At 46.4% G+C, this 121,896-nt stretch overlaps 2 protein-coding genes and 1 pseudogene across 6 annotated transcripts; 2 read left to right on the top strand and 1 right to left on the bottom strand.

Annotated features, from left to right (window-relative positions):
* Positions 1-14,185: 14,185 nt before the first annotated feature.
* On the top strand, positions 14,186-41,962 carry USP36 (ubiquitin specific peptidase 36). Of its 3 annotated transcripts, none has more exons than XM_066615014.1 (20): positions 14,186-14,580; positions 17,132-17,449; positions 17,533-17,748; positions 20,997-21,107; positions 21,646-21,748; positions 22,139-22,206; positions 22,837-22,907; positions 23,744-23,826; positions 24,796-24,907; positions 25,333-25,473; positions 26,291-26,391; positions 26,788-26,926; positions 28,339-28,983; positions 29,797-29,912; positions 31,435-31,953; positions 35,612-35,865; positions 37,215-37,367; positions 38,459-38,574; positions 39,422-39,557; positions 40,133-41,962. In XM_066615014.1, the coding sequence occupies exons 2-19, from the start codon at positions 17,197-17,199 to the stop codon at positions 39,551-39,553; spliced, it is 3,333 nt and encodes a 1,110-aa protein (XP_066471111.1). In that variant the 5' UTR covers positions 14,186-14,580; positions 17,132-17,196; the 3' UTR covers positions 39,554-39,557; positions 40,133-41,962. The 3 variants fall into 3 exon arrangements, with proteins under 3 accessions (XP_066471111.1, XP_066471113.1, XP_066471112.1); XM_066615016.1 differs by having other exon boundaries at positions 37,218-37,367; XM_066615015.1 differs by lacking the exon at positions 14,186-14,580 and adding an exon at positions 14,930-15,562.
* LOC136642476 (5S ribosomal RNA) lies at positions 25,143-25,261 on the bottom strand (annotated as a pseudogene).
* A 5,138-nt stretch (positions 41,963-47,100) lies between the features above and the next one.
* On the top strand, positions 47,101-103,935 carry CYTH1 (cytohesin 1). 3 transcript variants are annotated; one of them, XM_066613674.1, is made up of 13 exons: positions 47,101-47,202; positions 85,620-85,702; positions 87,467-87,531; positions 89,906-89,972; positions 91,147-91,265; positions 91,955-92,035; positions 92,274-92,386; positions 92,512-92,660; positions 92,816-92,928; positions 100,037-100,115; positions 101,192-101,263; positions 101,650-101,804; positions 102,107-103,935. In XM_066613674.1, the coding sequence occupies exons 1-13, from the start codon at positions 47,175-47,177 to the stop codon at positions 102,183-102,185; spliced, it is 1,203 nt and encodes a 400-aa protein (XP_066469771.1). In that variant the 5' UTR covers positions 47,101-47,174; the 3' UTR covers positions 102,186-103,935. The 3 variants fall into 3 exon arrangements, with proteins under 3 accessions (XP_066469771.1, XP_066469769.1, XP_066469772.1); XM_066613672.1 differs by lacking the exon at positions 47,101-47,202 and adding an exon at positions 62,984-63,374 and having other exon boundaries at positions 92,816-92,927; positions 100,039-100,115; XM_066613675.1 differs by lacking the exon at positions 47,101-47,202 and adding an exon at positions 71,120-71,240.
* Positions 103,936-121,896: the final 17,961 nt, after the last annotated feature.

Consider the following 121,896-nt stretch of genomic DNA (forward strand, 5'->3'; position numbering starts at 1 on the left):
ATGCAGCAGGAGAGATTCGTGCCTCTCGCAGCCCAGCCACAACTCGAAAAGCCGAGGCAGTCCACCATGAGGACATGGCCACAGACCGTTTGGAAGAAGGTGAGGTGCTCCGAATCAATCAAGGTATGTCAAGACGCAATGATCGCCAGGAACCACAAGCACCTAGACCCAGGGTCCGACAGGCCTCTGATGTCTCCAGCCAGGGCCCTTGTGCCAGCTGTGAGGAACCACATGAATGTCAGAGTTGCTGGTTCAGTGATGTGACTTGTCAGGCCTGCGGAAAGAGGGGCCATATTGCCCACACAGTAAGCCTTCTCAGGCTCGGAGCCAGAAAGTTCTTCAGGGGTCTGTCAGCCAGGAAGAGATCACTACTTCAGTACACCCCATCCAGAGCGTCCAGTTGCCAACCAAGGAAAAGATACAGGTGACAGTAGAAATTCAAGGCTCTCCCTGCATAATGGAAGTAGACTCTGGATCAGCACTCTCTATTATTTCTACAGAGACTTTTTGGCATATTTGCCCTAGAAAGGGCCCCAGCCTGGAACTGGTTGGACTTTTGCTTATGAATTTTCAGGGTAACCGTGTCCCTGTTTGGGGTGCGGGTGAGTTTCAGGTTCATTATAAACACTTTGATGGCCTCTGTTGGTCGCCGAGGGACATTGTACCAGTCTCCTCGGCCTTGCGTGGTTTGATCCTCTGGGCATCCAGGTGACTGGGGTCCAGAGTATCAGCAAATTAGACTTTGATGCAGTCTGCCAAGAGTTCGCCCAGGCCTTCGAGGGGACCCTTGGCTCCTGGTCTCTCTGCACCTCGATCCGGCTGTCACGCCCATCCGCATGAAGGCACGGCAGGTTCCCTTTGCACTCAAGCCCAAGACAGACGAGGAACTGTATCGCCTTGTGGCTCAAGGGGTTTTAGAGCCAGTGTTGCACGCACTCTGGGAGACTCCAATTGTTAAGCCTCTCAAGCCTAATGGGGATGTGAGGATCTGTGCAGATTACAAATGTGCAATCAACAAGGCTCTCCAGCAGCATGTGTACCCAGTGCTGGTCATCAGCCATCTCCTTGCCTCCCTTGCAGGCTCCAAGGTTTTTGGAAAATTGGACTTAGCCCAGGCTTATCAGCAGTTTCCAGTGAATGATGACACAGCAGAGGCACAGATGTTAATTAGCCACTGGAGTGCCTTTAGGGTCAAGTGCTTACAGTTTGGCGTCTGTGTTGCACCAGGAATTTTTCAGGGGCTCATGGACACTCTCCTCAAAGGAATTCCTGGGGTCATTCCCTTCTTTGACGACGTGCTGATTGCCGGGGCATCAGATTCGGAATTCGCCAGTCTCCTTCGCGAGGTCCTTCGCCGCTTCCAGTCTGCTGGACTTAAGATAAAGAAAGAAATGTGCATCTTGGGAACCCTGAAAGTTGAGTTCTTGGGATACCTCATCGATGCTAATGGTATCCATCCTGCACCAGAAAAGGTTCGAGCTATCATGAATGCCCCACCTCCAACCTCCAAGCAGGAGTTACAGGCATTTTTAGGACTCCGGAACTTTTACCATTCCTTTTTGCCACATAAGCCACTCCATCGCCTCTTGGACAAGAGGACCCCCTGGGTCTGGGGCCGCTGCGAGGATGCTGCCTTCCGAGAGGTAAAGAATTTACTCACTTCCAACTCCATACTGGCTCACTTTGATGAGTCACTTCCTGTTGTCCTTGCATGCAATGCCTCTCCATACGTTATTGGTGCAGTCCTCAGCCACACACTCCCAGATGGAAGAGAGGCTCCAGTAGTCTACTATTTGCGCACCTTGTCTCCTGCTGAATGGAATTATGTACAGATAGACAAAAAGGCTCTGGCTATAGTGGCAGGCATCAAAAAATTCCATGACTATCTTTATGGTCGACGATTTTTGATATTGATGGACCATAAGCCTCTGCTGGGTTTTTTTGCCCCGGATAGACAGACACCACAGATTCTGTCTCCCCACATCCTGCATTGGTCCATATTCCTGGCAGCATATCAGTACTCCCTGAATTGCAGGCCTGGCAAAGCGATGGGCCACGCAGATGCCCTCAGTCGCCTTCTGCTGCCTGCTTATGGACCCGATCTGGCTCCAGCACATGGCATCGTGCTCCTGGAATCGCTCCCAGAACTGCCGCTCCATGCGTCGCACATGGCTTCACACTCGGCCAAGGACCGTATTCTTTCCCGTGTTCTCAACTGGGTGTGGAGGGGGTGGCCTACAGACCACATGGATGCAGAGTTCACTGCATATGTCTCCCGCCAGCACGAACTCTCAGCCCATAAGTGTTGCCTCCTCTGGGGAAGCTGGGTCATTCCGACTAAGCTCCATCACTGGGTCCTAGAAGCCCTACATGAAAACCATCCGGGCATCGTACAAATGAAGGCACTGGCCAGGAGCTAAGTCTTGTGGCCCAGAATTGATGCGGCCATCGAAAAATGGGTGAATCAATGCAACACCTGCCAAGAGTCTTGGCCAGAAGTACCTAGGGTGCCCGTACAACAGTGGGAGTCCACTGATTCCGACTATATATAGACTTTGCAGGGCACTTTCAAGGCCAAAATTTCTTCATTCTAGTGGCTACACTAGACCACTACACCAAATGGCTACACTACACCACTACACCAAATGGCTAGAAGTTGTCCCAGTAGCAGCTATGACATCCCAGGCAGTTGTCAAGGCTCTCTGCAAGATCTTTGCTACCCACGGCCTACCTGATACGATCGTGTCTAATAACGCCGCCCAGTTCACATCAGCAGAATTCAAGGAGTTCATCGGCAGGTATTTGATCCACCATGTGACATCAGCTCCCTTCCATCCATCCACGAATGGTCAAGCTGAACACATGGTGAGAACCACAAAAGAAGCACTCACCCACATCATCCAGGGTGAGTGGGAACATTGGCTGGGAGCGTTCCTTTTCAGCCAGTGAGTCACACCATGCACTGCCACAGGCCGCAGTCCAGCAGAACTTCTTATGGCGTGTCGCCTAACAACGCGTCTTGACCGGCTGCACCCAGACAGGACTTCGGGAAGACCACCAACCTCCAAGATATGAGAGGGTATGTGTGGGTTCAGCCCAAATGACCCAGTGTATGTACGGAACTATGCGAATGGTCCAGTGTGGATCCCAGCAACCATCATTAGAATCACTGGCCCCGTCTCATACGAGGTGGCCATTCCGGACAGCCGGACCCTCTGCCATCATGTAGACCAGATGCGTCGCCGTCTGGCTGACTCAGCACCCACCACGCCAATTCCAGTCCCCAGTGGAGAGCATCAGGTCTTGCCACAGTCTGGAGAGGCCATCAGTCCAGACGTGATACTGCAGGAACCGGAGACCTCCCTGGGCTTATCTGAGCCACCAGATGTCAGTGCACCTATGGGGAGTCTCTCTGCCGTAGATGTGCCAACCCCAGAACTGACTGAGGAACCAGAGGTCCTGATACCGATGCTGCGCCGTTCTTTGCGAAGGCAGGAATGGCCATCCATCCTACCATCCATCCTACCATCCGATTGGCCCTCTAGTAAGGTTTCAGTTGCACCAATCACGGGGAGTCTGGGCGGAGTTAAAGGCTATAAAAAGCCAGGGGTTTGCCTTGTATTCAGCAATGTTCTGTTCTGAAGATGGAATAAACGTATTGAGCTGTTGTCACTATGCCTTCCTTTATTCACTTGGACCCACTATATAACACATAGCTCTGTGGTAGAGCACATTTTGCATGCAGAAGTTCCCAGTGCAATCCCTGACATCTCCAGTTAAAATTATCTCAGGTACAGGGCTGCCTAGAACCTCCTGGTGCCTGAGGCAGTATGCCAAACACTGTCTCCTTTACCTACCAATATGTCACCCTCTGCTTCTCCCACTCCCTGGACTAGAAAAGAAAGAATGGGAAAAAGTGGAAGACAAACTGCAGAAGGGGAGGAGAGTTGTAGTCCACCACTTTCCTCACTTCCGCATTTCCTTATTCCCCCTCTTCCTTTTTAAATTCAAGGAGTAAGAGGATGGAAGTGGGTGCAGTCTGGTGCCTAAGGTGACCACTTCATTTGGCATCATGGGTAGGCCAGTCCTGATGAGGTACCAAAGATCTTTGCCTGAGACCATGGAGAGCTGCTGACAGAGTAAGTGCAACTGAGCTAGATAGAGCAATGGTGGGACTCCATCTACAGCAGCTTTATATGTTTGACCAGAAATTAGGAAACTGCCAATCAGGGAAAAACTTCTTAACTATGGGGGAGAATAGCTGAATTTGGCATGCAAGCCATATGCATTTATTTAACCATGTATTTAATTAACCAATTTATCCCCCTCCTTCAAAACTAAAGAAAATAACAAAGTCTTTGGTGCCCAAAAATATAACCAGAGATCACCACACAAGCCTCCTTTGGGAATAGCATTCCACAACTAGGGTACCACCATTGAGGGAATCCTCTCTCCAGGCACCACCTGACATCCCTCAGAGAAGGACCTCAGAAGATGATCATACTGTATGGGCAAGATTATGTTCTTCAAATATCAGAAACATGGGTAGAGTTATGTCTCAGAAACCCTATATAGCAACATAAGAACAGCCCCACTGGATCAGGCCATAGGCCCATCTAGTCCAGCTTCCTGTATCTCACAGTGGCCCACCAAATGCCCCCGGGAGCACACCAGATAACAAGAGACCTGCATCCTGGTGCCCTCCCTTGCATCTGACATTCTGACATAGCCCATTTCTAAAATCAGGAGGTTGCACATACACATCATGGCTTGTAACCTGTAATTGATTTTTCCTCCAGAAACTTGTCCAATCCCCTTTTAAAGGTGCCCAGGCCAGATGCCATCACCACATCCTGTGGCAAGGAGTTCCACAGACTGACCACACGCTGAGTAAAGAAATATTTTCTTTTTTCTGTTCTAACTCTCCCAACACTCAATTTTAGTGGATGTCCCCTGGTTCTGGTGTTATGTGAGAGTGTAAAGAGCATCTCTCTATCCACTCTGTTCATCCCCTGCATAATTTTGTATGTCTCAATCATGTCCCCCCTCAGGCATCTCTTTTCTAGGCTGAAGAGGCCCAAACGCCGTAGCCTTTCCTCATAAGGAAGGTGCCCCAGCCCAGTAATCATCTTAGTCGCTCTTTTTTGCACCTTTTCCATTTCCACTATGTCTTTTTTGAAATGTGGCGACCAGAACTGGACGCAATACTCCAGGTGTGGCCTTACCATTGATTTGTACAACGGCATTATAATATTAGCCGTTTTGTTCTCAATACCTTTTCTAATGATCCCCAGCATAGAACTGGCCTTCTTCACTGCCGCCGCACATTGGGTAGACACTTTCATCTACCTGTCCACCCCCCCCCCCACAAGATCTCTCTCCTGATCTGTCTCAGACAGCTCAGAACCCATTAGCCTATATGTAAAATTTTGAATCTTTGCCCCAATGTGCATGACTTTATATTTACATTTGAAATGCATCTGCCATTTTGCTGCCCATTGTCCCAGTTTGGAGAAATCCTTCTGAATCGCTTCACAATCACTCCTGGTCTTCACTACTCAGAAAAGTTTGGTGTCATCTGCAAACTTAGCCACTTCACTGCTCAACCCTGTCTCCAGGTCATTTATGAAGAGGTTGAGAAGCACCAGTCCCAGGACAGATCCTTGGGGCACACTGCTTTTCACTTCTCTCCATTGTGAAAATTGCCCATTGACACCCACTCTCTGTTTCCCGGTCTTCAACCAGTTCTTAATCCATGAGAGGACCTGTCCTCTAATTCCCTGACTGTGGAGGTTTTTTAGTAGCCTTTGGTGAGGAACCATGTCAAATGCCTTCTGAAAGTCCAGATATATAATGTCTACGGGTTCTCCCGCATCCACATGCCTGTTGACCTTTTCAAAGAATTCTATAAGGTTCGTGAGGCAAGACTTACCCTTACAGAAGCGATGCTGATTCTCCCTCAGCAAGGCCTGCTCATCTATGTGTTTTGAGATTCTATCTTTGATGAGGCATTCCACCATCTTCCCCGGTTTAGATGTTAGGCTGACCGGCCTATACTTTCCCGGGTCCCCCCTTTCCCTTTTTAAAGATCGGTGTGACATTTGCTATCTTCCAATCTTCTGGCACTGTGGCCATTTTGAGGGACAAGTTGCATATCTTAATCAAGAGATCAGCAACTTCATTCTTCAATTCCTTAATAACTCTTGGGTGGATGCCATCAGGGCCCGGTGACTTATTGATCTTTAATTTATCAATGAGGTCTGAAACATCTTCTCTTTTAACCTCTATCTGACAATTCCTCGGTCAAGAGGGGCCGTTCGGGCAGCGGTATCTGCCCGAGGTCTTCTGCCATGAATACTGATGCAAAGAACTCATTTAATTTCTCTGCCATCTCTAAGTCTCCTTTTATCTCCCCTTTCCCTCCCTCACCATCTAGAGGGCCAAGCGCTTCTCCGGCGGATTTCCTGCTTCCTGCTTCTAACATATTTGAAGCAAGTAAGTCTTTGGTTGCATCTCAAAGCAGGTAGAATGGAAGGGTGGGCAGAAGTACTGCTGAAGGGCGATACAAGGTTAATCTATACTTTCTGAGTTCTTAAAGAGAGAGGCAGTCTTCACCTTGCAGTCATCTTGGTTTAGGGCTGATGCCCAAACTCCTTACACAGAGCACAGTCAGTTGCATAGTAGCTTAATGTGCTGAATAAGACCTTGAAAAAAATGAGTGATGAGGTAGTATGAAATCAAGTATATTTCAAAATTCTGCCCATGCTTGATGGGATCATCCATTATTAGGAATGTTGTGTCATCTTATCTTCACTGATTTTGGCAAACAGTCTCATGTATGACTCCTTGGTTACAACAACTATAATGTTAAAGGAAACTGTCCGCCAGTCCCGTCCCCCCCCACACACACACCTGTCTAGCTCTTATCCTGCCACAAGTATTTTCATTCAGGACTGGCCCATTAAGATCAGGCTAACAGCAACTTTCTCCAGGGGTCTGCCAGAGGTTTTTCTCCAAAAGTCTGCCAGAGGCTGGGAGAAGGAGGAAGAGCCTCCATTGCAGACCAGCTGCAGGAGAACAAGCAAGATTGATGGGGGTGGAGCCTGTTGCCAGGGAGATTGGTTGTTCTCCTCCTCCTGTGTGCTATGTCAGGGGCCTCCAAACCCCGGCTTGTGATAAGCCTTTTTCTGGCTCACGGCAAGCCTCTGGGTCCACTCAACTGAATGTGACCAAAGGTGTGCTCCGAAGGGTGTTCCGAGGGCTAGGGAGGCCATGCGCCTCCCCTCTGAATGCCTTCTAAAAGCCTAAACATCACTTCCTTGTTTTCCTGAAAAACCAGACCTGACATTTTTGAGCCACCTGAAGACCTTAGGCTTTCTGAGGCTTTCTAATGTATTTATTTAAGTTTTATATTAAAAATTTATTTTTCCAGCCCTCAACAGATATTTGATGCGGCCCTCTGGCCTCAAAGGTTAGAGACTGCTGTGCTAGGTGAATATCCCTCACAAAGATCTGCCAGAGGCTGGGAGAAGAAGGAAGAGACTCCACTGCAGACCAGCTGCAGGAGAGCAAGTAAGACTGCTAGGGGTGGAGCCTGTTGCCAGGGAGATTTACTGTTCTCCCTTCTCCTCCTGTGTGCTAGGTAAATATCCTGCACTCACTGCCAGAAGCGTGAGCCAAAGGGCAAGAGCTAAGGGCTCATTGCTCATGGATCAGAGTCTGTGAACTCCAGGGCAGAGCATCTGGAGGTGGTAAGCATCTGGTAAGCTTTCTAAGGATCCCTAAACAAAGACACCAAACTATGCAGTCAGCCAGCCAGCAGCAAGGTGGGGGCTATCCAGTGTTTTGCACTGAGTGTCACATGTGCCTCTGGGGCATAAGTCATGGGTGTGTCCTTGGTACAAGAACCTCCAGGGAACAGGTCTGCTCCCTTGAAGCCTTGGTTGCCAACCTGGCGAAGCAGAGACAGGCAGAGAGGGACCACACAGAGACTTCTGGGGACTGCAGGTTTCTTCCTATCCTCAGGTGGACAGCTCCCCAGCTGCCAGGGTAAGAATTATCAGGGCTGGAGGATGTCATTCTGGAGAAGAGGGAAACGAGCCCCTGGGAGAACCCTTCTTCAGGGGACGGGCCTGTATCCATTCGCACTAAGGATACTCCTCAGCTGGAGGGTGGTTGGGAGCTTCTTGTAGTGGGCAATTCGATTATCAGGAACATAAAGTGGGGTGTCTGTGACAGATGTGAGAACCGCTTGGTGACCTGCCTGCCTGGTGTGAAGGTTGCGGACATCACATCTCACCTAGATAGGCTGATAGAAAGTGTTGGGGAGGAAGTAGTAGTTGTGGTGCATGGCAGCACCAACAACATGGGGAAATGTAGCTGGGAGGTCCTGGAGACCAAATTTAGGCTGGTAGGTAGGAAAGCCAGGACCCAAATGGTGGCATTCTCAGAAGTGCTGCCTGTTCCACACACAGGGCCAGCTAGGCATGCTGAGATCAGGGGTCTCAATGTGTGGATGAGATGATGATGTCAAGAGGAGGGGTTTAGATTTGTTAGGCACTGGGGAATATTTTGGGACAAGCCAGGCCTGTACAAGAAACTTTGCTTCACTTGAACCAAAATGGAACCAAACTTCTGGTACATAATATTAAAAAGGTGGCAGAGCAGCTTTTAAACTGTTCCCTGGGGGACAGCCGACAGGAGCCAAGGGACATCCAGTTCAGGACCTCATCTCTATGGAATGAGGAGGGGAAGGTTAGAGAACAACAAGGCAGAGACAGAGTAGGAATAGAAAATGGGAGTGGAAGCATGATGGGATGTGATAGCCCATCCACCAAAATGAGAGACTGAAGGGGTAAAGGAGAAAATAAGCAGCCCATCTTGGGGGACTCCGTATACAAGTGCTTTTATGCTAATGCCTGAAGTCTCTAAGCAAAAATGGGGGAACTGGAATGTTTGGTGGCTAGGAAAAACATTGATATAGTGGGAATAACAGAAACATGGTGGAATGCGGAGAACCAGTGGGATACCGCAATCCCGGGCTATAAACTCTATAGGAGGGACAGAGAGGGGCGTGTTGGCAGTAGGGTGGCCATCTATGTTAAAGAAGGGGTGGAATCCAGCAAAGTAGAGATTGAAGGTGGGTCCAACTCCACCATAGAATTGCTGTGGGTTAAATTAGCAGGCCTGAGGAGTGATGTAATATTGGGTGCATGCTATTGTCCTCTGGACAAAAAACTGAAGGGGATCTTGAAATGAGAAAACAGATCAGGGCAGTGTCAAGGAGATACAGGGTTGTAATCATGGGGGACTTCAATTATCCTCACAACAACTGGGTCCATGCTTTGGTCATGACAGAGAGACCGGATTTCTTGACATGCTAAATGACTGTGCCTTAGAACAACTATTCTGGATTTAATATTGTGTGGTATTCAGCACCTGGGTAGAGATGTAAATGTTACTGAGCCTTTGGGGAAGAGTGACCATACTTCAGTTAGTTTCACCATGCATGTAGGGGAAAGAGTGCCAAACAAATCTGACACAAAAATCCTTAACTTCTGAGGAGCAGACTTCCCTCAAATGAGGAAACTAGTTAGAAATAAGTTGAAAGGGAAGGTAAAGAGATTTCCACACAATCTCTCCAAAGTGTGCAGAAGCATTTAAAACAACAGTAATAGAGGCCCAGTGGAAGTGTGTACTGCAAAGGAGGAAGGGTTAGACTAAGTTCAGGAGGTTGCCAGCATGGCTATCAAGCTAAGTTAGAGAGGCTGTACAGGGCTGTACATTTATTTCCTTCCATAAATGGAAGTCTTGCCCAAATGAGGAGAATAAAAAGGAACATAAACTGTGGCAAAAGAAATGTAAGAAGGTGATACGGGAGGCCAAGAAAGAATTTGAGGAACGCATGGCCAGCAGTATTAAGGGGAATAATAGCTGCTTCAAATATGTTAGAAGCAGGAAACCTGCTAGAGAAGTGGTTGGCTTGCTGAACTGTGAGGGAGGGAAAGGGGAGATAAAAGGAGACTTAGAGATGGCAAAGAAATTAAATGAGTTCTTTGCATCTGTCTTCACAGCAGAAGACCTCAGGCAGATACTACTGGCTGAATAGCCACTCTTGACTAAAGAATGTGCAGCGCAATCCACTGGAACAGGCAGGCCAGGAGGCCTGCAATGTATCTAGCACAAGATAGGGGCCCAAAGTGGCTCAGTCAGAGGTAAGGGTAAATTCTTCCCCTTACCCCTGGGTAAGCCCCTGCAGCCCCTATGGGTCTCCTTGGACTTGCACCACCTCAAGAAGTGGTATAAGTTCAAGGAGAGCACAGTGCCTTGAAGCAACTCCGTGCTGCTCGGGATTGGGGGCTAGGATATGGCATATCTGCCAGGTCCCAACCCTGCCCACCCGCCCCTGGGACTGCTCTCCTCCTGCCCCAGAACACCTCCCTCCCACCTCCACCCCGCCTCCGCCCATCCCAGACCCTTGTGTTGGCCGAGCTTGGCCAACTCAAGCCTCCCTGGCTAGGTTGGTGCGAGGACTGGATTCAGCCTCTGTGGGCCAGCGCTCATCCCTGCACTGGCACAGTCGACTCTAGAGTAGATGTAAATGTGCTTTATGGCATGTTTGCAACCCTCCAGGGCTGGCGCAAGGGACTTGAATGGGCCCAAGGGCGAGTTTGGATTGCGTTGTAAATCAGACAGAGATTAAAAGAGAAGACGTTTCAGACCTAATTGACAAATTAAAAATTAGTAAGTCACCAGGCCCAGATGGCATCCACCCAAGAGTTATAAAGGAACTGAAGAATGAAGTAGCCAATCTTTTGACTAAAATATGCATCTTGTCCCTTAAATGGCCACTGTGCCAGAGAATTGGAAGATAGCAAATGTTATGCAAATGTCAAAAAAGGAAGGAGAGGGGACCTGGGAGACCATAAGCTGTTCAGCTTAACGTCTGTTCCAGGTAAGATGGTGGAAGGCCTCATCAAAGATAAAATCTTAAAACACATAGACGAACAAGCCTTGCTGAAGGAGAATCAGTATGGCTTCTGTAAAGATAAGTCTTGCCTCACAAACCTTTTAGAATTCTCTGAAAATGTCAACAGGAATGTGGATGCAGGAGAACCTGTGGATATTATATATCTGGACTTTCAGAAGGCATTTGACATCGTCCCTCACCAAAGGTTGCTGAGGAAATTCCACAGTCAGGGAATTAGAGGAGAGGTTCTCTCATGGATTAGGAACTGGTTGAGGACCAGGAAGCCAAGAGTGGGTGTCAATGGGCAATTTTCACAATTGAAATTGAGAGGTGAAAAGTGTTGTGCCCCAAGGATCTGTCCTGGGAGCAGTGCTTTTCAACCACTTCATAAATGACCTGGAGACAGGGGTGAGCAGTGAGCTGGTCAAGTTTGCAGATGACAGCAAACTTTTCTGAGTGGTGAAGACGAGGAGTGATTGTGAAACGCTCCAGAAGGATTTCTCCAAACTGGGACAATGGGCAGCAAAATGGCAGATGCTTTTCAAATGTAAATATAAAGTCATGCACATTGGGGCAAAGATTCAAAATTTTACATATAGGCTAATGGGTTCTGAGCTGTCTGTGACAGATCAGGAGAGAGACCTTGGGGTGGTGGTGGACAGGTTGATGAAAGTGTCGACTCAATGTGCGGCGGCAGTAAAGAAGGCCAATTCTATGCTTGGGATCATTAGAAAAGGTATTGAGAACAAAACAACTAATATTATAATGCCGTTGTACAAATTGATGGTAAGGCCACACCTGGAGTATTGCGTCCAGTTCTGGTCGCCACATCTCAAAAAAGACATAGTGGAAATGGAAAAGGAGCAGAAGAGAGCGACTAAGATGATTACTGGGCTGGGGCACCTCCCTTACGAGAAAAGGCTATAGCGTTTGGGGCTCTTCAGTCTAGAAAAGAGGTGCCTGAGGGGAGACATGACTAAGGATGTAATCCTAACTACACTTTCCTGAGAGTAAGCCCCACTGAACAAAATAGGACTTACTTCTGAGTAGACCTGGCTAGGATTGTGCCCTAAGACATACAAAATTATGTAGGGGATGGGTAGAGTGGACAGGGAGACGCTCTTTTCCCTCTCACATGACACCAGAACCAGGGAACATCCACTAAAATCGAGTGTTGGGAGAGTTAGGACAGACAAAAGAAAAATATTTCTTTACCCAGTGTGTAATTAGTTTGTGGATCTCCTTGCCACAGAAAGTGGTGATGGCATCTGGCCTAGATGCCTTTAAAAGGGGATTGGACAAATTTCTGGAGGAAAAATCCTCATGGGTTACAAGTCATGATAGGTATGTGTAAGCTCCTGATTTTAGAAGTAGGCTACCTCAGAATTCCAGGTGCAGGGGAGGACACTAGTATACAGGTTGTGTCTTGTTGTCTTGTGTGCTCCCTGAGGCAGCTGGTGAGCCACTGTGAGATACAGGAAGCTGGACTAGATGGGCCTTTGGCCTGATCCAGCAAGGTTCTTCTTATGTTCTTCAGCACTAGTAATCTCTACAGTATAATTTCTGTTCTTATCTAAAGGTGGCACCGTATAACTGCAGAAGCATCGCCCTGCTGTGTAGGCAGAGCTTCTTTAATTTTTGCTGCTGTTGGATGTAGTGTAGTCTGTGGATTAGCACAGAACTTTGAAAAGGGGAGAAGGAGAAGAAAGTGGAAGAGGAAAGTCATTTCAGAGGTAGGTTTTGAAAATGAAAATAAGTCAGATGAGGGATGGAACTGGTGGCGCAGCTCACAAGCCCCCCCAAAACCAAACAGATATTGAAGATCCAAGAAGATAATGAACAAGGAAAAAAAAGTTGGCCCTCTCAGCAGCAACAAGAATATGTATATATTTGCCTGAAGATAACATCCGAAAGTCGCCAGTTTGAGGCCACCAGCACTGTGAACAGCAAGACCTTGAAGCAGCTGACAAGCCTAGCCGAGTTATGCCGAGTTATTCCACCTACTTTGGCCGCTGTCAGCCTATGTGGGAGGAAAATGGAAGCCAGAATGTGATACCAGATCATAAAAGATCCATCTGAAATGTTGTGGTTCTTGAAAGACAGAACCTTCTTCAACTGTAAAAATCCCTATTGGGATTTAGTATAGCCAGCCTATGTAGACTGCCTTGAATTAAAGTCTGAGGAGAAATCTGACGACCAAGAAAGGTGGTATATAAATACCTGTATTAATAATAAATATTATATTGCAGTGTTACTCAAGCTGTGGGTTAGAACCCACTAGGTGGGTCAATTTCAGGTGGGCCCCCATTCATTTCAATATTTTATTTTTAATATATTAGACTTGATGCTACCATAGTATGTGACTGCATTTGGGGACATGTTACAGATCTGTACTTTTAACAGGTTACTATTTATATGCTTTTAACAATGACAGTCAATGGGACTTACTCCTGGGTAAGTGTGGGAAGGACTGCAGCCTAGGATTGTTAGAACTCTTCCTGCTTTATGATGTCACTTCTGGTCATGACATCACTTCCAGTGGCTGCTAACAGATTGCCAGTCTAAAAAGTGGATCCTGGTAGTAAAAGTTTGAGAACCACTGAGGTATTGTATGAAAAGTCCATTTGGTGATTTTCAGTGGGATCATTAAAGCACTTTGAAAGTGGGCTGACCCTGCTTCCAGTGGCTTCCATAAAAAAGTGACCGCTCTTTGACCACATCAGGTTTATCCAGACTGCTTGGTCTTGATGTTCAGAGGAGAGTTTGGCCGTGCTTGCAAAAACTCGAGACAGGCACATGCAACCACTAGCACTTGGTTTGGGTGGTTTTTTCTCTGCTTGCCTCTCCTGTGAGAGATCCATCTGTGTTTTCCACGGGAGCAGCTTTCTCCATGACTGCTTTGGTCCCAGGAATCTTGGCACAACACAGCCTGGCCCAAACCTCATGATGTCTTTTGAAGATTTGGAAAGAGGAGAGGCTTTCAATCCTAAGGCCTTCCTGGGCCACGCCTTCCTGGGAGTAAGCCCCAGTGACTCTAATGGGACTGACTTCCGAGTAGACATGCACAGGACTGGGCTGGAAAACCACCTATATGCAGGACGACAGGAAAGGGCCAGCTTCCCGTTCACGCTCTGGAGCTGCCTTCCCCCCTTCCTCCTCGGAGGCACGTGGCAGGAAGTGTCGCTCTGCGGGGCACTGCGCTTTGCGGAGCTCCGCCACTCCTGCTGTTGCGCCCCGCGCCTCCTCCTGTGCGCCCACGGCGGACACTGTCCCAGGGTCACAAGCGTGCCCGCGGCCGCTCCCCCAGTGACTTCATGCCCGCGCGCACAGCAGCTGCCCCTGCAGTGGCTCAGCTGCGGGCGAGGCGGCGACTGTGGGAGGAATTCAGCAGGCGGCGCTGCCTCCTGCTGAAACCTGCGGGCGGCCCGAGAGGCGTCAGAGAAAGCCGGGCGGGTCTCCTCCGTTCCTCCGCCCCCTTCGGGAGAGGACTGGGCCCGGCTCAGCGGCCTAGCAGCGGCGGCAGCGCTCTTCCCTTCCCTGTAACGCGCCACAGACACGTGTGTATGTGCGCGCTCGCGGAGCCTTCGCGGGGACCGGGAGAACCCCGGCTGGTGAGTGGGGGGCGGGCAGATCTGGGGTGCTGGAAGGCTGGTGCCCAGCCGGGGTGGGAGGGAGAGCAGAGCTGCCCGGGACTGGGTGAGTCTCGGGGCTCCTGGACAAGCAGGTTGGCCTGCCTCACTGCGCGTAAAGGCGCCCCCTTCTCCTCCCGCCCTGTTATCTCCGTGTGAGGCTGCAATGCTATCTACACTTACCTGGGAGTAAGCCCCATTGACGTGATGGGACTGACTTCTGAGTAGACAGGCATAGGATTTGGCTCTGAGACTACAATCCTATCCACACTTACCTGGCAGTAAGCCCCCTTGATTATAATGGGGCTTACTTCTGAGTAGACAGGCATAGGATCGGGCTCTGGGGCTGCAAGCCTATCCACACTTTGGTGGGAGTAAGTCTCATTGCCTATCAAGGGACTGATTCCTGAGTAGACAGGCATCAGATTGGATTCTGGGGCTACAATCCTATCCACACTTACCTGGGAGTAAGCCCCATTGACTATAACGGGACTGACTTCTGAGTAGACAGGCATAGGATTGGGCCCTGACTCCTTTCGGCTGTGGTGACCTGGGCAGGCTGCTGCAGACCGTGCAGTCGAGACGCCCTTCTTGCGGTTCTTCTAGCCAGGCCTGCGGGTCAGGCTCCGAATTGAGGAGGGTGGCAAGGACTGCACTCGCCCAGGGAGCAGGCCCTGGACGAGATCTTCTGAGCAAGCAGAGGGGTATGGCTGCCCTTGGCATCAGCGTGGTGTCTGCTGTGCTGGGGCTCCCTGGAGGCTGCTATTGCTGACAGGGGCACCATCGCCCAGGAGGGAAAGAAACACTTCTGCTCCCCATGTGTGGCGGTGATTCTGCCTGGGTTGCCATCCGAGTCTGAAGCTAGTTGTGTCGAATTCTGCCGGGGGAGGAAGGAGGCCTATATTTCCTGCTTCTGTTGCTGTAATCAAGACCAGAGGGTGCCAGAGCATTTGGGCCCTTAAAGGTGAGCTAGAATGAGGATAAAGGACATCATTCTCTTCTACTTCCTGGCCTGCTGGTCCTGCCCCTCTCCTTGCCCCCCTCCTAGCCAAGCCCTCTGTCCCTTTTGACACACTAGCTGAGAAGGAAGCACCACTGCGTTTACTCATCTCCGCATGGACTGCTCAGGAAATATTGACCTGAGTGTTCGTGGCTGTACCTTGTACCTGAGAAGCTTGTTTTCAAACACACATTGGTGGTGTCCCCCCTTAATGATTCGGCGTTGCTGACTTGCTCTTCGGTCCTAGGGATGCACAGGCAATGCTGCACACACAGGCATGCACATGCACACACTGCCCCCCCCCCCCGCCACATTCCTTTTCCTGTGTGTTGCTTGTGTCCTTGCTTCTGGGCTAGATGCTGCTGTGGCAGAAGTCACAGTCCTACCTCACAAAGGAAGGTTTGTCTCAAATGTGCAGAGCAGTTCTCCACCCAGGTTACAAGCTTAGTTTGTATCTCCCTGATCCTACTGGACTGTTAGATATTTGCTGAGGGAGTTGTTACTGGGAGCCAAAATTTCTCAGAACTCTTTCAAGGAGTAGCCAGGCAAAGTGCATGTCCACACTGCCAGATGTAGGCTGGAACCAGGAATTAAGGACTCTTGCTCAGGACCCATTTTCTCTTATCAGCCAGAAGCTTTTAAAGTGTGAATACCCTTTCTTTATGTGCTGCTGCTAACCTGCCTACCTGAAGATGTGTTAAATCTCACGTCTCTGAATTAAAGGCTGGTTATGTATGCTGTGTTCCAAAGCAAGCTACCTTGTGGCTTGGATTGCACCAGAATGCAGAGCAAAACTGAAATGCATAGTTGCACTTTTGTAAACTGATACTCTGTTAGTTTATTTAATGTATTTTTACCCCACCTTCCCCCCCAGAGCTTATGAAGACCTTGTTTGCTAGAGGTCAATATAAACACTGCTCCAACAAACCTCTTGTGCAGACATGTTTGCTTTTCTTCTAGAGACTTCTCACTGTGTTGGGGATATGGAACATAGTTGAACCAGCAGAATGAGGAATGCTAAAAGATGTATTAAGATGTGTAAAAACTTGCAAAGACTGTAGTTGAGTTGCCCAAATCAGGCTTTCATGGCCTGCAATGTTTCATATTTAGATGTATATGTTATGTAATTTTTGTTTCACTTATGAAAATATTTGTCATGACTTTTAAAGTTTCTAGCCCTTATGATAAGAGAAGTTGGAAGTATGGGGAACGCTATTTTAATTGCTGCAAAAGCAGCAAGATCTCCTGGGAATTCTAATGGTGGTTAGGAGGCAGGAGTTGTATGCTGCTCTAATGAATTTCTACTAAAGATTCCACAATTTGCAATTGAAATACATTGGAAGCACTGACATACTCACTTGTAACTTAATAAATTCTGAATATAGAACTTGCAACTGTGTTGCAGATTGTTGGGTAAATGTAGACTTTCTGGTAACAATGTTGTTGAAATCAAAACCATGGTTATGACTTTGAATTTCCTTTTTAAGTCACTTGGCCGTCTTAACCTTTTAGATCTTTTTTTTTTTCTTGCAGCTTTGCCTTGCAGACACAGTTCCCTTGCTAGCAGGGCAGCTCTTGCCACCACAAGGTGATGCACCATGCCCATAGTGGACAAGCTAAAAGAAGCCCTAAAGCCTGGGCGAAAAGACTCTTATGATGATGGGGATCTGGGCAAGCTGTTGGCTGCTTCTGCCAAGAAGATACTGTTGCAGAAGATTGAGTTTGAACCAGCCTCCAGAAGCTTTTCCTACCAGTTAGAGACCCTCAAGAGCAAATATGTGTTGCTGAACCCAAAAACAGAAAATCTTAGTCGGCACAAGAGTTCTGAGGAAGGCTCCATCCGGAAGCAAGGTGCCTTACGTGCTGTACTCATTTCCGGGGGGCTAGTTTTCTTCTTGCTGTGTCTGACCTTGCTGTCTCCTTTTCACTGACAGGCAGCGAGCATGTCCTGGGAAGCGATGGGGTGCCAGCCCCACAGAAGGTCCTCTTTCCCATGGAACGTCTTTCCCTAAAGTGGGAGCAGGTGTACCGTGTCGGAGCAGGCCTCCACAACCTGGGCAATACTTGTTTCCTTAACTCCACCTTGCAGTGTCTGACATACACTCCACCTCTTGCCAATTATCTGCTTTCCAAGGAGCACAGTCGTAGTTGTGAGTGCAGCATTGGACATTTGGGGTGTTCTCTTCTGTACTGAATGGCTGATGCTCCAGGCTGTTGTGGAGCACACAGATGGACCAAGTTCAAACATTTTCCTAAACTATGGTTTATCTGAGTCTCATGAGCCTCAGATTTGCAATACAAACTGAAACTGTAAGTTGCAAATTTTGTTGCCTCATGTGCAAGCTATGAGCTTGTAATAATAACACTCAACCATGGTTTAATGTGATGTTTGAATGTGGGTATGTTTTCCCACAGCATTTTGGAGAGCAAAGGCTGTAGCAATTCCATGCTCTGCACCTTAGTGCTACTCTTCTAAGATTTGATCGTTTGGGACCTGGAACAAGAATGCATAACAAACTATAATAATAAAAGACAGTAACATAGAGCTTAAGAGACTGACAGCACGATCCTACATAAGTGTTTGGCCGGCACAAATCCCTTGCGCTGGCCTGGGAGTGTTGTGAACGTGCCATAAAGCACGTTCACTACTATGGATTCGGGGAGGCCGGCACAAGGGCATGCACTGGCATCTCCATACCATATCCCCACCACACAGGGATAAGTTCACAGCAGCCTGGGGAGGCCAGTGCGGGAGGTTGGGGAGGGCGTTTTGCAGTGGGGAAAGGACAGGAAGACTGGGTTCAGGAGGGGGTGGAACCAGCCCCTGAAAATTAGGCTAGATCCTAATGCCCCTTCTGAACAACCCAGCATTACACCAGGCTGCTTGAATCTGCACCAGTGATTTTGCTGGTGCAGATACAAGTAACCCTATTGCTGTGGCTGAATAATTACTCGGGGGAAGGGGACATAAGTCCCCTTACTCTGAGTTGCACTCCATTCACCTTCGAACCTGCACTGGATACAGCACAGACTAGTTGGGCTGCTTGTTCCAGCACAGATTTGGATTGAGCTGTGAGCCATGGATTGAGGGACGTCCTCGGTTCAAATTTTGCTTCTCTAATGCACTTGCCAGATGCTTTAGTCAAGCTACGTTCTCTCTACTCAGTGTCCCCTTCCCCAAATCTACTCTATGCAAATACAGTACTAATAGTGTCGGTTTTCAAACTCTCTAGGAATTTGAACCACTCTAAGTCATTGCTGGGGCAGGGGGGAGGCAGTGGGGGCAGGGGGAAGGCAGTGACGCGATCCCCAGGATCACGCTGCTCGGGGCTGCAGGGGCTTGGCTGTACTTACCAGAGCCTCCTGGGGGCGCTGGGAGCCCTGCGCAACTGTATGCAGGGCTCCCCAATGCTTCAAAAGTGAAAGTGGAGAGATCACGCTCCACTTCTGGTTTAGCGGAGGCGGAGCGTGGTCACTCCACTTTCGCTTCTAAAGCCGTGGGAAGCCCTGCAGACAGTCGCACAGGGCACTCCGCACCCCTGGGAGGCTGCAGGAGGCTCTGATAAGTACAGCCAAACCCCTGCAGCCCCCTGAGTGGCACGGTCCTGGTGATCATGTCACTACCTCCTCCCTGCTTCCTGGCTACCCCCGCCCCTTAACGGGAAAGAGGCCAGGGGCCCTCAGGCTGAGGTGTCCTGATGCCCCAGTTTGAAAAGCCCTGCCTTATAGGGTGATTGTAAAGATTACAAGATAATATATGCAAAGAACTTTGAACATCTCACAGCACAAATATTAATATAACTCTTCAGTGAAGCCCTTCCAAATCTTCTTGTATAAGAAAATCAGGCACTACCTCATGTTTCAAATGCTCAGTCTTCTCACAACTAAGAAGGATCCTCTTCTGTTGCACTATAACCCAACATGTTTTGAGATAGTAGGTAGGACTTAAATGATACAGCATTATTCAGCACTTGTTTTCATGTTGTGGAAGTCCTGGAGCAATACTTTCGGCAAGAGTAGTTGCACTGTACCCAGCTGCATAGGGGTGAAATTCTGCTTGTCAGATTAGGGAGATGAAAAGGGCAGAGCATGTGCATGTGCAGTGCATCCTGACCCTCCACAAATAACAATCTGCAGCTGCTTTAAAGGCCTGTGAACTCATCCTTGCATTAAAGGGCTGGTGGCCTGTGCCAATGATGGCAAAGAATCAGAGCCAGCACTTGGTTGCATGAGAATTGGTCATCTAAGAACTCATCCTATTAGTAGTGCTTACTCTTCATTGAGAGAGTGGGCCTTCATGATTATGTTGCGTGGCAGAAAGTTATCCCTGCAACTAGTGATATGTTGGAGATATTTGGATAAGAGCAAAGATTGTTTTGCACTAGAAGTTTTCTCATCTGCATAATTAGCAACATCACTGTGTTTAGCCTGCTGGACTGCTCAGCAGAAAGTGTCACATTTCAGGTGCTCTGGTTTGTGAGGAAAAGGAACTCAGGAGGTGGCTGTGATAGGGTTGGAGAGCTATTCAATTGACCACCATGGCCACAATATAAACTTCAGCAAGGTGAAAGATTCCTGTATGGGAAAGCAGATATAAGCACAGCTTTTGCATTTGTGAGAACACACCTCCAGTCAAAAAAGGGCATAATCCTTGTTTCATATTCTGCTTTCCTCTGCAGAAGCAGTTCAAGAAAAACAACAACACTGCAATAAGCAGTAAAATAATACATAACAGTAGCTGCTTTGGGTCCCTTTGGGGAAAAAAGGCAGGATAAAAATACCGTAAATAAATTTATAGTGCTTTCTGGTGTGCAAAGTGCTTCACATGTAGTACTCTTGATGTTGTCCTTGCATCAACCCTGTAAGTTAAGTAGTATTTTTCCTATATTGTGACTGGGGCTGGGAAGGAGTAGCTTGCCTAAGGTTATCTTGTAAGAATTCAGAGGCAAGATAAATTACAAGAACAAAACAAAGAATATAACAGTTTTGTTGACTTGTGATAGATGTGCAACTGCTGATGGAGATTTCTAGTAAGTAGATAAAGTAAATAAATAAGTAAATAACAAATAAATGTTAAATAAAGTAGGGCTGCAATCCTATCCACACTTACCTGGGAGTAAGCCCCATTGACTATAATAGACTTACTACTGAGTAGACATGCATAGGATTGGGCTCTAAATCAAGAGTAATACTTGATAGTCATACTAAAGATGACAGAAGACATGTCTTTTGTCATCTTTAGGCAGGGAAATTATGTTGTATTGGTTGGCCAAATGTCTTCTGCTAGGCTGAGCAGGACAACAGTGCAATCCTCTGTAGGTTGTTCTGCCACATCAGTTTTTGATACAGTGCGAGTCTCTGAAGGGTGAGAGTTCATGCCTGATTTCTTCTCTTCTAGGCCACCAGGGAGGTTTCTGCATGATGTGTATTATGCAGAATCACATGATACAGGCTTTCGCCAACAGTGGTAATGCCATCAAGCCAGTGTCCTTTATCAGAGACCTTAAAAGTAAGCAGAAGAAGGAACTTTGTTTGGGGCTGAATGGTGGCATGAGAGGGAGGGTAGTTGAAGACCCTTGGGTTGGCCATAGTGGTGGTGTCTTGTGTTTGTATGTATTGTGTATTGTACTTTGCATGGTCTGGAATGATGACTTTATTGACCTTGTCTGAGGTTTTTAGACCTCATAGCTGTAGAGGGATGTTTGAAGACATGACAGCAGTATGTGTGTGAAAGTCACAACCTAGAGATATTTGGATGTTGTTTTTCTTTCAGCCGTTCACTTTCTGTCTAGAAATATCTCAGAACAGACAAAAATGAGATTAGAATGTGCTATTAGCCCTAGTGATTATAATTGTACTTAGTTATGCTGAGTGGAGAATTAGAATTTCCTTGCTGCAGAATCTTGCTGCAGTTTATATGAAGGGGTTTCTGATCCTTTTGAGCTTCAGAGAAGAGAGTGGATGATAATGCAGTTAGCCAATGGTGTGGGATCTATGCGGAGGAGCATAAGAAAAAAAATGAGACTGTTATCTTCTTCACCTGACAGAGATTGCTCGACACTTCCGTTTTGGCAGTCAGGAGGATGCTCATGAGTTCTTGCGCTATACGATTGATGCCATGCAGAAGGCCTGCCTCAATGGTTTTACAAAGTAGGTACACTTCCTGTCTCTGTGGTTAGGAGGAACTAATATCTAGACTGAAGGAATGGATAGATTTATGCAACTTATATTCCCCCCCCCCCACCTCCATGCAGGGAGGTTAATGAAAGCATGAACACTCGCATGCCCTTGCATAGAATACAGGCAAGGGATCCTGTGCATTCTCAGTAAACAGCTATTCAACTGCTGGCAGTCATCTCTTTTACTTCGAGAAAAAAGAGCCTGTGCACTAAACAAGCAGCCTTATCAAGGGAGGAAGGCCCTTGCCCTGGATTCTTAGATTGCTCCTGTGTCCAAGCATTTGTGTGTAACTGTACTAAAGTCATTCAGTTGGCTTCAGAAGTTTGTTATTTTTGTCAACACTGGCACTTGTCTCTCCAGGCTCGATCGTCAGACTCAGGCTACTACATTGGTGCATCAGATCTTTGGTGGCTATCTTCGATCTCGTGGTGAGTGAACCTGCTGATTATTGTTTATATTTATCTAGCACTGTTCCTCTAAGGAGCTCAAACCTGTGATGTAAGCTAGGCTGAGAGATAGTGGCTGACCCAATGTCACCTGATAAACTTCATGGCTGAGTGGGGATTTGAACCCAAGTTTTCCTAATCGTAGTCCAACCATTGCACCGTACTGGCTATGCAGGTATTCTTGAGGATATTAGTTGAATCAGAACCTGGTTATTTTTATTCTTTGATTAGGATCTGTTGGATTGGTCATGTTACCACCCTATGCACTTTGATTAAGTCTAGCGATAATACCTCAGCTCCAGGGTAGATGGACTCCAGAGTAGCTCCAGAGTACCAGAGCTCCATTGATCAGCTAGAGTTCTGCAGGGCTAACTGGACATTCATCTGCAGGTTCCTGCTCTCCAAATACCACAAGAGTTTCCTGCTGTCTTCTTCTGTCCTCTATTGAGTTAGTAAAGGGGATAGTGGAACAACTGCTGATTTTCCTGGATTTGAGAGAGAAGTGTGGCTTCCATACTGCTATGAAATGTGTCATTGGAAGATAGCTTTGACACAAAAATAGCTTTGGGTCATTGAAAGATAGCTTTGACATGCATTCTGCTTTCTTTGCAGTGAAGTGCTCCATGTGCAAGAGTGTTTCAGACACTTATGACCCCTACCTGGACGTGGCTTTGGAGATCAGGGTATGCCCCAATTATTCAACTGGTGCAACTGCTTTTTTTTAAAGTTTCAGATCTAGAGGACAACACAACCTGGTAGTGAGGAAAAAATCTCAAACATGCATACAGTTTGCAGGTTTGTAAATATGAATCCCATTCATCACCATGGAGGTTTGGAATATAATTTTTAGAAGTTTAGAGTCTAGAAGCCAAGAATTACATTCAGCTTCTTAAGAGTAACTGATTATGGGACTAATACTTTTGAGAGAAGGTTTTTTCAGTGTTACCATTCCCCTGTAGTAGGAGGGTGCTTCCATCTCTCTAGGAAAAGAGAGACAGCTGCACATGCCACGACATCCAAACTAGATTATCAAAAACTGGGAGAAAGGGATTGGATGAGACAGTTAAGACCATTCTAAAGGATTGGGATGTGTCCTCTCAGAGGAGAGCCTAACTCTTTCTCATGATTTACTTTGCAGAGGATAGTATTTGCCTATTGGCTAGAGCAGCCATTTTCAACCACTGTGCCATAGCACACTGGTGTGCCGTGAATGGTCTGCAGGTGTGCCACAGGAGTTTTGGGAAGGGTCATTTATTAGTAGGGCCATTGGGAGATGTGAGTCCTCCACCAACAGCATGGTGTGCCTTGTCAATTTTCAAAAAAATTGATGGTATGCCTTGACAATTTCGGTACCTTGTCAGTGTGCCATGAGACGAAGAAGGTTGAAAATCACTGGGCTAGAGGGTAATGGTCACCTGGGAGTGGGCAACTTGGGATACTGTATGAGACTGTTCTCTCACTGGTTGTGGGATCATGTAGGAGGCTCTTCTGCACTTACCTTTTCTTTCTTTTATTACAGCAAGCTGCTAACATTGTGCGTGCATTAGAGTTGTTTGTAAAGGCAGATGTGCTGAGTGGGGAGAATGCCTACATGTGTGCCAAGTGAGTTCCCTCTTCATACCTGTTCCTATCCCTTCCCTCCCTGAACAATTATGCCATCTAAACCAGTGTTTCTCAACCAGTGGTACAGGTATCGCTAGTGGTACTTGAGGTGTTGTCTGTGGTACTTGCAGGATCGCTGGACACCTGAGGCCCAGCAGCAAGACACACCAAACACTGGTAGGAGGCTCCAAAGTATGCTTTTTCCATACTTGATAAAGCCCTCCTATCCACCCTGAGCCTCTTACTGGTGTTTGTCACATTTAATCTGGTCTCCCAACCCAGAAGTAACTAGCAGTAATGTCATCGCCAGTTATTTCCAGTGGTATTTTGAAAAGGTGGACTGTGTGAAGTTGTACAAATGGTTGGCAACCTTCAGTCTCGAAAGACTATGGTATAAGCCTACAGCCCCTGGTATTCCCAGGCGGTCTCCCATCCAAGTACTAACCAGGCCTGACCCTGCTTAGCTTCCGAGATCAGCGGAGGACAAATGTTGAGAAACATTGATATAAACTGAACAAATTCTTAGCATGGAACCTCTGATTTAGAAGGCCAGACAGGTCTGTACTGCTTCAGTGAATGCTGATTTGTTGAAAGCACACTATAGCAAAGGAAGTGGGAGGTGGAGGCAGGTTCACCTAACCACATGCAGATTTGATAAGAAGGGGGGAGTAAAGGAGAAGGAGGGGAAATGGCATGTTCCTGCAGAGTGTATGTTGTATTTGGTACACCCATTTTCTACCTGAAGCCACACCATTTCCCAAAATATCTAAAGACTGTGGTGCAGATGACTAGCTTGAGCACTGGAGAGGAGCCCTTTCACCAGTTCTCTCAAGGTGACACGTATGGAGTGCAATTGTGCAGGGAATGGGCACAATATCCCTCTGATCACAGCAAGGATGCAGTGTTCTGAATGAATTCTGCTTATTGAGTATGTGTGTACAGCGTTGCGTTTTTCTCTGCTTCCTGTAGGTGCAAAAAGAAGGTGCCAGCCACCAAGCGCTTCACCATTCACCGAGCGTCTAACGTACTCACAATCTCACTGAAGCGCTTTGCCAACTTCAGTGGGGGCAAGATTACCAAGGTGTGGAAATCTGTGTGATGGGAGGGTGGGTGTACTGCTTCCCTTTCATAAAGAAAGGAGGAGGAACACAAATGGCTAGTGTTCTGATCTTGCAGCAAACCTCTTAGAGTGAATACTTTTATGGCCTTGTAGAAACTAAGCGAAATCTTGGCAGATTGCCTATCTAAGGACCATTTAGGTTCACTCTTTTCCAAGTTACGGTTGGCAACCTTCAGTCTCGAAAGACTATGGTATAAGCCTACAGCACCCGGTATTCCCAGGCAGTCTCCCATCCAAGTACTAACCAGGCCTGACCCTGCTTAGCTTCAAAGATCAGATGAGATTAGGAATGTGCAGGGTAACATACCTATGCATTCACCAGAGAGAGAGAGAGAGTGAGTGAGTAGGATGGGGCAGATTACAAATGCATTTATTTTCCCTTGCAGGATGTGGGTTATCCTGAGTTCCTCAACATCCGTCCCTATATGTCACAGAGTAATGGTGACCCTGTCATGTATGGCCTCTATGCTGTGCTTGTACATTCAGGGTACAGCTGCCATGCAGGGCATTACTACTGCTATGTCAAGGTAAGGACTCTTCCTTTTGGCAGTTGGCAAAGATGGCAGCAGGATAGTATTTTTAGCACTGGGAGAGATGCTTTGCATCCAAGGCATTCAATTCAATCAGGGTTCAATTATGAAAAAAATAGATAATTTGCAGAATATTTTGCTGTTTTTTTATACCACATTCCATCCAAAGACCCAAAGCAGTGAATAAGAAAAATATGATAAAATTCATTACAAACCAATAAAGTGTTAAACAGTTTTAAAAAAAATACAGATACACTATCCCAGCAAAACAAATTAAACCAGCTTGTGACAAACTGTAAAAGCAGTATCCCCCTCAGCACTCTCCAAAGGCCCAGATAAACAAAAATTGCATTTATGCAGCTTTTATGGACTGTGTCCAAAACGAAGATTTGGCTGTAAGTAACAGCAGGCATCTGTGTGTGTGTGTGGGGGGGGGGGGAATGCGCTTTCTGTTTTCTTGCAGTATAAGAATTGTCATGCTGTGTCCAACCAGTGATCAAGTTCAGTATTTATATTTAACAATAGTAGCCATCCAGATGTCACAGGGGAAGTTCATGAGCAGGGCGAGATGGCATTATCCATCTCCTGAGGTTATTCTCCAACATACTTTGGTATTAAGCTGTTTGTGAACATGGATGTTGCATTTGTGGCTGTTACGGCTTGCAGCCACAGATAGACCTATCCTTCATGAATTTATCTAATCTCCTTTTAATGACATTTATGCTAGCCTTTGAAGTGCTTCAGTATTTTTTTTTTTCTTGCCCATCTGTCCTGGGGGAGATGGTTACAAATCCTTTCCTCTTCCCATTTTTAGGCTAGTAATGGGCAATGGTACCAGATGAACGACTCCCTAGTACATTCAAGCAACATCAAAGTTGTTCTTAATCAACAGGCTTACGTACTCTTCTATCTTAGGTAAGTGAGGTGTCTATGGCAGCTTTCTTCCTGCTCACTGCACCTGTTCCTTGGAGTGTCAGGCCAGAGACATGTGGCCATTCTGCTGACAAAGGGGGGTTTGGGAGAGCCCTTTTGAAGATGAAGGGCATGGCTTAATGATGTGCTGTCATAACAGCATGGCTTCTATTGCAAGTCTGTACAGCTGCATAGGAAGAGTGTGGCTGGCAAGGCACTCATACATGTCACTGTTGACAACGGACATTGATTCACATAGTACCTACAGTATCTGAACAAATTCAGTGTTCTTATGTAATCAGATCTTTTCAATCTCAGAGTTGCTTGTTGATGTTCTTCAGCTAACTAGATTTTTTTAAAGAGGAATCTATCATCTGTTTTTTTTTTGTCCTCTTTGAGGATTCCAAGCACCCAAAAGAATTCAGAGGGACCTGTTTCCAAAAGCAGTTGCCCTGTGCCCAACCGAGCAAGCATTGTCTCCGACCATATGAAGAGAAGCACGACCAATGGCACCCTTGCATCACCGTTGATAAGCAAAGTGAGTATCTGCATGGCTAAACAGGCTACCCACTAACCAGACCTGGCTGATATCGGGGCTGTGCGTACTTCAGACACACCTTTTTGCACCCATGTAATCCAGGTTCTTTCTTGAGAAAAGGCAAATTCCTGTGACCTGTGTAACAACTTGAGCGAGGGCACTGAAGCTCCGTTCCCAACTACTGAAAATCTTAGGCCTCGTCTGTACTTGCAGTGGAATGGTGCAATAAGTGTCTCGAGACTGACAGGAGAGATTACGTTTTTGAATACCCCCTGACATAAAAACACAAAGTGTCTTTGCCTGCAGAAACTGGCACAGCAGTGACTAGGCTGGGCCAACATTACAAAATGCAACACTCCTGCAATCTGAAGTGGTGCAGTCATTCTTCCATCTCGTTCTCTCATGTAGATAGATCGGGCCTTATTCAGCCACTTTGCTCTACTGAAATTTCAACCTGGGTAGTTCACACACTTTGAAGCATATCTTTCCAATCATAAGGGCAGGAAATGTTTTATTAATGAGAACTGAGATTCTCGGGAAGCTGTGTTCTACAGCCTCTTCCGCATTTTTGCGGTATGCAGCATGCTTACAGCCCTAGCTTGGGTCATGTTGTATAGACTGTATCATAAATAGGTTGGTGGAAATTGTGTTCTGTAAACTATCTATGGGTGGGGTAGTCTTCCCAGTTTGGTAGCAGCCACAACATTCTGAGAATCTTGAGTCTTCCATGGATATATATATATATATATTTTCTCTCTCAGCATGTTTGTGAACAAAGATCTTGGCAGTTTCATTTAGCTGTAATGGGTTAGCACAGGTGTTCCAGTAACTGGAGCATCTTGGTACTTGTATTTGGTGTTGCTAATTCTCACTAAGATGTTAAACTCTTTCTGGACTGTACCACTTCACTACAGGTGGGACATGATTGAATATTCTTCCATGTTGTTTCCCATGTGAGGGAGAAGGATTCCAGCCCGTTTGTGTCCCTGATGTGGTTGCTGTCTGTGTGTAGGAGTGTCCTTGGGTGGGTGAGAGGACTCCATGCAGACCCTTGCCTGAAGTGATAATTGTGAAGCACAGTTTTGCCACTTCATCTGCTACTTATGAGAACTAGGCCAGAAAGACCAGACTCTAATTGTAGTACCCAGCAGTCTCATTTCACTCCTTTCAAGCCGAATCTTGACAAGGATAGGATAATGTGTAAGGCAGCTTCCTTTAGTGCCTCCTGCAGGAAGAAACCTGGCCACAATCCATTTTTCATTTTGTAGTGTTAGTTTGTGTTTGTGATGTTTGTGTGAGAATGAGATGGCTGGTTTTGAGTGTGTAGTGAACTTATTATGCAAGAGCAGTACTTCTGTGCACTGTTGGCTCTTCTTGTCTTGCTCCAATGCCCTTACTTTTTTCCTCCACAGAGGCAAGTTGTGACTCAGGTCAAGAAGACTTCAGAAACTGAGGAACCTGGTGTCCCTGTGCCCCGCAGCTCCTTTTCTTCCAAGCCTCAGAATGGGATGCTGCCTCCTGCTAAACTTATTCCCACCTCGGGGTTCTTGTCTCCCAAGCTTCCCACCAAACTAACTTTCCTGGATGACTTAAGCAAGAGATCCAAGAAGCAGCTTCTCCTGCCACTCAAAACATCTCAGGACTTCAGTGAGTCCAGTAGTGTCAGGGTGGAGATGTGTAAGCAAAGCTCTTGGGAAGACAAGGGCTTGGCATCATCTCCACAGCTTCCAGCAACCCCTGTGGGAGAACCTGAGGCCAAAGTTCGTGGCGAAGGCACAGAGCTACCAAGCAAGGACTCATCATCCTTGTCGTCATCCTCTTCTAGCAGCTCCTCTTCCTCCAGCCCTGCACATAATTCAGTTAAGGGACTCCCACAGGTCACGATGAATGGCTACTGCTCCTCTCAGGAAACGGACTGTGCCTCTAGGAAATCTGTTTCTGAGGACTCCAAATTTGCGAAGCTAAAATCACCATTGCTGGCTAATGTGACCAACCTGGAGCTTGGGAGCACCATGTCTCCCCCACCTGCAAAGAAACTGGCGCTTTCTGCCAGAAAGGTGCGTTTCATGGGATTCCTCTGAGCTGGAGAAAAGGTTAAATGGGACAGGATAGGGCAGAGATGATCATCCTACAGTGCAATCCTATGCATGTTTACTCTGAAGTAAGTCAGTTTTGTTCAATGTCAGTTTTACTCCCAGGTAAGCACACATAGGATTGCCCTGTAGCAGTAATGTTTCAGGCTCAGTGGCATACCCTGCCGAAGCAATAGCCCAGGAAGATTTCTCACCTGTGAACCCCCTCCCACATTCTTATAAGTCTCAGACACTGGCTGAGTACCTTTCTTTTTAACCTCCTTTAGGGAATGCCCAGAGGCAATATTCAGGAAGTAATCTGTTTACCTCATGCTAGCATTCTGCACTGGGAGACCTGATCTCTCACAGGCCAGTGGTTCTTTTTGCCCCAAGATGCTGCACTGTGGAGGAGGAGGGATAGTTTCCCCTCATCCTCACCCCTTTGTGTGATGGGCCATGTCCCAAGTGTATGATGCTTACCATAAGGTGACACTTTCTATCTCACAGGGCCAGAGCAGAGAAACCCAGGGTGGTGCTTTTGACATACCACTGGGTGATGGGAAGGTGCTGGTTGATGGGTTTTGATGCTAACACTGTTCTGTCTTTTTTTACGTGTCCTTCCTTTTTCCTTTGTTTCTAACAACAAACACTTTTCTGATTCTTCTTCCCTTCCCTGTCCCACCCTTGCCTCTTTTTGTTTTGTCCCCCTCCCTGTCTTCTTACTCCACCCCTTGCCCCCTTGGGTCATGGAAACCTCTTTTTAGACCACCAAGTTTTTATTTATGTCGATAACTACAGGGCAGCAACACACTGCAGAAAGTGAGCGGCAGTGAGCGTCGGGCGCCGCCCCACTCCCCACCAGCTGCCACAAATACCACCCACCCTGTCTGTGCCGCTGAACTCGGCTATCCCAGGTAAGCAGTGCCCTGCAGGGTGATGGGTATCCTAGGGGTGTACTAGAAATGATCTTTGCTACATAGTTGTTTAAGGTCGTCAAAGTCATGTGTAGCAATAATCTCTTTTAAGATGGTGAAGAGATGTCATATGCTGTGACTCCTGTGTGTCCTTCTGGAAATAAGACTCTTTTATTCAGGACTCTCAATTGCATGTATATTTATGCAGATTTACTTGAGTAAAATGATGTTGACGGGAAGCCCAATCCTGTGCTCCCGGCGCCCAGCACTGTAGCGGCACTGAAAATGGCTGCCACTGCATCCTGCGCACATCTTGGGCAGTGCCGGGGGCTCCTTGGGAGAAGGGGACCTTCGTCCCCTTTCCCCGGGCAAGGTGAGTAGCCCTACAATGTAGCTATTCAATTCTATGGCGACCCAAGGATTGGCTTAGAGTTTTGAACCTCCATGTTGGGCCAGCAGCCCGTAACGGAGGCTCAGGATCCAGTGGAGCGAGGCTTCATGTCTTCAATCAGATGACTGCCTTAGTCACAGTGCTTGAGTGTGAGCTCTCGCACTGTCCCTCATATCAATAACTTTGACCTCCCCCATTCTTAGCATCCTTTGCTAATGCGTAGCAATCTGTGGCCTTCCTTGAGATTTGATGGTTCTTAGCATGGCTTAATTAAACCTTCCTGGAACAGATGTACACCAGGGCCTCCATATACTTTGGCCTTTCCAGATGTACACTTATCAATGGTTTCTTGCTTTCAATACTACCTTATGACCCTTCATTCCTTACACTTCTGAGTTTCAACAGAATTTGCAATTGTGTGGGATTTACAAAAGGTAGTGTGCTGATAAGTGGAACACTAATGGATAAGGGAATATCTGTAGGAGAATTGCGTTGTTCACAGGAGATAAATGGGAAGTGGTGCAGGGCACAGAAGCTTTCTTCATATTCTCTCCTCCCCTCCCAAAAAACACCCAACGCCCAAACATCTCTGGAACTCTCATGGACACTTCCTGAATCTTTATGACTATGGAGAGTAGAAATGAACAAATTCCAATAGTGTATCAGTGGAGTGATTGAGTTCAGCACCAAAAGAATTCCATAACAAGGAACCTGAAATTCTGCTACCCAGAGGATTCCATGCCTGTCTTGTGAAATGTGCAAGTTGACAATTCTGTACATGTGTTGAATTGTGATTCTGTTCAAATAGCTTTAACATCAGTTGAAGGTGATGTGGAGCCTTTAAAGAAACATTGAGTCTTAGAGGTATGAGGGATTTGTACTTCTTGGGGAAAAACGAAGAAAGCAATTCTCAATTTAAGTTACACTAGTCTGAGCCTGAAAGCAGCCAAATATGTTCAGGCCTGACTGATTATTCTTACCTATAAGAAATTGTAAGGGGTCCCCATAGTTCCTTGTATTTTGGAGGGGCTGAAATATGGCAAAGGCTCTTTAGTAGAACTGTGTTTGAACCAATCTCTGTAACGGTGAAATCGGTTTAGTCTTAGCTTTGATGTATCTGCTTTTCTCTAGGATGCTCTCATCTGCTTCCAAATCTTCAGCACCTCCACAACCAGCCGACAGCGCCTTTGTCACCTTTGCACCCTCACCCAGCTTCAAATCATGCTGCCCCTCTGCCACCTCTCTGTCACCACCTGCTGTGTCTAAAGAGACACTGAGCCACTCTTATCCAGACAAACTCAAGAGGCCTTTCTTTGCCAGCTCTAAGAAGAGAAAAAGGAAGCCGAACTTTCCAGAGGAGGAACAAGAGACTCATTTCAGCCCAGACATATCAAACATCAATGCTGAGGAGTCTTGGCTCTCCAAACCTCCCAAGAAGAAGAGGCAACTGAAGGAAAATGGCATAATCGTGGCCTCTCCTGTGCAGGAAACTGACTTGGTGGTAGTCAGGAAGGAAGGAAAGAAGGACATGGCAGAGAATCATGGGGCACCAGTTCCCAGTCTATCCAGTTCCACCAGGAAGAGAAAGAAGAAAAAGAGGTTGCGGCAGAAGGAGGAAGATGGTAGACCTTTGCTGTTCCCTGTGAACAGGTAAGAGTGTGTTTACTTGGCTGTTTTGTTTAAGGCCAGGAATTTGTCTGTTTCCTAGACATGAGTGGTTATCATATTGTTGGACAGACCTTGAATCATCTAGAAAGGCTGACTAATGGAGATATGGGGATGACATGGCCTTCGCCTTTCCTCTGGGAGAGAAAGCCATGAAGAGTTTACGCAAAGTTTACATTCTCTGGCAGAAGGGAGTGTTGCTGGTATCAATTGGTTTAAAGGCTTTTTGGTATTTCATCCTCCCCCCTTCCATATAAAAGTGGTCCCTTTGAACCTACTAGTGATTAGCAGTTTCCATATTTTTGCATCATTCCTTTCTACTGCCCTCCTGGCTCATGTTTAAATGACCCTTCTGCAACCAGGGTAGCCTGATTTAGATCAAGGTGGATTAAAAGAATTTCCCACATAGACATTTTTATATCTCCTTGGCATGCTTACATACTAATTGGTTGCTATAACAATTCTGTTTACATCTAAACTGAGTCTTTGTACTCTGTCAAGCAGCCATTTTCAACGACTGTACATTGGTGTGCTGCGAGTGGTCCACAGATGTGCCATAGGAATTTGGGGGAAGGCAATTTATTAGTAGGGTTGTCATTAGTAGGGTTGCCTACTGGCAACGTGGTGTGCCTTGTCAAAACCCTGATGGTGTACCTTGACTATTTTAGTGCCTTGTCAGTGTGCCGTGAGGTGAAAGAGGTTGAAAATCACTGCTCTAGAGGGATGGAGCACTGCAGTTGTGGCACCATTACAGAAAAGACTTTCCTTTTGGTTACCTCTAGACCAGGGGTGCCGAAACCCTGGCCCGGGGGCCACTTGCAGCCCTCGGGGACCTCCAGTCTGGCTGTCAGGGAGCTCCCAGTCTTCAATGAGCTTTTGGCCTTCTGGAGACTTGCTGGAGCCCGCACTGGCCCAACACGACTACTCTCAGTGCGAGGGCCAACTGTTTGAATTCTCGCACAAGCTGTGGGCCAAGGGCTCCCTCTGCTTCTCACTGTTTCACGTCTGCGAAGCAGCAGCAGCAGCAAAGGAAAGGCTGGCCTTGCTTTGCGCAAGGTCTTTTACAGGCATTGAGCTATTTCAAGACCCTCATTCATTCATGTATGTTCCATCTTTAATATATTCATTTATGTAAATTTATTTAAATTTTAAACGTAAATTAATTCTTTTTTCCCCAGCTCCCAACACAGTGTCAGAGAGATGATGTGGCCCTCTTGCCAAGTTTGGACACCCCTACTCTAGACCAGGGGTGTCCAAACTTTTTGGCAGGAAGGCCACGTTATCTCTCTGACACTGTGTCGAGGGCCAGAGAAAAAAAGAATAAATTTACATTTCAGATTTGAATAAACTTACATAAATGAATACATTAGAGACGGAACTTATATGAATGAATGGATTTTACTGAACGTTAATAATACACATGAGATCCAGAAAAGGGTGAGGCTTTTAAAATAGCTCCTGACCACACACCTCTTGCCCAGGAAAAATACAATACAAACATACACCAGCGTGGACTCTCTCCCCTTCCAAGGAGGAGCATGATTTTTTTTCTCTCTCTCTTCCATCCAGTGCAAAAGCAGCACGTTTCTTCCCATTAAAACAGAGTAGTGATCAATCCCCCCTCTGCCAGGCTGCTCACATCTCAAAGTGAAAGCAACCCACCCCAGTGATCTTCCCCCCCCCTCTGCCAGGCTCCCCCCTCCCGTTCCCATTCAAACAGACCTGCAAGGAGGCTGTAAAGGTGGTTGAGGAGGAGGCAGCCACACTGCAGAGCTTGCCCAGCAGCTTGTGATCTCGCTTACCCCAATCTTCATGGGACGTGAGGCAGCGACTGGCGGTCTCCAAGGCTTTCCCCAGCTGCCATGAGCATGAGCTTCAAGCTCCAAGCGCAGGCAGCAAGGAAAAGCCGCCCTTGCGCAAGACCTTTCAGAAGCCTGAACAAACGCAACATTTGCAAGTATTGCATTAGTTCAAGGCTATAAAAGGGCTTGTGCAGGGGCAAGGCTGGTCTTTTCTCTGCTGCCTGTGGAGCTTTGCAGACGCAAAGCTCAAGGCAGTGGAGAGAGAGCCGTGCTGGGAGCTTGCGGGCACCGGCGAGTCTCCAGCGGCCTGAGTGCCTATTGGAGAGGTGGGTGCTCTCTGGGGGCTGGATTAGGGTTCCCAGCGGGCCACAAATGGCCCACGGGCCGGGATTTGGGCACCCCTGCTCAGGACAAATGTCAGATAATGGCGGGATATAAATGTAGCAAATAAATAAGTAACGGTGGTACCCAGAGGAGTGGCTCCTCCAGGTGACCTCAAGGGCTGCTTCATGTGGGGGGAGGGGGGGAGAGAGTCCTTCAGATAGCCTGGCCTAAAGTTGTATAGGGCTCCAAAGGACAATACTGCTGCTGGAATAGCAGCAGCATAAAGTCAGACTTTCTGGCCCTGGTCACACATGTGCAGCTGCATTTTGAACCAGCTGCAGTTTCCATCTGGTCTTCAAAGGCAACTCCACAACGAATACATCACAGTAATCTCATTTTGATGTTTCCAGTGCGTAGACTAACATGGTCAGGTCTGACGGACTCAAGTATGGATGCAGTTTGTGCATCAGTCTAGACCAGGAGTCTCCAAATCTTGGCCTGGGGGGCCAGACGCAGCCGCAGCAAGCCTCTATCCGGCTCCAGCAAGCCTCTGGTCCCCTGCAAACCTCTGGCCCAGTCAACCAAATGTGACCAGAGCTGTGATCTGGTTGCGCTTGGAGAGTGTTCTGAGGGCTGGGGAGGCCTCCCCTCAGAAAGCCTTCTAAATGCCTAAAAACATCACTTCCTGGTTTACCTAAAAAACCAGAAGTGATGTTTTTGAGCCACCTGAAGGCCTGAGGCTTTCTAATGCATTTATTTAAATTTTATGTTTAAAATTTCTTTTTTCAGCCCTCGACACCATGCCAGACATAAATGTTTAGAGACCCCACTGCCACTGCCTGAGAATCCATCCCCAAATGTCAGGCTTGCTCCTTCAGAGAGAATGCAACCCCATCCAAAACAACTGACAATCCAGTGCATGATGTGCATGACCCCAGACCAACAGCAACTCTGTTTTATCCACATTTAATGTCAGCATGTTCTTCTTCTTCATCCGGCCCCTTACTGATGTCAGGTAGTGATTAAGTGCTCCCACATCTTCCCCAGCACCTGATGGAATACAGAGAGAGCTGGGTGTTGTCCTCATTTTGGTGACACCCAACTCCAAATCCTCTGCCCTCTCACAGTAGTTTCATGTAAATGCTGAATAAGACGGGACAGAAAGGAATTATGTGGCACACCAAAGGCCAAGGTGAGGAGTAGGAGGCCCCCCAATCCCACTTCCTGGAGTCTGCTGGCCAGGAAGGAGCACAGCCACTTCAAAACAGTGTCCCCAAGGCCCTACCCAGCCATGATTGACCAATATATTTGATAGAGGGTCAAGGATCCATGTATTACAGGCCATGAATGTCAACTTTGTTAGGTTTGTCTTGCACCCAGGTGTTATTTTAAACCACGTTAATTTTAAGGGTTAGTTAATATGGCTGCAAATTAAAAAACCCCGAAATCTGAATTTAAATTTTGAAAAGCAATTTAGAGTTTTTAAACCCTTTAATGTTTATTTGACCTGTGTGCAGCTGCTCTCCACAATGCGAGGCAGAAGTCAGCCTAGCACCTGTGCCAGTGGAGGAGTCCTATAGCTTGAAGAAGAAGAAGAAAAAGAAGCAGCAGCTGCCTTCACCGCATTCAGACAAAGGCAGCACAGCTGGAGAGAGCGAGCACCGAAAGCACAAGAGGAGGGAGAAATGGGGGGGCTCTTCCCCCAAAGTCAGCAACTCCCAAGAAGAACTAAGCGAGAATGGCCCTTCCTCAGCAAAAGGCAGCTCCTCAGGTTTGTGCTATAGAAGGAGTGGGCAAAAGGCATAGCCTAGAATCTGGGTGGTAGGAGAGATACTCACCATGATCCTGAACCAGGCCAGCCCTGCTGCTCACCAGAACCAGCATAGAGAAGATTCCACTTGCTGTGAGCTTTGGGTAAGCTCTCCTGTGAACTGGTTTTTATTTCCCAAGGAATAACAGTAGTTTCATACCCGGTTCCCTTTTAGTTGCATGAGAAGTGTTTACTTAATATTATTGGACTTCATTTCCATGAAAAACAAGTCAGCCAAATAAATATACATCCAAATAAATACAATAGAGATGTTATCCTATACAATACAATCTGTGACCATTAATTTTTTCCAGGTCTCTCCGTATTTGGGTTGGGCTGAGTGAGCAGTTGTTTCTTGGTGTACAGATGCTTGTGCCCACTCCTCACCTGGCTCAATTAGAACAAAAAATCCATATCAACTGCAGTTCTGAGATGAAAACTTAAGTTTCTGGTATGGCTCAAGTTAAATGCACCTTCATGATTAATCCTGGGTGCAAACTGAGTTACGTGATTTTTTAGTGTTTTTATTTTGGGGGGGACACTTTATGTGATGAAGAGGAGTCTGAGTAATGGAGGTAGTCTCATTGGGTATACAGGTATAACCTAATTATCCACTGATTTTTTGTATCTTCCATTTTATCTCAATGCGATGAGAAGGGCCCTTTAAATTAAAGGAAAAAGTCATTTAACAATAGCCTCATAAAGGTGAGGGAGGGCAGTCAGCTGACAATCCATCTATTATTCTCTCTCCAGGCACTTAGAACAGCTTCACTCCAAGGCAAGTGACCCTTCCCTTTCCCCAGGGCATGTGAAAGAAAGATAACTTTGCATTCTTTTCCAGGGCTGAGCTCTGGGTGAAGGGAGGGGTTGCTGGCTCAGAGTGAAGTCTTTCTAAGCGCCTGGAGGGAGACTGATTGATGGATTGTCTGCCTAATGACTCTGTTTTACATCACAAAGGTCAGCAAGGCTGATTTTAAATCGCCTGGCAAAGGGACATTGTTTTTTAAATGGATTTGCTTAAATGTGATTTTTGCCATCCATGTGAGTTCTGGGAACTGAACCCTCTAGAATAACAAGACTTAACCTGTATTTCAATAGTTCAAGGGGGTTAGGGGTTGGCATGTGTTCCCCTTGGGGATGGCAGGTTTGTGTCTTTACCTCTCTTTTGCCTTTACCTTTACATCCTTGGTGTGCGATGAATGATTTTCCTATTGGTCTTCACCACCACCACCAGCAGAATGTCCTTGGTTGCCTCAGTGTCATTCCAGAGTAGAATGCACCACTGACTCCTATCTTTCTGTTTTCCATAGCAGCATCAGCATGGGGTGGCCAGCTTAGACATGGGGACAAGTGCTCCATGCAAATCCTAAGCCCAAAGAAGGAAGTGGTGAAAAGTTGTGGGCAGTTTGATGTTGTCCAGGAGCTGCTGAAGGATTCTATGGATAAAGCTTACGGAAAGCAAGGTACTCCTTGTAATGTCTGGGAAAGGGAACCACCTGTAGGCAAATGTAGGCTTTCCATACCTTGAGCATTGAGTGAAGTTGGGAAAATACTATTTAGAGGGGTGTATGTGTGTTCAGTCTGTTGCTTAAACTTACGAGTTCTGTAATGACACACGCAACCAAAAATGCTTGAGAACATAAGAAGAGCCCTGCTGGATGAGGCCAAGAGCCATTCTCATTCAGCTTCCTATATCTCACAGTGGCCCAAACGACCCAGGAAGCACTCAAGAACATAAGATATCTGTATCCTGTTGCTGCTCTCTTGCATTTGTCATTCAGAGATAGGGTACCTCTAAAACCTGAAGGTTGTATAATATTCATTATAGCTTGTAACCTGTGATAGACTTTTCCTCTATAAATCTGTCCAATCACCTTGTAAAGGCATCTAGTAAAGGTAGCATCATAACATAATGTGGGAAAGAGTTTCACTGATTAATTTCATGCTGGGTAAAAGAAATTTCCTTTTGTCTAATTCTCCTGCCAGTCCATTTTAGTGGATGTCCCCTAGTTCTGGTGTTGTGTGAGATGGGAAAGAACTTCTCTCCAGCCACTCTACCCATCCCATGTGTAATTTTATAGCTAGAATAAGCATAACATCTCTAGATCTGCCTAAGTGTCCTGTTTCTGGTCTCAGCATCCTGCCCTTGCCTAGATGTTCATTGTGGGGAGGAATGTTAAGAGGGGAGAGAACAGGGCTTACAATCCATGGAAAGGAAGTATCATGCAGCCACCCACTCTGCTTCTTGCACATCTTTAGAAAATGCAGATAACATAGATGTTTAAAAGGGTTGGATTTTTGTCTTGTTTTTTAAAGCCATGGGAGCGACTTTTCTCACAAGGAAGGAAAAGAAACAGTTGAGATTTAGGGCGTTTTGAGAAGGTGTCCAAGCTTTACAGTAGAAATCCCTTAAGATGCTGATCTTGCAGCCCTCTGTGTGCTTCTGATGTGGACCACTTGCTAGGTTCCTCAAGGGAGAAGTGAGCATCTCAAGGCTGGAATGGTGAGCAGGGAGGAGGGCTGCCACACTTCCCAGCTTTTCTGTACTTCACAGTGTTGACCTGGGATGGTGAGGTGTCAGCTGTGAGCCGGGATGCCATGCGTGATGCTTTATGGTCCCAGAGCCAGAGAGTCCTTGATGATTGGGATGAAGAGTTTGACAGTGGGAAGGTAAGGAGCTGTTTACTTGCAGGTGTTGTCAATGTGAACGACTCAGCTTTCAGGATGGATTGATTTTAAATGGAGTTTCCTATCTTGAAGTGGCATGCAGTGCTTGTTCAGGAACTAACCGGTTGCCACTATAATAAAAAAAAAAAGCTAGTTAGCAACTAAATGGCATCTTTATATGACCTACGAGCATAATCCAAAACTTTTAGTCAGGCAGGCCTCAGCAAGCATCCAGACTTTTTCATAAGCAAAAGGTTGGTAGCTCTTGGGCAGAATAGTGTTTAGTAGTGAAATGGAAAATTGATGACCATTCTTTCTGGTTCAGAATAATTTTGAGAACTGAATAAATTAGTTTAGGTAGTTGGAGGGTATAAAATAGAGGTTACATTGCCACCCGAGTGGGCTCTGTGGATGATCCAAGTGAGTAATATACAGGGAGGTATTTTCTGGCTCTTAGCCCCTGTGAAGATGTGCTAGTTCCTGTAGTCCAACCGGAAGGCTGTATAATGAATTCAATATATTGTTGTATTTATAATGCTTAACCTCATGTCAGGTTTTCTTCCACATAGTTAATTTTTAAACAGAAAACTTTAATTCTGTTTGATGGTTGATACAGCATAAGACAGTGGTGCAGACTTAATGTTTTTATGTCCAGTTCACATTTCATATTAAAGCTAAAAAAAAAATAATTCCAATTTTAAATTGAAATTGTATTTTTTTAAAAATCTTGTCCACATTACCCCATTACTTTCTTGTTGGCATACAAGCTTGCTTTGCATACTGTATTTGGAGGTGATGGCAGCTTGAACATTAGAACTGGGACAAACATGCATTCTGATCTTGCCCACAGGTAAAGAAAAGCAAGAAGTTCAAGCGCGAGCGGAGAAGAAACTTCAATGCCTTCCAGAAACTGCAAAACCGACGTAACTTCTGGGCTGTGACACACCCAGCTAAGGTGGTTAGCCTGAGCTACCGGCTTTGAGATGGTGAGAAACAAGAGGGCAGTGTGTTTAGAGGGGATTCATTAACTTACAAGGATGTGGCTTCTGGTGAAAGCGGATGGAAAATTTAGTGGGTAGAATAGGAAAAGGGACTTGGAGTTTGGTCACCTGTATGAGGGGTAAGACAGTACTTTTAATTTCCCCAATAGCAAATGTTAAAGTATGTAGCAGAAATGTCCCGATTCTGTGAAAATATGCAGTATCCTTGCACAGGGCCATTTATTAGTTATCATTAGGTATCTTGGTCTGTCTTCTGTAAGCTTTCTTTGAAGACGTGCAGTATTGACATAGGATTGGTTATTGTATTTGGAATAATTATGGTATCATAAAATTCCTGTTTCTGTCTCAGGATTTGGGTGATGGCAGTAAGGGGAAATTCAAGTTCTACAACATGTTGTAATTCCCCCCCCCCCATTCCTGTGATTGTAGAACACATTGTGCCCTCCCTATGCATACTGAATTTTGCCTTGCCTGTTATCTGAACAGTGCAGTACAAATAGGTACAAATTTTCCAGTGATGCTAATCTGTTCATTCTCTCTCTCCCCCTTTTCCCCCACAGATGATTTCTAGACTGAACAGTACTCTGGTGACTTCTTTATTGTCAGCAGTTGCAAGCTGCCAACTCTCTTGAGTTTACATGAAAGGTTCTGTTCTTGCCCTGAGTGGGTTGCTGCCATCCTGGAGGACTCTGGATTTTCCAAGCAGTATCTAGAGAAAGCAGACCTCTGGCTATGAGGAACTGTTGTCTGTGGAAGGCACTATCTTAGGGTTGTTGTGGGCTCCAAGAATGGAGCAAGAGTGGAGCTCAACATCCTGGGCAGGGTGACCAGCCACCTGAAATGAGATTCCTCTGCTGCCTCCACCCACACTAGCCTAAGCTGGTGAGCTGTGATACCTCCTCTGCCTTTCCTGCCAGGCGAAGATGACGAGAGCTGTGTTTGACTCCTGAGAGAGGCATACTGCGTTGCCTGAAGTGGCATTCACCCCGTTCCATTTGTCCAGCACTGTCATTATGACCAGGATAACTTGCCTGGTCTTTCTCCACCTACCTGTATCCCCTGTCCATGAGATGAGCATGAAATGCTCTGTAAAAGATAGTTTTTCCAAGCAGTCCTTCGAGCCCCATTCCTGCTGAGTAGAACCCCTTGGAGCTGAGTTCTATGCAGCAGGGCAAGCTGTTGGTGGGGTTGGCCTGTGCTATACTTTAAAAAAAAAAATGAAATCACTGTCAGGGCCCCTCAAAAGGTGCTGCTTTAACCATGACAATTTCTCAGTGTTGTCCTGTATCCATAGCAGACGTACAGAACCTCTGAGTGAAGTAATGTATGTATTGCTGGGCTGTACCACTTCAAACTGCAGGTAGGGAGTCAAATGTTTAAACATTCCTCCATGTTAAAAAAAAAATCCTGCACCTACTAAACTTGGAGGTTTTTGTTTTGTTTTTATACAAAGGAATAGTTAAATATGAATTCTACACTTGCAATCTGAAGTTAAGCAGAAAGATGGTGCTGGCCGCTTTGTGCATGTTGTCTCTGTGCTGCCCTCTCCATTCAGGACAGCAGGAATAAGGCAAGCCTTCCTTTCTTCTGCAACACTCCCTTTGCCCCTGTTAACTTCTGAAGGGTCTCATTCCACAGTGTGCTTGACAGAAGCCATGGCTCCAAGAGGAAATGAGTATCAGTAGCAACAAATTTCCATCTCCATTTGTCTTATGGAGAGGCTGCCCGAAACATTGCTGTTTTGGCAGTAAGTCAGCATGGGCTAACTCCTGCAGGAAGCGCTTGCACTAAGCCCCTGCAGGGTGTCCCATTGGGTATTGCTGAGCTGAAGGGCTCTTGTTTCTATAGGGCTGGCTGGGTTTTCTTGGTTCACTTGCATTTGCTGCCATCTGGCTCTTACCTCAGTGGCTTCCTCCTGGACAGGCAGCTTTTACCTGTTAACTTCCCAAATGTGCATGATCAGTTTAAGGGGCAGGTCCATATGCACCCCACCCATTCTGGCTCCCTGCATTGTTCATCCATTTGACTTTGGCACCCTTTTTGTTTATACACAAACTGGGTGCAAGGGTTGAAAACCTAGTCTAATTCCCTCCAGCATGTAACACATCAAAAGAGTTACCAAACAGTTTTGGTTGTGCATTTACTTCGAGCTAACTTTTTTTTTCATTTGGGGAGGGGGCACTGAGGCACTTTGCTTCCTCAGCAGGGAGCAGAGTCTCTCCTAGTTACCATCTGGCAGTGCCCTTTTGCAGTCTCCTGCCATACAGGTCTAAAATACCTATGTAGATACTTTGAAACATGGGTACAGTTTGCACCTCATGCTGGGGCTTCTTGCACTAGCCCTGGTTGTAGCAACAGTTCATGGTGCAATAAAGGAATGTTTTTGTGTATGCCTCGTGTCTTATTCAGTTGCTCAATCAAGACTCTTATGATCTTTAGTAAACAGCCTTTGTTTCTGAGACTGTTGGGAATACTGACGGGCTGTGAAGAGGGACTTGATTTTCAGTCTTTGCTTTGCATCTATGGTGCAAGCATTATTAAGTTGAAGAAAATGATTTTTGAAAAAATTGTGACCTTTAGCCCATTTTTTTTAATTGCAGTAGCTTTTATTGCATTGTAGCACTTGTCTGTTCTTCCTGGTTGGTGGTGGGGCTGGCTTTAAGCACATTCTTCAGGGATTCCCTTCTACAGTGACTGCCCACCATAAGGGCTTGCTACTTGTTTGAACCGCTGGCCAGAACTGCTCTTGTTTTCATTTGGCTGTTCAACTTGTCTAATTATGCCCGTTCTTCCCCCTATGTGCTTATTAAATCCCACGTTCTCTTGGCACCCGTTTATTTTATGCCATGCATGACTAGAGTTTTGTGTCTGATTATGATGTGCACTTTTTGCTAGCACATCCCATTGTGTGTGCCTTTATTTCAGAAATGCATGATGGACCAAATAAGCTATCATGTAAATGAAATCAGAGGCCCTAAAGAGACGCTGGAGACCAACCTCAGAAATAGGGGTACTTTGACACTGCAGAATCAAGTTGTGGTAAAGCTTTTCTTGGTTTGTACCACTTCCACATTGCTGGTAGGATCAGTCCTTACTGGGATCCAATATTCAGTATAGAACAATTTCTTTAGTCTTTTGGGAGCTCTGCTATTAAGTCTATTAATTCTAGTTTCTCTCTACTCCCCCCCCCCCTCCCACAGCTTTACTGGTACCTGGTAACTTATCCCCTGTACAGGTCTATTGATTAAATGCTTTCCCTTAAATACATAAATCATGCTGGGGGGAAAAAAGGAGCACATTTCCCAAGCTTTGTTGCAGTGAGAATTTTGGAGAATGCTGCAGTTGAAGAGAATTTTTGCTAGCTCATGTGTTTTTTTATTTTACACCGTCAAACTAAGTTGGAGGAAAGCTCAGGTTAGAAGGTGTGTGTGACTGAGGGCCCAATCTTATCCAATTTTCCAGTGTTCCAGAATTCTAAATAGAATTCATTGTTGAATTTAATTCAAGCTCCTACTTGGAATGCTGGGGGCACATCCCTTGTAGTTCCAGTAGTAACCAGTATTCAAACATAGCCTATGCCAAAAACTAAAATATTACTCAGCCTTTCAAAGAGAAAAGGAATGTAGTAATGGCTCTCAGAAAGTGCAATTAGGAAAGCTAAAAGCCTACAAGCTAGCAGATAATAGTTTTTATTATCATGCTCATGCATCTTCAACATTACATTGAGAGTATATCCCCAGCTTTCTGTGCTATACTGATTGGGATGTTGACATTGTGCCTGCTAGTCTACTGGAGACATTAGAAAGAGATTGGGGAAGAATTTTTGACTCTGACATCTTCTTGCACATCACTATGGAGGCCGACTCCCACTTGTACCTAAAGTTGCTTTTCTATTATAGCTGTCATCTATCTAGCCTGCCACAGTGGAAACTGTCCAAGGCACTAGACTGCTACTGTATTCAATATCTGGCCATGAAGTTCTAGCTATTGCTGCTGTAAAAATGTGAGTCTAATTTTACAGGAAAATACATCTCTTGACTTACATAAAGTTTTCCTATCTCTGCCCTTCCTTTAAATCAGCATTTCTCAACTGTAGGTTGGGACCCACTTTGTGGGTCGGGACCAGATTACTGGTGGATCCTGCAGAGCCTCCAATGAAAACACAAGTGATGGAAAGGTCAGTGGTTCTCAAACTGGTGGGTCATGCCCCACCAGTTTGTGTAATGCTTCCCCTGTCCCTTTAAGGGGATGGAGCCATGGATCATGTTGCAGAGGGGGTGCTTTGCACTTACTTCAAGAAGGCAGGGAGCCCTGCACTGTCCTGCACAACGCTCCTGGAGGCTTGGAATGTTTGCTAAAAGCAGGCACAAAGCACCTCCTGCAAAACAAGTGTTTTGTGCCCGATTTTAGTGAAAGTTCCAAGCCTTGGACAGCGCTATTCAGGGCTGCCTGCACCTCCTGTAGCCTGCTGCAGCCCTGCCTTCTGAAAGTAAGTGCAAAACACCCCCCTCACCCCCCTTAGTGATGTGATCCTGGTGATCTAGTCGCTGTCCTAGCCCCTCCCCCGCAAGAACTTACTGAGGTAGTAAAGCTAGTCAAAGTTTGAGAATCTCTGGGTCAGATTACTACAAGCTCTGAGGCTTTTCAAAAATCAGATAGCTGCTAATTGTCATGTAAACAGCTGAGCTTCTACAGTTTGCAAGCTTGTGTAAATATAAGGGGATAAATGTTTGAGCATCTTTTTTTCTGATGAGTTTTTTTTCCAAGTCTGTCAATAACAGGTAGTAGGGGCAGGTGAAGCCTGGGTCACATAACTAAGCCCATCAAGCCTTGAGGTATTCATTAGGGGCTGTCTCATTATGAGAGATGGATTGGGGGGTGTTTGCAAATAAATAAAGTATTACTTGTAAATAAATAAAGTGATCTAGAAATAAATATTTAAGTTTTGTAAAGCTAGGTGGATCCAGACAGAGTCATTTTAAAAAGTGGGACCCAGTGCTAAAAAGTTTGGGAACCACTGCTTTAAATAGTTTTTTAATATATCCAGTGCTCCTATTCATAATGTTTTACAATCCAAATCCCTTGTTATACTTTTGTTATCACAGGAGTCTGTTCAGCTGAGTCAGAAAATGCCACAGTGAACATGATGAAAAACATGTATAAAGTTGGTATCGCTTATGGTGTGCCTCTGACAGAATATATGTAATTTTTATTTTTACAAAATGGTTGAGGCAAGTTCACATCCCTCTTGTCTTGGCTGAGGGTAAGCAGATTATATAGCACCAGTAGAGTGGTGCTCTACCTGGAGTAGCTAAGCAACTCAGAAATGATGTTTCCAATGATAGGTTGGGTTGCCAGTGTTACGGTAGCTAAGGTACGTGTACAATGGCTTCCTGACTGGGTGGACTCATGATTTCAGTCCTAGTTTCTACAGCCACTGTTAGGGCTTGCAACCCTTAAACGCTTTTGCTTTCCACCCCCCAGTCTTTCCCAGCTGCCTTTAGTGTGAAATCTAGGTCACATGTAACTGACTTAGGACCCAATCCTATCCAATTTGCCAGTGCAGCCATGCCAATGGGGTGTGCACTGCATCCTGTGGTGGGGAGGCAGTCACAAAGGCCTCCTCAAGATATGGGAACATTTGTTCTCTACTGTTACCCTGCACATGCCTGATCTCGGAAGCTAAGCAGCGTCAGGCCTGGTTAGTACTTGGATGGGAGACCGCCTGGGAATACCAGGTGCTGTAGGCTTATACCATAGTCTTTTGAGACTGAAGGTTGCTAACCAACCAGACTTGGGGCTGCATCACTTAGGGCCCAATCTTATCCAACTTTCCAGTACCAGTGCAGCTGCAATGCAGCCCCCAAGGCTAGGGAACAAATGTTCCCTTACCTTCTGGAGGCCTCCCATCACAGGATGCAGCACACACCCCACTGGCATGGCTACAGCAGGGCTGGAAAGTTGGATAGAATTTGGCCCTTAGAGCCCAATCCTATACTCAGAAGTAAGTCCCATTGTTTTCAGTGGGACTTGCTCTCAGGAAAGTGTTTGGATTGCAGCCTGGGCCAGTACCAAGCTTGATGTGCAAGGGGGTATTTTGGGAAGCCCTTTCAAATGAAGGCAGAGGTAAAGGGAGTGCACCACTTTTATCTGAAACAAAGGAAAAAGAGGCTCTAATAACCTTCCCACTCAGTTTTTGACAGCTAAAGCTAGGAATGCCCTTGCAAAGGAGCCTTCAGCTTCCACAGAAGGGTTTTCACTGTTAAATGCAAAATGAGAAATGAACTGTGGTGGGAAGGGTGTGCAGCCCCCTTCCCCGGAACCTTCATTGCTGCAGGCTGAGTTTTCTTCCATCTCAAAATAGTGGTAGTTGCAGTGTCAGCAAGCAGAAAAAAGGCAACGCTGTGTGGATCCCCTGCTGCAACCTACAGCTGACTGCCAGCTGACTACACCCAGCGCATTGGCTGGGTGTGAACTGATTGCCTGGAGAGAAATCCACCCCCTGCCATGTCGAACATCGTGAGCAGTGCCCCTGAGAACCCAGGCAGGCTATAATCCGATCGACACTTACTTGGGAGTAAACCCCATTCATTATAATGGGACTTACTTCTGAGTAGACAGGCATAGCACAGGACTGGGCTCTCAGCTCTGTCCTGGATCTTTGGTCAAAGTTGCGGTAGTGTATTGTTGGGGGGGGGGAGGGATGAAGGTTTATGTTTGGGCAATGTTTGCCTAATAGTTCTTCCTAGACAACCTGAGGCTACAATCCTATGCGCACTTTCCTGGGAGTAGGCTCCATTGAATCCAATGGGACTTGCTTCTAAGTAGACCTGCATAGGATTGGGGTGTTAATCGTATTAAACCTTTGCATCAAGGCTACTTACCCTCTTTGTTTGTTCTCTGCCTCCACCTCCCAAAAGAAAGAGACCATTAGCTCCAGCTCCAAAGTGACTGTAGTAGGATTTGCTCCAGGTCGGATCATTTGATTGGATTAGGGCTGCACTCCTATCCTCGCTTACCTGGGAGTAAGCCCCGATGGCCATAATAGTACTTCTGAGTAGACGTGCATAGGATTGGGCTCTGGGGCTGAAGCCCTATCCACACTTACCCGGGAGTAAGCTCCATTAGCTCGAATAGTACTGTACTTCTGAGTAGACATGCATGGGCTGGGCTCCGGATATCCCTGAATGCCTTTTAACTGCTCTGCCCTCCCCCAGTTAAGGTCGTTGCTTAACTCAGGTAAAGGCCAGAATCGGGGGCGGGCGTCCCTTCCTTCCTTCCTTCTCAGGCTAGCTGAACTCCTGGTCATTCTTGGGGAACTATCCCTGCGCAGTGCCTTCCAACGCCTGCGAGCACGGCTGGCTTCCTCGGCACGAGGCTCAGGCCGGCACAAGCCGCAGCCCTTGCCACGCGCTCGCTCCTTCCGGACGGGTTCCAGCCGCCCCGCCCCTGCCGCTCCGTCGAAGGGAGGCCCGTCTCGGTCACGTGTGCTGGGCCCGGGGAAGGAACTTGCTGAGTAGAGGCAGGGACTTCGCAGAGCCTTGGCGGCAGCTGCAGCAGCAGCAGCAGCAGGAGCCGCGCCGTTGCGCTCTGCTTGGTAACATGGAGGAGGAGGACGAGAGCGGCTACGGTGAGTGCTTGAAATGCATGTAAGGGCACGGGGAAAGCAGCCCCTGGGAGCCTGGGCGTTATCGCCGTGCCTGCCTTTGGCAGTGGGGTGCCTGGAGGAAGAGCACGAATCTTGCTTTGATCTCCAGTGCGCAGTGTGGAGTGAAGGGGGAGTGGCCCTTGTGTGTGTCGCGACCTGCCCTTGGCTGAAGAGGGGCTGCTGGGGAACTGTTTTCTCTGCCCCCCTCCCCCCCACATCACAGCCACCGCCTCTAGGTTTTGCGGAAGAGCGATCTCTTTTTGGGGCTGGAAGGAGCTGGGAAAGTGGAGAGCTGTCCTTGGCGGACATGTGGCTCGTTGCCCCGGGGCTGCCAAGGGGGGCACTCCTTCTACTAGACCAGCATCTTTGGTTAAGCTGAGGAGATAGATTTGGAGCAAGATGAGCTCTTGGGTGTCGGAAGGGAGTGAGGTGGAAGGCAAGGGAGTGGGGCGAAGTGCCTCTTGATGAGGGTGGGGTCCTAGTCGGTGCTACCCCAGGGATGGAGATCATGGAGCTGCAACTGCTGGTGGGGGCTGAAGGGCACCCTGCCCTGTGAGTGAGCTGCCCCTGTTGGGAGAAGGGAGGCTTCTAAACAGCTGTGGTGCTGTGTGGTCACAGGGTGAGGGCAGCTGTTCATTCACTGAGGAGTGGGTTAAAGTGTGGCATTAACTGGGGTGGGGGTTTGGGAGAATTGGGGTGCCAGTATGTGATGGAGAAGGAGCTGCATGTGCAGGGGGTGGCTGTCCTTCTACTGAGGAGGGGGTTAAGGAGAGACAGCTGGCCTGCATGCCTGAGTAGGGAACTCTAAGCTGACAGGCAGGCGCTGGCTAGAGAAGCGTAAACTGTCTTGCTGGGAAGCGGGGGCTGATGGCTATAGGGTAGCAACAGCTGCATGGGCAGCAGCAGATGCTTCCCCTTTTGCCTTCCTGCCTCCCTCTCCTCTTCCAGACAGCTCAGGGCCTGGCTGGGGGTGGGTGGGGAACATGACTCTTGTCAGGCTGAACTCTTGCTCAGCTGTCACATTTGTGGTGTTCTTGAGCAAGGGAGGCTGCTGTTCAGTGCTTGTGCTGACTGATTGCGACGCTTGCCCTGTGTGCCCAACCGCCTGCTGTTTCTGTGGCCTTTTGTGATGGCAGCAGAAGCCCTGGGGGAGTGGCCTAGCGGTTAAGTTCTGGGCAAGTGGCCTGGCAAAGGCTTCTTGCCACTTGGGGAAGGCCCTCAGCTGAGCCTTGTACTTATCCAAATTACAGCTCTAGGGATATGCATTCTTGCATCAGGTTTAGGAGTGACTGCAATGCTCACAGCAAAATGGCCATGTTCAGAGTTTATGCACGGGGGTGTCCTTTTTTAACCCCAGCGGTTTGGAGACCGATTTAACCCTGAACAGCGGCTCTTATCAAGGCAAGTATTTGTGGGTTGCCTTGCCTAAGAGCTGAGGTAGTTACAGTTTCTGAGTAAAGCCACAGGTATAAGGAATTGGGAGAAATTCAAAAATGCTGTCGTTGCTATGCCCGACAATGCAAATATAGCAAAACTTTTGAAGTATTTGTCATATGAGAAGCTGTCTCCAAAGAAACGAAGATTTTCTGTATTTATGGCCCAGCTCTTCTACATTGGTCTCTCTGTCATTGCTGTCCAGGTCTGGTGGATAGGTCAGTAGCATGGTTGCCTTTCTTTTTCAGAGCCATAGAGATTTGTTTGGCCTTGGGGAAGTCTGTGAAATCCACATTGACTCAAGATGCATTTTGTCAGAGTAGTTTGAGCAGTGGTGCTTGATGATCTAAACTGGGAACTCAGCTTCTCTTGGTGTCCTTAGTCTATGGAGGTTGCACCTGATGCTGAAAAAGTTCTTTTCATTGTCTCACAGGTGAGGTAAGATGCTCTGGGGTTAGACCTCATTTCAGAAAATCTATGGCTCTTTGCTTACTCAGCTTTGTGTGTGTGTAACACTGCAATGGAGGGAGTCCTCCATAAGTGTTTAAAAAAAATCATCTTTGTCTTTCCTGAATCCACATGAATTCTGTAATATCAGGAGCATCTCTGCAGTACTGTTGCACCAAGAGAATGAATTAATACGTATGACCCAGTTATGGGTGAATGGCTGACTTAGAGGATTCCCCAGTGGAGCTAGGAACTCAAGCCTGTGTTTTAGCAGCTGTGACGGTAAAGGCACGCTCAATTTTTTTCCTCTTCTTGCATGGCATCTCCCGCCATGCAAATGACACCCTGGGCTTTTTTTGTCCCTCATGTTAGCATTGTGGCCTCTGGGATCCGATGCCTTTTGATGTGTCTGTGCTGAAACTGTATGTGGATTTGGCACAAATGAGCTTTGAATTTCGGGTGGCTTTTGAGCAGGACTGGTTGGACACATTCATGTTTAATCACAGAGGCCCAGGCTCAGGATGAAGGCTGTAGCTGTAGGTGACATCTGAGAGCCAATAAATGCTTTCCAGTGCTCTGGCGTCATGCACGTATGCCCTGCCATCAGCATGCTTGTTCCTAATTTGTCTAACAAATGAATATTCTGACTGTGTTGCTCACTCTTGCTGTGATCCCGAGGACTGTGTCTAGTGAAAGTGGAATGATGTTAAGCTATGTATGCAGCTGCTTTCTCATCCTGAGTGTACTGTGAGTGCCAGATTAGATGTTCAATGATAATCTCCCTTTCAGGCAAGTGGCAGGCTGCCCAGTTCTGCTCACCATGTTGTTCGTCCCTGTGTGTGCTTGACCTAGGTAGTGCTGTTACATGGAGGTTACATGGTTACATGAAGGGCAGTACTACTTTTATTTTCATAATAGGAGATAACTTGGGGATAGTAGCAACTCCAAGGACAGATGCTCCCTGCCCTCCCCATGTCAGACTAGCTACTCCCTAGGTTGGGCTGAAAGGTGAAGTTCAGTTTTGAGTCTGAGCTGTGCTGGATGTATATAGGCTAATTTTCTCAGGTTTTCATATTTGCTGTAAAGCAATATATGAGTATGATTTCTCTGCAGTGGCAAGGACAGGAAAAATGTTTCCAATTTCTTTATTCTAGCATCTTTTATTTAAAGTTTGGATTACCAGATCCTTGGTATTTTCCCACCTTCAGTCCTGACATATTTCCATTTAGGGGACTGGAAGTTAGGATATAGCTTGATATAACTCAGAACATATCTGCTTGGAGATTTTGAGCATGGGACTTTGTAAACGTCAAGAATGTTCATAAACGTCAGGAAAATTGGAGTGAGATGATGAGGAAATAATTCAGTTCTTTGAATTCTACTAGAATCGTGTTGCAGAAGAGAAACTTCTGTCTTTCTTCTGTTCCCACCACCCCAGTGTTTTGTTATGGGTCATATTCAGGCACCAATGTGTGTGCCCTTCAGGAGCACGTTGCAGGCAAAAGATTTGCTGTGTTGTCCAGTAGGCATCCAAATGATCCTGCTGTCTCCTAGCTGAAGCACTTGTCAGACATCAGAGCGCTATATCTCATCTTCGAAGCAAGCAAGCAATGGTTTTGCTCCGCCAGTCTATTTGCTTACAAAGAAGCTAAATATATGCAGGTTTGCCTGGGAGCTGTTGGGTTGTTCCAGCTAAAGAGGAAGCAAGGGCACCCTTGCAAAATGCTATAACTGATTGGAAGAACCTCTCCAGGAACACTTTTAAGGGGCATCTTTTGAAATGCAGGGCACAAAGATTGCATCCAGCAAGGTTTTACGAACACACAGAGTGGAAATAGTTGATTGTACTGAACACATGGGGCTGCCCTGTATATCTACCCCTTCATCGGTGCTGCTGCTGCAGGGCACAAACTCTCAAAACTCTTAGCAAATTCTCTACTCTTGTCACATTTAAGAGCAGAGGGAGAAACTGCTGTGTGTGCACTCATGTAATGAATGCCACATCCTCTGTAGCACATCTTTCCTTGCAGCTGGTTGTTGCCCCACATCTTGGTGGTTCTTCAGTGTCACACAAAGTTGACTCATCCCTTCTTTCTCATTTCCTTCTGTATAGCTTGTTAAAGGAATAACTTCCCCTTATTCCTATCACTTGCCCTGTCATTCACTGAACTCTCTGATGGGGTTGGGGAGGGCTAGTGATTGCAGGGTTTTTTCCAGCCATGCACAACATAAGAACCCTTTAATCTCCACCTTGTTTTCATCACACAGTTTCCTGGGCTTTGCTGTTTTGCTCTGACAACACAGTCTCTTGCATGCTAGGCTGCCTCTCTTGCCAGAGTGCAGTCTGCACTCTGTGCCTTTTGTGGCTTGTGTTCAGCTGGCATTTCTTTGTGTGCTGTTAGTCGTAAAATCTGCAGGCCTCTTAGACAAATTAGACTCATGTTTCATTCACTTACAATAGAAACCCCCTCACCTACAGCAGCTGGTGACAGAGTACCCTATTCACTAAAGGATGAGCAGTTACTTGCAGCAGTGACTACAGAAATCCTATAGGATAGCAGTGGGGTGTGACTCTGAAGCTTGCAAATGGCAGTGGACTCCATCCCATCAGTCCTGAAGGCATTCTGCTGTTTCCCAGTGCTTCTTGCCTTGCTACCATAGGCAGCACATTGTCTTTGCCAACAAGAGAATACATCTGCTCAGTTGATTCATTCTGGGTATTCCCTTTGGTTAATGAAAATCCAGGGAACTCTGCAATGATTTTATAGATTCAGCAGGTGGAGCCCTTTCCTCTGAGTCTTATTTGACTGAATACTGGAATCCCAACACTGCGCACTGTCCATTCTTGATCCCTTCTAAAGTTACTGATGCAAAATAATTATTCAGAAGCATTCTGAACATCAATGCATTATTGCTTGGTTTCTTGAGTATACTTTCACCCTGAGAGCATGATGCAAATTGGTCTTTCTCTGAGAGAGATCTTCAGCACTTGCATGGAATTTTGAGGGATTTGGGAGGAGGCGCTTGTAGTGCTGTATCTGGGGGTCTCGTGTCTAGTAGAGCTGGTAGGTCATTACGAGATGACGTGGGGAATGGGGAAAGCAAGGCCCCCAGTGCAAAGGTGTTGTAGACAGCACATAGGTAAAAATATTGCATGCTTTCCACTGTCATGTAAATATACAAAGATTTCACTTGAATTCTGATTAGGGTTGCAGCATCTGATTAAGGCTAGTCCTGGAGATTTTCTTTCCCAATGAGATGCAAGATGATTGAGCCAAATTGGCCCTGTTGAAACCTCTACATTTGCTTTCAATAGTGGTATTCTGGGGATTGATGCTGATTCCTGGAGATTCCACAATCCTGGAAGGTTGCCTTTCTTGAATTTCATGAAGTTGGAGTTGGCAGTATTCTAAAATTTTTGGTAAGCAACCTGCATTGGGCACTGCCTGGTGAAAGTGAAGTACTGAAGCCCCAGTCTTGTGATCGCTCAGACCACTTCTGGTTTTTTTTGAGATGATATTGAGGCTATGGAATCTTTGTTGGTAATCTCTGGCAAGAGAAACTTGATTACCGAAAAATGAAATAAAAGCTAGAGGTATTTATGGGTCAGTGTTAGATTACCAGAATCCCAGCTGTGGTGTGGCATATGCTCAGTGTCAACTTCCTTCAAGAGATCTGCTTTGGAGCAATCATTCCTCATTCGCTTCACCACACACGCCGCGGATGCTGTGTTCTGTGGGAAACAGTTGCTCACAGCAAAGTTGCAGTTTTGTGGGTACAAGTCACTTCAGAACAGAGTCGGCTTGCTTGGTCAGCACATTCACAACGGAATCTGCTGTGTGGAAGACAAAAAGATGTGTCTGTGCGGGGGGGGGGGGTAGGGCCTGCTAGTGGAATGTTGCTGAGGGTGCAGCTCCTGTCTTGTGGTGTTTGGTTTTGTTCGCAGGAAAAAAAATGAGTGACTGAACTGGCATATTGTGCTGTGTGTAGCAAGCTTCCCCTTGGGCTAAGATGAACCAAAGGCACAGGCTACAAATATAGCTTTATGTTGCCCTGAAGTGGCTTCTCACTCCTCATGCTCCTCACTTTCTCCTGACATGCTCCTTTCTCCTGACATGCTCACTTTCTCCACATGCTCCTGACAGTGAAGAGGTTTGTGCCATTTACCCCTCACAGTTGGGTTGTGCATGCTGTTTCAGTAAAGTGTTGGTAAACTTGGGTATTTGTCACCTTTGAGGGGTAGCTACAGAATTTCTGTTTCTTCCTATCCACCTGCAGAATGTGAGCAGCCTACTGAAATACTGGCACTATTCCACAATATAAATTGAGAGAGAAAGATAAGAGGGAGTGAGAGAGCTCTTCTCTGAAGCTCTGTGTTTTGCTGCCTGCAAAGAATCTAAACACCTTTTAATAGAATATGTTCCTAGCCCTGTTGGCTCAGGGAAAATTTTGGAACCCTTAGAAGAGCAGCATCTGCTAAAGAGAGGCTCAGAAACCACAATGGCTCATTAAGTGGGAGACTGAGAGGGTAACCTTGCAAGAGAGTATTGTCTCTTTTCTGTGAGTCTTGGACTGCCATTTAATCTACCTCATCCATTGAACTGTACTACATAACCTTTGTTTGCCACTTCATCCTATCAATGTTGTGTTTTCCCAGTTCAGATTTAGCACACTAAATAAATTAGAAAATCTAAGTCAATTATTGACTTATACATGCGTATAATGTATTCTCCTTGGAATAATTTGACTTTTGCATGTTGCAAAAATCTGCATTGTACTGTGATTGTAGCATCCTTGCTCCTCCCTCACCATCTTCTAAGTATTGAATATTGGGGCTGATTGATGTCTTCGAGGATGTGATGGGCTCCGTTTGTATGAAGTCTGGATCTGAGGCTTGTTTGGCACAGGAAGAGAGTCATTTGTTTGAACTCTCTGTGCTTTAGTTTGCTGGTGTGCCCTCTTCTAGCTCTCTGGCTCCCTGAAGTACTAGTATGTTTATGTGTGTGTTTCTTCCCCAGGCAGGTTGGTTTGGGTGCTTGAGCTTCCTGCCCCTGCTGGGAGCAGATTGGCCATGGCATTAATTCTGCTGCATGGAGGATTACCGGTCACAAGGATTAAAGGATTTCTGTAAAAAGAGCTGAAGAGGGGTGGGGACTGGGCTGACATGGTAGTTGGGAGGGAATACATAGTGAGAGAAGTAGGGGTCTGCAATCACCATCCGCATAGGGGCCAGACACTGTGTCCGTCATGAGTAAGAATGGATGAGCGCTAAATACACATGCTCAAAACTCCAGCTTAGGCCATAGAGCTAAGAAAAAAGAGATGGGCACAGTGCAAAGAGATGCATGCCCAGTCAGTGAATGATGCTCAAAGGAAGCATCTGCCCTTGGTCTGCTTACCCTCTAAGCCAGCCATTTTCAACCACTGTGCCATGGCACACTGGTGTGCCGCAAATGGTCTGCAAGTGTGCTGTGGGTGTTTAGGGAGCAGGCTCATTTACTAGTAGGGCCTTTGGGGAATGTGAACCTCCACCAACAGCATGGTGTGCCTTGTTGATTGTCAAGAAACTGATGGTGTGCCTTGACTATTTTAGTGCCTTTTCAGTGTGCTGTGAGATGAAAAGTGTTGAAAGCCTTACAGAGAGAGAATTCTAACTTGCATTCTTTTTTAGGACTGCCACAGGTCAGGTGGATATATCTGTTTTGGACACCGGCCAGATGATTGAGGGGTGGGCTGGATGTGGACTGTGGGCCATAGTTTGCCCACCTTTGTCTGCTGGGGGCCAAAGAACATGTACTGTAGCTCTCTAGAGGTTGGAAGGCAGAGTGAGCCCCAGGCGGCCGTACATTAAGGTACTTAAAGAACAAATTCTATATTACAAGTGGAACCACATGTCATAAGACATTCTTCCAGCCCAGTGGTATTCAAATTGGGGCGTCACGATGCCCCAGCCTGAGGGACCTGGTCCCTTTCCCCTTAAGGGCCGGGGGCAGCCAGGAGGAGGCAGCGGCGTGATCCCCAGGATCGCGCAGCTCAGGGGGGCTGCAGGGGCTTGATGCACTTGCCCAAGCCCCCTGCAGCTCCCCAGGGGTGCGGGGAGTCCTACACGATCTTCGGCAGGGCTTCCCAGGTCAGGGAAGGTGACAGCAGAGCCGTCGCGCCCCGTTCTGCTAAACTGGAAGCGGTGCGCAATTGCCCCACTTCCCCTTTTGACCAGGCTACAGGGACTGGGGTGCAACCTCCAGTCCCTGCAGCAGCTGTCTCTGGCTGCGGAGAGCCAGGCGCAAGCGCCTGCGCAAGTGAGGCGATCGCACTCCGCTTCCCATTTTGCGGAGGTGGAGCGCGATTGCTCCACTGTCACCTTCCCTGAACCGGGGAGCCCTGCAGAAGGTCGCACAGGGCTCCCTGCACCCCCGGGGGGCTGCATGGGGCTTGGGCAAGTGCACCAAGCCCCTGCAGCCCCCCTGAGTGGCGCAATCCTGGGGATCACGCTGCTGCCTTCCCCCACCCCCGCAAAGACTTATTGCGGGATTCAAACTCCCTGCGAGTTTGAAAACCGCAGTCCCAGCCTCATGTTTTCCTCTTGATACTTATATGTGTGAGAATTGCAGGGTGTGTGAGAGTGAAAATACATGTGTAGGGGGGATGATAGTCCTTAACTCTCCCTCTCCCCCCCAGCTGTCAGTGCTTACCTGTGGATTCCCTTCCTGGGTCATTTTTAAATGTTTTTCTCTTGACTGGGCTCCAAAATTTGAAGTGGGTCCTGGAAAGGGGATGAAGAGAGCTGAGAGCATTTGCAGGGGGAGTATTAGCATGTACCAGATTGGCTAAAGAGCCCGTCTCTCCTGTTGCTGATTCTTTTTGTAAGCACCTGAGCCACATTTGTGTTCCCTCCAACTGTGGTTTTGGGAACATACTCTTGCTATGATAACACATTTGTTGTTGAACTGTTACAAGTGATATTCCTCACCTGCAGATCTCCTTGGAATTGTAGCTCCATCAGAAGAATTAAAGTCCTCTGAGATTCTTTTTCAGCACTGCATAGAATTCCTGTTACATGGACTTTCCTTGAAATGATCTCAAAGTGTGAGTTGAAATGATCTCAACACTATAAAGTGTTGATAACAAAAAAACACCCTGGTCTCAAATCAGTTTTATTTGTGCTTGGACCTGAGCCTTGACTCAAGCCTCCCCAATGCTGTAGGTTCATTGTGTAGCCTTCTGGGCAAGCTACTTTCTGTCAGCCTCAATTCTTAACCTAGAAAGTGACAATACAGTAGTAGAGACCTCACAGGATAGTTGCGAGGACAAATGTGCAGGAAAACCTGTAAAGCAGTGTTTCTCAAACTGTGGTTCAGGACCCACCAGATGGATCACAAGCCAATTTTAGGTGGCTCCTCATTCGTTTCAATATTTTATTTTTAATGTGTTGATGCTTTTAATGACTTGATGCTATCGTGGTATATGATTGCATCTGTAGAAATGTTATAGCTCTGTGCTTTTGACAGGCTACTATGTGTATACTTTTAACAATGATAGCAAATGGGGCTTACTCCTAGGTAAGTGTGGGTAGGATTGTAACTTAGGATTGTTAAAAAATTTCATGCTTGATGATGTCATTTCAGGCCATGACATACTTTCACATGGCATCACTTTCCGTGGGTCCTGACAGATTCTTATTCTTAAAAGTGGGTCCTGGTGCTAAACGTTTGAGAACTACTGCTGTAAAGCACTTGAACCAAGAACTCATGTATGAATTGTAGTGCTCAAGATCTTCTCTTGTCACACCAGAGTTGCTTCAGGAATAGTGCTTCTCATATGGTTTGCATATCCAGAGTTTCACTTGTCAAGGATGGAATACTTCTAAGTGATAACGTTTGGTATGCTATCGTATACTGGATTTCAGTATTTGAAATACTGATAGTATCAAAGTGTTTGCACCATCCTCGTCCCATTACCCCAGTGGGGAGTAGTGGTGGTAGTGGAGTGTTTCATGTTTTCCACCTTTCTGATGGATGTGGCTGATGTCGCATAGGATGCTTATCTGTTCAGACCCAGTGCAGTATACATTTTGGCAGTTCTGTCCCAAATAAGGCTCTGGTCTATGTTACCACACTTGCTCAGTGATGCACATAAACACAATTGTACGTGTTCCTAAACATGTGTGTTTTAGGCACACCTCAAAGTGAACTGGTATTTACATAAGTTGAGAAAATCAGATATAGGTGCAAACACAGTATCTATTGAAGTGTAAGCTTACAATTGGAGGAAGGGGAAATGGAGAACAAGACTGTAATTGGGTGATCCAGTAATGTTGCCTGTAAAATGGCGTTAGGCTGTTGAGCATTGGTTTGAGAGGGAGAAAGAGGAAGAAAGTTAGTCAGCTCCTTTGAAGAGGATGGGGAGAGTGAAAGTGTGTAGCAGAGAAAAGTAAGTATTCTGTGAAGATTAGAATGTTTACCCAGAGTGCAAGCAAGTCTTTGGGGGGAATAAGTACCTTGGGGTGATAGAGAAAAGGGGAACTTAAGCTGAGGTGTGGTCTAACTCTACCAATGTGGCTAGCTTGCAGTCACTTCTCTGGCATGTCAGCTTTGCAAGCTGGTCTCATCCTGCTGAAGCTAGAAATATCAACTCTTTCCATACTGAGGAAGGTTCCCCTCTCTTCCCTTTTTTTGACAAACTGGGATTGCTGTCTGTCCTGTTGGACAAATTCCAATTTGTATACTGTTCACATAACTTGAATTCTAGGTCTGAGGCACCACACTTTCCTCCTATCCTGATGCTGATTCATGTGAAGTAGCAACAGTTCTCTATCTGAGCAACTAGTTTAGCAGGACCTCTTTAACCCCTTGTCTGTCCTTTTGTGGGGGGTTCTGCATTGAAAAGGACTATTCTTTGCTCTGCCCACTCATTTGGGGCTTCAGTTATCATGGACTCTCTTAGCTCCCCTTCTGAGGCTTCTTAACCATAGGGTACAATGTGAGACTTGAGTGTTTTGGGGAACTTCTGCACCAGCAGCTTGGGAACAGCTTTCAAAGCAGGCAACTTTTGACCTTGTTAGACCCTTTTCTAATTAGAGAGGGAGAGGCAAATACAGGTGGTGCCTATTTATCTGCGTTAGTTCCGTTCCGTGACTCGGCGTGATTAACAAAAAACGCGTTGTGCTGAATTCCATAGAGTTACGCTAACACGCTGCAGCCTGACACTTCCGGATGGAAGGAAACTAAGGCAGCTGTTCTCAATCCCCTCCACTCTGTACTCAGCCCTCCTGTTGCCATCTGTCCTGCTTCTTTCACAGTTGGAATGGTGAGCTTGCTTGGGAAGCCTCATCCTCTGTGTCCTAGGCGGCCTCCCAACAGCACTGCAGGTTCTCCTCCTCCTCTTCACTGCTGCCGGCCCTGCAGCCCTCCCTGGCCACCACCATCAGGGAAGCTCCTCTGCCCCGGAGCATTCTGGGACTCGTAGTCTCTGCTCACCCTCACATGTCTCTCCAAGGCTTCCCAAGGCTTGCTGGAGCAGGAGAGCCTGCATCATGGGGGGGGGGGGAGGGAAACACTCCCTGGGTTTTTTAAAGCAATCCCCTCTCCTCCCCCTCCTGCCCTAGTGAGCCCTCCCTATTACCAGCTGCCTAGCTTCTTTGACAGTTAGAATGCTGAGCTTTTAAGAGTCCAGCCCTATGCGTTTCTCCTCAGAAGTAAGCCCCATTCCAGTCAATGGGGCTTACTCCCAGGAAAGTGTGGAGAAGATTGTAGGCTAAATCTCATGCTTTGCTTGGTGGGAAGGCTTGCTTGTGTCGTGATTGCCTGCACCATCGGGGGGGGGGGGGGAATTCGGCATACACTCCCTGGGTTTTTTAAAGCAATCCCCTCTGTTGCTACCACACCTGCCCCTGTGTGTGTGTGTGTGAGAGTGAGAGAGAGAGCTCCACCTTGCTGTACGTGTTCTGGTTACACAGGGTTTTCTGGCCCCCTCTTCAGCCTCTTTGCTGGCTCAGGGGCTCCAGGAATGTTATTGTTCCTTTGCAAGGGGAACCTCTTCCATGGCTCCAGGGCTATTCCCTGCCTGGGCGAGGCAGAGCCTTTTTGCAGTGTTTTGGGCTGCCTGGAAACAGAGCAAGACGCCAGTGCAGGGCAAAGATGTGTGTGACTTTCAGTACCCCCACTCCATTCCCATTGAGACAAATCCGCAGGTAAAAAATCCGCAGATAAATAGTCTGCACCTGTACCTGCTACTCTTGTTTTCAAGTTTATCTGTTGGGCACTTGAAGCTGTTCTGTGGCGAATGACTAAGAGCATCTTGTACAAGATGGGATGCTGTTATGATTCTGTGGACTGATAACTACAGAATGAGCTCTTGTAGAACAAAAATTGATACTGCTTTGAAAACTTAAGTGCTTGCTGCACTTCCTAGTTCCCCAGCAGGCTTCTGGGTCTTGCTTCACTGATGTGATTCTATGAATGAGGTTGCTGGAGACTTCCAACTGCTGGGTGAGTAGATAGCACTAAAGACACATGTATCCCTAAGAAAATTCTAAAGGTAATTCTAAAATACATGACACATGTGGCAATACAATGCAATGTGGCAGGCATTGCATTTCGAAGCTTGAATGTTAATCCACAAGGCATATTCAGACAGTGGGATGAGCCCCTCTGGAATGTCTTGTGTTTGTGCTAAGGCAAGTGCCAACCCTTATCTTTAACTGGTACCTTCTCCTTTACTTCTGCCTCCCCCTCCCCCCACATTGGCTTCTCCAGCTCATTTTGCCTGTCTGTGTATCTCCCTTCTCTTTCTGCCCCCCCCCCCCCAATTTTGCAAAGATGTCTTTTCTTGGAAACACTGCCTTTTTCACAGCTGGTTATTTATTTGTGTTAAATTAAGTGGCGTGATTGTCTTCCCATCTCTGAAACCATTTTATTTATGTTCAATAGCAGATATATTGTATGATGCAAAAGGAACCACAAAATTTCAGCTTTCATTCTGTTATCCAACAAGGAGTTAAAGTTAATGACATGGTGGGAATCAACCAGGATAAAAAAGGCCAAGTTTTTATTACTGTGGGGTCAGTTATTGGGGTCCTGAACCAAATTAGTATTTGGAGTCACTGTTTCATTCTTTTGTGATTGAGCAGCAAGAGAATAGGGGCAAAATATGAAGAAACTGCCTTGACTTGTTCTTGTGCAGTTCTTATTTAACCCATTTTTTGCCTGACCCACAGGTGTACACATTTGGTCCCTGTTGTGTATATGCAACGTTGGGAAGAAATAGCTTAATTGGTTTTCTCCATGATCTACTGGCTCAATAGCCTATCACAGGCGTCTCCAAACCCTGCCCCAGCGGCCAGATGTGGCTCATGGCCAGCCTCTATCCGGCCCATGGCCAGCCTCTTGTCCCCTGAAAGCCTCTGGCCCATTCAACTGAACACGACCAGAGCTGTGCTCTGGTTGTGTCTGGAGGGTGTTCTGAGGGCCAGAGAGGTTGAATGAATGAGCCCATTCATTCATTTATTCACTCATCTAAGTTCCATCTCGAATTTATTTATTTAAATTTTATGTTTAAATTTTTTTCTGGCCCTCAACACCAGATATTTGATGCGGCCCTCTGGCCAAAGAGTTTGGAGACCCCTGGCCTATCAGACTGTGACACGATCAATGGGATTTCTTCATTCTCCATTTTGTAGCAGTTTGGACTTCAGCTGCCAGCCAGAGCACTGAACTAGATGAGGAAGCTGGAGTCATTGTCTTCTATTTTAAGATGCTCAGTGCATAGCTAGAGAGTGCTTGATCAGTACGTTTTTGAATGAATAATCCACCAGGATTTCTCATCAATGTTTAGAACCAGCACTTCCAGGTTGTAGGGAGAGATGATCAAGGAGTGGTGATGATGGAACATATGGGAAAGGGGGTTCCTATAGAAAACACCATAAGACAGGCAACAGATTTCCTTTGTAATGGAAGCTAAGATTTTGTTTCATCTTAGTAGGAATCTAATAGGAGCTATTTGGAGCACTAAGATAGCAGACCTGTCTGTATTGCTATCAAATGTAACCTGGTTCTTTGGCATCTGGTGGCCTTCCCAACACCTGAACTTCCTTCCTGCCACCCCCATACCACCTCAGTGTACCCTATAGCTGGGATGTGTACCTGTGTCTGCAGCCAGGTACAGCAGCTCCCCATGTGCCTTGGTTTTTGTAGTTTAGCCTTCTGCCACAAAGTTCCTAGCCCTGCTGAATACTCTGGCTCTTCACAGGCCTCCTGGGAAAGAGGATTCAAGGCAGGAGAATGTAATGAATCCTGGCTGCTGAACTCTCTGTCCTGTAGGCAAGTTTTCTCCAGGAATTGCTTAGTAGAAGCAACTCCATGTACTATGCAATTGGCAGTTGCCTGCCCCTTCACAATCATCCTGTGATCAGCTTTATGACACTCTTATCTAGTTTCTCTTTGTGTCCCTAAACCTCTGGGTATAAGAACACCTGTTTCAGTTTCCTAGAAGTGAGCGCGTGTTTCTTACCTGACTTTGCATGTTTCAGATAGCACTCTTGCCTCTGAAGTCTTGACAAGGTCTAGTTGCTTTTTGCTTCCTTGGAGATGCAGTGACAGCATGAAGCTTGCCAGTGAGATTGTGACTCCTGATGGTCCCATGCATGGTATGCCAGATTGCGAAGTTCAAGGTGAATATGAGTTTTATTTGAACTTGAAGCCTGTGCAAGGCAAACTGTATGTGAGAAATGAAAGGAGAAGGAAGAAATAAGAGTTCCTCATGCAACCTATTTATTTACAGGACAAGTGAAAGCACTGCAGAAACACAAAATGATTGCTCTCTTTCTGCACCTTTATGTCTCAGAGTAACCTGTCTACATTCCTGATTCTGTTCAGGCTATAGTTAGCCTCTTGAAATCTGTGGCTTTGCGGAAGTCCTATAGTCCTGTTGGTCTCCAATTCTATGCCATGTTGAAGATCATATTGTACTGTCTCACCCTGGGAGCAAAAGGGTTTGGACTGTTGTATCCCAAAGGCATTATGGTAGCTATGCCGAGCTGCATAACTTATTCTTGCTTGTCAGATATTGGTTTGGATTCTCCACAGAGATGAACTTGAAAAGAAAAGCAGAGATTGACTTGCAGCAGAGGTGGTAGATTTTTGGGTTGCTGGGAATGAGGTGTTGCAATCAGCGATTGCATGACCCCCAGCAAGAATTGCTGTGAATAGCAATGGCAAAGGGAAGTGTAAGCCGGACTTCCTTTTTTGTTCGAGCTTTGAGCTGATGCTTCTGTTCCCATAGGGGCTAGAAACCTTTGAATAACCAATATTCTGTCAGTTGTTGCGTGCAATGTGCAGTATTTTTCCCGTGAAGTGTGCAGTTTGTGACCTTTTGAATTTTGAAACCTTCATGGTGAAAAGGAGGTAGGGTACTGTTGGTGAGTCTACCTGCCTGGATGAGCGCTGGAGCCTGAGAACAGATCCTGACACCCACTATCTAGAGAAGTGGCCCTGAACTGTGTCTACCTGAACGATCCACTTGGTGCTGCTCCTGATTCTCCTTTTATTGTGTTGTGCAGTGAGAAGCAAGACTCCTGCTGGTTTCCCCACACTACAACTGCCACCCTGCTGATTCTTTGCACTTTCCACAACCGTACATGTACATACCATTCTTTGGCATCTGTATACAATACATTTTCGTACACCTTCCTTTTATGCAGTGACTGTTGCTATGCAACAGCCCAGCTCGCTAGATGCTTAAGGCTCTAATAATGCAATCAGATAAAACCAACCTAAAAATACCCCTTGTCCAAGCCTCCCCTGGACAGCTAGGAGGAGTGGCTGGGGTGGAGCCAAAGGGCACCTAGGAAAAAGTTCCCAAACTGAATTGCCCTCTAAGTGGCTTTGTGTGTCTCGTCAGTTTCCTAGCAGGGAGCTGGGATTGGGTGGCTCAGTGCGTGGGAGCCTTCACTGGTCTTTCTGCTTCAGCCGGACTGGGGATTCCTTGCCTGATGTCTCTCCCTCTGCCGCCCACTTGGAAGAAGAGGCAGCTGATGCTTGGAGAGCCATTAGGTGCTGTCAAGCTGGACATTCGGAGTCTCGAGCCTCTCCACTATCCCTCCTTGTTCCTGATTCTAACTTGCTAGGCCCTCCCTGCCTCTCCAAAGCCAGTGTTGCCTGTCCACCATTGAAGGGCATTGTATCGACAGGGTGCCATCATGGGCACCGTCAGTGAGCTCTGTGCTTCCAGTTTCCAAGCTTTCCTCTTTCCCTCCACATTGGCAACCACAAAATCAGGTAAGTATTTTATTCTTTTCCTTTTCTCTGTCTAGGAACCTCTTGCTGGTGGCACAAAAATGTGGGACAGGCAAAGAGGGTGCAATGAATCATCTGTGCTTTACCTCTCTGATTCCCGGTGAATCAGAGCAGGCATGATTTTTGGTGTGCACCTCCAACCCAAGGGATCTGAGCCCTAACTTAGCTGCATTGATGCTTCACTCTTCCTGAGATTTGATACGCTACAGTTTAGCCAAAATATAACCTTGTCTCCTAAAGCGTATAAACTCAAAAGTGACTGAATTGCTTTGGGATGGGGAGCTGGGAAAGTCTATTCTACTGGTTACTTGGCTCAGGAGTGAGCATGACCTTCAGAATATGGATGGAAGGTGAGGTGAGCATTCATTATGGTTGCTACATTTGGATTATAGTAAGGAAGAAACCATTTCTGCTTTACACCCGTATCAGAATCTGTTTCACACTCAGATACAAGCTCTGGGCCACATTGCATCTGACTCTTCCCTTCAAGATGCTGCTAGTTATATCTCCCTGATGTGTGTGTATGTTTTGTAAAAGAACTGTGTTTGCTATCTTCACACAAAGCGGTGTGTTTGGTGTTCTTTTCTTCTTATGTTGGTGGAATGTTATGTTTTGAGCTAGCTCTTCTGAAGTGCATGAACAGATTTTCTTCTTGTTGAATAGATAGGAAGTCTAGCAGTGGGACTGTGGCTCTGACCTCTGCTTGATATCTCCAGGTAAAGTGTGTGCTATAATGGATCATGAACTTTGCCTGATGATTTGAAGTCTGCCTTGCAGTGTATGAGGGATGAGAAGGGATTATGTGAGAGCCTGGACCTTGCATCTTTGTCTTGTATCTTCAAGCTCAAATTCTGTATCTATTTTTAAAACTTATTAGCCACCTTACCATAGGAAGACTCTGGCCCAAATCTGGTAATCTTGACTGGGTTACCAATGTGAGGGGTGGCTGCCACCTTTGAGCTAATCAGAACTGTCTCTTTAACAGCAACATGATGGATAGAAGTTCAGCAGTTGTAAATGGAGAGTCTGTGACGGGCAGAGTTTCACCTGATGAATACCTGCCTTCTTGGTACACCGCTTTGGCCAGATAAAATGTTAACAATCTCAGTGTGAATACCTGAGAGAATGGACTTGAATGCTGCATGAACTTTCTTGCTGTGTGACTACCGGATGGGTGGAGAGTGCTGATTTGTCTGAGAGTTTGTCACTTTTTGGTGTGTGGGTGGAGGGGGAAGGGGGTGACAGGAGGTAGACTGATCTAGTACTAAAGCTTCTTTAAAAGTAAGAGGGTGTTATTTTGGGGGTAAATACAGATTTCCCTGCTGCTGTTGTAACCCTGAGCTCCTTTGTTCAGTTGCAAAACCCCAGACTCTGTTATGTCCTATCTTTCTGGTATGGAATATTGTGATGTATTGGTCCCAAGGAGCAAGATGGCCTTATTTATATTTCTTGTTCCCTAGCTAGGGAATTTAAAAATCTGCATGACAGTGCAATGCAGCTGTAAAGTAATGTAGAATCTTTTTCATTTCATTTCATTCACCTTTATTGGCATATGAGACATACAAACAAACAAAGTAGGAAATGAAATGAAATAATGTAGAATCTGATAGCTATTCTGGAATCCTTAGAACCTTATTTCTTCTTTTTTAAGAGAAGCAACTTTCCAGCCCCTAATAGTCATTGAGGAAAATGTGAAAACAAATAGAGGGTTTGTGCAAAAAGCTTGGAAACCAGAATTAGTCTGGATAATTGGGGTGGTGTGTGGCACTTCCACATTCTTTCCAGCACCGGAGTCCTTTTTTTTTCTGCCTCTACATATGTAGTGTTGCTGTGGTTTTTCGCAGCCTGATGTGTAAAGAAATTCCAAGTTTAAAAAAATCAAGATTGTACAACCCAAATAAAGTACAGTATACTGCAAACAGGCCTAGTTTGTTTTGGTCTTTGGATTTGGATTTTCTGTTCAAACTATGGGATTCAATTTGTCAAAACAAAACTTGACTTCCCTGATTTAGGAGCTGTCATCCTTGGATGAGAAACAGGCATTTTTTCGTGATTCTTAGGATGTAGCCTTTTATACAAAACGGAACAAGATGAAATATTGTACCCATGATTCAGGTGAGCTTTCAAGTGATGCAGAACTTTGCGAATTGCAAAGATTGATAAATTATGGGTCCAGAGAGTGTGAGATACTGTCAGCTTTTCACTCTGAATTATGAAGCATTCTGTGTAACTCAAAAGTACATGTACATCTCCAGAGAATAAGTCCAGTAAACTACCGTTTACAAACAGTTGAACCAACAGAGCAACAACAGTTTAAAATGCCCTGTTAACTCCAGCAGCAGTACATAACTGAGCAGTGGTGGGCAGGTGCCAGTCTTGTGCCAAATTGAGGAAGGACTTCTGTCATCTTTCCAATAGCTTGAAAAGAGGGCACAGCTGGAGTTTGTCTTGAACTATGTGGGGGGAACCTAAGAGGCTGGCTATGTTCTCAGCATCTCCACAGATGTTGGGGAGAGCCGTTTCCCAGATGGTCGCTTATTTCCATTGCCAACAGTCAAACAGAAGGGGATTCTGACTTGGCAGGATCTTGGGGAAATTGAAGCCAGATGGTGACCATGGAAACTGGTCTCCACTCTGCCCAACCAGGAAGTTCCAGGCAAAGGATGACTGAGGCTGTTGGGCCTCAGCTGTGCCTGAAGAGGAAAGAGAAAAATACACGAGGGTGCTTCTGTATGTGTGTTTGTGTTTTTCTCAGAAGTGGGGTTTTGGGAGCAAACTGCATTGATGTTTGAGGGCCTGGCAGACTTGGAGGTGAGGACCACTCCTGCAGCATCAGAGTTAACTTTCTCTGATGCAGTAGTGATAGATGTGTGTGCTATCAGGAAAACACAGGATGTGGTGGCAGCAGCGACAGCAGCTGAGGGGAAGACTTAGTTGTGGGGCACCTTGAACCCTGGCAACTTGTTGGGGCAGACAAATGCCTGCTCACATTATTATGCCTAGCATTTTTTATTTAAATTGCTTTAAGAATAACTTTCCCTAGCCATCTTCTCCCTAATGCCTCCTTTTTGCTCCTGGCCCCTGCTGCTCCTCGCCTCCAGTCTACAGAATTTTGCCTCCTGAGGGTCTTCTAAACAGCACAGCTATCAGACTCCTTTTTCTTCTGTTCTCCTTCTGTCCTAAATAGTGTCTAGGAAGTGAGAGGGGAAAAGGCAGACATGTATGTAACCCTAGCACATGGGTGCACCAGAAGGCTTATTCATTAACTTCTTTCTCTTTTTGATCTGTCTGCGGCAGCTTTTGAATGGCTCAGCAGCAGCATATAATTTCTCTGGCCCCTATTGGATTGCTAAGGATTACTGCACTAAGTTTTGAGAGACAATTTCCTACAAAGTGTATCTCTAAGCATTGAGGTTTGATATAAAGTTCTGGGCAGAGAGGAAGGGGTGATGGCACTCAGGGAGTGAATGATGGCAAAGAGGCACACGATGTCCCCTTCTTCTAAGGCTCATTGGGGAAAAAAATGACAAGCTTATAACAAGCCACATCATAACTGTTTGCTTGGCTTGCTACTGGCACTCTGTGGAACCAGAGATTGTCCCAGTGTGTACCAATACTCCTTGCTTGGTTTATGGTAGCTCTTGGGATGCTGATAGGGAAAGATCTGACACTGGACCAGCCAGAATTGCAGGGCAATTCAAGAGTGATTCACACGTGTGTGCCAGCATTGCTTTCAGGGCAAGGCATACCCTGAAGTACAGTTCTCATTTCTTATATTCAGTGAACTACCGACCCATGAATTCGGGCAATTCCCTTTTGCAGGCTAGACATTCAAAGGGGAGATGATTTGTTCTGGTGAACTCTTCCCTGTGTCTTAAGGGCAGGGTTTCTTCTCTATGCTGTCCTCTACAACAGTGTTTCTCAAACTGTGGGTTGGGACCCACTAGGTGGGTCGTGAGCCAATTTCAGGTGGGTCCCCTTTCATTTCAATATTTTATTTTTAATATATTAGACTTGATGCCACCATGTTATGTGACGGCATTTGGGGAAATGTTACAGAGCTGTATTTTTAATAAGCTACTATGTATATTCTTTTAACAATGGGACTTACTCTTAGGTAAGTGTAGGTAGGATTGCAGCCTAGGATTGTGAAAAATTTTCCTGCTTGGTGATGTCACTTTCGGTCATGACATCACTTCCAGTGGGTCATGACAGATTCTCATTCTAAAAAGTGGGTCCCAGTGCTCAGTGTGTGAGAACCACTGCTCTACAGGTTTTTGTAGATTAAAATTAATGCAGTGGCTCCTATTTGAACAATGTCTTTTTCTGACCACCAGAGAGCAGCAGAGGCCCAACTCTTTATGCTGCTTTTGCTGCCTGGGTACATCAGGATCCTGGATACTCTCTCAGGAAATGTCTCTTTAACACAGAACACTGCAGCACAGTGCACTTTGCAGGTATCTTGAGATACTCCACGTTCAGAAATGGTTAGTGGTGGAAGAGAGAGCTCGTTTTTGAAAATGCTTCACCCAACTACACCTCAGTGACTTGGATGTTGTCTGGACCATCCCCTTCTTGCCATGAGTGCATGTGCTCCTGGAGTTGGGCCTTTCAAGAGCAGTGAGGCTGCAAAGAGATCTGCTTGTTCTGTGGTGAAAATGCAGCACTTGTTCTTCTCTCGCCAGTGGAACTACTGTATTTAAGAGATTGCATAGAACGCCTGGTCACTCTAGTAACTGAGCCTCCTAACGGATATGGAAACATAGCAAGGACTCCTGAATGTTAAAATTCTGCTGGGAAAATTGCGACCCATCCATTCTGGGGACAAGGCTGGAGAAACAAGGGTTATTCTTCACAAGGGGAAGGAAGCAGGAATGATTTAGTCACTTAGAACATTTATGTCTTTTTTAGCAAACAATTACATTGTGTGACGAAATTTGAAAAATTTCGTGTTTATCTGAAAGTTTCAATGTTAATTTTGATGTAAGGATTTTTAAAATGCAGTTATTTTTGGCATAGCATCAATAGTTCAGTAAAATTTACACTATGCAGTTGGATGCACTATGCACTATGCAGTTGGACCAGATCAGACGGAAAGCTCTTCAACCTCTCCAGACTGAGAGCAAAGTCTCAGAGCAGAGAGAGAGCAGACTGAGAGCAAAGTCCAAAGTCCTGCTGAAATGTCTGTGTGACTTCCTCTTTGCCGACGATGCAGCTGTCACCGCCCACTCTGCCAAAGATCTCCAGCAGCTCATGGATCGTTTTAGCAAGGCCTGCCAAGATTTTGGACTGACGATCAGCCTGAAGAAAACACAGGTCATGGTTCAGGATGTGGACTCACCTCCCTGCATTGCAATCTCTGAGCATGAACTGGAGGTTGTCCATGACTTTGTGTACCTTGGCTTAATGATCTCTGACACTCTTTCTCTTGATACCGAGCTAAACAAACGCATCGGTACAGCAGCTACCACGTTTTCCAGACTCACAAAGAGAGTCTGGTTCAACAAGAAGCTGACGGAACATACCAAGATCCAGGTCTACAGAGCTTGTGTCCTGAGTACACTTCTGTACTGCAGCGAGTCATGGACTCTTTGCTCACAACAGGAGAGGAAACTGAACGCTTTCCACATGCGCTGCCTCTGACGCATTCTCGGCATCACCTGGCAGGACAAAGTTCCAAACAACACAGTCCTAGAACGAGCTGGAATCCCTAGCATGTATGCACTGCTGAAACAGACGCCTGCGTTGGCTTGGTCATGTTGTGAGAATGGATGATAGCCGGATTCCAAAGGATCTCCTCTATGGAGAACTCGTGCAAGGAAAGCGCCCTACAGGTAGACCACAGCTGCGATACAAGGACATCTGCAAGAGGGATCTGAAGGCCTTAGGAGTGGACCTCAACAAGTGAGAAACCCTGGCCTCTGAGCGGCCCGCTTGGAGGCAGGCTGTGCAGCATGGCCTTTCCCAGTTTGAAGAGACACTTTGCCAACAGACTGAGGCAAAGAGGCAAAGAAGGAAGGCCCATAGCCAGGGAGACAGACCAGGGACAGACTGCACTTGCTCCCGGTGTGGAAGGGATTGTCACTCCCGGATTGGCCTTTTCAGCCACACTAGACGCTGTTCCAGAACCACCATTCAGAGCGCGATACCATAGGCTTTCGAGACTGAAGGTTGCCAACATAGTTGGATAATATGACATGTAACAATGCATTAGGCAACAGGATAGATCAGCCATTTTCAACCACTGTGCTATGGCACACTGGTGTGCCGCAAGTGGTCCATAGGTGTGCCACAGGAATTTGATGGCAGGTCATTTATCAGTGACAGTCAGGCCAATAGGGATGTGAGGTCCCCACTGGCAGCATGGTGTGCCTTGGCAATTATCAAAAACCTGATGGTGTGCCTTGACAGTTTTAGTGCCTTGTCAGCGTACCATGAAATGAAAAAGGTTGAAAATCGCCGTGATAGATAAAACACAAAATCTAAGATTAAGTTTTGATACAAAAAATTAAGATTACTGTTGGAATCAGCACCTCTGAATTGTGTAAGAAACACTAAAAAGTCAAGCTAACACTATGTAACACAAAAATTGTTTTATCAGTGGTTTACGTAGCAAAGGTATAAGAAACAGGTTTCTTCTCTCAAAAGGGTACTCCCTCTGAATATGGGTATGGACATGGCTGGCAAGGGAGAAGCAGCTTGCTTGCTGATGAGCTGGTGGTGTACAGGAGCCAGTTCCTTGACTGAGCTGCATGCTCAGTGATCTCCTCCAGAAATCTTCCGTCACCCATCGGGATGGAAGGTAATTCTGCACATCATTTGATTCCAAGTCAGTTTGCTCCAGGGTGTTCCCTGAAATCCCAGCAGAGTCCAGCCAGCAGCACAAGTTTCCAGAAAGGGTCTAGGCTGAGACTGATACACAGAAAGGGAGATTAATGTGTTAGAAGTGGAATTGATCGGCTTCTCAGTTTCCAGGGGCCCTGAAGGGAGGCGTAAGAGGCCCTGATGCATGCTGGGAGGTGGTGGTGAATGACAGGGTGAACAGGGCCTAGCTGCATGTGTTTGACCCCTCCTTTGAGCCTTCACGGCCCTCTGCACAAACAGGATACACCCAAGCTGACTTGGCCATTCTCTTCCTCCCTGCTGCTTCAGTTCTCCAGCATTGCAGAACAACATTCCTTCCCAACTGTCTTTAAAACTGTGGTATATTTAGAGCTTGTTGCTTGCACAGCAAAATGTTTTGAGGATTTCTGGATCTTTCAGGTCTCATAATGGATAGTGGATTTTCACACATATTTTAATACTCTTGAAAGTTTTACATATCATCTTTCTGCTTTCAAAAAGGCAACCAAAGCGGCACTCAAAATTAAATTAGTAAACAGCTGTATAAGGAGTACCAGTTAAGGCAGCACTTTACTTGTAGTGTGTAGGACCAACCCTCTCTTTGCTGCCAGGTTTGTGGGGGTGCTTTCAGCTCCTGGGAAGCTTATTTTGCTGCTACCCCCACCTTAACACGTTCCCTGGCAGCTTACAGCTCCACCCAGCAAGAGGTAGTGTCACTCTGGCCTCAAGAGCATGAGGGGTTAACGGCCCTGAGAAGCGGTGAGGGATCAGAACAGGAACAGGGCGTTGCTGGTTATCTCAGCTGCCGTCAGGGCTGTAATGACGCCTATCCGTCCCAGGCAAGGCAAGGGCCGCCCACCTGAGTCATTCTAGGAAGCAGCAGCCAGACAGCAAGCTAGACACAGGTGTCTGCCCAGTCAAGCTGAACTTGTCTGGAAACGGACCTTGGCAGTGGTCTTCCACCCCTTCCTGCCACTGGCAGCATGGTGCTCAGGATGGAGAACGGTGAGCACGTGTGGTGGGGATCTCTCGTGCTCTGTCTTTGGGTGGCTGGGTGAACTGCTTGGCAGGAGGATCCCCCAGAGTAACCAGGTTATGGGGAACCCAAATCTAGCCTGGCATTGTACGGAAGTGTAAGCCTTTCTGAAAGTGGCCCTGTGTATTCTGTAGCAGCTGCCAGCAAAGCTCTGCTACATTGTCCATCTGAAGAGAGCCTTGGGGCCTTGAGACAGACGCACGTCTCATGGAGTCTTCCTCTCCCCATTGTGCCTTGGTGGGGAGAGGAGACTGCCCTTTTGAAAACCTGTACTGAACATGAGTGAAACCATTAAAGTAGGTAGACCTACTTCTGCAGAGCAGAGGCATGGAGGCTTGAGGGAGAGGGCTCCTGAGTGAATGCAAGTGCCCTATTCCTGCTATGTGGGAGAGGCCAAGACTCGCTGCACTTGAAAAGCAAGAGGTTTCTGTTGGCAGCTCTCTAGCTGCATGCTCAAGCGTGTCTCTGGTGCAAGATACTGCCTGCCCACTCACTTTCCACCTCAGCCCCAGGGCACCAAGGTGTCTGCTGGGAAAGGAACACATGGGTTAAGGAGGCAGCATACTTCTGTTGGACTTCTGTTTCCTCCATGCCACAGCTTATGTGCAATGGGTGGTGTTACGGCTTTCCTTGAGTCACTGCACGTGGCTACTGAGATGAACAGGCAGGAACTAGTGTCGTTTGCTGGCAATTCCTAGACCTGTTGGAACAGGGGAAAATAACTTGAGCTTTGGAAATAGATATGTTTCCCAGCCTGGAGCTGCACGGAGTTCTGACATAAACCCCTGCAAAAGTCTGAAGATCCATTGGCCTGGCCATGGGCTTTTTGCCTTGCTCTTGGAGCAGTGCTATCAGTCTGTCACAGCCTTGATCTTGTGGCTTCCTTTCTGTTCCAGATACTCTCCCTTGAGTCTTTCAGTTAGCTTTTTTGACAGCATCATATAAGAACTTTTCTGACAGTATGCTACTGCTCTAAAATAGACCCTTTGAGTTCTCCAAGGGTAGTTTGTTTACTTGGCAGGGACGTCAAAGCTTGACTAGTTTAATGAGATTTGCCTCTCTGCCCACTGTAATGGTTTCTGAAGATAGGGCTGTTTCTTCATACTCCTACCTTTACTGCAGTTCAGACCAGTGTTTCTCAACCAGTGGTATGGGTACTACCAGTTGTACTTGAGGTGGTGTCTGGTGGTACTTGCGGGACCCCTAAACATATGCCACCTGGCAGCGAGACCAGTAATGTGACACAACAAACAGTGGTAGGAGGCTCCAAAGCCTGCTTTTCCACTTAGAAAAACCTACCCATCCACCCTGAGCCTCTTACTGGTGTTTGTCGCGTTGCATCTGGCCTCCCAACCCAGAAGAAACTGGCAATGATGTCATCGCCAGCTACGTCCGGTGGTACTTCGAATAGGTTGACCTTGTGAAGTGGTACAGCGGAGGACAACTGTTGAGAAACACTGGCTTAGATTGAATCTAGAACCTGCAGTATTTACCTCTGGGTCTCAGCTTGCTCTGCCAAATCAATCCACATTGAGTAGCCACATGTCTCTCTTTGCATGTCTGCTTGGAATTGGGAAAAGACTTTTTGTCTGCCTGTGTAGGCAATATGGGGCTAGTCTTATTTGTTGGCATAGTCTCCTTCATTATTGCATCTTGGCATCCGTTTCCTCTTGGAATGGGATGCTTTTCCAAAGGGTACAGTAGTACCCTTTTCACACACCCTGAAACTGACATGATTGGACTGTGTATGTTCATCTTCTGTAGATGGTCCTAGATTCTGCAGACGGCAGCTCATGCATTATCATCTGTGCTTCTTTTGTTTCCTCTGTAATGAATGGTGCAGTTTGATCCTTAGTGGCTTGAGGATTTGCCAGAGTATGTGGGGATTGATGGTTCCATTGAATCAAGGCACTGGAGAGTAACTAGTTTGCTTCAGTTCATCCACCCTTAAAACAAGCCAATGTGAATAATTTTTACTTGGGCTATCTTAGAATGGATCATTGTTGGTTACAAAGTATATTAAAGCTTTCACAGGCACCCTAACTTGCACTGTAAGCTTCTAGTAATTATCATTACTAACTCTGCTTTATCCATGCAAATTTACTTTGCGGATTTCTTTGCAGAACCAGTTGTGTCTGATGTCCTCTATAAATAGGCATTTTATGGGAATTGAGTCAAAGTTGTGTTCCTTGCTGTTGGGCCTTCCTAGTGTGACAGTCCAGGGGTTCCCAAACTCTCCGGGAATTTGGGATCCCCAGTGAGTCTTTGCAGGGGAGGGGAAAATGCAGTGATGTGATCCCTAGGATTGTATGACAGGTGACAGGGGCTTCATGCTATTTACTAGCAAGCAGCAGCCTTCCAGGGATGCAGGGAGTTTCACCAAAGCCTCTGCAGGGCTCCCCAAGCCTTGGAAAATGTAAAAATAAAGATTGTGACCCACTTCCGGTTTTGCAATCCCCCTGCACTTTCCCACTCCCTGCCCCTTAAAGGGTCAAAGACCGAGCTTCTCAGGCTGGGGTGTTGCAATGTCCCAGTTTGAGAATCTCTAGTGTACCATGTACTTCATTTACTTGGAGCCCTTGCTTGAGATTTAAAGGCTTGGCATATTTTTTGATCTCTCTCTCTCTCTCTCTCTCTCTCTCTCTCTCTCTCTCTCTCTGTAAGTGTGAGAGATTTAGTACCTAGAATGAAAGGAGAGAAACTGTGGGAGAAAGACTGTGTACATAGTCTACTAGACAACACTGACAAGTTGGGGTACTTTCTTGTGAACATATGTACTAGCAGAGTGAGGGCTTGACTGCCACTTAAATAGCAAATTGGAGAAAGTATATGATTGAATTTCTTTCTTTTAGCAATACCTGGAACTGAAGCACACAGCCAGGGACCCATCCTGGGGATCAGCAACTAGAGCCAAATGTACCCCTTGGCCTTGTAGTCTTGTCCACATGTCTTGTGATCAGAGTTCCAGGGGTCTGTACTGGATTGTGGACCACTTCTGAAGCTGCATGGCATTGCAACTGTGTCGCCACATCACTTCTGAACATTCAGCAATGATGTCGTAGCCAAACTTCTGGATTGCTGAGCAATGTGGCCACTCAGCAACCCACTTAGTACTTGTGATGTGCAGTCTTCACATCACCCTCACAGGCTGTGTGAATGTCCTACTTTTGTGTGTGCACACGTACATGTGCATGAGAGAGAGTGTGTTTTGTGAAGACGTCTGACTGCCTGGCCTTTGTTCCTGTGGTGAATATAGGATACTGATTGGCTTGTTGTCTTGAGCTGACAGGAAGCTGTCTGGCTTCCAACCAGAGTATGTGGCTGCAGTGGTGGTGAGTGTAATTGGTCTGGCTCCATGGAGTCTTATCCTGTCGAGGCATGAAGTTCTTATTTGAGAAGGGAAAGAGGGTGACAAGGGGCAGTCTGAAATCTTATTGCTACCTCCACAGGCACCTAATGGTTAACCTGAAAAGTATCTAGTAGGGTTAAACCCTTTGCACTATATACACATGAAGCTGCCAATATCTAGAGTTTCTCTTCCCCTTTGGCCCTGTTTACCCCAGCCTCTGCACTAGGTGTGTGCTATGGTGCTTACAACTGAAAGCTTAATACTCCCAAGTCTCTTCTATAACTGTCTTTCTCTTCCTTCCTTAGAGCAACTGTTCTCCCCCTCTTAACCATATCTGACATTGTGTATTGGCAAAGAGGGAGTGTAGTGGTAGCAAATATTTTGTAAACCTAATCTATTAGACCTGTGCTACCATCTCCAGGTGTAAGATGGCACTTTTTTCCCAGCTGCTTTGCTGATAGATGCATTTGCCCTCTCACCCATAACTTTCTTCTGAGCTGCTGTGTGGGCTCAAGACATAGTAGATGTTCCTGTTCTGAAGAGAACTCCTGACAAGTGCTGTGAATCTCCTATCACTGTCTATTGACATATCAACGGTAGATTTTACAAACTCATCATGAAGTGAATTTTCACCCTTTCTTCTATCCTTTTGACTACTCCTTTTGACTACTCCCCTAAACAACAAAAATCTCCAAACTGTACCATGTCCTAAAGAATAAAACAAAACAAGTAGTACTTCAGGACATAATGAATCTTGGATTTTGTCATATGGGATACACAGAAGGAACATTTATCATGTAGAAATGATGGGTGCTACCTTGAGGTGGCTTGACCAAGGTAGCCTAAGATTTTGAACGTCGAGGGAAGCTCTTTGCTGGTGATTCCAGACTGTGTCTGAAGTCTGAACTGGTTGACGTGGAGTGCAGCTGCCTTCAATAGTTCTTCATGGTGAACCATTTGTTCAGTTCACCACAGGGACTAGCCAATAGTTCACCGTCACACCCAAGGTAAATGTTTTGTTCTGCCTTTTGTGGTGCCTTGGTGGTAATATTTTCTTGTGTGTGGTGAACCACTGCATACGGATAGCTCAGCATGTGCTTATTGTTGTCATGTAGTGTATATTTAAAGTACCTTCCACAAGGCAGCCTAAAGTTCACATTTCGGTGAGTCTGGTGTCTCAGTCCTCTTGTCTGTTCTCCATTGCCTGCTATTGTGGGATTTGCCATGCAACAGTGGAATAACAAGGTGTCCCTGACTAGGGAACCAGTTCTTGAAGATGCTGTCATGTTTTGTTAGCTGAGTTGTAGACCTGGTTTGGGGAGTAGGATCTGTTCAATCCTTGCTTCCATCTTTCAGTGTGATAGGAGAGAGAGGCATGTCTGGTGCACTCAGGAAGGGAATACAAAAGAAACGTATTATTAGGAGGCATTCATGGGCTCTGTTTTTAATTGTTCAAGAAAGGGCAGGTGAGGTTGAGGACTAGAGAGTCCAGGTCTGCATAGAAGGGTGCGAATGATAAAATTTTTTAATGCAGTTCTGTCAGGGAAAGGGGCTCCTGCGAGAAGACTGGCTGACCAAAGGGAGCAGTGTCTAGTGTTTAGGATGCATGACCCCTTCCTTCTCCTCATTTTCCCTTTACTGGACCAGCAGCTAAACAGGGGAAAAAAACCATGGTAATTTTTATCCACTGCCACTATACTAGGCTGTAGAGACCAGGCAGGAGGGAGGGCATCTGGAAAACCCTCCTCCCAGGAGAGCACTGAGCATAAGAGGTTCTTATTAAAAAAAGAATCTGCAGAATGAAGAGACATGACAATCCACAGAATTACCTGTGAACATGGGCTAGGCAGATGAAAGGTCAAAATAAAACTAGTTTATTAAAAGTGTAACAGAAATGGGAATGAATGTTATGGAGAAAGAAAGGTGTGGTGCTAAAAGTACAAGCAGGCTGATTAAAAAAATTACCTGAGCTTGTCTGGAAAGCACAATTTTTTTTAATCAAATGGATGCAGTAACCTGTAATGCCCAGTAGATGGGGCTGGGATGCTACGTAAAACCTTCAACCTACAGACCCCCCCCACCACCACACACATCTTAACCCATTTTTACCAGGCCCACATGTGTACACACAGATGTCCCTGTTATGTATATGCAGTGTTGGGGCAGAAATAGTTTAAGCCTGAGAAAGTTTGCAGGCGGGCTGGAGTTACTTAGCAGACAAAGCAAAGAAAAACAAACCTTTCTGAACTCAGTCTAGCTAGATGGTCTCTAGTTTACACACATTGCTCAAGGAATCACCAGTCATTATACTTGCAGGTGAGCAAGTGGGCGCATCCTCTGAGTGACCCAACGAGGTGGTCACTCAGGCAGCTGGCAGTGAATGTGTTCCTTGTGTGTTGGCAAATACATTACCTTGCTAGGATGATGTCAACAAGTTACTTGATTGGAGAAATGGAACCCCCCTGGCTTCTCCATCCCATCCCTTGGACCTAGACAGACAGGCTTGGCTTCCCAGTTGCTAAGCACAACAGGGTGTCCATTTCGAGAAGGAAGAGAAGCCCAAGCTACCAACCTATATGCTCTCCCTCTAGTAATGAGTCTCACACAGACAGCTGCCTGAAAAAGGATGTCTCAGCAGCTTTTTAGGCAGTTGAACCTGCACTGGAGGTTCTGGGCAGTTCAGTGTCAAAAAATACAGGAAAATTGGGGGGGGGGGCAAGAATAGGGTATTCAACACAAGTTCAAACTCTAGTTCTTCAACTGGAATTGAGAAAGAGGTTCACTGAAGTTAGAAGAAGAAACAAGTACCTTTGTGTAAACAGGTCTGATGTCACACAAGGGCAGAACAGATAAGACACAATGCAACTGAAAAGTTTGCTTGGGGCACATTGGAGGAGAGGCCATTTGTGAAATTACTCAGTTGATGTACTGTGTTTTAGTGAGTCAGGCATTATGGAAATTCAGCAGTCTTTAGGGAGTTTGACTGTAGCCTAGAGGTACCAAACCAGGCCAGTGAAGAGGTGTGTCAGAAGGTCCCCAAAATTTATGAGAAGATCAAACCTTATTTGGATAAGATATTCTGAACAATGGAAACATGCTACATGGTGCTGAATTCTAATATGGATTTCTCAAAGTGGGAATCGAAGTTATTTTTACTAGTGAGAAGCATAAGCTGTTTAGTAGTATAGAGCTGACTTTTTAAGCAGGGCTGCCCCTAGGGGTGTGTGGGGCCTGGGACTATTCTGACAGTCAAATTTGGACCAGCACCTCAAGTAGTGCCCAAATTCCACCTGCCTAAACTCTCCCCCCTGCTTCCACCACCGTCTCCTTCTGCCTCCACTGCCTTACTGCTGCTTTAGAACAGGAAGATGTGGGAAGGCACTGAGAGTCAAAGAGTGATTGGAACAGTATTGTGGCAGGCCCTTTACCAGCTTCTCCAGCACTATGGCTGCTGTTGCTCCAGTCCTCCCCTCTCAGTGCAGGGCCATCCAGAGTGTGGGGCCTGTGGCAGTTCACCCTTCCCTCTGTTTCTGACTCTCTAAGTGACCTGAAAACATATGTGGAAGTAACAAAAAGTATGAATGTAATGGTAACTTTCTGGAAACCAGAATTCTTGGGCTAATGCTCTGAATTCTTTGAGTCCCAGAAGCATGGGAAATCTGGAGCTCCACCGGGCTTGGAGCATTTGAGGGGGATGATGTGAAGCAGCAGGCGGATAAACTCTGCATTCTTTCTCCCTTCAAGGGACGCCCTCTTCTGGCATTGAACAGCACTGTAGACACCAGGTTGATGGGAGGCCTGAGGCAAAGCCCTGCGCTGGGTCCCCCTGCCCAGCACCTTATGGTGCACTGGGTGCTGCTTTTGCCACTCATATGTTGGGTGCAGGGATGGGCCTGGGCTGTGTGGGCCCCGCTGATTATGAGCTGCTGGCCAGTGCCTCACCTAGCCAGCCTGTGACACTTACTTGGCAGGCAGGCAGGTCCTCAGGAAAGAAGCAGGCATTGTTACTGAATTGCAAGCCAGCAAACCTTTAATGAGTACTGGAAACTGACATAATGATTAAACTCAGACTTATAAAATGCTAGTTTCAGGTGTAATTTCAGGGGTTACAAAAAAGAGCAAATGATGTGTCCAGTGTGTCACCCTTCAGCCAAATTGGCAGAAACCTTTCCAGAAACTCAGAAAGGGCATCTCACCAAGACAGCACTTCCAGGAAAAGAATATCTGTTACCCTACATAAGGGGCCTCCAAACTTTTTGGCCAGAGGGCTGTATCAAATATCTGGTGTGGTGTGGAGGGCCGGAAAAAAAATTTCAATATAAAGCTTAAATAAATTAGAGATGGAACTTAGATGAGTGAATAAATGAATGAATGGGCTCATTCATTCAACCTCTCTGGCCCTCAGAACACCCTCCAGACAACACTCAGAGCACAGTTCTGGTCATGTTCAGTTGAGTGGGCCAGAGGCTTTCAGGGTACAAGACATTGGCCGTGGACTGGAAAGAGGTTTGCTGCGGGCCGCATATGGCCCCCGGGCCGGGGTTTGAAGACCTCTGCCCTATATGATTGCACACAAATGGAAGGCAAAGAACAGGAGTGGAGGGTTGTGGGTTATTTGATGTGGGTATGAAACTAAACCTGGAACAGTCCAGTTCCCAGTCTGAAATTAATACAGAAAAAATGTTGCAAACTTGAATTTTTGAGTCATAACAAAATGGAAATAGTGTGCAATTTTGTAACCACAAACATCACATTTCACTGAGCCACTTGCAATTCAGGGGGTGAAAGGTGGATTTTACAATTCATGAGGCCACAGTGATTGTGCTGGAGACCTAGATTTCACAGAATAAACACTTATTCATTTCTGTTGTAATCATAGCAGTTGGAGGGGGGAATTGCATCAAAAGTAGGATGGGTGGGTGGGGCGTTTGGCACTATGAGAGAAACATCTGACTGTTGTACATCGGAGAATAAAACCTATGTGGTGGTTATAACTTTCGACATGATTTAGGATTCCAAAAAGGTTTCATGTGTAGAAACAGGCATAAGGGAACAAGAGTCCCCTTAAGAACCTGAAGGAATTCCCAGGTGAGTACATTATTCTACTAGAAACTACTGATGTCGGGCCCTGAGCTCTTTCTGAAAGAACTTTGCTGTCTGATATTCAGTTGTCTTTTTATGTGCTGCTCGGCTTTGTCACTGTGTGTCTGTGTCCTGCTGCTGTGCTGCGGTCTGTCCAGGCAAGGGTTAATGCCTGGGCTCTGTACAGCGGCAGGTGGGCGGTTCTAAAGCTGTCATCTTCTATGGGAGCCAACACAAGCAGAGAAGCTCAATTGAGTAGAATGAACGGAGGCCAAGACACATCCCCTTCCCCTTGACAGGGCTGGGCTCCCCAGCACATGGGCTACTAGCGCACTGATGGTGCGTCACGAGGCTTACATTGACAGTGGGCTGAAGGAGCTAGGGCGGCAGCTTGAGGTAAGCATGTGTGTTTCTGTGTGTGTTTGCAAATGGGAATTCAGTCTCTGCTCTTCCAAGATGCAAAGCTGCAGTTTGTTGCCCTGCCTGTGTGCCAGTCTAGCCATCACAGCTGTATTTAGTGACATGTGCCTGTGTCTTGTTCTTGCTGAGCATCGTGTGTCTGTCCTTGCTGTCATAGCCATGCTTGGTGTTGCACATTTTGCTGTCCTGCATATACTCATGATAGTGTGCCTGCCAGCATTCCCTAGTAGCTTATGCTGGGTATGGAAAGCACAGTGTTGCCTCTGGCTTTCCTCTGAGCCATGTTCTTGGTGGGAGGAAAGCTGCATCATAGGAGGGGGTGAAGAGGTAGAAGGGGAGCTGAGTGTGGTTGAAAGAACCTACTGTTTTATGTATCTTGGCCCCACTTGCTCCCAGCAGTTTCCCCATCTGTCTGATCTGCGTGTGAGAACTGGATTTTCCCTATGTTTGTGTCCATGTGCAAGGATGCTTTCACTGGGTTGAGATCACTGTTTTCTGCTATGGGGAGTGTTTTTAAGTTCTCCGAGCAAGAACTGAAGATAAAGTTAGGCCTAGAATAAACTCTGGGCAGGTGGTACAGAGCGGGGCCTCTAAGAGGAATTTTACCAGGGGGTATGAAGTTTCTTTTGGGCCAATTTGCAAAGGGAGAGGGGTAAAAAGAGTGAGGGAGTGTGGTGATGGGTGAGCAAAATGGGGGAAGGGCAAAACAGGGTCAGGAAGGGTGGAGAAGGCTGGAAAAGCCTTTGGAGCCCAGGCCTATCCACCCATGTAGCATTGGCAGCTAGATACAGTAACATGGAAAACCAAGCACACTCCTAAGTCTCTCTCGAATCTTTCAAATATAGAGAATCACACAGAAAATTAGCATGCAGAGCTACTGTAGCTGTCCAGTTTCCTTCCAGATTTGACAATCTGGAGTGTCATGTATGCATGCCTCAGCCCAGCATATATGGCTTTCCATTAGCTGCAGCCACACACTCATGGTAGTGTTCCCAGCGTCCCATGCGGGCAACAAGCTTGAGCAGATAGGAAAATGTAATATTCCAGGAAATTTCTGGGCCCCTTCCAGTGGTTCCTGGGCCCCCTTTTTGACCCTGGACCCAGGTACAAATTACCCCCTTTACCCCCCCCCTCCTAGGCCCTAGTACAGAGTAAGGGGTATGGGGGGGGAGAGAGAGAGAGAGAATCATCGTCATCAATATGACCCCATCTTTGCCCTGCCCGAAGAGCAGCTGGGTAGGCAAGCCTTCCTCCTCCCCTGAGGAGAAATTGCCAGTTTGTGGGAGCTACTTGGATCAGCTGCTAGGCATGTGAATAGGGGAGCCATCTTAGCATCAAGGGCTAAGGGAGTTTTTCTTTTAGGTCAGAAACTAAAACCAATAGGTGGATTCTAAGAGAAGAGATCATCAGACACAGACCTTTAAGCAAATTGCCTTGGGGACCAGAAACCAGAGAGAGAATTGGGAAATGGTTTTGGGGAGCGGCCTTGAGCCTGGTATTTAGCACTTTCTTTGGATGCCTGGACTTTCACAGCCCCCTCCTCAATTTTATGGTCCTACCCAATATGGTTCTGAACATGATGGCTTTGTGCTTTCTATTTCCATGCATTTCCCTGTTTGCTCTGGAAGGGGAGCAGAGGGTAGAACTCTCTCTCGCTTTCACTCACAGAAGTTGGTGAACTCCAACTAGAGTTGATGTGGGTTGTCTGGCAGGCAGATGGGTTGCTGCAAGCTTTGTTTCGCTTTTTTGCAAGATCAGGATCCAGCTCTGAGTGGATTCTCTTTGGGTAGTTGGTGCCCGCTTGGCATAGCTCGCTGGTATGAAATGAATGAAGCATAAAGAGTGCTCATGGGGTGCCTTTCTCTGAACTGAGCCCAGATGCATTTGATACACAAGTGGGTGAAAGGAGCTTTGTACTGAGAAAACACTGGGCCAGAGAATATTCCCTGGCATTTGCAGGTTGTTTCTGTAAGAAATTGTGGGTAGTATTAGAACTATATTTTAATTTGTTGCTAGCAGCAGGTATTGGAAATGAGACTGCCTACTTCTAAGGGAAGAGAGCAAGAGAGTGGTTTGAGTAGTGTGCACATGCTCTGATGAGCAACTCTGAATAAACTGCTTCTCTTTGAGGAATGTTCCCTATCCCAAAAGCAGCTGATTGCAGACTTGATTCAAATATTTTGCTTAGACTTGAGCTGTTCAAAGTTCCTTGACTCATTAGCCTCAATATATTTCTTTTAACTTTCTGAGGCACATACAGAGGCAACTGCCGCTCCCCCCACAGCATCTTCTCATGTACCACCCTAAATAAAAATATGTGGCACTGACTTTGGTAGGATTGGGACTCTGACAATATTTGACTGGTCAATTACCAGTTAACTTTTTGTATTCATAAGTTTGTACTCATTTGTACTTGAAGTGGAGAATGCCCTTGTGTAAGTGGTTAGTTTACCTTGGTTGTTGTAATATGGAGTCATCTGATAAGTGGCAGAAATAAGTGTGCTTCTACCCTCTTTCCCCTGAATTAAGTGACAAGGATTAGCTTCTCTTGCTGGCACCTCTGAACAGAAACAGAGTTTGGAGGAAGCACAAAATGCACGCATGCCTTTGGAGGGGAGCATACGGATATGTTGACTCACCCACCTGGAGAAGATTCACTGTTACTCCAGGGATGACTCCTTCCCTACACTGTCAGGCCACCCAGACAAGATCAGACCTCAAGTTTCTGCTCTCAGTTGAGTGGCTACCTCCCTGGACCACTTCTAAAGTGGTGCAATGGCCACGGAAATCTTTTCCACCACAGGCTGAAAGGCAGTTTTCAAATTGGTAAGGAAGTATTCCCTACACAAAGGGGAGGCACTTTGCACATAACAGTACTTGGAGGTTTTGCCTTTCTGTGTGTGACAGAATCATCTCTTCACCTAAGGAGCCAGACTTTGGAAGCAAGTGTCAGTCCAGTGTAAGACCCAGTGGACTTCTTTTAAACTACTTGCTATGGAGAGGAGACACCTTCATGCGATCTCTCATTGTGCTCTGTAAAGGTTTTGAGAAAAGTAGATTTTGAAATTAGTACAGCACTTTTTTGGTCTAATTGTCTAGTGCTTTTAGTACTTGATAGTATTTGACACAACTTTTCCCCTGTTTTTAGGCTGGTTACATGCAGCTCTGGGCCAAGGCTGTGGCGTGCCTTGGGCTCCTATATGTTACCCATCTACCCTGCCTGCTAGACATGAGGAAGTGCTGCCTCTTTAAGAGCAGCCTTCTTTGTATGCTGTGGTTGCAGTAAGCTTGGCTCTGGGCTTCTGCCCTCGTGTCCAACTGCAAAGCAACGAAAAGGCACTTCCCTTGTTTGGCTTCTCTGTTCTAGCAGCCACACAATGGAGCCTTGTTGTGTCAGGAACTCTGAACTCTCTGAAATAGGCTCAGGGCTGGGGCTTGGTTCCCCACCCAAACTATGAATCTGTGCTCCCACTAGGCTCGGGACCCCAGTGCTCTCACCACCCCCTCAACACTGCAGGGGAAAGCTGAGGTACAAAGGATCCATCCCCCACTACTTGTTGCCTGACTGGGTTGAGTAAGTGTATGACATAGGAACGGCCAAAGCTGTTCTGATCTCACCTCTCTAAGTTCTACCCTGCTGCTTCCATCTCAAGCTAGCTAAATCAGCAAAAATCCTGGCAGGATCAAATCAAGACACTCCCCCTGCCTGCAGCTCCTAGAATGTGATGGACATGAGCATTGCTTGAATTCCTCTAGTGGTATTTGGGGAATGTCCCATCTCATGCTGCTAGCTGCAGATGTGAAAACCCACTGTAGTCATGCTGCAGAGATGTGAGTCAGATCTGCACTGCCCCTTATCACTTTCCCTGTGTCTCTACTAACTGGGGCTTGTGTGTTGACTAGAAAGCATCAGCTGCCATGGCCTTCCCAGGCAGTTCCACTTTGTGAAGCAGGAGTTGGGCGCAATTTGCTTTATGTGTATTTTTCTCCTGGGATCTGTGGTTGGTATGAGGCCAGCAGATGCAAAATGTCTTAATGCAACACTTTGTGCATACAGTATTTTAGCACTGTTTCTAGGGTGCCTTTGGTGGGTTCCAAAGACATGTCCCTGAAGAGTACAGTAGCTACATCAGGCTTTAAGGTGAGCCATAACTGCAGACATGCAAGTTTCTCAACCCTGCCGGATGTCAATCTGGAGGACTGAAGTTGTCCTGGAGTCTTCCACCTGTAACTCATACTACATGGTATCTGTGGCAAATAAGCCAACCTCATGTAGTTTGGAGTGCATGTTCCACACCAACCACCTTAGCTGAATTAAATGGTTGGCTGCTTTCACCCGTCCTGGGCTAGCCTTTCAAGAATGTGTGCTCAGTGTAGCTTCCTGAAAATTTAGAGCTTGACACAGCAGCAAGTTATAGGTTTTCTAGATTCAGTGGGGGGGGGGGGGCAGGCCCCTGTGCCTTTTAAACAGCTGCATAAAAGGGGGGCAACTGCAATTGGATGCAACTTCTTTGGCCACTGCAAAACTGTGGGGGAAGAAGTTACGCATGATGAAATTTTCCTTTCTATACCATCTTTTTAAATGCTTCAGACTCATCTCATACTAAATCTGATCTTCTGCATTCTTGAGCGGAACTCACAAAATTTTGCTCCTTTCTACTTTTTGTACAGTCACATCTTGATTTTTGTTGTGCTCTTATATATCACATCCTTTCCATTAAATAATGCCTTTCTCCATAGCTCGTGTTTGTGTGTTAAGAGCTCATTGGTATCACTAGAATAATGCTCAAGGCATGCTTTCACCATCAATAGTCCAATACAGGTCTCTGTAACCTAAAATGCAAAATTCAGGACTATACAGCAGTTTTGCTTGCAGGAAAAAGACAATTTGAAGGGACGTGATGCTGTTTGCTATAAAAGCTTACTAGGTCTTGGCCTGTATAAGCGACTGCCTGGGAACTTCATGTAAGCTGCACTGAGCTTCTCCAGGGATCTGTTTTGGTAGTTCAGATCAAAAGACCACTTAGTCCAGAATTCCATCTCCAGCAGTGACTAGCTGGATGTTTCTGGGAAACTTATCAGTTGGGCATCATGTAATAACCATACCTTGTTTACATTCATCCCTCAGATGCACTGCCTCTAATTATGGAGGCTGTGTTTGGCTTGTCGTGGCTAATATCATTTGGTTGAACCATCAGTTTCCCATGAATTTGCTAGTTGCGTGCTTGTTTAAATCGGGTAAACTAAGTCACATGAATTTCATATAAGAACTTAATCTAAAAGAATGGAATACAAGTGAAGTGTGGGGGAAGGGAGAGGAGTTGAACGGCGCATATTCAATATAAACAGTGCATTGTGACTTTTGGTTACAAGAAGTGCATCAAGTTGCAGAGATTATATCAGAATCCACTTGTCTCACCAGGAGCATGCTGATCACTTAATTTATATAGATCTACATCATAAGTAACCCTCCTTGGTCTGTCTTTTATCTTTGCAGTGCCCAGCGACCTGACCCCTGAAGAGTGCCAAGAGCTTGAGAACATCCGCCGACGCAAGCAGGAGCTTCTGGCGGACATACAGGTATGTTAAGGGGTGCAGATGGAAGGGAAATAGAGGAGAGAGAGAGAGAGACCAGAAATGACTGAGGAGGAGTGTGTATGTCATTTTCAGTAGAAGCCAATACTTTCTTGCCTTCTCCAAGCTCGCTCCCTCCCTCAAGGCACAGTGTCCCTGGAATTTAAGGCTTGGCACCTCTGTTCTGGTGGGCATCTCCCATTCTTGTGGGAGCTAAGCTGTATTTTATGCCAAAGCTCAATCCTGGAGATATGAAGCAGAAATCAAGGAATGCCTTTGAGCATGTTAAGACTTTCTTTTCATCTGAGCAACCACAGCCAGCTCCCACACTGTTTGGGTTAGTAGCAAATGTTCTTTTCCTGTCCGGAGTCTTGGCATTTTTCATTTTAGAAATTGAACACAGGCACCACTTCTTTATGGTTCTCTTCCCCCCCCCCCAAATAAAAGGATTCTGTGCTTGGCAGCCTGGAGGGTTTGCACATTTGGGTCTTGGGCACATGTCACGGCCGATCAGGAAGCAGCCATGGTTCTGGCCACTCCAGCAGAGGTAGAGAGGTGAGAGAGAGCCAGGGGGTCCAATTAGAAAATGCATCTTCCATGTCTAAGCGTTGAGCTGGTGGGGAGGGGAATCTCCCCCGCCTCTGACCCTGGCATGTCAGATTGATGCACCTTGTGACAATGACGTTGGGGAGAATGGACTGGGATATGGGATTCTGCGTCTGAATCTCCCATCATGTCAATCAACCTCCTCTTTCCTTGCCAGGCATGGAATATCCACTCGACCCTGCAGTTTTTCAGGATGGGGACTTTGTTCCAAAATGATGCTACATAATATCACCTCCTCCCCATTCATTATATCCTCTAATGGCTTGTTGCAGCACTCATCTTCTTGGTTGTGGCATGGGCTGCTCCTACCCTGCAGCAGCTTTGCCTATGGGTGCCGTGCTTGGCAGGGCTGCCCATCAATCCTATCAGCCATAATTAAGGCAGTATCGGAGGCTAATCACTGCCATATGGTGGACACTTCCTAATGAGATTAGCCTGGTAATTGTGTTAGCCCCAGGGGCTCACTCTTCCTTCATTTCTAGCAGAGCTTGGCATGCTGGTACCTTCCATAGGCTGGCATTCATAGGAAAGATGGGCTGGCATGTTCCTCTCCAGTCCTCATTTCCCAGGGTGTTGGGTGCTTGCAGCAGGCTTTGGCTGTGATTGGTGTATAATGGAGGCTCTGGGCAAGGGAGCAGAGGAGAGCAGGAAGGAGGTCTGTGAAAGGCCCCTGCTCTCTTATTCCCCAAAGACTCTGCCCAGCAGAAAAGAGTCTGGGGTTTCGGTGGTGATGTGGTCTGAGATCTGGGAAATACCTTGGCAGTCTATTGATGAAGTGACATTGGTGGGTTGTATGGTCCTGTGAGCAGCAGCCTGGCCTAAGCACTCCCAGGCTGCTTCTTCCCTTGATGTTATCTAAGGATCTCTGGCCTGACCTGTTTTCTAAATAGCTGTGGATCTTGACCCCCCTGTTCTGTGCTCTGTATGCATTGCTCCTCCCTTTGGGGTTGCTCCTGGATCCAGCCCTTGCCCTCAATTGGTCATTCTTGTAACTGGATTATTGAGGTCTGGGAAAGGTGTAAAGGTCAGATGAAGCTGACATGATCGATCCTCCTTCATTCAGAGAGTTGTGGGTATCTTGTTTAAATGTTGTCTCCACCCCTGGTTGAGCAAGGGGTGCTTCATTGCTTCCTCAATCATTGCTTCTGTTTCTCCTCTTTGCAGCGTCTGAAAGATGAGATAGCAGAGGTGACCAATGAAATTGAGAACCTGGGCTCCACGGAAGAGAGGTGAGTGGTGCTTCTGTTGGAGAGGTGGGGAGGGAGATCTTTTCTTTGTGAAAGTGGAAAAATCAGTGAGAATAAATAGAGGAGGTTGGTAAAGACTCTCTAGTAGAGCTGAAGTGAATTATGCCATTAACTGGATATTCAGGGTCAAGTTTATCCACTGGAACTGAAATGTCAGTTTCCAGGTCAGTGTCTGAACTTCAGTGCAAATGGGGCTTGGCCCAAGCTGTGTGTGAAGCAATGCTTCAAAGGAGATGAACTTTTATTTAAAACCTGATTGGAGACTCTCCCATGCAATTAGCAGACTGGGAAAATGCATTTTACTGAGTTCAGTTGTCTGAGGAATGATAGTCTCTGAGCCTGGATTTAATTGCACATATGTCCAGAATCTAGATTTTGTCTTGACTCAGTACACGGAAGTTTTTTGCCTATTATATACAAGTGTCATGGGCCTGTCAAGTCTGGAGGAAACCACATTGGAGAGGGTGGCTCCGTCAGCTGCCACAGGCCTCAGAAGAGCCTCCGGAGACAACTGGAGCACAGCTCCAGTCCCCTCTGGTGGCTTCAAGTTGGGCCAAATGTGGCTGAATGGGGGCATTGAGCCAAATCTGTGGATGAAAAATCCGTGGATAAGTAGGCTCACTCTGTATTACACCAGCTGCATTGGCTGTCAGTATTTCTGCATGTAATTTAAGATGCTGGTTCTTTTTAAAGCTCTAAATAGCTTAGGACCCAAAGTCCCTGAAGAACAGTCTCCTCCCATATCTGACTGTCCAGTCCCTGAGGCCATCTAGGTGTCCTGCCACTATTGGAGCTTTGTCTGTGATGGGAATGTGGGGGGCTGTTTTTGTTTGGGAACCCATTATATGGAATTTCCTGCCCCAAGAAATGAAGTGGCTACCTCTTTGCTGTTGCTTTTGCCACCTCTTTTAGTTTTTCCTTTTTTGCTATGCTTTTGAATCTGGAATGTTGATTTTTTGACCCTGAGTTGGTTTAATGTTCTATTTTTGAGATTCTGTTGGTTTTGATTTTATGGAGGTCAGTTGTTGCTATTTTTTTGTTGTGTACATTTTGACTTTTGAGGTGCTTTTAGTGTTTAATTTTTTCTTGTAAAGCCTCCTTGGGTGCATCACTTAGGAAGGGAAAAGGCTAAGTAAAATGTTTTAAAATAAACAAGCACTCCCAGGCTTCTTGGAAACAAAGAGTTGGAGGGGGCCTTCAGGCTATCTAATCTGAACTCCCGCTAGAAGCAGGGTCATCTTTTCTAGAGCATCTCCAAAATGCCAAGCCTGTAATTGAAGACCTCCAACATGGGAGAAACCATCAGTTCCCTTGCCCCCGTCAGCCTTCTCCCTTTCAGCCCGTTCAGCCCCTTCTCCCAGCTAAATATACTTAGTTCTCTCAACCTTTCCTATAGGACTTGTTTGCCAGGCTCCTGACTATCTTTGTTGACCTTCTCCAGTTTGGCTGCATCCTTCTTAAAATGTGTCTCCCAGAACTGGACACAGTACTCTAGATAAGGTCTGACCAGTGTGGAATAAAGTGGAACCACTGACTCTTGTGACTAGGAAGCTATGGTTGTACTAATGCAACCTAAAATTGCATTAGCCTTCTTTGCAGCTACACCACACAGTTGACTCACGTTCAGTTTCTGATCCACTGCAACACCAAGATCCCTTTCACTCATTGTACTGCTAGGCCAGGTATTGCCCATTCTACACCTGTACCTGTAATTTTTGTTTTCCTTTATGTCATCAAGGAGTCTTGAGCCTGGTTTATTGTCCACAGGACTGTGAGTCTTCTCCCTGACCCAGGCTCTTTCTAAGACTTGTCTTGGTTTCCCATCTGGCACTAGATTCCCTGTCTCAGGCTATTACTCTGAACTGAGGCAGATGGAGTTTCCAGCAGATTAGGTAGTTCTAATTGTCAATAGAAGCTGACATGTGACGTCTCTTTCAATCATTCAGCGTGGTTTCCTTTGCCCCTCCATGTAGCACCCAGGCACTTGCCATGTAGAGCAACCCAGGGGGCTTGGCCTCCTCTCACACATCAGGGCACACTGATTATTCCTTAGAGATGCCAGTTCTTTGCAGCAGAGCTGTGATGCATTCAAGTTTCACAATACTCCATTGGGACTGAGTACTGGGGTCTTATTTCTTGAGGTGGGGAACATAGTTCCTTGTATTTAAAGATGAAGGTTTGTCGATGGGAGTGGGGAGGGAGGGAGGGTGAAAGGGATGTCCAATATGGGAATGGAGAGCAGCTGCAATCTTAGCTTGGCTTGTGCCTGAGCTGCAGGTAGGGAGCTTGCGAAGTTGTGTCCATGCGCTGTTCTTTTAGAAGGAGGGTCACAAATCTAAGCCTTTGTGTCCTCTAGGAAAACCATGCAGAGGAACAAGCAGGTGGCGATGGGCAGGAAGAAGTTCAACATGGATCCCAAGAAGGTAACCACTGCTGCCTTACTATGGAACTGACAGCAGCTGTAGCTCTGGAGCACAGCAATGTCCTTCATTGCAGGCAAAGTTAAAGTTTTCGGATGCAGACTGACTGACATTGTTTTGGTTTCCCTGCTTGGATTTAGGTGCAAGTCCCTTTCCACACATTATTTGTTGATCCTACTCTGAGCAGTTCCTTCCTGTCCGGGGCACTTAGGGAAGCAAATGCCCAAGACCTGTAGTTGCGCTGTACCTTTTAGCAGCAGCAGAGTCTTGAGTGGCTTACCTTGTTGGCATCCATAGTCTCGGAAGACTGTGGTATCACGCTCTGAATGGTGGTTCTGGAACAGAATGTCCTCTCCAGTGCACGAAGCCTGGGTAGAGTAGATATGGAGGATAGACTGTTACCCTTGCAGCAAATCTCCCCTCTCCACATCACTGAAATGGTCCAATGGAAAGGCAGAAGCCAATACGGTTGGTTCCAGCGGCGTTGCAGGAGTTGCCAGAACGTGACTGTTTTCAGCCATGAACTGCTTCAGGGACTCCGGCTCTGGATTTTGCCTCGAGGTTGACTCCTGAAGCCTTTTCCATAACTGGATGTAGCCACAAGGCAGTGGAGGTTTGGGATCAGAGTTTTCCTTCTCTCAGATGAGCTGCCTTCCCAGGCTGACAAGTCCCATCTACCTGGTGGCTGTTTAGTCACCTCTTTCAACAAGTATAGCCAAACTGAGGGCCTATTCTTGTCCATTATGAGTGGCTAGGTTTTATGATAATCCCCACAGCCTGGTTTACATTTGTGATGCCAAGAGGGCAGATGCACTCCTAGAGAAGCTACAGCATAGTGGCAAAGCGTGTCAGTTGTGAGCCAGGTGTATATGGAATTGTACGGTTTATCCTACTGAATGAGGATACTCAAGGGCATAAACATTAATCCTCGATAAAAGCAAATCAGTAAACCAGAATGACCCCCAAAATGCATGTTGCAGCAGATAACACACTCAAACATGGTCTACCTTCAGGGCTGTCAGAAAAGATTGCCAAAATAATACTTGTAATGTACTTCAGGCATTTGAAATCTACTATATACATGTTGGATGGTGTTAGCGATGTTTCAGGCTCCTGTAGCTGTAGTATGTATGGCGGGAATCCAGAGAAAAGCACCTTCTCCTTTATGTGCTTGCAGGGGATCCAGTTCCTGATTGAAAATGATCTGCTGAAGAACACCTGTGATGCTATTGCCCAGTTTCTTTATAAGGGGGAAGGGCTCAACAAGACTGCAATTGGCGATTACTTGGGTGAAAGGTAATTGAGAAGGAGCCTGCAGGGACTCTGCATGAGATGTTCGGCTTTCCTTCATAGCAACTACATCATTGTGCAGCAATTTCTGTCTCCCAGCAGCATTCAGGGAGGGGCCAGGACTTGAAACTGGGAGATCTCCAGAGCTGACCATGCTAAACTCTTTGCTGTACTGCATCGTTTCAACCTTACCTTTGCACTGGTCAGGGGTTCATGTTTATAATACTCCTGGTCAGTGGGAGTGTTTGCAACCAGCCCAATGTTAGTCTGCTCAACATGGTTGGGAGAAGATCTAGGAATGCCAGGAGGAATTTCAGATATTTAACTCTTGGGGGGTTGCTGTTTTGTGCATGCTCATGTATGTGCTCTCCCTCTCTGCAGCTGGGCATAACGTACTTGGCATGGCTGCCCTGAGGTAGCCTGGCACTGCATAAGTTATAGAGCCTTGAAATAGCCTGCCTGCCTGTGCTGTTAGCCACCTGGAATGCTGCTGCTGCTAGCTGAATAGACACCAGGCCACATTCAAGTCCTGAACATATCTCTGTTTGTGATTATTGTAGTAGAGAAGGCAGATAACGTAACACCGAATACCCCTTGGCTGCAGTAAGGGAGTGGCAATGGTATGCTCTTGGCCACTACACTGGAGAGTAACTTTCTTCCTTCCACACTCACTCTATTCTTTTTCTTCCCTGTAGAGATGATTTCAATATCCAAGTATTGCACTCATTTGTGGAGCTGCATGAGTTTACTGACCTCAATTTGGTGCAGGCATTGCGGTGAGTGGCAGTCATGAGGGGGGTGGGGTGGGGATGAGGGCAGAGCTTTGACCAAAACTCCCCTGTTCTGTTGCTTCCTGCACCAGTGAAGTCAGGTATGCAGTCAAGAGTGCATGGGCTTTACCCAGACCAAGCCATTCTTTTTGAGTGGAAGTTTCTGCCACATACTCCCCCACCTCATTCTTACAACCTGGCAGAGTAATTGCATATCTAATGGCTTTCTTTATTGTCCCCACAGACAGTTCCTTTGGAGCTTCCGGCTGCCGGGTGAGGCACAGAAGATTGACCGAATGATGGAGGCGTTTGCACAACGGTATTGTCAGTGCAACCCCGGAGTCTTCCAGTCCACAGGTATTGGAATTATCGCTCTGATCAGTGTAGACTGCAGGGATGTAGTTCAGCACTCTGTGGGGGCCTTGTCTGAGAGTCAAATGGCTCCCCACCCCGACCTTGATCTCTCCCCCTTTTTGCCATAGATACCTGTTATGTGCTCTCCTTTGCCATCATCATGCTCAACACCAGTCTGCACAACCCCAATGTCAAAGACAAACCAACAGTGGAGCGCTTCATCGCCATGAACCGTGGCATCAATGATGGTGGGGACTTGCCTGAAGAGCTGCTCAGGGTGAGCTCTGTGGGGAGGGAGTGATGTGGCACGTTGATGACAAGGGAGTCTGGCAGATCATGTGTTTTGGGAAGCAGGAGACTTGCATCTCCAGAAGAGGCTGTGCAGCTCCTTGCTGTGGAAGTGATCACCGTGCTCTTCTTTCCCTCTGTCAGAATCTCTATGAGAGTATAAAAAACGAGCCCTTCAAGATCCCGGAGGATGATGGCAATGACCTGACGCACACCTTTTTCAACCCAGATCGTGAAGGCTGGCTTCTGAAACTTGGTGAGTGTGGCTGTGCAAAGCACAACCTGAGCCACAGGGAGCAGGGATGTGGTTGCTGTGGAATTGGTTACAGGGAGCATGGGGCTCAGCAGGAATCCGGTGACTTCTTTTGCGTGGGGCTTGGTGGCCACATTCCAGCACAAGAGTGCCCACTACAAAACACAGAGGCTTCTCCTTATCTTGGCTGAAGAGTATATTGGCAAGAAGGGTCCTAACTGAAATGCTCTTGTCGTTTCCTAAACCTTGGCATGGCGAGTCCATTCTTGCTGTGATTGTGGAAAGAACATATTTATGACGAAAGGAAAGATGCATGGATTTTGTATACTTCAGGTGCAACAGGCAAAACTGGGTTTTCCCTGCTTCCAAGCGTTCTTAATCACTGTGGCCTAAGCAGAAGCTTCAGGGTGAACCAGGATACTACACTACTCACCTCCACATTGCAGGCTAGTTTCTGGCATCACCTCACACATCCTGTCTATGCACACAAAGCAGTGCATGAATGAGGCATTCCCCAGCCCTTCCTGTGCAGCACTTGCCACCCTTCTCCTGCTCACTCAAAATGTTTGGTGGCTTGCCATGGCTTTGCTGGAGCAGGTTCCTAGCTGGTGGTGGTTCCTTGAGGCTCTTAAATATCTTGGAATTTGCAAATCCAATTTGAAAACTCAGACCCTCTCAATATTCAAATTTGCAGTGTTGAATCTTTAATGAAAGGCAAGTGATGGAATTACTCATCTATGTTTGAGTGTAACCTTTTTACTTTTGAGTATTTTTAATGAATAAAAAAATGGATGCTTCTGATTTTCAGGGGAGATGCACACCCCTTGCAATTCTGATGATACCAGAGCTGAGGCTGAACCCTGAATTTGAATTCTCCATTCTCACCTTTTAAATTCCATTCTTTCTTTTCCTTTTGATCATGGCCCTGCAGTCAAGGGTTGTTACAAGAAAAGTAACAGAGTATATAGCCAAGGTTACAATCCATGAAGCTGGTAACCGGGGCAGCTCAGCTTCAAGTCTGCTGCAGTAGAGAACAGATTGACTTAAATTTAAGGCTAAACTAGATTTGCATTTAGTTGCATCATTGGCACTTGCATGCTCATTTTTAAACTGTAAATAACAGCTATGATTGTGGTCTGATTGGCACTGTGTTGAGCAGGGAGGGGGCATTTAACCCTACCCTGTGGTCCAGATGAAATTCCTCTCCCTGCACAGCAGCTCTCCCCCTCCCAAAGCAAAGGGCAGCCATTGGCATGCATGAGCTGAAGAACAGCTCCAGTATCCATGCAGCGTAATTAAACTGTCAATGCCTGAAGCTGCCTTGTACAGAGTCAGACCATTAATTCAGGTAACTCTGTTTTTGCCAGGGCTTGGACCTTCTGCATGCAAGCCACATACTGTCCCACTGAGCTACAGCCGTATCCCATTCAACTGTACTGTGCATGCAGTAGAATTTGAATTTAAAGTCCTAGCTTGTGGTGACTGTTGCTGAACTATTGGAGACTGATCCTGGCAGACCCAGCCTTAGCTAACGGCATTTGGATTGGTGCAGATGGATGGCTAGAGTAGCCAAGTGAACAAGCAGAGAAAATGCAGAGAACACAGCTATCTTATGGGCAAGTTGGATGATAAGCATTGATATACAAGCAATATTTGCCATAGCTGTATGTGACATATTAAGCATTTTGCTAGTGCTTGGTGTTGATCCTTGCCGTCCAGTAAAAGAAGCTTTGATCTGAAAACAAATACAAATTTGGAAGTGAGATTCAGATTCTTGTGTCCTGGTTCAGGAGACATTCCCTAGACCTGTGGTGAATGTGCATGTCTGTCTTGGAAACAGAAGTTTGTAGTTCAAATGTTGAAGCAATATTTGAAATTATGATTCAAAACATACTAATATGAGTGCAATAACTACAAACATTGCATTGAAATCTCAGTGCAGCTGGGATGCCAACTTTGGACACTTTTCTTATGGCTAACTTAAGTGCAATAAAGGGACATGGCATTAGCAGACACAAATCCTTTTTCCTAGAAAATGTGCAAGCTCCTTATGTCTGGATGGGGTTTTGGTTGAACTGTCAGGGACATGTCCCCTGGGAGAAACACCCTTACTGTGCAGGAGCTCTTCCACATTGCTGGCTTTTTATAGCAGCAAAGTCCCAGATGGTATCCTGCTTGCTTAACTCATTAGGCCCAGGAATCCCAGGCATTTTGGGATACAGTCCCACCACAGAGGGTGGCACATAAAGAAGGTGAGGCTAAGAACCTTGAATGAGAGGTCCTTCTGTCTGTTGCTGCTCCAAGATGAGGTGGTGGCCACCAGAGGCAATTCCTCTATGCAGGAGAGTGCAGGAGCTCAGAGAAATGGGTCTTGGTTGTCCCTTGGCTGTATCCCAGCAGCAAATGTCCAGCTTGTGCCCTTGGTGATGCATGTCATCCTCACCCACGACTCCAGATATGTCCTGGCTGCAGGCCATTAACACCCGGCACACTGCCTCAGCACTAAAATCACTAACTGTCCCAACCGTCATTTCTGTGGCAGTGGGGTTCATGATACTGCCGGGGTATCCTTGGTTGGGAGCAGGGTGAACATTTTTGCCAGGAGTTCCAGAGGCTGCTATGTTGTTTTTGGCATGCTGGTGTCCCCAAAGTTGCAGGATGGGCATGTGCCTTCTCTGTGTTCTGGTGGAGAGGGTAACCTGCAGTACATCAGGCCAGGAATTGGCCTAGCATTGAGACCAACGTTTTGACCAACCTCTTCCCCATTGCTCAGAACCCTTTAGCTTGGGCAGTACCCTTTGCTGACTGCAACTGGGGTGTGCACCAGGGCAAATTTTAAAGTCCTTTGTTTTTAATTTTCTTTTCTCCCTCATTTGTATGTTTCCATGATTTTGGCTCTGCCTTTCCCTGCCCCCCAAACTTCAGGAGGTACGTACCCTCATATCCCCTTGCTGGCTTTGCTGGGGCCAGGGGCGTGCTGCCGTGCTTGTTTATTTTTCTGTTCTCTTTATTTTTAGTTGCTGGTGATTTATAGTCTTTTTGCTGCTGTTGCCACTGTTGCTAACTGGCTGCACAGTCCCTGGGGAACTGGGGAGAGGGTGGGTGGGAAAGTAGGAGCACCTATTTCCTGTGTGATGTACCAACTAACAAGAAGGTCCCAGGTGCAACCATGGCCAAGTCTGGCATTGTCAATACCCATTTCCTGTGTGATGTACCAACTAACAAGAAGGTCCCAGGTGCAACCATGGCCAAGTCTGGCATTGTCAATACCCAGGATTTTCAATGTCAGCATTATGTGTGACACATTCTTTAGTGGGGATGGGGAGGGAGAATAAAGTCATAAGGACTTCCCAGTCGCAGTACTAGGTCTACACCTTTATTTGGGCTGGAGACACAGGAGTTTAGTGATACTGCAGTTGTATAGAAGAGACAAGCTACCCTACCACAGCTTGCTATTAAATGTTTGCGATTGTCAAGAAATGCTGACAAGGACATGTGATGCTTCAAATTCACTTGTTGCTCTAGAGCAGCCATTTTGATCCAGTGTGCTGCAGCACATTGGTGTGCCGTGAATGATCCCCAGGTGTGCCACGAGAATTTGGGAGAGGGTCATTTATTAATAGGGCCATTGGAGGATGTGAGCCCCCCACTGGCAGCATGGTGTGCCTTGTTGATTGCCAAAAAACCAAATGGTGTGCCTTGCCAGTGTGCCGTGAGATGAAAAAGGTTGAAAATCACTGCTCTAGAAGGACCTTTCCAGATGACGTAATTCAACTGTAATGACATCTCCAATGATATCCCCCCTTTTTGTGGGGAAACAGCTGTTCATCAGCACTCAAACTGGTAACTAACCTTACTGGAAAACTGCAGTTCTGATCCTAGCAAGCACAGCTGCCAAAGGTGGCTGTGGCTGTGACAGGATAGCACCTACTGGATGGTGCACATTACATCACTGGCAAGGCAAATTGCAAGGCCTGCCTGCCCACACAAGTTTGAATGCTGTGCCAGTCTTAAATTGTCTGTGTTTACTATGTGCTTACCCAGTATATGCCTCCCTATAGCTTTTTAAAAGACAAATAGTCTGTCATTGGTTGCTATCTGTGGGGAAAGGGAATGCTAGTGTTAAGCAAAAGCAGCATTACCATTGTGGGGAAAGACATTGTCTGGAAAAGCCCTAACAATTCCCAGCCAAAAGAGACAAGATGCCTGCGTAAGAAGGACTAGTAAGATGCTATTGATCTTGTTGAGCTGATGTGTGCCGAAGGTCACAGTGATCAGATCCTAGGTGGTGAAGGAAAAGACTGCTGGTGTGCATCGTGCACCACAGTAAGCTGGGGCAGCACCATCAGTCAAAATATGCAGTTGTCACAAAGCTGACGATATCTTCTTTGTGCTATTGTCATGGCTCTAACAATCCCTTTATAGAACACTGCAAATCCTTTATAGACCTTATTGCTTTGATATCTGCAACAATCCCATGAAGGAAGTCACTCTCCATTTTATAGATGGGGAATGACTCTAGGTCTGATCTGAAGCCACTTAGTGAGTTCATGTGTGAGAAGTCCTAGTCCTCTGGAAAGCTGACTTTCATGTGTTGTGATGGAAGGCAGAATTTAACATATTTGTTATATACGTATACATCTGCAGCAGTGTTTCAAGAGTTTAATGGCAATCAGAAGGGCCTAAAACAATCTGGTTAAATCAACTGAAATTCTTGTGGTTTTTTTAAGAACCCCCAGACAATTACTAATAATTTTTAAAAAACCCTAACTACATCTGGTATACTCCTACCTTGTCGTTCTGCCTGTATCTCATGCCTGAGGGAAATGAACTGCATACTGGATGTCAAGACCTATTCTCTCAGCCTCAAAGCTCGGCAGCAAATTGGAGTAACACAAAATTTGGAAGCCAAATTGAAAGTTTTAGCATCTGTGGGCATGGCTGTATGGCACATATGGCTGTCGTGAGCACTCACCTATGTGCATTATCTTCGACCACTATGTGCCTGCCCAAGCATGCAGAAGTCAAGTAAGAATCTCTGGTTATCCAGGACCTCTCCCTTGGCTATATAACTTTTGATTAAATCTTCAGTGAGTAACACTCCAGCCTGGTCCCTGGGTTGTGTGCACACATTCCTTCTCTGTCTCTCATATAACCTGTATGGGCCTTGCATGAAAAGGCAGCCAACTCGGTCCACTCTAGGTGCTGTTTCTCTGTATACTCTTCTGGGAGGAAGGGAGGCTCTTTTTAATGTACTGAGTTGAGGTGCAACAGGTGGGGGCTTCTGTGTTCCCTGGGGACTGTGGCAGGCACTCTCTGGAGCAATTGGCTTGTTCTGTCTTTTATTTTTTTCCCCTTGCGTTGCTGAATGAGGCCTCATTGTTGTCTGTGCCTGTCTGTGGCTGCCAGGGCCTCGTGGGTGGGTCTCTAGACCTCTGAATTCTGCACCCTTCATCTGTTGCCTAATCTCCACTCCCCTGGGCCTCAGAAAGGGGCCAGTGCTGACAGAAGATTCTCACAGCTGTTCTTCCAGCCCCAGCTCTTTCTAGCAGTCTCTGTCCTGCTTCTCCTCTCTATATATCTGCAGGAGCCTGCACTATGCCACAGCCTTAGATTGGAGTAGGCCAGCTGATGGAAAGGCCTGTGGGCAACAGTGTCTTGTGCTCATCATTTCCTTGTGAATGAGGTCAAGCAGCTTTGGCTGCAGTTGCCCTGGATACCGTTGCCTGTGCTTGCTGTTCAGTACATGCTGCAATGACTCGGCAGTTTTAAGGTCTCTTACCTGACAGGACCTATGATCTGGGCTAAGGGATGTTTCCCAGTTTGTGCAGAAACTGGTATGCTTCCCTCTCTCCTTATGCAAGGCCCTGGATTTGTATCCTGCCTGTTGTCCTCTTGGCTGAACCTGAACACTCAATTACTAGCGTCATCGTAGGAGTGGGGAAGAAACCTACCATCTTTATACATGTGGAAAGGGGATGGTCTCTCCAAAAAAAACTGCCATACTCCTATTCCATCATAGGAACTGGGTCAGAGAAGTTCCCTTCTGAGAGATGCTTGCTTGAACAAACAGAGTATGTAAGTCAGGCCCTGTTCTTGACTTCCTTTTTCCTGTATGGAATGATGCTCTTCTAATTTCCCCATCTGGTCTTGTTTGGTCACCTCTGGCTTAACTCTGTAGGCCAAAGCATTGCTTGAAAGCCGCCCTGGGGCTGGTTAGGGAAGCTATTCCTCTAATGGGCCCAATTCATCTCTTATAATCCCAGGACTGCTGCTTCTCCCTATTTGTTGCCCAGTATAGTATGTGTCGGAGCAGTCAACTCTTGGTGGCCACAGCCTGGGACCAAAATGGCTGATGCATCCAAACACTGGATGGGAGTCAAAAAGCATCCACTTGACCCTTGTTTGTCGGGGAGATTATTTGTAGAGTAAGGACACAATCCTTTCCAACACTGACATAAGGATAATGCAGCTCCGAGGTAAGGGAACAAACATTCCCTGACTTTGAGGAGACCTCCGTGAGTGACACCCAACTGCAGGATGCAGCACACATCCCATTGGCACTGCTATGCCAGTGCTGGAAAGTACTGACATAAGGGGTTAGGACTGCACCCTAGCTTACGCTACATGTCCCCAGTTTTCCCTTTAAAATAACTGGGGTTGGCTGTGGCAGGTTGCTGGTGTTGGAGGGTGGCCCAAGGCCAAGCAGATTCTCATGGAGACCAGGTTTGTTTGCAGTCCTGGTTAAGCTTCAGGCTTTGCCCAGAGTGAACCTGAGCATTTCCCAGCACCAGTGGAAAACTGGTGCCTCTTCCCCAGTCCAGTCTGTGCAGCAGATCCACAGCTGCTCCCTTTCTGTCATAGTATGCACCAGGGCACATCCCTGGCCTCTTCCTCGCCTCCTATTCCCTTCCCTGGTCGTTGCACTCACCATGTAGCCACCTGTTGCTGTGGTACGGGATGGACTCTGCTTGCGCTCTTCACACTGCTCGCTCAGACACTGCCTGTCCATGTCCATAGGCTCTAGCTCTGCCTTTGCCTTAGCTGCTGTCATGTCCAGAGCCCGCCTTCAGGCCTGGGCATATATTGTCAAGCTTGCTTCTCCATTGTTCAGGTGGCCGGGTGAAGACATGGAAACGACGCTGGTTCATCTTGACGGACAACTGCCTATACTACTTTGAGTACACCACGGTGAGTGGCAGAGGGTGCACAAGTTGTTGTACATGCACATGTGCTCTCACAATAGGATTGCTAATATGTAACTTTGAAAGAGGGACCATAGGGTATGTCAGAATCTTTAGATAATTCCATTGCTGAGTGTGCATTTGGAGTAGGGCGTGTAGCTACACTCACCAAGCATGGAGTGATAAGTTATTCCCACGAATAATAGCACTAGGGATCAATTGTTTATAGTGGACTTTGAGTCATGAAAGCTTACACCACAATAAATGTGCTGGTCTTTAAGGAGCCACAGGAAATTCTTGTGTTTGCTGCAACAGTATAATTTGGCTACCATCTGCAATTTAGCTTTATTATTTATTTTTCACATTTTTGTACGGCCCTTTCTGCAAGGAGCTCAGGGATAGTACATGGTTCCTTCCCTCCTTCTGTCCTCTCAACAACCCTGCGAAGTTGTTGAGGCTGAGATAGTGAGCGACGCAGGAAGTTTTCATGGCTGAGCCAGAGATTTGAACCTGGAACTTCCAGGTCTGAGTTCAGAACCACTACACCATCTTGGCTCTCAGGGATGAATCTGCCTGGGGGAAGGGAAATCTTACCATTCAACTTGGGGAGTAAGTAGTAATACAGTGATTTTTGTTATTGAAAAATATTTTCTTAAATCATAGGAATGGCTTTTATTTTTAATGATTATCAGAACAATGTTAGAATGAACAACCTGGAGCATGGACAACCTGGAGAAGCGAAGGCTACAAGGGAGAGATGATAGCTGTCCAAGATCTGAAGGGTTGTTGCACACAAGGACTTGCTGTCTGTGGCTTCTGAGGGCAAAGCTCACATCAGTGGGTTAAAACTGTAGGGAAGTAGATTTTAGACTGGGCATGAGGAAAAATTCTGAACTGTAAGAGCTGTCTGGCACTGGTTCAGGCTGCCTCACAGAGTTGTGGGCTCTCCCTCATTGGAGATTTTCAACTGTAGTTGCAGGTGCTGAGCGGGGGTTTGGGATAGATTACTGTCAAGGTCTCTTCCAACTCTAGTATTCTGTGGTAATATGACACTGCTGAAAAAACACAATGGTCATTTTGCAGGACAAGGAGCCACGAGGCATCATTCCACTAGAGAATCTAAGTATCCGTGAGGTGGAGGATTCTAAGAAGCCAGTAAGTAAATGCTAAGCTCAGAGGTTTATTTGTGTGGGGGAGGGAGCCAAGCTTATGGGTGCTTAAAAAAAAAAAAAGCAAGCACAATTCTGTAACTGCATAAATTTTGCAAATTAAGGAGTTTTGCTCATTGCAAAGTTCTGCTTCTGATAGTCATGGGGAGGAGATAAAACTACGCAAGGCCACTGAGGCCCTGGCTGATGGGAATCTGCCCAGGTTCAGACAGGCCTCGGGGAGAATCCTAGGGAATTGGATACCTGCTGCAAAATTTCTATAACTGCAGCCAGTAAGTGGACTCCATGCCTTTCTGACATCCCTGGAATTGACAGCATTTTGTGTTAGTGATCACCCATCCATTCTCTTTCTCTCCCCCACCCCCTATGCAGAACTGCTTTGAGCTGTATATCCCTGACAACAAGGACCAGGTGATCAAGGCCTGTAAGACGGAGGCAGATGGGCGAGTAGTGGAAGGGAACCACACTGTGTACCGCATCTCTGCACCTACCCCAGAGGAGAAGGAAGAGTGGATAAAGTGTATCAAGTGAGCGGGGGGGGGGGGGTTAGGGAAGAATCTGGGGATTCTGGTGTAGCAAAAGGCAGTGAAATAGCTGACTGGGATGGGGAAATAAATTCATTCCCCTTCCTTCCTCTGTAGGGATGCAACTGGATGAACTTGGGAGGAGGGGAGGGAAGCGGTTTGGAATGAGATCCCTTTTCCAAGTGGAGCTCTCCTGTTGTTCTTTGCCGGTGAGGTGGGTGAATCATCTTTGATTTGGGACTTTACCTAACAAATCTTTCTTCTCTGTGCACCCCGCTTCCTGGCATCTGCTTCCCTACCTTCAGAGCTGCAATTAGCCGGGACCCCTTCTACGAGATGCTTGCTGCGCGCAAGAAGAAGGTCTCTTCCACCAAACGGCATTAGCGGCCTGGCCTAGTTAAGCGGCAGTGGTGTCGGCAGAGACTGTCTCTGGCAGAGGAGAAGGAAAGCCTATCCAGAACCGTCTGCTCTGTGTTGCCACCCTGAGGGGACTAGCTTCAGCTTTTGCTATTTTCTGGATTGAGGGGCAGGAAGAATGGACGGGGCTTACATGGCTGGCCATGATTTTTTATTTGCAAGGATGACCTCTCCCTGCCAGCCCTTCTGCTGGGCTGCTTGAAGCCAACTGTGTCATCAGTAGTCCATGTGGCAGGACAAAGGCCTGTGTTTCCCAGGTGGCCTGCGTTGCCTCTGCTCTTGTGACCGACTTGTCCATTACCTGAATTGGCAGAGAGCATGATCTAGTGTGTACCCCAAAGGGGCAAAAACCTCCTCAAGCTGCCAGTAGGAGGAATGAGTTCTGTCAGGCTTTAAAGTAATACTTTGAGACCCAGGACCATGAATGGATCATGTACTGCCAAAGGCCTAGATCAATTTGCAGCTGAGTGGGACAAGACTCTAGCTTTGTAGCATAGAGATTCCTGTGACACTCACTGATGCTGTTCCTACTTTTTCATTGGTTGAGCTAGCCTGGTGGCTTCCCCCCCAAAGCAATTGAGCAACATGCTCTGTTCTTGTTAATTTCTGGAGTTCTCTTTAACAAGAAATATGTATTAACCATGTTGGGTAATGAGCAACCAGACAGCTGACTTGGTGAATAGTTTGAAACCGTTGTCTCCATGATCTCCATTGCCCTTGTTCTAGAGGGCACTGATTTAAGCAGTCTCTGAGGCTGCGGAGGAAAGAGGCCAGCAGGAGACTCACTTCAACAACTGTGGCATCACAAGAAGGTTGTGGCTTTTGGAAGCCAGTGGGCCTGCATGTGGTTTGGGTGGATAGGTTGTTGATGCTTTGCAGGTCATCTTGTCAAGTGCTGCTGAGAATCTTCCCACCTAGCAGTTTGCCATAATACTATCCCCTGCAGCCAGAGCATTTGCCTTACCATCCACGACTGGTTAACACTGGGATAGATAGCCCAGGAAGGGACAGAACTCAAGAGAAGAGATGGTTTGAAACATTCCCTGCTATACTGCAGGAACACATGCTTAAAGCCTGGCTCTGGATACCCTAAAATTATCTGTCCTGCGATAGTTGCACTTCTCAGCAGGGATGGGTTTGGATAGGTTAAAATGTAGTCTGCCATGGACCAGTGGGAGCAGTCCTTGACCCTGAAGCACAAGCAATGGCTGATGTTGGGGAGCTATTGGAAGCCCATGGTGGGGAAGGGAATGAGAGTCCAGTGGGTGGGGATACTGGTTTATGTCCGAACATGCGGGGGGTGGGTGGGAGGTCCTGGCTGCATTAGGGGCTGGGATAGACATGAACAGAAGACTGCTTTCCCTTGTCAAAAGACTGGTGCTTGTTGGTCTGTTGGGCACCTTAGTGAGCTCCAGTTCCCTAGCTCAGTGCTAGTCTATTTATCTGAGATGTACATACTCCTCTGTGTAGAGTTTTCTCCTTTTAGATTATTTTGTATTTGTTTTAAATAAGGAAAAACTGTTTTTGTGAAACAGGATTGTCCAGCATTGCTGCGGCACAAGGGAAAGCAAAGGGGTTGTGGGAGGAGGGTGGAAGTTACTCCAGTTCAGACAGTTTGGGTACAGTTTAATTTTCTGAATCCTTTTTTCAGTTTTGTTTTTTGCCACAACCTTGTGATCTAGCACAGAGCAACTGCAGCAAATAAATGTTGATCTCACACTTGGCTCAGTACCCATCTTTGGCTATCTCTGTCCTTCTGGTCTACAGTGATGTGCATTCCCTGTGTGAAGATAACACTGCACCAAGTGGGACCATTTACTGGATGGCTGGCCCAAGGGTAACTTAGGCAGTCTTTTTAGAGTTGCAAGATTGGGAGGGGGGCAGTACACTGAGGAAGATTTTTGTTGTAGTCCTGTGAGAGTCCTGATAGATAACAGCAAAGGCCCATCGAGTGCAGCATCCTCTTTCCCTCTGGGAAACTTCCAGACAGAAGATCAAATCTTATCCCTCCTCTACTGTTGCTTCCTAGCTACCAGTATTCATAACTGCGTGTTTTTCCTCTGTTTACCATGACGCCAGTGTCTTTCCTTCCTCTGTTCTCTTCCATGTCTGTTTCTAGAACGAGAGCCCCTGTGGGCAGAGATCTGCCTTCCTTTGTATAACCAGTGTATTAAACTCCGAAGGAAAACAAAGTAGGAAAGGGGTAGTGAGAAGTGTAATGGCCAGGCCTCAAAAATTCCTGGACTGGGTTGGATGGCCGCAGACACCTTGACAAAATTGGATGCTGTGATACCCAGCAGGGGGAGCTCAGTAGTTAGTTTATAGAAAAACACCAGGAACACCAGCCTGATTACTAGAAGTGTTTGAAAATGGTGTTATTTTATGCAGAAGTAAGTCTATTGTGTTCAATAAGACTTAGGCTGCAATCTTACTCACTGAAAACAAACACCTGTACTATCATTCTACAAAAGTTTGTAGGTTGACTGGGAGTAAAAAGAACACACATAACAATATTTCTGCAAAGGCTTATAGCTAGAAACAGTCCCTACTGCTAGCTATTTATATTATCTCAGGAATTCTGGCTTACTGCACTCACTGGGAAGTGTGTGTGCTTCCTGCAAACCAGTACATGGCTGCAGGTGTAGACCTGGCCCAAGGAACTTCAAGCATCCTTGTGCTTGACCTTAATAAATCTAGGTTTGATGGTGTCACAGGTCAGTCTGATTGGGTGAGGGACAGTCATCTGGCCACTCCACCCCACACCTATCCCTAGACAGATGAACTTGTCTCTCTTATCTGAGTGTTCATGCCAGTCTCAGTGGAATGGTGGGCTAGGAGCTATTGCCATATTGTTCTTGTAGGCCACTGATCAATCCACATCCTGCCTCTGTGGCCTTCTTGGGAATGATGATTCAGACCGATAACCTCAAGGAGCATCACATAGTAATAGCTCCTGCATTTCAAAGTCCTGTGGGGGGTTAGAAATGTCTAAAAATGGGGTGAACGGTGGACAGGGTATGCCTGGTTATGTCTGCAAATGAATTTGAAAGATATATTCACAATTAAATTAGAGCTGCCACACTTGATATTGCACCCCAGCAAAACAGAAGGCATATACAGAGAAGTCATTTATCTTGTGGTAGTTTTCTTGCTGCAGTTTTTCTTGTAAAGAGGTAGGCGATGTCGCTGCCAGGCAGGGCCTATCAAAGGAGGGTTCAGGGGATAAGTTGTTCCTGGGCCCAAGGTCAAAAGGGGGAACCTAAGAGCCCAAGGGGGCACAAAAATTTCCTAGGATCTTACATTTTCCGATCTCCCCAGGTCCCATGAAAGGACAGTGTAGGGGGCACATCATATCTGTACCCAGGGTCAGTGGAAGCCTGGGAGCCAAATGAGAGGAGCTGGAAATTTCCTGAGATCTCATATAACATTTACATTGTCTGAAGACTAGCATTCACATTTTGTGTAAGCCTAGATTGTACAAATTATGTTATATAAAACTAAGTATGATCCAATTATTGTATGGAATTATGATCAAATTGTTTAATTGAGAAGGGAACGGCTCCGAAAGAAACTCTGTACCCCAAAGGCAACTCAAAAGAAACTTTGTAGCCCTTGATAAAATACCTCTCGCAACCCTTGTCGCTGGGTGACTGGGATCTGATCGATCACTTGTGAGATCTGGAAATTGGGCTCTACTTTGTGAAATTTGTGAGCCTTTCTCGTGGATGGCCACCAGAGAGCAGCAGTGCATCAGACTTGTGTTCTCTCAGTAGTACCGTAATTTTGAAAATTGGTTTTCAGTATCCACAATCATTGGTGTCCTAACAATAAAATTTGCAAGTGTCCGTAAGAGCCAATTTAGGGGACGTGAGGGAAGGAGAACCTGCTTGCACGATGAACTGTTCAGAGTCCAGAACCCAGCATATTGCTGCACAGTTACTGCCACTTGCACAGCTGTGCTTCTGAGTGAATTTGATTCCAAGCCCTCTAGAACAGGGAGCTGTCTTTTCATTTTCCTCTGTAGACTGTTTTGTGAGGTGAAAGGTAGTGTATAGATGTTTTGAATGACATGCAAACAGCAACTGCTGTGAATATGTAGGAACAGCTTGTGCCTCCCAGCTGTCCAAATTGTGGCCCCCCCCCCCCATTTTGGCACCCCTGCGAGCAGCCTTCCCCCACAACCACTGGTGGATGTCTTTAGTTGGCACATGGCCTCCATCCTTTGGACCACTTCTCATATTTGAAACAGAAGTGTTGTGGAGGATGGAGGCTGCACCCTAAGAGCAGCTCAAGTGAAAGGAGGCAGGCTCCAGATTGCCTTGTCCTGCCCACTTGATGCCTTCATAAGCAGCCCTTTGTGCACACCTGGAAAAACCTGGGGAGCCCTCTGCTCATGCAGTTTCTGTCCCCCGGAGAATATTGGGCCCTACCAGCAACTGGCAACCACCATGGCAGTGGCTGGGTTTCTTTCATCCTTGGTAGGCCACCAGCGCCATTCTAGTCATTGTTTGCAGTCCATATTTTCCTCCCTTTCATCATGCTCCATGTAGTGTCATGTCTACTTCCACAATGAGAGGATGGGGCTCACCAGACATCACACTGCTGAGGGTTCCTCATACCCATAGCTGGCCTCACCTCTAAGCATGTCAGTAAGGCCCAAACCAAACATGCAAAAGCCCATATGGAAACGGACATTGTCATTGAATTATCTCATATTTGGGTGCAAAACCTGCATAGATTTCGTTAGCCATGAGGTTTCTGCCATGGAATATTCAAGTACTTGTACCCTGCTTTTTGCCTCTTAATCCATGAGTTTGGAGTATTTCATGTGGGATTTGAACATACACGATGAGACTAATTATTCGCTTGGGTTCCGTTCCAAGCACTCACGTGGATAGCAAAAAATGCACTATAGCAAGTCAATTTAAGAAACAAAGTTTCTTTGCTCAGATGATTTAAAAACAGCCTTGCTGACCTTTTGACTCAAAGACAATCCATCAACCAGTCCTCCTCCAAGAGCTTAGAAAGCTTCACTCAGCCCCTCCCTTCACCAATGCAAAAAATCACCTTTCTTTCACTGCTCAGGGGGAGGGAGGGGTCTGCTGGAGAGAGAAGGATTGATGAATTGTCAGCCAGCTTCTCTCTCTCTCTCTCTCTCTCTCTCTCTCTCATTAAGGAGGCTATTGTTAAAGGACTGTTCAGTTTTTTAAATTGATTTTAAAGGGGTGCATTTTCCCCTTCTCCAGGGAACAGCACATTCCTTCTCATTTGCAGGGGCTATTCATGTTGAGTCAAATCCATGTATAAAAAATCTGTGTATAAATAGGCTGGACCTGTACTCTGCAAAACTCATATGGTCTTTGATAGCTGTGAGTTTTGAGTCCTCAGAGGAGGTGAGATGGCACCCAGTGGTATTACGTGAAAAATCCCCCTTTTGTCTTTTAGCTGTGATTTTCTCTCTATATCTTGTTATGCTCTATTATGGACTATAATTTCATGCAAGCTAAACTACTCTCCCAGCATACAGGCCACATCCAGGACTTTGGTCAAGCCATAAGCTCATTGTTACACAACCTCCCCCCACTACCATATTTACACATTATGGGAGGAATTCTCGTGTCTTAATCCAATCACCTTTAAGCATCTCCTGCAAGGCTGTATGCAAACTTGAACTGCCTTCCATGATTTTGGTGTTGAAATTCGGTTTCTGATTCATTGTATTGTACCTACAGCCTGTATTTTTTTCCACACAGTCTTTAAGTCCCCCTTCTAGGAAGCTAGCCATTGACCCCTGATAGAATTTTGCTGATAACTGATACCTACATCCTGATCCCCATTCAAACTTATACATATGAAAGCAGTACTCCAAGCACCCAGGATTGTGTTAGCAATCAAACTACCTTCCAGATCAGCACTAGGCACTATCTCCCAACTCCTTATAAGAGAGGGTTTCCTCTCATGTGCTCTCCCTCTCCCTCCAAGGCCCAACACATCTGTGTTGTGTCAGAGAGTCCTCTCCAAAGGACTCTTCCCCCCCCCCCAAACTGCTCTACAGGACAGATAACTATCTTGTGCCTGGAACTCTTTCCCTTCTTCCCCCCTCCTTTCCTCCCCTTCTATTCCCATCTTTAGTTAGCAGCTGGGGTTGGCATAGCAGGGACCCCTGAAAGCCTTCCCTATAACCCCCTTCCTCTTTTGTTTTCCTCAGATGCACCCAATACTCTTCACACGCAACCACCATGAAAGCTAGGTACACTGTATTCAAGCATTAGGACCAAGAAACATACCCTTATCATTTCTCTATTTGCATTATTTTTATCTTTGTTTTTTGTAATAAACCATGATCTTTTCTTGAAAGTTATCTTTCTCTCAGTCTCCGCTTTAAGCAAAGGGAATGTCTCTGCATCACACCGTCTTGTTATCCAGCCTATGATCCTAATGTTCCAATAAGGGCACTGTAATAATTCCCCCAAACAAAACAGCCCTTTTGGTAACAGCTGAGCCCTGCTTCACTACAGCTCATCCTCTCATTACCTTTAAAGGGCAGCCATCTCTCCCCCTTGTAACCAGGAGAAGAGTGGGCAGCAAAAGTGACTTTTGCTTGATCTTTTGCTCTACCTTATTTGGGATGGTGGGGGAGGATAGCCAAGGGTCTTTGATCCTCTTCCAGCTGGAGAAAGAAGGTGCAACTCTTCGTATTGCCCTATACCTACTACTCAAAAGTGTGAACTGGGCTTACTTCCAGGAAAGAGTGTATAGGTTTGGAAGCCCAAGCAAAGTGAGCAAGGAGGAGGCCATGATACCTTTCCTATCCCTTCTTCATTTGTTCTTTGATATCTCCCCCACCTGCTTACATATTGGGAGAATCCAAGACCTGTGCAGGCCCAGCCATACCATTTCATAATGAGGGGAACAATTAATTGATCCTCTGTGGCAAAAGTTTTCTGTTTGGATGACTGGCACCATAAAAACAGTGAAATATTCAAAATTGCACTGAAAAACAAACTAAACCAGCACACTGAATCAGGACATGAAAACTATAGTAGGTTTGAATGTGGCATTCCTGCCATGTGAGTGTTTTTAGTTCTTATCTCAGTAAGAGTTACCAGGATACCACCAAGGTCATTGCTCTTCCCATTTCACAGAAGGAAATCTTAAAGATGAGAAACCATGAGCAGCCCAGACTGCACTGAGTTGGTGGCTCAGCTGAAAATTGAATTCAAGACATTGTCATTGTTATTGCTGAGCTCTGGAGCACCGCAAGGGAAACTGCATGAAGCTTTGATTCCAACTACATGGCAGCACAGCTTACAGAGAAGACTGCTGGCCACTCCCAGGCACTGTTTCCCTGTCACATCAACCTGCAGTCTACCACAAATTTAATAGTGATGGTTTGGGTCAGAGATGATTGCATCCCTTTGAAGCCTCTGGGATTAAGTCGCTTTCAATGCAAATACTGTTTGTTCGTATGTCACTGATCATTCTATCTGTGTAAGGAGGAGAGTTTAAGAACAGCATGACTAAAGAAGGGCATTCTACCAAAGTACATATTGTCAGGTTCCATAACTGAATAAGTTCTAGTACCATTTCAGTGAGATCTTGTAGATGGTATCACTTCCGTCTTTTTTAATCAAGTGATCTGGGGATAGCATCTCACTCAGTTTTGCACTCCCCTCTCACTCCCTTTCTTGTTGATTGTTCTTCATTTAAACTATACCCCTTATTACCAAATTATTTTACCCATTCTGATTAACTACTTCTGCTTACTGTGTCTAGTCCTTTATGCCACCAGTTCCCAGCTGATATCAACTGCAATGACACCAAGCCCATCACCCATTTCATTTCAGTTAAAGCAGAATGTAAGAGACTCCACCCAAAGTATTGCTCTGCCACCCCTCTGCTTGTCCACCACCACATTGATTTCTGCAAGCAGTTCATATCTTTGATTTATGGCTGGTTTCTGCAGAAGCCTCAGTTGCAGCATCCCTGGTGGGTCTCACACCAGCTTCCCATAACATTCCTCTCCACTGCATTGTGGACATGGATACATATTGTTGATGATCTGAATTTCGAAGATCAAGCAAAAGTCACTTTTGCTGCCTAGTACTCATACTAGGTGGAAGGTATTGAGAAGGTGACTTGGAAAAGAGATTTCAGTTCTACTCAGTGTGTTGTCTTGCACAGAGAGGGACGTAGTCTGCCTAGGGTGTTAATAGCACAGTCATATATATGCAATAATCATTGTGCCTGACCATGTTTCTCAGTAATAATGTTTTATGGATAAATACTTCATGCCAGTTGAAATGAGTTTAGAGCTGTTTTGCAGCACTTGCTGTCAGCTTTCAGGAAGTAGTTAGATTCACCATCACCATCATTCCAAGGCTGCATTCTTCACCAAGTGCACCACCTAAAACTAATCTCCAGGGTTGCTAATACAGTATAAAACTGTGGTCCCCATAATGAATTGGTTCAATATTTTCTGAAGTTTTCTTTCTGTCATTAAAATATGTCCAAAGCAGCTTGCAATAAAACTATCAGATCATACAAAAAAAACTGCAAATAAAACAATCAAGCAATAAATCTGCAGTCAGGTTGCACTGCAAGTTTATGGCACAGTGATAGTAGTTACAAGTAATTGTCCTAATATTTAGTATGGGAGTGGCACTTTATTTTTCATTAGATCCTTGCCAGATAGGGCAGTCTTGTTCTCAGTGTGCTAGAGGAAATGGGGTAGTGGGAAAGCAAAAGAGTTGCTTGACGAAGTCCATTCCATAATGCCCCTGCTGGAATTTGAAATAAAGCTTTTGAAGTCATGGTTGGGGTCATTCTGTTTTGAGAGCTCTGTGTCTGAGCCATATAGAACCCATCTCAGATAAGAACAGATGCCATCTCCACACTACTCTCAGAGGCTTAAGCCTATGAATACTGGTCTAGAGGTTTTTTGTGTGCGGGGGGGGGGATAAGGATGAGTTTGGAACCACTGTGTGAGACATTAACAGCCTGTTAAGTCTTGTTCAGACTGCAAGAAAGAGGGTTGGAAACTAATTGTGTGTGTGTAGGTGTGCATGGAGGGGCGAACACCAGATAGCAGGGCAGACCCTGCTATTGACTTCAGTATATAGATTGTGCCCTTGGCACAGAGCCATTTTACATCTTGCATGCATGGGTAGATATACATAACTGGGGGCCTTGCATTTTGCACCTTTTCTGTTTTCTTCTACTTAATCATCTTGTCCTGTACATGGAAAGTGTGGTTGTTTTCCAAGATATTAATGAACCCTCATCAACTGGTGTTCCTGGTGCTCTGAACACCCAGCATTTGTTTTTGCAGGGATCAAGTAATAGTCTCCTTGCTACAGAATATTCACCTCAATGAGGAATCCTCTCCATCCCTTGGAGGGCTTTTTAAATTCTGCCTTATAAGCACCTTTTACCTGCAAAGAGCACATAGCACTTTGGTTTAGAATGATGGGATTAAGAATTGGACAGCTTGAGCATTTCTAGAGTGTGTGTTAGAGTGAGTTGAAGGTCCTGGTGCATGGCTTCCAAGGGCAGTGAGGAAAGTTGCACCTTTGGAGAGCATCCACCCCCTAAGTTTGGGACATTCTCAAGCGGGGCTCTGCCTCAAGCACAGGGAGTGCTACCTTATTGGAGGGGGGAAATTCCAGCTTCCTTGTCTCAAATGCCTGCCTTGTTCCCTGCTAATACCCTTTTCTTTGAGTGGCTGTAAGTCTATTGGTTGATTAAAGCTGCTGCTATTCTCTTTTATTCTGACCATTTTTATTCACTGGAATTGGACAACGTATTTTCAAAGGGTATACTTTGCTGCAAAGATTTACTAAGCAATGTCAGAAATAAAATCAACAGGAGCCAGAATGGACAGAGACATTCCATAAATTCAGACATTCCAAGGTATTACCTGCCTAATTCCGTCACTTCACCTTTTAGCACTTAGTGACTCCAGCGTGGTTTGTTTTGAAAGCCACTCTTGGGGTCTTCCTACACAAGGTCTCCCCTGGCTGATTTGAGCCTTTGTGGGATATACTACTTCCATGTGGAGAAGGGGGCAAATGAATGTGTGGGCAAAATTGCATATTGCACTTGGAGTGCACACATACAGCCTTGATGGAAGACCAGTGGTGCTTCTGTGATACCAAGGGGGAGATATGCTCATTTATTACCTAGACACACTTTGTGTCTAAACCTTGAATTCCTTAGCTTTGTGAAGATACAGTATCCAAAATCCTAGACTGTCTTACCACATTCTCAACATTGCACAGAAACCATATTGCAGGATTTGGTGGGAAAAGATACAACAACAACCTGAAGTCTCATCTGAAATGGGAAGCATGGGAGATGATGCACCAGCTGTTTATTCCCAGTGGTAATCCCAGTGTAATCCACTTTTTATTACATAAGACAGTTGTGTTTTTCCTTTTCTGTTTTTTTTGTTTTGTGTTGTTTTTTGGCTATAGCTTTTGGTGTGCCCCCAATCATTTCAATATTTTATTTTTAATATTCACTTCACTTTATTTTTAATAAATAAATAAAGTGAATATATTAAAAATAAAGCACAAGTGTGTGCTTTGGGCTGTGTTGGAGTTTGGAGAAATCCTGGACATTTGAGCCCATTTATTCATTCATCTAACTTCCATCTCTAATGTATTTATTTAAATTTTATATTTACTTTTTTTTTTCTGGCCCTCGACACTGTGCCAGATGCTTGATGCAGCCCTTCGGCCAAAAAGCTTAGAGACCCCTGCCCTAGAACATTGAATGAGCCTCTCCTAGTTGACACAGAGTTGCACTTGGTAGAATAAGAATTGCCATCAGGCAGAGGTGTGGCAGGAATTGTCCATGCAGTAGAACCAGCCAGTAGCTGGACCCCCAGTGCTGCTTTTACACAGTTAAAAAAACAAACACCACTGTGGTTTTGGAAGCCATCTGCTCTGGTGAGTTACATGGTAACTCCACTCCACTCCCAGGATGAAAATGAACGGGGCTCTGAGAACTGATGCGTGTGTGCTTGTATGTTCATCTGGGGAAAAAACCACAATAAATGGCTGAGTTAATAAATGAATAAATGAGCAAAGATGGTCAGCAGCGAACCTCCCATAGGCGAGATGGGGCAAAAGCTCCAGGCAGCTGCCGCTAGGACCCCTCAGAAGCCTCTCTGAGGCTCCCGACGGGGGCGGAAATTCAAAGCGTCAGGGAAACTCACAGAGGTTTTCCTGACGCAGCTGGAGTTTGCGCGAGGCTCTGTGAGCCTCAGGTGAGTGGAGAGGGGCAACTTTTTGAGCGAGGGGGTGGCAACAGCCTGCGGGGGGGGCACCATTGCGTACTTTTGCCCTGGGCGCAGGGCTGGGGTGGTCCACTGCTGAAGAAGGTATTGGCAGCAAAAAATGAATGGAAAAAAAACCAAATGTCTTTCAGAACTCTAAAGGTCTTCTTCATTAGTGTACATTCTGGTGTAATGAATGGCTCCAGTCGGCCGATCCCACAAATAGCTTCACTGTGGGGTACACCTACCAACCCACCCACTTCTGCAGTATTCTAATTTATACTCACGTGTTTGAGACTTGGTGAGAAATGTTCAGCATGGAGAACCAGCAGCACTTACATTGAAAGTAATGAGTTGGTTTGGGATCTGCTTCAAAAGAACTACACGTCTATAGAGACAAAGTAAATTGTTTGTCATCTGCACCAAGTCTACAAAGGCTGAGAATGTGAGGTATGCATGATGATGAACTTCTGTACAACACATAAGAACATGAGCCCCGCTGGATCAAGGTAACGTCCCATCAAGGAAAGGCCCATCTAATCCTGTATCTCACAGGGGCCCACCAGATGCCTCAGGGAGCACAACAAGATACTGCATCCTGTTGCCACTCCATTGCACCTGGCGTTCTGAGGTAGCCTGCTTCTAAAACCTGGAGATTGCATATACCGAAGCAAACACAAGCAAACATCCTCAGGGATCCACAGTCAGAGATGCCAAAGGGGCCATACAGAAAACTCTGGGAGTTGTCAGGGTCATTGTACTAAGAAATGAAGGCATGTGATGAGATGTACTAACAGCTGCACCTTGTTAGGGGATACAGGAATGAGGGCAAAATCCTAACCAGGTCTACTCAAAAGTAAGTCCTATTTTGTTCAATGGGGCTAACTCTCAGGAAAGTGTGGTTAGGATTGCAGCCTAAGTGGGTTTAATATTTGGGGTTCTTTGTGTGAATTTTGCATCATGCCCATCATTACTTCCTAAAGGACAAGACGCTTTGGTTTTATATTCTTATCATTTTCTGTGGCACAATATTAAACTAACACCCCAGTCTTTTTCAGATGCTACACCATGAAGGCCAGTGCGATGTCTATCATATCTCGCAGCGACAGCACACCAACCTTAATAGTGCTGTGTAGAAGACGGTAAGGGAGCCAGATCGCTATGCTCCAAGAAGGCAACTATCCCACTCCTTCCTCCTTGTGGGCTCTTTACACAAAGCAGGCAAAGCAGAGCACCCTGGGAATGCTGCCCCCACCCTCCTGAACGCCTATCCATTGCCCAATCATGGATGGGCCAGCCTTGCTCTAGTTCTCACTATGTTCTCCCCCAGTAACACCCAGATTACAAACACATTATACTTCTACAACTGGATTATAAATTGACCAAGATGAGAGAAAACTGGTAGCAACCTTCAGTGGATTCCGAGCCAACAGGTCCACCACTGATATGGTATTCTCCCTTAGACAACTGCAGGAGAAATGCAGGGAACAACGACAGCCACTCTTTATAGCCTTCATAGATCTCACGAAGGCTTTGGACCTGGTCAGCAGAGACGGCCTCTTCAAGATTCTCCCCAAGATCGGATGTCCACCCAGGCTCCTCAGCATCATCAGATCTTTCCACAAGGACATGAAGGGCACTGTTGTCTTTGATGGCTCCACATCAGACCCCTTTGACATCCGAAGCGGAGTGAAGCAGGGCTGTGTTCTTGCACCAACCTTGTTTGGGATTTTCTTCGCTGTCCTGCTGAAGCAGGCCTTTGGAACTGCAACAGAAGGCATCTATCTCCAGACCAGATCAGACGGAAAGCTCTTCAACCTCTCCAGACTGAGAGCAAAGTCCAAAGTCCAGCTGAAATGTCTGCGTGACTTCCTCTTTGCCAACGATGCAGCTGTCACTACCCACTCTGCAAAAGATCTCCAGCAGCTCATGGATCGTTTTAGCAAGGCCTGCCAAGATTTTGGACTGACAATCAGCCTGAAGAAAACACAGGTCATGGTTCAGGATCTGGACTCACCTCCCTGCATTACAATCTCTGAGCATGAACTGGAGGTTGTCCATGACTTTGTCCATGACTCTTTCTCTCGATACCGAGCTAAACATGCATCGTTAAAGCAGCTACCACATTTTCCAGACTCACAGAGAGAGTCTGGTCCAACAAGAAGCTGACGGAACATACCAAGATCCAGGTCTACAGAGCTTGCGTCCTGAGTACACTTCTGTACTGCAGCGAGTCATGAACTCTTCGCTCACAACAGGAGAGGAAACTGAACGCTTTCCACATGCGCTGCCTCCGATGCATCCTCAGCATCACCTGGCAGGACAAAGTTCCAAACAACACAGTCCTGGAACGAGCTGGAATCCCTAGCATGTATGCACTGCTGAAACAGAGACGCCTGCGTTGGCTTGGTCATGTTGTGAGAATGGATGATGGCCGGATCCCAAAGGATCTCCTCTATGGTGAACTCATGCAAGGAAAGCGCCCTACAGGTAGACCACAGCTGCGATACAAGGACATCTGCAAGAGGGATCTGAAGGCCTTAGGAGTGGACCTCAACAGGTGGGAAACCCTGGCCTCTGAGCGGCCCGCTTGGAGGCAGGCTGTGCAGCATGGCCTTTCCCAGTTTGAAGAGACACTTTGCCAACAGTCTGAGGCAAAGAGGCAAAGAAGGAAGGCCCATAGCCAGGGAGACCAACCAGGGACAGACTGCACTTGCTCCCGGTGTGGAAGGGACTGTCACTCCCAAATCGGCCTTTTCAGCCACACTAGACGCTGTTCCAGAACCACCTTTCAGAGCGCGATACCATAGTCTTTCGAGACTGAAGGTTGCCAACAACAAAAGATTAAGTTACAAGCCTATGCAACTGCTGCTTTCTGTGATCTTGCCATCCGCTTGAAAAATGTAGATTCCACGCTGGACAAGGTATTCACTTAAAACATTATCAATATTATAGGTAATAACTTTTTGTTCCTAGATGCTGCTTTCTTCTTGTAATTGGAATTCAGTTGTTATATCCTTATCATAATTATTTTAAAAAACATTTATATCCCATCTTTCTGCATTCACAAATGCACCCAACTGTGCAAACAAGCAAAAGTAAAATAACAGATAGCCATATTGCAATAAAGAAGCCAGGAGCAGCAGTAAGATTCAAAGGACATTATAAGCAGCTAGGCCTTAATGCCCTTTTGTGTGCCTACAGCTGCTTGTTGAAGCCCTGTTGGCCACAGGTTTCAGTAACTGTCCAACAAAAATGTCATCGCTGAGCTACTCCACTGAAAGAGATGTGGCCTGTCCAGCAGCTGATGATGATCTCAGGGGACAGGGGAAGATGCCTGGGTAAAGTGAGTTGCAAAGAGAACCGGAAAGAAAGAGGAGATATGGAGAGGTGAGAGGTGAGGGAGAAAGTGAGCAGGAACAAGAGCTGCAGCACAACAGTAAGGTGCTGAAAGGGTCAGGAGAGCTGATGGGTTTGGCAAATAGGGAGTGTGGAAGAAGCCTACAGATGGGTGAAAAAGTCAAGGAAGCAGCAGAAGGGCTAGTGGGGATTCAATGGGCAGAAAGCAGCTGGGGTGGGGAAAGGGAGCAGACAAGACTGAAGGAACACCGGCACTGTCCCTCAGGCCGGAAATGTGGGGCGTTCTAGGGATTGCCAAAGGGAGATCTGGGACTGGGGGGCAAGGACTAAAAAAAAGGCTGGGAGCTGTGCAATTTTGTTTAACCTCCTTAATCCAGTGTGAAGAGAATGACTGGTAAGGGCTGCAGAGATGGGGCCAGAGAGAGAACACTCACAGATTCTACCACACCCTCCAAACCCTTCCCAAGCAGCAAAGTACAGTGTCTAGGACAGCCATTCTCAATGGGGACTATATGGCCTCCTGGGCCATTCCCATATGTCAAAATGTCTAAGTTTTCTTGGTGTTCAGTAATAAATTATTTTATGTTTATCTGTTTGGGATACTAGTTTGACCCTGGAACCTGAGAAGAGATCCTAAGGGGCTACAGCCAAACAAATGGCTGGTCTACAACTTCCCCTAGTAGCATGTCACTCTCTACCCCATACAAAATGAAGCTCTTTCCTGGGAGGAGGTGAGGTGGCAGGGTGCAGCACACCTTTGCATATGATTACTTTCTGAAAGCACATGTCCTTGCCACAGAAGTATCCTGGAAGTTGTGTTTATATTGGCACAGCTTATATGAACAGCACAGTACCTGCACAGTTGTCAGAAAGTCTAGCTTGCCTTAGTCAGTGTGTGATTATATACCCATTCTCATTATAGTACTTACAATCCAGTAGAACTTGATATACTTATGGCATCGTCAAGGTTATAGTCTGTCCCTGTAGTATTCAGATCATCGTTTTTTCCAAAGGTGAGAATCAGCAAACATGAATCATTCCATTTTTGGTTTTCTGCCACAACAATGAACAGCTGATGCCAACCAAATTGATCTGTCCAGTTTCTGAAAACAGATACAGTACACAGAAGGCATGGATTTCTCAGCCAGGGGGCATAATTAATATTTGCATGGAGGGCATTAGCAGCCTTTCTGATCAGAGAACTGGGATTATTATTATTATTATTATTATTATTATTATTATTATTATTATTATTATTATTATTATTATTATTATTATTATTTATTAACAGTATTTATATACCGCTTTTTAACTAAAAGTTCACAAAGCGGTTTACAGAGAAAAATCAAATAACTAAATGGCTCCCTGTCCCAAAAGGGCTCACAATCTTAAACGATGCAAATGAATACCAGCAGACAGCCACTAGAACAGACAGTGCTGGGGTGAGGTGGGCCAGTTACTCTCCCCCTGCTAAAAAGAAGGAGCACCCACTTGAAAAAGTGCCTCTTACCCAGTTAGCAGGGGTTAAGGGGATGGGGTTGAGGCATTACTTGGGGCATCCTGTGTGTGTGTGTGTGTTCTGTGCCAGCAAAATAGATGGTGCAGAACCAAAGAGATGCATAGGTGAAAGTGGAGCATTTCCCCAGGGCAAGGGAACCTGCAACTTCCTCCCCTCCACACACACACATCATAGGATACAGGATGTGCCTCCACAGCACATGTGCATTGGCAGGTGGAATTTAGATAGGATTGGGACCTAGGTGTGCAAGCCTAGAATACACATTTTTTTGAGAATAACCCACATTGAACACAATGGGAAGTACTTTGAGTAGACATGCACAGTATTGCACTGTCAGTGAGAAAGAAAGAAAGAAAGAAAGAACCTGGAGAAAAGACACTAGACTCTCCCTAGAAGAGACAATTCCATATTTTCGGCACATCACACCTGCTCATTGCTCTAAACCAGGGGTGCTCAAACTTTCAACTTTAGGGATGCTGGACCTTTAACAAGTGTATAGAAGAGAGAATTTCAGCAGGTGTAGCTTGTCATCTGTGGGATGACAAGTTGCACCTGCTGCAGTTCTCTCTTCTATACACTTGTTAAAGGTCCAGCATCCCTAAAGTTGAAAGTTTGAGCACCCCTGCTCTAAACAAACCTAAAGTGGGGGGAATCTGCTCACTTTGGGGGGACTTGTGCAATGTTTTTGTTCTTTAGGGTGGCTTTCCATAGCATTTCCATTTTGGGTGTATGCATTGCTGTTTGGTTGACTCAAAACATGGTTATATTGGTTGTCAGTTAAGCCATGGAAGTTGGGAATCAAGTGGTCTTTCAAAGCCAGCCACATAGAAGCCCAGGACCTTCTATTCTCCATATTTCCTAACTCTCCCCAAAGTGGCTCACCCCCTCCAGAGCTCTCACAATGCTATCCTTCCTGTAGGCTCCCTTGCTCTACAATGAAAAGTGTTACTCACCATCCAGCCACTTCAGGGAGGTCATGTTGAGCATATAGATAGTAACATCCGGCTTGTGCTCCTTCTTCTGGATGACATGGTTGTACTGAGAGTCAACTTGTGCCACGCAGTCATCCAGGGGCATTCCCTCAATCTGCCACACAGAGGGCATGCAAGCTGTGCGCTTCAGGTGCCGGTGATCTTATCAAGGAGATAGGAGCTTTGGCAATGTTCACCAAAGCTTTGCTGTCAAGCAGATCCTTCAATGGGTGTCACACAAAGTTCCCCCAGTACTTTTAAACCCTCACTTGGGAGGTTGGATGTTAATCACACCACGGCATAAGCATTTATACCGAGTCCAATTCTGTGGGGGAGGATCTTGGTGAGGTGAGGTGTTTTTCCTGGCATTTTGCCCAGCATCATCTTTCATCAGCCATCTGACTGCAGGGACAGGATGGTGCCCGTTAGAGCTCCATCCCACCCAGAGCTCTAATTCACCTCACCTTCTGAATGTATGATAGGACAACTTCCATTCCAGTTGTGTCCCTGACATCTGGCATCAGCTCAACATCTAGGCTACATCCGAATGTGGTGCCCTGTTCTCGGCTTGGTGATGTCACAAACATGCAACAGGTCCGTCTCCCCACCTGGCAGCCTACCCCAGTGGTGTCCCTCCTTGTGGCTGGGTAATGAAGGGATTATGAGGGGATCCCTATTTGCTAAGAGCAAGGCAACACATGCATATTTTACTTTATTTTTTGTTAGGTTTTATTGCACGAGATCCACAAGAGAGCAGCATCTGGTCAAGAAACACACATGTGTTTGCCACCTTTGAGTGGCTCCTTTCTTCAGAGGTATTTTTCCTTACATAGATTAGTGCTTTATCTTGTAGGGCTCTTGGGTCTTGTTTTTCATCCACACAAGCAGCTAGCACAATCTCTGCCTGCTGAGAAATAGACTGAACTTTGCACTTCTATGAATGAGTTAGGTAAGGGTCGTTCCTTTAGAGCCGTGGTTCCCAACCAGGGGTATGTGTACCCCAGGAGTAATTGCCAGGATCTTTCAGGGTACTTGAAAACGAATTGAATAATGGCAGAGAGTGTGGAGAAGAAGGGAGAAGTCAGGAGAAGCTGGGTGTGGCTGGGGGATGGATGAGCAGGAGAAGGTGGACCCAGCAGGCCCCTTTGAGCCAATTAGGAGACAGGAAGGGGCAACCCTTCAAGTAAGTATCACCCTTTATAACATACCCCACACGGCCAATGAAGAAGTTCAGTAAGGGTGAAAGTTATGTCTGAAAGAATAGGAAGGTCAAGGAAGTGTAGGCTTGCAGTGTGGAGAAAATGGGGGAAGTGGTACCAGAGAATGGAGAGAAAACAGAGCTGTTCTGTTTTGCAATGTCTTCTCCCCCTGAGCAGAAGGTGGTTGAACCTGACAGTGCAGAACTAATGCAGAACTGGGGGCATGAAGACTCAAGATAGGTAAAGGAACACTCACTGACTGGGCAGTCCAGTCCTACCTAACTCCCCTTGCATCAATGCAGCCACTTCAACAGGGCTGGTGTTGCATCCCATGGGGGAGTTTCAGGCTCCAGAGGTCTCCCCTAGGAAAGGGTATGTTTGTTCCTGGGGTTAAACCTCCATTGCCTGCATAGGTCTACTCAGTTCTGTGTCAGATCCTTTGCTGGTGCAAGCAGACCTTACCAAGTAGACCTGGCAAGGCAGATCAAGGCTGGGAAGGGGGGGGTCGGATATCAGCGACACCACTGCTGCGATATGGTCCGCTTCCCTGCCACAGTCTGCCCCCCACCCTTCCCTATCTCCTCCCTGTTCTGCCTCTCTGATCCACCTGCCTATAACCCCACTGTTGTTGGAATTACCTGCCTGGATTGGCAGTCACTCTCCCATGCTGCCACATGAGACAACTGCCACTATTTGCTCTTTTATAATAACAGAACTGGGTTCTGCTACTGTAACCCCTCTCCATGCTGGCACAATGAATTTAAGTCTAGATGAACTACACCCCAAAGCACTGAAGGAGCCCGGTGGTTGTGATCTTGGAGCTGTTGTTTGTAATCTTTGATCATTCCTAGAGAGCAGGTGAAGTGCCCAAGGACTGAAGATGAACAAATCTTGTTCTTCTCTTTAAATAAGGGAAGACCCAGGAAGCCAAACCCATCAAGCCTGACATCAATACCCAGAAAGATGGTGGCACTGATTATTAAGCAATATGCTTTTACAAGTGTGAGCACTTGTAAAAAATTGAGTGATTTCGAGGAGCCAATATGGGTTTGGCAAGAAATATTTGTGCCAGGTTATTCTCAGAAGGCATGACAGCACTGGTGGCTGGACCATGAGGCCAGCTGAAGCAGTCATCTCAGGAAGAAGATTGGTGGGGAAGGTGCCCATCTCTCATTACCTCCTTCCTCTACTGCTCCTCTTTACACTCCCTGGTTTGGAATAGGAAGAAGGGGGTGGAGTGGGAGCAGAAGTGTGGAAGGGAGTGCTGAGACGGGACATTGGAGAGTGGCAAAAGCTGGGGCATCATTGGGAAGGGGGCAGCATTTGGCAGGTTGACTCAGGTATCAGA

Source organism: Tiliqua scincoides, chromosome 2 (genome assembly GCF_035046505.1).
Source record: "Tiliqua scincoides isolate rTilSci1 chromosome 2, rTilSci1.hap2, whole genome shotgun sequence".
Classification (NCBI taxonomy): domain Eukaryota; kingdom Metazoa; phylum Chordata; class Lepidosauria; order Squamata; family Scincidae; genus Tiliqua; species Tiliqua scincoides.

Excerpts from the sequence above, each read along its gene's own strand:
- USP36 (XM_066615014.1), top strand. The coding sequence starts at position 17,197 with ATGCCCATAGTGGACAAGCTAAAAGAAGCCCTAAAGCCTGGGCGAAAA. Across the intron at positions 17,749-20,996 it reads CAAGGAGCACAGTCGTAGTT|GCCACCAGGGAGGTTTCTGC; the intron begins GTGAGTGCAGCA and ends CTTCTCTTCTAG. Across the intron at positions 31,954-35,611 it reads TTGCTGTTCCCTGTGAACAG|CTGCTCTCCACAATGCGAGG; the intron begins GTAAGAGTGTGT and ends ACCTGTGTGCAG.
- CYTH1 (XM_066613672.1), top strand. The coding sequence starts at position 63,296 with ATGGGCACCGTCAGTGAGCTCTGTGCTTCCAGTTTCCAAGCTTTCCTC. Across the intron at positions 91,266-91,954 it reads GGCGATTACTTGGGTGAAAG|AGATGATTTCAATATCCAAG; the intron begins GTAATTGAGAAG and ends TCTTCCCTGTAG. Across the intron at positions 92,661-92,815 it reads TGCCTGAAGAGCTGCTCAGG|AATCTCTATGAGAGTATAAA; the intron begins GTGAGCTCTGTG and ends TCCCTCTGTCAG.